Raw genomic sequence first — 144,179 nt, forward strand, 5'->3', positions numbered from 1 at the left:
CAAAATTAACCAACATTTGGAGGATTGTGACTGATAGCATTAATGTAAAAAAATAAAAAATAAAAAAGAATTATACTTAGTAATTCCTCCTCATAGCTAAACTAATGTAAGAAAAAGTTACTCTGCACTTTTTGCTATGAAGTATCTGGTTTTTAAAAGCTGATGGTGAAGAGGTTTAGCTTTTGGCCTAACAGCAGGAGACACATGATGTCATCTTTTATATATTTGTTTATATTCCATTCATCTTTTATACAGTCCCGATCTAAAGTTTAAGAACACTTGAAAAATGACCAAAAAAATCCTAATTTGCATGGTTGGATCTTAACAAGGTTCCAAGTAGAGCTTCAACATGCAACAAGAAGAAATAGGAGTGAGAGAACATTTTTATAAGCATGCAACGCTTAAACTGAAACAGGCTGGTTTACTACTGATTAACAGTTTAAGACCACAACTGTAAAAAAAAAAAAAACCTGTAACCTTGTTAAGCTCAGACCATGCAAAATATGATATTTTGCCGTTTTTTAAGTGTTCATTGGATCAGGATTGTATATAGTCTGTGGTTTAGATAAAGACCAGTGGAGGTACCATTTAGTTAGACTTTACTTAATTCAAACTTGCAGCAATACAACAAATGGAGGCCACAGAGCAGAGTATACACGGGGATATTAGTGTCCTCTAACAACTTAACTAGTGAGGGTTTCTAATAATAAAACATCATTAACTTTTGTTAATGTTCCTTCCTGTAATAAAGTTTTTTCTTAATTTTGATGCTTTCAAACCTGTATTTTGAGTGTGTGTGTGTGTGTGTTGTTGTTGTTTTTTTAAACATATTGCCCTATATAATAGGAAGCAAAGGTTAGAGAGACCTTTTTATCCTGGAACATTAACGAGCCATTAGTGCATCCATTTGTGGCTTGATTGGCCTCATTAGGAACTAGTTCCCTGCCCTAACAATGTCAGAGTGTTGGTCTTTTCATTGACCCTGGCTTCACTATTATAGAATTCTTGGTCTACTTCTAACAACATTCCTGCTCATACGCATGACTTCAAGTTGTCTTTCAACTTCTGCTATCTGATTAAAGACACACAAGAGTGATCATTCAAATAAACACTTGCAATTAACTTTTGTGACATTTGGTTTCTGTGTTTAGTGGATGCGCCTGCTACTACGTGTGTGTTTGTGTGTGCTAAATGAACCCTCTGGGTGTACTTTGGCGTAACTCCATTACTTGTCCATTTCCACTGCATGGCTAGCCTGAGCATTTTACTCACAGCATAATACACTAATTACTGCTGTAAACACACACAAAGACAAACACTCATAACCATTTCCCGTGCTAATTTTACTGAGCCACAGCCCTCCCGCCTCGCTCCTTGTGCTCTCTGTCTTATTTCATTCAAGTGATCGCTCTTGTCCTGACTGTGTAAGAAGACATAATTTGTTTGTTCCCTTGATGACAAAAGGATAACCAGATCTGACCAGGCTCAAATAGGAATTGGTGAAAGAGGAGGTGGAGGGAGAGGAAAATTTCATCTTCATCACTGAATAGATGTGATTACATCTCTGGGTAGAGCAAAGGGACGAAGGAGGGGAGAAGGTACGAGGTGACAGTAGGTGAAATAAGAGGAGGAAAGATAATGACAAGCAGCAAAACTGAAGTAGAACTGAGCAGATGAGGTCTCTCACCTCTTTTTGTTCCTCATTTGGGCCACAGCTTTGATTACTGGAGACAAAATGAGCAGTGGTGTGCTTTTTTCTTAACACTGTTTAAGCAGTTTGATGGGGAACATTAGACATCAATGGTTCACTAGAGCTCAATGGATAGAGAATGATTAAATTTGCACTGTTGTGAGTTACTTACAAAGCTGAGCTTCAATGGATTACAAGACGATTAAACTGTAATATCCACTCAGGAAATTATAATATTTCCAAGGAAACAGTGTCAAAAAATTTGTTTTCAGTTACATAAATCTGTCTTGGTCATGTTATAACCTACTATGCTATTTTCATATGACTTGTGCAAAAAAGAAACATGCTTTATTATTTTGGTCAAGTGAACAAGGCAATAAAATCTTTTTTCAATTCTTATATGCATACCTAATGGAATTTGCACTCTGTGAAAACTACAGAGAGAAATGTTTTAATTTCAAGTTTGACGACATGACAACGGAATTGTGTCATGACCATTATGCTTAAATCCAGACACAAAGATATCATCAGCTCCTTCTTTTTGTCCGGTAGTATCTCCAGCTTCCAGCAGCGGCAATGGCTCAAATTAATATGGGTCAGGACCACCATGGGTGACAAAACAAAATATTTAGTGCCTTGGTTTTTGGCCTTGAACTGGTTTTGAGTTTATTTACATTCTTTCTGGACTCCAACTCTCAAAACAGCTTGAAGTAAGACTTGTTAAATATTTTACGAAGCCTTTATTTCAACCTTGATTACAATACTTGAAAATGTTCTAGAATATAACTGATTTTAATTTAAGCTATGAAAAAATAGCATACTTAGATTATATGAAAATTGCACTTAATTACAGCTCGGGTCACTTCATATAATTTTGGACAGTAATTCCTAATTACCAGAGTGATTTTTGAGCTTTGTGAACAATGCTATAACACGGTTTCAAAGGAAACAGAACTACAGTCTGATTAGAAGTGCACTTAATCACAGTGGTGGGACTGCATGTTAAGGAGCAACAGAATGGTTTTATCTGATTTTGTAAATTAAGACAGACTTTGCCTTTAAGTGTAAACGTTGCTAAGTGTTGCATCTTAAAATTTGTGAAAACTGCATAATGTTATGTATTTCTGCTTGCCCAATGTAAATAAGTAATTGCTGTAGTAATAGGCTTATGGACTAGCATCATGTTTAGGGGTATCTCTAGCTTTCTGCTTTCTGTCCACATGGAGTATTTTTAGTGTTTCGGTAATTGAAAACTTAGCTTTTGAAAAACTTAATTTTCTGCATTTAAATGTGAGCAAGTACCATAATAATTTTGTCTTGCTACATTAAAGGTGCGTGCCTTTTGTCTCCTTTTGTGACATCAGACTGTGAGTCACAATATTATTTGTCAGCATCCGATCGGTGATCATTTCTAAACTGTTAGAGTTATATTGCAACAGGTTTCTCTGGCATGCATTTTTTGTTGTTGTTGTTGTTGTTTTTTTTTTGTTTTTTTTTCTTTTGTGGAGAAGAAACTGTTCTAATCACTGAGTAACTGTGCTGCCAGTTTGTTATGGTTTGGTGTGATTAAGAAAAAACAAATCCAATAAAACAAGCAATGGTGAAATTGTCTAAAGATCTGGACAGTGTATAAATGAAAAAAGCAGAAGGCTAAGATAAGACAAATCAAGAATGGATAAGAGGAGAAAAGTATGAAACAGATGTTGAAAAGTTAGTGATAGCAGGACTTGATTAAATTACATGGAATTAATATGGAATCTTCCAAGGTAGTGGCACATATTCATTCCTTGATTCAGTGACACACAGGTTTCTCAAAGTGATCCCAAAAAAACAACAAGGGCACCTAATCTAACTCCAACCTCAGAACGAGCCTCAGAAAGTAATATCAATGTTAAGCTTGGTTAAAGGCCATTGATGAATAGGACTGAGAGTCCTATTCATCCTATTTAGTCCAAAGCCCTCCTTTCTGAAGCATTTCTCCAAAAAAAAGTTGAGTTATGTAAACATTTCTACCACTGTGAGGGCCTCAGTTTTGTCCATTTCTTTCAGCATAATTCTTTCTTTTCTCCCCATCTTTCCCCTCAGCAAAACAAACATACCTGCTCACACACATTGCAAAGGTAGCTGACTCTCATGGTGAGACAACAAATTGAAAAGGTAATGAAATTCGGCCATCTTTATTCACCTTATATTGACTGACCTGTGTGTGGAAATGAAGGACTATCATGCTACAGAGAAGGTCAAACATGAAAGAGAATAAGGCATGCTCGTCTCCACCTGTAGCTCTGCAAGTGCATCATACATATTCAAAAGAACAACATGGATCACAGCATGACTCACACACACTGCTGATACTGTAAACTATGTTAATTTGTGTGTGTGTGTGTGTGTGTGTGTGTGTGTGTGTGTGTGTGTGTGTGTGTGTGTGTGTGTGTGTGTGTGTGTGTGTGTGTGTGTGTGTACTGGCTTTATAGCTCAGTTATAGACATATCAAAGATTTCACCACTGAACAAATGGACTCTGTTTTTAAAAAGTTCTGCTGGTTGTTTGAAGTCTCAGTGCATAAGCATAAGAGACAAATTGTTCAGAAAGAATTGGCTGAAATTCCTTCTTAACAAAATGGGATGGGAGTAATAGAAGAGTCACACAGTGCCTATTGTAGCCCCATAGTTCTTGTCATGAAGAAAGATGGGTCTATATGGTTCTGTGTTGACTACCACAAGGTGAATGAGGTGTCACAGTTTGACGAATACCCAATGCCCCCAGCTCAACAAGCTCCTTGACTGGTTAGGCACTGCTTGGGTTTTTACAACACTGCATGACAGCCTACTTAGATGATGTCATCATCCACAGTGACACCTGGGTGGAGCATATGCAGCGGGTGGCCATGGTCCTGAAGTCCCCAAGGCAGGTGGGGTTCACAGCCAACCCGAAGAAGTGTGCAGCTGGATGGCACAGAATCTCGGGTACCACTTGGGAGGAAGGCAGGTGCGCCAACAGATGAATAAGACATCAGCAATCGCATCCTACCTGCCTCCAAAGACCAAAAAAAGTGAGGCAGTTCTTGGGGTTGGCTGGTTACAACCACCGGTTCATGCCCGACTTGACCAGCCCCTTGACTGATCTCACCCGAAAGGGTGTCCCATATCTGGTCCAGTGGACAAAGCAGTGCCAGGCAGCGCTCGTGCAGGTGAAGAGGGCTCGCTGTGGGAAATCCCAACTTCACTTTCCTAACTTTTTCCTCCCTTTTGTTCTGCAGACTGACACCTCGAATAGAGGGCTGGCGGCTGTTTTATCCCAGCAAGTAAGGGGGTCGACCACCCAGTCATTTATATCAGCAAGAAACTGTCAGATCCAGAGGCTAGGTACAGTATGGTGGAATAGGAGTGCCTGGCCATCTGGTGGGTGGTCAACTGTCTTTGTTATTATTAACCCCTGAGCTGCCCTTTCACCATCTGTACAGATCATGCCCCCGCTGCAGTGACTCCATCACATGACGGATGACACCATCACCGGATGGTATCTGGCTATCCAACATTTTAATTTTAAGGTGGTCAATAGGCAGGGGTCAGCTGACCTCCATCATCTGATCATGTTTCCCCATGTCGAGAATATATCCATAGTGGAATTATGTTTTGATGCTAGGGCTGTCAAAGTTAACATGATAATAATGCATTAACATTGCTTTGTGTTTTTATTTCTTTAATTATTTAGCCAGTCAAGATTCAAAGGGGCTAGGAAAAGAATGCATGAGTGGATGATAGGCAATCTTGATTATAAGGTGCTGTTAAATCAGAATGCAATAACTACAATGTTAAATCAGTTTATAAAAGTGCTCTCTGTTTCTCTCTCTCTCTAAACCAGTCCTTTTATAAAATCTCAATACTAGCCATGTTAATACACTCTAGTACTTGTAGCATTAACACAATTAGCAATCAGAGATGGGCAGTAACGTGTTAAAAGTAATGTGTTACTTTTTTCAAGTAATGAATAAAGTAAGGGATTACTATTGTAAAACAAGTTATTAGATTACTGTTACTTTCCCGTAAGCACGCTGCATTACTAAACCGTGATTTTGTTTGTGAAAGTGTCTCATGACAATGGTCCGTGGTAGCAACAGATGTGTGTAGATCAACAATGGATAATATGGAGTGCGGGAGAGAGTACGACTGTGCAGTATTTAAAGCCTAGAAGTACTGACATTACTTTGAGTTTGAGTCTGTAAAAAGTGACAAAAACATTAGCGTCGGCTGTACACTCTGCATGGGAAGAAAACTTCTTTCTACAGCGAAAAATTAAACTTCTAATCTGAGCAAGCAGATTAGAAGTTTAATACCATGGGAATGTGAAATTCACAGAGAAAGCCCCGGATCCCCCCACTGACACGACCGCTGCGGGACCGGGCAAACCTCCAACGGGCCTCACTCCTGCTAAACAGGTGAAAATAGACTTAAGGGCAACAGTACCGCTCAATCTTTGATTTTACTTATTTTTTGCTGTCTTTTACTTGCACTAATTTGAAAGAGTGAGTGTAAAGACAAAAAAAATATTTTATTTTATATGCTGGAATATGCAGAAAATAGGTTTAAATGTTAAAAAAATTTCTTCCAGTCAAAGACTGTTGCATATAATTTCATTTTTGCTTGATCCAATGTCCATAAAGTTAAAAGATTAAAACTAATAAAACAAGTTTTAAAAATAGACTTTTTCATTTGATTCAATTTTATATGATGGATTATGCAGAAAAAATAGAACTGGGCTAAAAGTCTATTGTTTTATTACACACTCAGGTTGTGTATCATGTTTTTAAAAAGTAACTAAGCAATAAAGTAATTACTTTTGAAAATAAGTAATCACTAAAGTAACTGGATTACTTTCTTGGAGAAGTAATCGGTAATTAATAACTAATTATTATTTTCAAGTAACTTGATCAATACTGTTAGCAGTACTTGTTTTTTGTTTTTTGTTTTGTTTTGTTTTTTTTTTCTTCCCTCTGTCCCGTTTGGTTCTTTTGCCATCAGAATTATTGTCTAAAGGCGAAGAAAGATGCCCAACGGATTTACTTTACCAAATGGACCATCCCAGCCTTGCCGTAATGGTCCATTTGATTCACCTTTTATTGTTTATTTTATTTTCACTTGCTGAATACGGGACAGACTTGACTGGTGGAAAGAAAGGGGAGAAAGAAAGAGGGAAAGAAAAAAAACTGAGAAGAGGGACGGGGAAAAAGGGCAAAAAACAAAAACCAACAGAATAAGCAGACAAAAAATACATATATCGATCACCTGGATCACCTGTTGAGAAAGAAAAAAGAAAGAAAGCAGTACTTGTGCTACACTGTTAGCACAGTTTGTAGCAATTCTGCCTTGTGTCATAAATGTTGAGATTTAAATTCAGGTCCTGATGATGCAATCTTTTGTCTTGGATAAATAAACTTAAACTGTCTTCTAAAAAACAACATTCCTTTACTCAAAGCAAACCTTTACTCAAAGTAGCTTTGTACCTCTCATTTGAAACATTTTAGAAGCAAATTTACTATGAAATGGTGTATAATAGATAGGATTTGACATCCTATTGTTGGGGTTGTTTTATGAATGAATTATCATAGTTACTTGCAGCAGTTAAAGATATTAACTGAAATTAATTTAAATAATAAAGGTGCACAGTTGTACTTCAATGCAAAAATAAAAATAAAAGCAGTTTTTTGTTAAAAGATTATTACTGGTGTTTTTTACTAAACTAAAAAAACTAAAAAAACTGCCATAATATTGTTACTCAAACATCCCCTTGTCAAATTTGTCGCTGCATGGCCCTGCAGTCTATTGTGACAAGAATTACATAGATGTACTCCCTGAAGCTTAGGCAAAGTCAGTTCTGCACAGTTCTTGGGAGAAGACACTTTAAAAGGGACACTCAGTTCAAATATTTCAACCAAGTAAGCATGAAGAAAACTTCATTTCACATTGCATCACTGTCTCAGCGAATCAGTTACAGTGCAAGTGGAATCAGAATAATTTATTAATCCCTAAAGAAATTATATTGTTACAGTTGCTCCAAGACAATCTGGAGGTTAAGTGAATGACGTATGAACCCTACTTACGGGTCCAAACTACGCTGCATTCCTTAAGACTGATGTCTTTTAAACGTGTTTTAATGCTATGTATCTTGTTCTATATAATCTGAACAAGCCCCTAAAAATAGTTAGTCATCACTGAAGGCCTCTGGGTTTTTTTCATATCATTGTTCATCTGAAGCACGTTTTAAAACTCAGTGTTTAAAACCTCACGATGTAACTATAGCCCATCGGCTCAAGGTTTACCAGACACCAAATATTTCGACGCCAGTGAGAATGGTATGTCATCTTTTGATGGAAACTAGCAAGCTTACTCCCTGCTAACTTCTAACTCTGTTAAACTTCATAAATCATGTTTTTCATTGATGCCTGGATCTTAAACTTCTGAGAGAAGAGGCGGATAAGAACAGTAACAGACCTAACTAAATTAAATAATACCATATACTTGAAAGCTACAAAATAGAAGAAATAGCTCTACTAGATTAAATTTATATGATTGGTATTCTACTCTAAACTGCATTAGATGGTGGAGTTTTAAAGAGAGAGGGCCACAGACAGGATTTCTTGTGTTGTTCAGTGTTGCATTTGGGTAATCTCAGCCTCTCTGACTGAGCTACACATCATGGAGCAGGCAGGAGGTATTGTCAAGCATTGTCCTTGTCTTGGCCAACATTCACCTCTCACCAACTTAATAGAAAAGCTCAGTTGTTCGTGATAATTTTGTGACCCCATTATCATATGTAGCTGAGTCCATCGACTTCAGGTGGCATGACGATGTGGGAATTGTAGCTCTAAGACAGAGGCCTCCTCCAGATAATCCCAGCGTACCAAACCTATAAAGAATCCTGCCCTGCCCCTTGATTCAACTCACCACCAGTTGGTGACCGGCTGAGCTCACATCTTAAACCGAATGTACATGAGATGCAGCCGCAAATCTCATCAATTACAAAATCCACCTAGGGTATCTTGGTGTGCTTTCCAGTTATGAACACACATCATGGTCTAACATTGCAGCTGGCACTGTAGTCCAATTCGGTCTTTAAGTGATGACTTCCTCCAGGTCCAAACTACACTGTGTTTATTAACCCTGTTGTGTTTTTAACATGTTTTAATGCTTTGTATCTTGTTCTATTTAATCTGAACAAGCCCCTAAAAAAGGCAGAGATCACTGTCGGCCTCTCTTGGTTTTTATTACTCATATTCATTTTAAAGTTCAGATTTTAAAACCTTATGATGTAACTACAGCACTATACATTTCAATTTTTTCAGAAATCCCTCAGTCAGAACATGGTATATTATCTTTGGGTGGAAACTAGCAAGCTACCTCCCTGCTAACTTCTAACTCTGTTAAATTTCATAAATTCTGTTTTCATGGATGGCTGGATGTTAAAGTTAACTGTTACACCTGGTAGAGCAGAGACACTGATCATTTTATTAGAGATGAAAGAATTTAGTTTGTAACTCTCAGTGATGCCGCAGTTTTCATTTGACTATGGGACCTTAAGTGGAGTTTGGACCCCGAAACAGCTAATAACGTCAGCTTTAAGACCGGATGAGAGACAACCAGTGGTGTTTTGATCAGGCCAGTTGTGTTTAGATCAGGCAAATCAATCCTCTCAATCATGCCTATCCCAGTCTTACCCATTCTGTTTCAAAATGTGCCAAAATAGCTCAGTTGGGAGAGTGTTAGACTGAAGATCTGAAGGACCCTAGTTCAAGCCTGGGTTTCGGCAAAGCCATTTTGATCACCGTCTTGGTAGGTTTGTTGGTAGGACTTCATAATACAGCCTACAACAAAGTGGATCATTCCCATCAAATCAAAAACTAAACACAGACGGTGCAGCTTAGCAAAGTCCAGCAAGTGAAGTTGGACTTTGTAGAAGGCACTCATCCAGATGCTCCTGGTGAACACTCACTAAATGATTGACCTGCCTACCTCTTGGTAGGGTTGGTCATCAAACTATGTAATACAACCTAGGGCTAAGTGCATGTCTCCCCGTAGAATTAAATAGTTGCGTTGGCTCTTGTCTGATATCACAATTTAATAAAATCTAACTGCAAATCCTTGCCAGAACATTTCCACCTGGGGTGTCTTGGTGCAGTTTCCAATTATAACGCACATCTTGGTCAAACATGGCGGTTGGCACTGTAGTCCACTGAGAGAAAGCCAGTTGTGTTTAGATCAGGCAAATCAATCCTCCCAGTCACGCACATCCCTGTCTTACCCTCATTGCCCTGGTGAGCATCTCCCCACAGGACATTTGTCTTTCCTGTTTCCTTTTTTTATTTTGAGTTTTATTTTATTTTACACTTTTATGGAATAGCAAAGGGACTTGAACCAAATGGGAAGTCCATTCAATACATTTCAAGACAGCAAGTGTCAAGAGTCTACCTTGTTGCATCTCAATAACAACATTATTAAAAGCTTCAAAGACACTGACTTGCTAATCACAAGAAATCGACATGTTAGAAGTATGCCTTAACTTCATCTTATTTCAGATGGGACAAAAATTAAGAGAGCAGAGTTCATCACATGGCTGTGTTCACTGTAAAATCCAAAGCTTAAAAGTATGAGTGGGTCAGCTGTAGTGCAGTTTGGCAAGTGGTAGACATGACTGGTTATTAAAATGCAATTTTTGAGTACTTTCTAAAGCAAAATGTGCCAAAATAGCTCAGTTGGGAGTGCGTTAGACTGAACATCTAAAGGACTGTAGTTCGAGCCTGGGTTTCGGCAAAGTCATTTTGATCACCATCTAGGACTTGGTAGGTTTGTTGGTAGGACTTCATAAAACAGCCTACAACTAAGTGGGTCATTCACATCGAATCAAAAACTAAACACAGACGGTGCAGCTTAGCAAAGTCCATCAAGTGCAGGTAGCATTTGTAGAAGGCCACCCTGCAGAAGACTCACTATATGATTGACCTACCTCTTGGTAGGGTTGGTAATCCAACTTCATAATACAGCCTAGGGGGGCATGTCTCCCCCTAGAATTAAATAGTTGCATTGGCTTTTGTCTGACATAATGATTTAATAATATCTAACTGCAAATCCTCGCTAGTACATACAGTAAAATAACAGGGTAAAAGTTCACATTTTTACAGAACAGAAAAAATATATATTTAAATGTGTGGACCAGATGACAAAAGTGTGACTTTTGGAGCCTGGGTAGCTCAGATGGAAGAGCATCAGACTCTTTTGTCAATCACAAGACAACTCGTGTTCCAACAGTGTTCAGTTCCTTACTAATTTTGTTTTTTACCAAAGCAACATGTGCCAATTGCAGTGTTGTACACAGAGCTATTTCAACTTTACTCTGACCTTTACTATGGTCTTAAACAGAATCATAGCCTGCATTCCCTTTCCTCCCTACACCTATAAACAAGTTCCTACTATTGACCCCAGAATGTGGCAATCTATGCTTTATGAATGCTTTTTTTTATTTTTCCATTTTCCTTTCCTCACCTCCGAGTGTAAGTCCAAGTAGGAGTCTGCATCCTTCTCTATGTTCTAATTTAATAAAGCCACCATTCAGTTTATTATCTGAGATGTTAAATCCTATATTTTGCCCTATTTTACTGTTTAAACCTTTTGGAGTTAGTATGGGCCTACTCTGCAAGGTTGTGTATTGTTACAGGCCCTTCTCCATTTGCTGCCTTCACTCCTGATGCAGACAGTGGGGACTGTTTTATGGGTTTTCCTGCTTGTCTTCAAATCGTGACTTCACAGTGCGTTCAGATTTGTCAAAATAGCAACTGACCTATGCGTTCAGTACAGGGAATACCCCCCATTCTTTTGGGTTGCTCACCTAAGGGACAATGTGGATAATCCATGTACTGAGGCTTCTGATGTGTCTAGGGAAGAGCTACTCGGATGTGTTACGAGAGTCTGCAGCTCAATGCCAGGGTAAGCAGGAACACACCTAAACCCTAGTTCAAGTTTGGGTTATTTGTCACGGACCCTGCTCTGGAGGACTCGGGGGTCCGTGAGCAGGATGGATTTATTATTATTATTATTATTATTGTTATTATTATTATTATTGGTATTGTTGTTGTTATTTGGGGATGTGTGTTTTTCTGCACTATGCTGTGTTGTTCGGTGTTCCACTCATTATTTGTAGAGGCAGGGTGTGGGTGTATACATATGTGGCTGGAGGATGGAGAACAGCCACATGCAGGCCTGATGGGTGTGGCCCTGCAGGCGGACTGGCCACACCTGAAGTTCCTGCCACACACCTGTTGGTGATCAGGGCTCGTCGGGGGAGCTACTTAGGAGAGTGTTGGAGCTCCCACCGGCGTGGGATCATTGCGTTGTCATCCCAAGAGGAAAAGTGGACCGGAAAGGCAGCACGCACGGGGTGTGCGGAAACACGACAGCGGGGAGCACGAGCACAGACGTCGGAGGGGAGCACACACACGGGAGTCAAGGGAGCGATGGGGAGTTATTGTGTTTACAGCCTTCACTGTAAATAAAGTGCACTGTTTGCATCGCAGAACCATGCGCTTTGGGTCCTCATTCCAACACTCCCCACGGAATGCCCTGGCATTCCGTGACAGAATGATCCCACCAACCACCATGGACCCAGCAAACTCAGGAGTTGCCACGGAGGAGAAATCGCCCTCGCAGCTATGGGATTACTGCCAGAGCGTAATCCAGGCTGTAGACCCACACAAGAGACATATACAGGTAGTGTTCTTTGACAATTATCTCTCATCCACTACCTTTACCTTGAACTTTTTGGACATTAACACACTTAAGCCATTGGTCACTAGTTTAAGGGAGAGCTCTTGTTTTGAATTATTCGGCTTGGGTGGCCCGAGCGAGGAAGGTTCGGCTGCTCTCCTAGAGGCGCTAGCCGCTTGGTTTTTCACGCATCGGCGGAGGGCTTTCCCGTCGATGCTTGCGGCACAATTGTTTGATCCTCCATTACAGAAGGGAGGTCGCACTCGCCATCATCACCCCATTACACCTCAACCCACTCCTGCGGTTTCAGCCCGGTCAGCTGGCGACGGACCGACAGCACTCATTACCGCAGTGAGTAAACCAGACTCATTTGTTTCAATTAATCTTGTCATTGAAAATCGAAACACAGATGAACAACAGAGGAGGGTTTCCATGCTCCCGGCTCCGCCTTCACGGAGGAGAAGGCGTCCTCGCAAGCAGCGTTCAGCCACATCTACACTCACTCCGGTGCTGGTTGAAGACTCAGGACCAGCGGCTCTGGACGCCACAGTGAGTAAAATGGACTCTGCCGGTGTTGTAAGTTCCCTCCCCGTGAACATGGAAATAGAGACTATAGCCGCTACGGTGATTAACAATAGAGAAACTGTTCGCTTTACCTCCAAAAACTCAGAAAATGTTCTCTCTGAGACTGTGAGCCTGGAGCTAGGGAGCTCGGAGCATGCAGACCCAGATGACTTTCTGGCCCTGTCTGGCCACATGGAGACGGAGGTTCTTTCCAGGGCTCCCCCAGAGGCCGAACTGGAGGCCTCAGTTGCCTCTGGACCCCTGGAATTCGTTGAGCCAGCTGCAACATTTTCTTCCTCACCATCCTTCATGATAGCTGCATTACCCTCAAATCAGCCTGCTGCCCAGCTTGTAGGTCAGCTATCATCTGCTTCGCCGTCCACATCCACTCCACTGCCATCATCTCCACTGCCCGCTGCTGTATCACCATCGTCACCGTCTGTAGCTGCACCGCTGCCGGAGCAGCTCGGCGAGCCCGAGCTGGAGCCAGCGCCGCTGCCGGAGCAGCTCGGCGAGCCCGAGCTGGAGCCAGCGCCGCTGCCGGAGCAGCTCGGCGAGCCCGAGCTGGAGCTCAGCGAGCGGGAGGAGCCCGCGTCGCCAGCGCCGCTGCCGGAGCAGCTCAGCGAGCCCGAGCTGGAGCCAGCGCCGCTGCCGGAGCAGCTCAGCGAGCCCGAGCTGGAGCTCAGCGAGCGGGAGAAGCCCGCGTCGTCAGCCGTGGAGCTCAGCGAGCCTGAGGAGCCAGCGCCGCCAGCCGAGGAGCTCGGCGAGCGGGAGGAGCCGGAGCTCGGCGAGCGAGAGAGGCCAGCGCCGCTAGCCGAGGAGCTCGGCGAGCGGGAGGAGCCGGAGCTCGGCGAGCGAGAGAGGCCAGCGCCGCTAGCCGAGGAGCTCGGCGAGCGGGAGGAGCCGGAGCTCGGCGAGCGAGAGAGGCCAGCGCCGCTAGCCGAGGAGCTCGGCGAGCGGGAGGAGCCGGAGCTCGGCGAGCGAGAGAGGCCAGCGCCGCTAGCCGAGGAGCTCGGCGAGCGGGAGGAGCCGGAGCTCGGCGAGCGGGAGAGGCCTGCGACGCCTGATGAGGAGCTCGGCGAGCCCGTACCACGGCCGGAGGAGCCGCTCAGAAAGGAGCAGCTCAGCGAGGAACAGCTCGGCGAGCGGAAGGAGCCCGCACCGCCTGATGAGGAACTCGGCGAGCACGAGGAGCGCCCATCATCGAGAGAGGAGCTCGGCGGGCCGGAGGAGCACGCACCGCCATCAGAGGTCGGCGTGACGGAGGGACCCGCTCAGCCAGAGCCGGAGGTCAGCGTGTCGGAGGGACCTGATCTGCCTAAGCAAGGGGTCAGGGTGCAGGAGGCATCTCCACGTTCAGCGCGCCCTCCACGTTCAGCGCGCCCTCCACGTTCAGCGCGCCCTCCGCGTTCAGCGTGCCCTCCGCGTTCAGCGCGCCCTCCACGTTCAGCGCGCCCTCCACGTTCAGCGCGCCCTCCACGTTCAGCGCGCCCTCCGCGCCCTCCACGTTCAGCGCGCCCTCCACGTTCAGCGCGCCCTCCACGCCGTCCACGTTCAGCGCGCCCTCCACGCCGTCCACGTTCAGCGCGCCCTCCACGCTGTCCACGTTGGGCACGTCGGGGATCTTGGGCCTTTCGACTCTGCCGCCCGCCGGAGCTGCAACGCCGCCACCACCGGGTCCGTGGCCGTCCACCGGAGCTGCAGCGCCGCCACCACTGGACGCTTGGCAGGCCACCAGAGATGCAGCACCGCCACCACTGGATCAGTGGCAGGCCCCCAGAACTGTTTCGTCACTGCTACTGGACCCATGGCCGTCCGCCAGAGATCCAGCGTTTCCACCAATGGACTAGAGATAGGCCTCCTGAACTGTTTTCGGCCTCTGCCTACCCATAGCAGGTCTCTCCTGCTTTGCTGTCCACCGGGTCGGCCGCCAGAACTGTGTTTACTGCCATTAGGGCGGGGGGTTGAACTAATGAACTGAGTTTTTTCGTTTTTTGTTGGGTAGTGGTGTGATCGGAGGGGTTTTGGGGCCCTCCGTCCTGGACCCCCGCCGCCCGCCCTGGGTTGGTTTTTCTGTTTTTTGCTTTTTTGTTTTAGGGTCGTCGGGAGCCGACCCTTAGAGGGGGGGTACAGTCACGGACCCTGCTCTGGAGGACTCGGGGGTCCGTGAGCAGGATGGATTTATTATTATTATTATTATTATTATTATTATTATTATTGGTATTGTTGTTGTTATTTGGGGATGTGTGTTTTTCTGCACTATGCTGTGTTGTTCGGTGTTCCACTCATTATTTGTAGAGGCAGGGTGTGGGTGTATACATATGTGGCTGGAGGATGGAGAACAGCCACATGCAGGCCTGATGGGTGTGGCCCTGCAGGCGGACTGGCCACACCTGAAGTTCCTGCCACACACCTGTTGGTGATCAGGGCTCGTCGGGGGAGCTACTTAGGAGAGTGTTGGAGCTCCCACCGGCGTGGGATCATTGCGTTGTCATCCCAAGAGGAAAAGTGGACCGGAAAGGCAGCACGCACGGGGTGTGCGGAAACACGACAGCGGGGAGCACGAGCACAGACGTCGGAGGGGAGCACACACACGGGAGTCAAGGGAGCGATGGGGAGTTATTGTGTTTACAGCCTTCACTGTAAATAAAGTGCACTGTTTGCATCGCAGAACCATGCGCTTTGGGTCCTCATTCCAACACTCCCCACGGAATGCCAGGGCATTCCGTGACATTATTTGCCAACAGCTCATACTGATCAGATTTATTTTTGGTTTTGACTAAATCAACATGAACCAAATTCAGTCGGATAGTGACATTATTACATGAGGCCACTATCTACTTATTTACTAAACTTGGCGGCTTTGAATCCTTATTGCATGGCCTAAATTCCCAAAATAAAAATAACTAATACTTGCTAGTTGTTTTGATAAACTTAAATATCTATTAACTTCTTTTTACTCAGAGATTACTTGTGCTTTCACCTTGAGATTGAAGGTCTGTCAGAAGGCAGGGCCACAATATTGCAATATCAAAGTGGATGGGTTCCAAGTCAATGCGTGAATCACCAGCTCAAGATGGAAACAGCCATTTACCAACTGCCAACCTCTGTATATTTTATTTTATTGTTTATTCTATTTAATTTTTAATATTAATAAATATATATATATATATATATATATATATATATATATATATATATATATATATATATACACACACACACACACGTAGATATACATATTTACACATTCACACATTCAGTAATGCCCATATACTCTTATATTGTACATATATTTATTCATATAATTCTCAGATTTACCCATTCTTATACATTGCTTGTGAAGCTCGCACACAAGAATTTCACTCGCATGTACTGTACCAGTGTACCTACACATGTGATGTGACAATAAAAGTGATTTGATTTGATTTGAAGTACTAAGCCAAGAAATTCTTTGTGAAATGGAAAAGTAAATGCCACTTTATGTAATGCGTTTGTTCATACATACACATACTAATTGACCTAAAAAGATGTAACTCTTAGACCCCCTTGAATTCATAAAAATTCGACCAGCTGCCACGAAAGAGAGTTGAAAGAGACTTTCAGGTCTCTTTTCATTTTTTCCAAACAAACGGACTATTCATTTGCCCCAAACAATGACAAATTGATACCAAATACACCCAAGTGAGAGCTGGTAAATAAGGTCAACTCAGTCACATACAATGAGATACTAGTGTGGGAAAAGAACAAAGGACGAAAGTGAAAACAGTAACCCTAAAAGTAAGCAAGTAAACTGGAAGAAGAGCAGCCATGAAGAAAACAGAAAGAAGATGACACACACACACACAAAAAAAACCCCAAAACAATTATGACATTTTTACTGGCATCTGTCCAATATTTCCAGATTTATAATTTTTGCCCCCTTTTTTTCTAACTGTGAGTTCACAAGGTATTGTTTTTCTCCCTTGAATGTCTATTTAAATCAAACATTAAAAACATGAAATTTTCTGCAACAATATCTCAGAAGGTCAAGCTTTGGAAAAACACTGTTTGTTCATAGTCTATGATTGAAAAGTACCCAGTGAAATGCAAACTGGCTAATAGCTGCTTAGAAAATAGAGCTGTGCCATGAAGAAGTGCCATGTTAAGCCTCACTTTATTATTGCATGACATGTGCAGACCTTAAGGATTGTTATCATCAAAACAGCAGATATTGAGCATTTACTGAACAATCCTAATATCATCCTACTAAAAGTGGACAACACGCGTTCAGTATGTAAGATATCTCAAATGCACTGAGACTGCTGTATCAATGTGAGAGTTTTAGCTATTTAAAATCTTAAAATGTGAGGATGCACTTTCTGCACATTTGCATGCAAACATGATTCGCAGGAAAAGCCAGCGGCCTGTTTGGCCTCCGAAAACCTTAACTAGTAATTGAATCTGGGTGTCAGCATGACCAAATCCTACTTGACACCCCCCCTTCCTCCTCTCCTCCCGTCATCTCTCTCCCTCTCCGATCCATCTGATGACTCTGGCAATCTGCGTGTCATGTACAATTAAGTGGATCTGGAGATGTAGAGAGGGAGATGAAATTTAAAGTGCTGGAGAAATTAGAAGTGATGAAGTACGGTGGTGTGTGCCGATGGGATCCCCAGTGGTTAGAGCTCTGACACACTGTAGAGGTGACAGGTTTCCTCTGATCAGGGCTGCACACGTGGCAGAGCAGGGTTTTAGACTAAAGCAAACACACAGGCATCTAAAAAGGTCATAGTAATAATAATAATAATAAGTGTATAATAAAAAAATGTATACATACTCATAACATTTGCATTTCCAGTGTTTATAAAAGTGGCTCATTGGGTTACATGTTTTTCTGTGGGTTGCTACTCATTGTGTATACAGTAATATTTCATTCGCAGCACATTTCTGTATCTCACTGATGGTTGCTTTTGGCTTTTTTGGCATCATTTACATTTTTTTTCATGCCAAAATTCAAAAAATGTGTTCATATTTGTGAAAATGTTTTAAACATTTGTTTTCAAGATGCAGTGCATGTACAGGCCATCATTTTCTCGCTGCCTGTTTCCTAATGTGATAATAATAATTTAAAGGAGACGAATTATGGAGTAGAGTCTAAAACACAACATATGCTATCCATTCAGGCAGCTGAAAAACATTCCCAAACATAGTTAGTTGTCAGTTTTTCTTTTAATGAGCAAAATTTCTGACTTGCTAGTCTATATTTTCTTCTTTCATTAAATCATGTGTATGGAGAATGAAAGTAAGCAGTGATAGATTCAAGTGATAGATACTTTATTAATTATAAAGAGAATTTAGGAATTCAGTAGCTTGTCAAACACAGTGTATCAAACAGGAGATAAACAGCAAATAGACTGGCTCTTATATAGTGCTTTTCTGCTCTATTTGAGCACTCGGAGCACTTATACAAAATGCCTCAATCACCTATTCACACAAGCACTTTCTAAGCCCAAGTGCTCTGTATCTAACATTCACACTCTGATGAATGCATCAAAGTTGAGGTTCACATTTGTCTTGCACAAATATGTTGGCTGGCACGCAGATTGGAGCAGCCAGGAAGGAAACCACAAACCTTCTGATTAGCAGATGACCTGCTCAACCTCTTGACCTACAGCCACCCCAAAAATCGTCCTGATGTCTGATTCAAGCCAGCGTTCTTCTAACTGGGTCTTTCTCATGAACAGGTTTGTACAGCTGGGTGGAGCGTCTGTGCTTAAGGCTAGAGGAGTGTGCTTGAGATAACCATATTAGGAATATCCTCTCTTACCAACAGTCAGAAACTGTCTGAGCTTTTGGCTCTCAGGGATTATTTGTACATGGGATGATTTCATTGTAAAACTAATAGTATATTTACGACAAAAAGAAAGGGAAACAAAATCTAATCAAACTGCTTTTCAACTGTAAATTGTAAGAGCATACGCCTTTGTATTTTTGATTCATGTTGGATTATATCAGTTTTTTTGATTCATACTGATTGGTATTTGTTTCGATCTACTTACAAATTGCATTTTTCTTAAGACTAATTACTTGCCATTAATGGTGCAACCAATAAACAAGCACGTCAGAAAACTAAGTTACGATCTTTTTTTCTCTGCACACACACAGACTCAATCCTCTCAGAGCCCACGTCTTTCCCTCAGTGATAAATGTCAGCCTCCCTCCTCCTGAACAGATATCGATGGTTATTTGGGCTTATTTCTCCAATCTGTTGTTCACCTCAGAATGGAGATGGAATCCATTTCTGCCTGGTTGGCAGCGAGGGTGACTGTAGGACAAAGTAATTTGGCTGGCTGGCACCCTCTAGAATCTCTCTGTCTGAGCTGCCGAGCTATCTCAGGCCCTATTTCCAAAGTTTACCTCACACAAACAAGCGCTCACAAAAACCCCTCAGATCTCTTCTCAAAGACGCATAAACTGGTCTAAGGCTGAAGGAAACAAAGTGCAGACATTTGGAGAAGTAGTTAAGTTTGATCTGGCTTTTGCAAACAATCTGAGCAGGTATAACAAAACAAAAAGGACATATAATACAAACATTTTACTATTTATCTGCCATTTCAATTTAAAAGTATATATCGAACCCTAAACATTTCATTCCTTCAATAAAGCATGTGAGGTTTCTTTTTTTGCAGGACAAAGAAGAACTCTATAATCAGTTGCTTGTTGGGGGCTGTAGTGTCCAAAAGGGAACCCAGCTGCAGTAACAGAGTGGACCCAGTGGGTCTAGAAATAAAAATATGTGTCATTCCAAAAACTGCAAAAAACCCCCAAACAAACAAAAAAACCAAACATTTCAAGCCATGTCCAAAACCAAGCACCGACCTCTCTTCAAGTACCACACAGGCATGTTGGAGTCAGGGTGAAAAAGAGTTTCAAGTTTAAGTTGAAGTGAATTAATTTATTTTACATGAAATATTTATGGACCCCCAGCCTTCAGATTTTTACAAAGAAAAGAGAGGGATTTTCCAAAGAACGGAAATCCAATTTGTCACAGAATGCTGGGTCACACAGTGATGACACACTATGTATATTGGTACTCTAGCAGTTACAAATATCCCATAAATTTGTCCATACAGTTTAGCAAAAGCTACATAGACTCGCTAAAGAAATGGTTTAGGTAAAAGGCAAAGAAGTTACTTAAATTAAGCCTGGCCAACAAGGCCGTACCAAAAATGACATATCAATAAAACATAGATAATCACAGTAACGATTTGCATTGTAAACATGTTAAATTAATGTTGGAAGGCTGCTATTTGGCAGTGGAGAGACAAAAGTGTATTTGGATAAAAGGTGGAGTGTGTTCCTCAGATACCACACGCAAGATTTTTGGAATAAAACCTTAAAGGCATCAAGCACCATTGTTATTGTTCGGGTGTTTCATTTGTAAAGGCAAAAAAAGCAGATTTCATGAGTCAAGGTCTAACAGTCCAACTCCAGCTCCCTAACTAGCAAGGCACTTTTTGATCTGGAAAAATAAAAAACTAAAATAGAATGATTATTGTAAGAAAACAGGGAAGGAAGCTCTAGGAGAGGGGAAATTTAAAACTAGCTGAGCCTGCTGCGAGCGATTTAGCTCATTAATGTAACACTGGTGAAAAGTGAGAACAATTGTGCCATTTGACTGTGGTTTTGATTGACTGGCTCTACTTTTTCAACATTCACCTCCTGCTTTTCCCCTGAAAACATTATTTTGGTAAATCCAATCATCATCTGATTGTACTCATCTTATATTGAGATGAGGTCCATAAATGGAATATGATGGTGCCTTCAGGGGCTTGATTGGAATACTAGAATGGTTACTGGAGTGCACATATAAAATAAAGAAATGGTAAATATGTAGACAGTCAAGTTGAAACTGAAGACTTTGTTCTGCATCAGTGTAAAATGTGCAAGGGAGTGCAGACAGTCTCTGTGAGTGACGAGGTGTTTTGTTGAACTACTGTTGGGTGGACAGGTCAGACAAAGGCAGCTCCAAGGTCCACACACCTTCAGTGAATTCACGAAAACTCTGCGTGTGAAGCACACTTCATCGAGTGTGCCGTTTCAAAGGTCGGTGGTGATGACTGGTGTTACGCCGTGGATGAGCAGCGTAGGGCCAAGGTCCTGAGTCAGCAGCTCCAGCTGGCGCAGGTAAGCAGTATAGCGGCGGGTGTCAGCTGGGGGGCGTGGCAAGTACAAGAAACGCACAGCGGGTTGGGGCCGGGCCTGATCCAGGATCAGCTTGTTGACAGCTGAAAGGTAGTCATCTGACACACGTGTGGCGTTGCTTGGGAAGCTGTTGACGTAATCTTCTTCGTTCTCCTCATCCTCCTCCTCCTCAGGTTGCAGCTTCTTCTCTTCCGTAGTAGCATCCAGCTGTTTCTTCCCCCAGTTGCCTTGACGCTGCCAGTGTAGTGCCACCTGCTGATCCCAAGGCACGGGGTGGATCTGAGCCTTAATTCTCAACTCCTTAAGCAGCTGGCTGAGCTTCTCCTCCGGGCCCCTCACACTTCGGCCCTCCTCAACACACAGGAAGAGACGCAGTGTAGCTTTGCGCCAGTCCCGCACCATGTTAAGGATACATGCCAGCTGCAGCAGGAATAGAGAGCAGGTATCCACATAGCTACAGCTGTCTGGGCGTAGGAGGTTGACTGGCCAGACATCCACATACACAGCTCTCTTCCCGGGAGCGCAGGATGGAGGTGAGAGAACCTGGGCTCTGTCAAAGTTGTTGAAGTATCGAGCTAGTACCACGTTCTTGAGCATCTTCATGGCATCAGCAATGATAGCTACATACTCCTGGGGCCCTAGAACCTTTCCGTCTCCAAATTCACCATAGTCCAGTCTGTTACTAGAGCCCCGCAGGGATACAAAGTGGAAGAGAGGAGGTTGCTCAGGCTCCTGAGAAGGACCTGAGGGATCCGTGGACTGAGTGCTCGACATTGACGGGTCAATCAGTTTGTCTTTTGGAAGACAGTCATCATAGAAACCCAGGACAAGGGTGTTAGGACGCATCCCACCTGGGAAGAGGAAAGGCACAAATTATTTCTTTTATCACCATCATTCATTTCCTATAATGTTGAGAGTGGAAGACTTAGAGTGATTCACAATATGTCCGTTACACGGCCTGGACTGAAAGTGAGCAAAAGAGCAACCGATAGCCAAAGAAAATTTTTAAAAGACCTTATGAAAGCCTGGAGAACTATTACTTAAGACAACTTGAACAAAATAACAAGAAAATCTGGCTCCTTGGAAGCAAAATATATAGAACTAGTGAGTAACTCAAGACTTTTGCGCAGTACTGTATGTTTTGTGGCTCTGTAAAGACCTTTTTGATCAAATGTGACTCTTTTGATATGCTGCCAGTCCTTGCCCTATGGGGCAGGATTAGGGTTACAGTGCATTTCAGGCATGTTAAATAAACACATTTACATAGAAACTAGAAGAAGTTAAAATCAAGTGCATTTTGGGCACATAGATAAAAAGTGCAAATAGCAGTTTGGATATCGCAGCTCAATAACCGACACAGCATATCATCTTAGAGTGTTAACGTGTCTGCTTCTGGATGTTTGGGCAGTTTAGTTCAATACTTGAAACTTTGAGTAAACATAGTAACCAAACCACTGGTTGAAGAGCAGGTACTATTTTTTGACAGTCTAAATAATAATATAATATAATATAATGTAAATGTAAAAACATTCATTAGGCATTGGCTTTAATCAAAATGTAAGTACGTGGAAGGAACAAAAATCATATTAGTATATTGATACTTGCCTTTGAATTTAATAACAAATAAGGACAATGTGCGGCGTTATTAATAGTGGTACTGACCAAGTCCTGAAATGAAGAGGAGATGTTGGACACCATGACGTACAGAATCAGCTAAGGTCAGGTTGACAAAGGCTTTGATATTTAGATGGTCCACCAGGGACAACCAGGACTCATATTGGGCCTGCAGAGGGTCAGACGGCAACGTGTCTGGAAAAAAAAACATAAAACAAAGTTGAATTGCACTAGAAATACATCTGACAGTTGAACAGAAGTGTGCTAAGATTCAGAGAATGAGAAGGAAATGGACCCAGAAGCAGGAAAGCTAAAAAGTAAAAGGAGAGAGTGGAGAAGTGAGTTGACAGAGCTGGAATTAGAGGCAGAGCATGAGTGAGATGCAAGAGAGCATGCTGAGATATGGAGGAGAGGGAAGAAACAGAAAGATGCAAGCGCAAATGACAGTGTAGACAGAATTGGATAAAGAATGAAAGATACAGGGAAGCACAAACAGGTGAGCAGGTGATCAGTCATCCCAAAAAAAAAGCATCAGCATGTATGTAGAGGGCCATCCAGAGGCCACGTCTACAGGCTTCCTGTGGTTGTTTGAACTGTGCTAGAAGCTGCCATGTATTCCATTCAGCTTTAAGGCAAACAGCTGCTGCACAATTGTAAGTATAAATGGGTAGACTCAAAATAGATTAGCGGGGCAATGTGCAAATCCTCAACAACAAACTCCACTTCAGTGTAATTATGTGAATGAATAGCTCGATCATATTTCTCAAGACCAAGTGGCTCGTCAAGTGAGAGAAGGGCCCTTCAGCGGCTAATGAACATATCATTTTTTTCCACTGTGAAACACAAAGGATTTGGACTGGGAGCACTCCATTCATGGCCAGTCCCGGTCTGCCATCATCTCCCCCACCCCTTTACACCCCACGGAAGACAAAGAAAAAGACAATCAATGACCTTGCCCCTTGAAAATCTGCAAGTGTGTAGAAAGGAGGTGCCTCCAGAGCTTTGTGCGTGCGATTACTTCCCTCGAAATGAAACCGCAGCAGATGAGGCGATGTCAAAGAGAAAGGGTTAGCATTCTGAAGAGGTCCATTAAACAATGAACTGCTCAGTCTGGAACTTTGGAGTGCATTGCCAACATAGAGGCGCATTTCTCACTCATATACTATATATACACTCATAAATATTTGGCCATTTTAAACTGAACCAAAATGAAAGGACTTTAGTGATAGTGGTATATTTTATATATTTTATAGCAATACAGTTGAAGTTCTCAGGGAAAGAAGATTTTTTGTTGCCTCTGCTGCTTTTAAATATCATAATCATGTTAAAATCATCCAAAAACAATATCTTCTCAGCATCCCATATTTATTTTGCTCATAATTAACAGTCTCTCTCTCACACTGAGTGGGTGTACATGAGAAATGGTGCAGAAGTAAGCCTCCGAATCCTCCTAATGCAAAAGTCACTGGAGAAGAAGCTGATTAAATAAATGAAAAAGTTTCTCGAGATTTAAATCGAACTTTGGTGTTCTTACTGAGGTCTCCGAGCTGGACATGTCCCAGCACGTACAGGCCGCTCTTCTTGATGTCGTTGATGAAGGTGATGAGGCCCACGCTACTGCGAGGGTTGGAAACCATGAGCAGGATCTGAGGTCTCCAGAACTTGACGTGGTCCTTCCTCACGTCCAGCATTAGCAAATACTTACGCACCTAAAGGTTGAAGAGAGACATGTAAGCAGAGCTGTTGGCCTGCTACCATAAACTCCTACTTCACTAAACCTGCATTCCATACAAGCCTCTAGTTTGACTTTCACTAAATCTGAGTTGTGTCTGCAGCTGTCTCATGCTCAAATCCACTTCAGTCCCACCAAAATAAATATCCAGATGTGACTGAAATTGCAATGACCTAAATTTTAGTTTTTTCACTTAATGTTAATTTCCATAATATTTGATATTGTGCAGGGGAAAAAAACAACACTTCAAGCTGTAATTGGCAATATATGTGTTTTGCTCACTTTTCTGTGTCTGTTTTTTTGGCAGGAAGGAAAATTGACTTTTATTGGTCCTGAGATTTAGCATGAGGTACATTAAGGAAGGTTTCAGAAACTATGAATTTCATTCCTCTACCATCTGTACAGGCTTGCAATAGAGTCATCTTTAGAAAGATTTTTTAGCAACTTCCTCAATGACAGAAGCCGGCTTTCTTCTAAAGCTTGTACCAGCGACCAGTGATGAAGTTCCCACAGGACCAGGGATCCCAGTTCAACTAAAGCCTGATCCACACATGTCCCTGTACCAGACACCGCCATGGTTTTGTTGCCATGGATGAGAGGTAGATAAAGTATTTATAGTGTATAGAATAAAGTACTCTATAAATGTATGGTTGAAGTGGTCTGTAAAACTAGAAAAAGGCTATATAACCACTAGTCCAGGTCCATCCATTGAATAGTCAGACATATGTTAAGATGTTTATATGCGTGTATAGATGTGTGTCATTCAGACTGTTACTGTGAAAAATGTGCCCATGTGCTGCTGCTTATGAATGTACACTTAAATGCCAGAGTGTATTAGAATTATATATATTATATATATTATTATATTTTACAATGCAAGCAATCATGCAGCCATCGTCAGGATTCACGTTGATAAAATTGGCTCATGGTACCATTAAGGAAATGCAGCTGAGTAGAACCAGGACTAAACAGCAATGACTAACGCTGACTACATACTGATCATTAACTCTGATGACATGTTAAAGCTGCATCCTACGCAGCCCAATATATCTCTATGATAGAAAATCGTAATGGACAATTCCATGCTTTTCTTCAGACTTTTTGGACTTTTGAGTGTTAAAACCAAGGAGCAATTTCAGGGCTGAAAAGGAAAATGTGACAAGACTGCTGTTCCTCTACTGACCACTTGGGGCTGGCTGAAAAAGCAAAGAAATTCCAGTCACTGCCCAACTTCACAGCATTAAACAGAAATGATTACACTCTGATTAAAAAAAAAAAGAATGGAAGAAATACTTGGGTCTGTACAGATATCATCACCTTCAAAAAGTATAAGGTGGGTGAATTTTCTTTCTATGTATTTGGACACCAACAAAGCCTGAAGGAAGGACTGGTGTGCTCTAATTATCTGACAAATATTATGGATTGGTGTGCGGTACAACAAATGAAAAATGTTTGTTCTTCAGTTCTGGTGAGTGAAGTTATAGTATTTTATTATCTGTTACTTAACACTAACTAGCACATACACATCTATGTATGTTGAACTTGTCAAGGTTATGGATGCACCTAATAAACCAATCTTGCCAACATTAGTGGATAACTTAAAACTAGGGATGTATGCGACCAGTTGACAACGCTGTTGTCACTAGTCAGTACCAGACGTATTGGCATTTAATCTGATTGCTATCATTTTAATTGATGCTGAATTACTTTAAATTGTTGTGTTCTAAATGTTATGCAGCGATGTGCATAACATTTAGATGGAGCATCACTAAGAAATGAGGTTGCAGGAAAATGAGCGATTTCCAAAGGGTGGAGGGGCTCTCGAAAGAGGAATTCAATAATTCGAGAGAAGTTCAGAGCAGAGCCGCTGCTCCTCCACATTGAAAGGAGACAGCTGAGGCATAAGGTTAAGATGTTTTAGCCAGGGTTGGCCTACTGGGAGGAGGCCAGGGGCTAGCCGAGGACAAGCTGGAGAGATTACATCTATTCTTACATCTGGTCTGGGAATGCCTCGATGTTCTTCCAGATAAGCTGGAGGAGGGGACTGACAAGAGTGAGGTCTCAGCTTCTCTGCTTAGGCTGCTGCCCCCGTTACCCAACTCCAGATGGGTGAAGAAAACAGGTGGATGATTTATCATTTTGTTGTTTTAGATAGTAGTTGTCATTAACCTTTGAACAGCGTTCATAATGCACCACACTTTTCAGCCGCAGTTTATTAGTTTTTCGGATATTTTTAAAATACATGAACTTTTTTTATAGCAAAGAAATCGATTTAGGAACCTGGCGCATCAACTAATTCATTTCAAAACCATACACAGAACATACATTACACCCTATAAGAGATTCCAGATGAAATTACAGGATACATATCACTGTCACATATGCAATGATTCGTCACCAGGCACGTTCTTACACATGTTATGGGACTGTACAGTTATATCAAATTTTTGGGTCTTTGTGAACTCTGTGTTATCTGAGGTGCTGGAAGTTTTTATATCCCCAATCCTGGTCTTTGTCTCCTCAATGATACCTCTGAAATCTCCTTAAAACAAATACAATGCAAAATATTGTTCGCCAGATTCACATCCGCAAAGAAGAAAATTACAAAGCAATGGTTCAGTCCTGACATTTGTATGGAATCATTCTGGATACGATGTCTTATCCGTATCATTAATCTTGACCATACCACAGCAAAATTAAATAAAGCTCGACCCACAACTGTCGAAGCTTGGAAAATCTTCTCATCCAAAGTTATCTCCTGGAAGTGGCAATAACTGGTTGTAACTGTGTGTTTTTGTGTTTTTTCTTTCCTGTCCCCATGCCTTGTGACCAATGTTTGCTTGGTCACAAGCAAACAACAGGGTTGTACACCCCCAACCCTGTTGTAAATCAATAAAATGTTGATCACAAAAAAAAGAAAGAAATCAATTTAATATCATATTTCACAAAGAGACTGTTTGTCTGTTTGACATACGACGTGCAATGTTGATAATGTGCGATGCGAGGTGCCGCTCAGTTAAGCAGTATGATTCATTACCGAAGAATGTGATTAATGGCTTCAAATGCCTTTGTTTAGATTGATTTTGACATTTTCCATTAATCGATTCTCAAATGCAGCTTGATATCTGAGTGTTATTTAGTTTTAGAGTAGTCGGTTAGTCAAATTTTTTTTCCCCGTTTAGTCAACTGCCAGGAACATCTCTATTTAGCACACCACCCTCTGGTCCAAATATTCTGGCTCCAAAAAACGGACATGGCAACAGCGACTGTTGCTATTGTAGAAGTTTCAAAATGCCAGGTACATAATCAATCGATGGTATAACAGTAGCTTTTATTTGCAGTCTATGGTTAAAATGGGTGTTCCTGGTATAAAAGGAAAGTTGGGGAGAAAAAAAATAGTTTAAAAAGCTTTAAATACATTCAGACACTTGCAGGGTGACTATAAAACAGACAAACGGAAAACTTCACTTGAGAATATCCAAAAATAGTTAAAATGGCTTCCACTTAAAAGTACTTTCAGGGTGTGCTTCATTTTATGGACTATAATCACTGTTGTGCTGCAGCTCCACTGGGGTTTAGCCTGAAAAGGCCTCGAAAAAGCCTCTGACAATAACGACTGTCTTAACAATCCAAGTTCAGCTCAGGCTGCTGAGTTTATGTTTGTGTGTACATGACTATCAATCAAAACTTGAGGATGCAACCAGCATTATTATATCATGATTGTCACACTTGTTTTCGTTTTTTTGCTGTAAAACACACACACACAAAAAACATGGTCCTAGAGGCAGCGTCCAACTGCCTCCACTCATCTAATCATCTGTCTTCCTTTATCTCTCCATTTTCCCATCTTCTCATCCATCAGACTATCATGATTTCACTGTCGCTTCGGTCTCATCCATCACTTAGTTTCTCAATCACTCAACCCCACTCCCTGCTTACATTCCTGCCTCCCTCTTTCTCTTCCCATGATACCATCAGGCTTTGGTGCCTCAGTTTGTCTTTTTCTCCTCTCACTTTCTTTCCTAAACTCTGTTGTCAGCTGCTTGTTATCTCCAATTGAGATTTTTTTGTTGCTGTTGCTGTCGTTGTAGAATGCTGTGTTTTGTTTTTGTTGCTTTGCTTCAATGTCACCCAGCTGGCAGACCGCCACACTGGTTACTACTCGAGGGTGCAGGAGCATTGGACAAGTGTATGCATGAGCTCAGTAAATGTGCATGTATGGTCCCCTCTGCTGGGCCCATCAGTATAATCATTTGCGCTCTTTGCCTGGGGAGGTTTGAAAGCTCGGAGGGCCAAGCTGAGGCTCATTTGTGAAATGAGTATTCAAAGGGTTTATGACTTACAATTTAGATATTTGGAAATAAGTGCGGATGCACTGATATATGTGCCTTGTTGTTTGCCAGCAGCCTATTGGCATTAAAGATGACATTCGCCGTGGCAATGTTTATCTAGAGTGTCAAATCAATTTTGCGCTGGATAAATGTTCAAACATATTGTGATTTAACAGTTCACTTAATTTTATAATGACATAACAAAACAACAACAACAAAAACACTGGCATTCAAACTGACTGTCAGCCAAGCTGTTTTTAAAAATATGAATTACAGCCAAAGACTGTAAACAAAAAGTGGATGTAGTTGCCAGATCTGAAAAATGATGCAATATCAGTCGCTAATGGCCAACCCCGATGTGGGATTTGAACATGTCTAAGATTTCTAGTAGCTTCACCTGTGGGATGAAAATCCTTTGTCACCTCGTTTGAGTTATTGTGTTCAGAGTTTTAGAAAATTTGACCTCTAACTTTAACCTTGAAGCTGAAGTCACTGAGATTAATGTACCTATGGTACTAATTTGAAAATTGTACATCACCTGGTTCTCAAATTATCACACTGATGAACTCTGGTGTCAACGCCAACAGCCCGCCCATCAGCCTTTTACAGCTGAGGGGTAAAAAGCTATGGCAGCTATTACATGGATTAAAAACTATAACAAAGGCCTTTACATAATTATTATAATAATAACTACACATAGATTGAGTGTTTAATAATGGAATAGAGATTCATAGATTGACTGATGATATGTTAAAATACATTTGACATATTATTCAACTACTGACAAAGCAGTAATACGACTGACCAGCTAAGTGCAGGTTTAAATAAACCAGTCTTCAGCCCTCATCCGCACCTATCACCACCATTCTGGTAAACAGAGCTACCAAGGGTGGCCAATTGAATTACTTGAGAGTAGCTGCTGCCTCAGTGTTGTGTCTTGTGTAAGAGAAACTGCAGAAGTGGGAGGAGAAGATACTAGAAGAAAATGGGAAAAGGGGGTGGTGAGGATTTGGAGGAAAAGTGCAATAAGTTAAGTGGTTGTAATCATGTTCTGCCTCCTGACAAGCGAGTGGCAAACCCAGACACCCTCTCTGCAGCCTTGGCAATGACTCCCCCACTCGGCTGTGGGCCGTCCTGGCAACGGTGGGCTGTCTCCTTGAGAGCAACAGGCTGGCCCGCTAGAGGACATGAAGAGCTGGATGATGTAAAGCTCTGTTTGTGTGTATCAGTGTCATAAATGTAAAGAGCTTTGCAGGGGAATAGATGTAGATGTGTGTGTGTGTGTCTGCTAAGCCTGATATAAAGGTGACAGATAGCTGCTGTAGGGATGACAAGGCGGCATGTGTGAGAAAAGAGAGAGGGGAAAATGTGTGTGTTTGTCTGCTAAATGCAAAACCATTGGCTGAGGAGAGGCAGCGGAGAACTGTCTGTGTTTGTATTCGTTTGTGTGTCTCTATAAACCTGATAGAACGATTGCTTGGCAGAGGTACGGGCTCTTGTAAAGCTGAGGGGATGAGATTTTAGTTGCTATAGTAATGACAAGGCAATACTGAGTGTGTGTTTGTGTGTGTGTGTGTGTCAGACCTGGTGGAAAATGAGAGCCTGGCTGATGTAGCCCCAGCTGGAGGTGGGACTGAGGTAGTGAATCAGCAGAAGCAGCAGGAGCATGAACGCGATGCTGGCCGAGGCGTAGATGGCGTTGATGAGGAACATCATGATGGCGCAACCGATGATGCCCAATATGCATGTGTGCCAGGTGAAATAACGAAAGGTGGGCCTGGGGAGAAAACAAGGGTGGTGAAGAGAGCACCACATTAGAATAGTAGCCACCCCCCCACCAGCCCTCCAGAAAAACAGACTGCAAACCTCTGAAGTCATTCAATTTGTACATCAGGAAGTTTTAAATCTACTGGAGGGATATTTGTGCTTTTTTTTTTTTTTTTTTTAATTGTTTTCTAACTTAATACTCATTACTATTTTCTTACTAACTAAATGGTTTTGACTCTTTTAATATTTTAAAGATGAGATATTGCTTTGCTTTCACATCAAGCCTTGAGAAACGAGAAAAAAAAAACCCTGCAGGAAACAAACGCAGTTTAACTCTCTGCTCTATGCTTATTTCTTTTTACTTGTTTCCCAAGTTCATTCAAAAGGAGACCAAGTGTGCTTGGTCTGCACTGAATGCGTTCACATAATCTAAACTAAGTTCAGATGGTACTATAGGGTATAAGGTTTTTCTGAAATTACCAACCAAACAAATAAGTAGACACTTGTAAACCAACTATAGTAAACTGTTTCAGAGTATTTAAAGTTTAGTTGCATTGAAATAAAGGGGGGTGAGCTCTACAAAGTTCTGGCTGTGTAAGGGGTACAGATTTAAACTGCCAATCTCCCTTTCACAATAACTTCTATCAATAGCAGCATAGCTTTGCTTTGGCTTTTTAAAAATGCAAATACGCTTCTACTGCAGAGCCCAGTGAAATTTGATGTATGAAAAAACAGACATTGCGAAGGCCTACTTTACACTTTAAAATTGACATTTTATAAACAAGGGCAACACAAACAGACCGTCTGACATGTCTGTAAAATTCTGAATCCCACGTAATAAAGAGCATGTTCCATTTGTGCGTCCCTGTTTGATTGGACTCCTTCAGAGGATACAGTCAGACAAACCTTTTGTTAGTGACCAGCTTCCGTCTCACACCTCTGAAGAAAGATTTCCCAAAATGTCAGAATGTTCTTTAGAATGAGAAAGATTTAACAAACCACCAAGGAGTTTAGTGAAACAGCAGCTGAAATGGAATGAAGATTCTCCTAACATGGCTGTACATGTACTTGGGCTGAGAAAGCTAACTAAGGGAAGGCCCTACTGAATGAGTAATGTCTGACAAGAGCAAAGAATTACATTCTCAGCCAGAATAGTACTGCTCCCATTCTCCTGTCAATTTTAGAGTTTGCAACTGCTGATTATTTAATCAGATACTAGCTATGCTTTTAATACTTTAAAGGATGTCTAATCAGCCAATCACATGACAGCCAATGAATGCATTTAGACATGTTCACATGATGAAGACAAGCTGCTGAAGTTCAAACCGAGCATTAGAATGGGGAAGAAAGGTGATTTGAGTCAGTATTTCAGAAACTGCTGATCTACTGGGGCTTTTCCACATAGCCATGCATAGATTTTTACAGAAAATGGTCTGAAAAAGAGGAACTATCCAGTGAGCAGCAGTTGTCTGGGTGAAAATGTGTTGATACAAGAGGTCAGAGAAGAATGGTCAGACTGCTTCAAGCTGATAGGAAGGCAAAAGTAACTCAAATAACCACTCGTTACAACCAAGACATGCAGAAGAGCATCTCTGAATGCACAACATGTCAAACCTTGAGGCAGATGGGCTACAGCAGCAGAAGACCACGCCAGCTGTCACTCCTGTCAGCTAAGAACAGGAAACTGAGGCTATAATTCACACAGACTCATCAAAAAGTAGAGAACAATTATTTATTTATTCATTATTGTTATATATATATATATATATATATATATATATATATATATATATATATATATATATATATATATATATATATATATATATATATATATATATATATATATATAAATATATATTTATTTATTATTTTTTTCTAATTTTTTTTTACCTCCTCAGTTATTTTACTTTTTATTTATTTATTTTTTTTGTCTCCATGCTTACAAGTCCACATATGCTAACTGTAGTAATTGTTTACAGTTGAATCTGTATAAGCATGTTGTGTTCAGTTGTAAAAGCAAAAATAAAATATTTAAAAAAAAAGAAAGAAAAAAAGTAGAGAACAGAACATTAGAAAAGTAATTTGTCATAAACAACAATAAAGCGTGGATCCATCCTTCACTGTGTCAATGGTTCAGGCTGGTGGGATATTTTCATGGGACACTTTGGGCTCCTTAGTATGAACTGAGCATCATTTAAATGTCACAGCCTACCTGAATGTTGTTGCTGACCATCTCCATCTCTTTATGACCACAGTGTACCATCTTTTGATGGCTGCTTCCAGCAGAATATCACATTTTATCATAAAGCTCAAATCATCTCAAACTTGAAAATAAGATCACTGTATTCAAATACCCTCCACAGTCACCAGATGTCAATCCACCGGAGCACTTTTGGGATGTGGTGGACATCTGCCTGATCCAATCATACCAAAATGATCCAAAATCTCTCAGGAGTGTGTCCAGTACCTTCTTGAATCTGTGCCATGATAAATTATGGGAGTTCTGAAAGCAAAAGGGGTTCAAACCTGCTACTGGCAAGGTGTAATGAAGAGTGTATATGCTGTGAAGTAAAATCTCAGGCCTCAGACTGCTTGATAATTGTTGTGATCTTCTGCTTTGCCTACTGTATAGTTGTGCTAATTACCATGGATTCTTTAAGTATATATCATATCAAAAAAGATAAAAACTGGGAGAGAGCCATCTGGAAAATGAACACATTTTTACCACCACTAAGGGAATCTTTTATATAGCTGCTACGGCCATAAAAGAATTTCATTTGTCTGAGTTTCACTGGAGAATTTCAGTGACACGTGAATTCCCACTTGCTGAGACTTTTGTATTTTCACAGACATGAAATACATGAATGCTTACCAGTTGTTTGGAAAACATTAACATTTAAAGTATGAATTTTATAGAAATCAACTACACAAAATTTACAGGGAATAAATTGTGCTCCTTAGGGTTTATCACCAAGGTCTTTTTGCAACTATCTTAGCTTTTGACATCATAACATTTTAATTTCTGCCTCTCATTACCTCGGTTCTGTGTTCCTACCTGATGCTCCAACAGCTTGAGATGCAAATTTCTAACTTGGGGGCAATATACTATTATCTGTCCTTGATTATACTACCTTAATTAAGTCAGGTTAAATTACTTGGCTAAGTAAACCTCATAATGAAAAAATTTCAATCAATATCTATATTTTAGAAATTATGCCAACTTATTATCTGCCATAATTTTGCTAAAGTATTTTTTAAGGGTTATTTTTTTTTACCCAAAAGTGATGTCTCACTCTCACTGTTAGACAAACCATAATTAAACATCAGAGTCATTCCCTAATGTGTGACTTCACAGCAGCATTAAAACTAATGTGGCGTTAATGCTGTGACAAGATCAATTAAAACAAACAGCACACATAGATAATAGGCTGCTGCTGCTTACTGCTTTAGACCTTTCAGTGTTTGTGTGAATGGGCATAAATTCTTATATGAATGCATGAATGCATAAGGACACATTAGCTGGCTTCCGTCCACAAATACTTGCATGAATTTTTGTGCTAGTTTTAAGTGGAAATGAGTTGGAGGGTCATGGAGTTGGGAACTGCACAGAGGATGGAAATGCTCATATTTTTGGAGGAGCATGTAACTGACCTCGATTTCCCTGCAATAACTGAAGCTGTGCGGATAAACAGCCATTAAAATAGTCCCAGCTGTAATTACACAAAGCAGCTCAAATGACCGGCGGGCTTCCTTCCTGGATTCACTTACAGATTTAGACTCTTTGTAAGAGGCAGAAGCAACAACTACTGAACACAACGATGCAGCGAAGTGCTAAAGTACGGAGAGAAGGGCAGGGGGGTGAGCCCACCAGAAAGCTAAATTAAAAGAGAAGAGAAACACAGAGATCAACTGAAAGAAGCAGCCATGAGGTAGTCATTAGTCTTTCTGTTGGTCAAGCTGTTAAAGGCAAAGGAGCAAAGGGAAATGTGTGCAAGTCTAAGATTAGAAACCTGAAAGTGAAAACTTTCAAAGCCAAAAATTGCTAAGGCAAAATTTTTCTTAGTACTGGCTCAATAATGACAGTTTTTAACTGTGTAACTGAGTCAGTAGATCCAGCCTATTTGCCAGAAATACTCGTAACTAGAACACTAGTAACATAAGCCCAACTTATGAGCGGGATTTACAACAGCCGATAAATGAAAATTTAAAAAGCAGAAGTAGAACAGATGGAAGAAACATCCTTCAGTGTTGTTCACCAGAAAGAACTTTGCAACTTCTCCATTGGAAACACTCCAAACAGCTGATCCAGGGGTAGAGGGTAAGCGAGTAAATAAATAACTTGACATAACTAATTTTAGGGAAAGATGTTTATGGTTTTTGTCATGAGGTGCACATCAGGTTGGTGAGAACAGAAATAATGAAACGCTCAGCGTCACACCAGCTGAGTTGCTTAACAAGTTTACTTTTGGCTCCTTAAAATTCAAATTGCTGAACCATTTTTGCAAGAAGTTACAAAAACATACTGTAGGAGCCTAGATGCAGTTTGTGGAGTTTATATGATTAACATAATTTGGGTTAATGATTAAAACTATAAAGTTATAGCTTAGAATAGAATAGAATAATCCTTTAATTGTCCCACAAGGGGAAATTTGGTATAAAAAAAAGAAAAAAGGACTCTGTGTTGATACTGCCAGCTCGGAGCGGCGCCGGAAGAATCTTGGACTTGCTTTGTGTTGTATTATATTGGCAGTAATACTTACAGATTAACATATCAGGAATAATGGAATAAGTTTGTAGTTTGATTTCGTGTGCTTAAAATGTATACTTTTATTTTGATAGTCTGGCAGAGACAGGAAGTTAGGTGAGTTCAGAGTGGAGCCACACAGTTTTTTGACCTCTAAATCTCTGCATCCATTTTAACTGAACTTTGTAAGCCTTTGATAATTCCGGATTCAGTTACTGTGTAGCTGTTTTCGACATTTTTGGATAAGAAAAAAAGGGACTAAGTGGAGAGTCGAGCTAAGGCCTCATTCACTGGAAAGCTACACATACTATTCTCAGAAGCATTTAAAAGAGCAATGAAATAACATGGGGAACTGAAACTCACACCGAATTTGATGGATGGCTGGTTAGCAACTGTTTAAGTTACAAAAACGCTGGTTTTTATTAGAGTTTAATGACTAACACTTTAGGGAAAGTTAAGTCTCCATTTTGAAGATGAAACAGTAAAACACTTGAACTTGGTGGAGGACGATATCTTCTTGATATTTCAGCTCTCTCCTAGTTTTTTCCCAGTGTTGTACCACACAGGCCTTCTGTCTTCAAACTTTGCTTTTATTTCCTCTTGACCTGATCACTTCAGCATCAGCGTTGCCCACAATTGTCTCATCTAATCCTTCTCTCCATCTCATCGAAGAGTTGGTGTAATTACGATAAAAGCTTGCCCACCCGGTCTGCCTCCCCCCTTTACCATCAGCGTCGACGGTCCCCTCATACAGTCACCTCGCACGCTCCCCTTTCTCCCCGCCTCACTTGTTCTCAAGCAACTGATGTCACTTAGCTGACACAGCAAAATGCCGCCAATCAAATCCCCAGAGACATTAAGAGATGCAGAATGATGAAGACAGATAGAGAGAGAGAGAGAGAGAGGGGGCCAGGCTTTAGCCAAAAGACACGTCATAATTGAGGAGAAGTGGGGACAGAAATGTTATCCTTCCTCACATACACTCCCAAGGGGAGGCGAGAAGAAGATGCCAGATTCTTTAAGTAAGAGGTCAGTGAGTTTGAGACGTTACGTCATGCAGCACCCCAACACTGGCACAACACCAGTGGGGACTGGACTGACCTTAAGAAACCTTAGATCATTTGATATTGGATCAGCCTGGTAAATTACATCCGCTTCCTCTTAGTGCTTGATATATGAGATACCTGAGCAAAGGTTCAACCAGAAGTCAGAATATTATCTGAAAACTCTTCATGCAATTTAACAAGAGAATCATGGCAGGATAAGTTTTTTGCATCATTATTTTTCTTAAAATCTCATTTTCTTTGAAGGGAATATAGTATGTCCTGTCCTACTAAGGTTTTTCTCTTCTGCTGTTGAATACCTTCATTAGAAAACACACCGTTTTATCTTTTGTCTCTACATGTTCATGATTAGTAAGTCTGAAGTCCTATAACAAAATATTCCCAATCAATTGCAGCTTGTCATCTTTCATAACCTAATATCACTAGCAAAGGGGAGCCAATGACAATCTCCTGCAAACACTGGACAACACTGGTGTACAAATCTATGATTCAGCTATATTTCATAGCAGAATTTGTTTGTACTCTACAAACACATCTAGAACTTCAGATCATGTGTGTGAACAAGCTCTTCTGGTTTTCCTGTCAAATTAAACAATAATAGCATAAGCAGAAAAAATTTAGACCATAACCTTTTATTTTAAACATATTCCAAAATACTTTATCTTATCATAAAAATAACTTCTGTCATTGCTGAATACTATCGGCTAATTTACTTGGAAGTATCTCACAGTCTCTATAAACATACAGTTCCAATCGATTATATTACCTCAGTTCTTCTATTAACTGCTTTTAGAAATATAAGCAGCAACTGTAAAAACGTTAAAAAAAAGAGTAAAGAACCAGACAAACATTATAAATCAGCTCTGCTGCTCTTCCTAACACGCCACACAATTAGCAGTAACAGCTATATTACTTAGTGCAATGTGAAGTCCAAATGATCGTTTATGTATAAAACTGTTAAATGTAGGGATGGGTACCGGTGTCCGGTGCCATGATGGCACCGGTTCTGACATAAACGGTAGTAACCAGACCGAAAAGCAGCGCACATTTCGGTGCTTTATTTCGGTGCTTTTTTTCCTGAGCCAATTCTAGCCAATCATTTTACGTTTCCGAGGATAGTAGGCGGGCCCAGGTACGTACGTTCTTTTAGAGCAGAGCTACAGATTAAAAATGCCCAAGGCGAAGCGGTCAAAAGTCTGGCTGTACTTCGCAGCAAAAGATGCAAACTCAGCAGCCTGCAACAAGTGCTTTAAGGTGATACTGTGATACTGTCAAAGGAGGTAACACCTCAAATCCGATGAAACACCTGGCGACGCATAGCGGGTTTTTTTTTTTTAAGCCGAGAAATGCGCCGTGTTTGATAGCTTGCTGCGAGACCTCACACCGAGCACATCTACTGCGGGTGTGGTGCCTGTTATCGGACCCGGAGTTAGCACCATCCCCCAAAAACTCGAAGAGTAGAGTCCTGGCCCCTAGCCCTGCCAGTGTAGCAGAAATGATGACGGATGATGATGGCAGCAGCAGCTGTTCTTCTCTGGGTGAGTAGCTTAATGTTGTTCGTGTGTAATTTACGTTGAGTACGCTAACCACGTTATTACATTAATGCATGTAAGGTGAACTAGCAAACACCGTCGTAGTTACATGCGGCTGTCTTCTTGTTTGATGGCAGATACTCCCTTCACCCTGGCCAAAAAGGCTAAAATGACCAAAGAAAAACTGGTTAAGTTAAACATGAGAGGTTTTTGGACAAAGTTTGTGTTTTTTCCATTGTTTAAGCACTGCTTCCATCCAAGAGTAATACCATATATGCCCTATAGCTGAAGAAAAGGCTTACATTGTTATGTTTTTACAAAAAAAACAGCTGAACATGAGAGGTTTTAGGACAAAGTTTGTGTTCTCCATTCTTTAAGCACCGGTTTGAGCACCGTTTAAGCACCGGCGCCGTTTCAAAAGTACCGGTTTGGCACCGGTATCGGATAAAACCTAAACGATACCCATCCCTAGTTAAATGAACTTTATACAAAAAGGTCATCCAATACAAGCCCTAGGTGTTGCATTTAAAAAAAAAAAAAACAACAACCAAGGAATACAGTTGTTCTTCAGAACCAGAAAGGGTGGTCTGTAAATCCTATAGATCTTCTTACTGCCTGCACATTAGGGTCTATGGAATCTTTCAAGAATAGTGAGGTCACCTTTCAGAGAACTGATCGGTCAGTAGGTGGTAGGCTTGGTATGTTGATCTCTTAATCCATACATAACCTGCTCCAGAACACAAGTTACCACTGCGATGCACCTCAATACGATGAAAAACAAGGATTAAAGCTGAAGTCACCTCAACAAGCTCTGAATCCCCCCTCATATTACAGGCCTCTGCCTTTCTGTAAGAAATCCTACACTCTGACATATGTCACAGCAAATCACTATCAGTTTCTGTCCCTGTTGTCCATACTCAGTTCTGAATCAGCAAGTCTTTTGGGTCAGGTTGATATTATGTAGTTTGAATTTGAGTACAGGAAGAGCAGATATCCTACTGTACAGTTTGGTTCCACAGGTTGAAAAGGCCGCCGAGAGAAACTAGTGATGTTGGGCTACAGAAACAGAATTGACTTGACTTCACAAATTACGATACAAAGTGACGGTGTTCATGTATGAACAAACATCAGTTTAAAAAACATCTGTAAACTGAGTATCGACTATGCTGAATCAGTATCATCACTAACTGAAAGGAAGCATTCAGCAGAGGAGCTCCCCTTAATGTTGTCTGAAAGCAACTTGATGAGCTTAACTGTGATCACTTTTGAATGAATTTACATAAATTAAATAAACAACATGGAAGCTGAAATGTGTAACATAAGATCATTTTCTCTCCAGCTAATTCTGACACAAGCTATCCAAGTCATGCGGGAGTCCTGCATGTTTCTGCAATTAGAGAGCAATAGTTATTTGTAAAACAGGAGAGAGCCTTCAAATCATAATGCAATAATGCTTTTGTAAATAGGTAACTGCTATGCTGATGGATTTCTAGTGCTTGGCTAGACCTGGTTTTGTACTGAAATGAGCATAATGGCCTGAACCAACAACAGGCGGAGGCACCACTTACTATTCCACTGAAGGGGTTTAGAGTCAGAGCCAGAGTGTCACGGCATTATGAAGTGTGATGTGTTCACTTACTGATACTGAAGTGCATTTGAATGGTGATGGGATTCTTTAGCTTTGATAAAAACTGAATGAACTCCACAGTCGCTGAATATGAATGGCAATTTGCAAAAGGTTATCCACTGTACATTACAGCAACAGCCTTTTATCGAAAATTGGAGCACTTGATAAAACTATACTAACTCAAGATGAAACGGATCAAACATCAAAGCGTATACCTCAATATATCGTTCGCTGAAGTCTCCCTCGGACAGGATTTTATTTTCAGAGGTGGTGGGGTGTTTCCCTATTACCTGCTTTTGTCTGCAATTTCAATGTCTGAGATTTTACACCCTCTCCACCCAAGGAATAATTACAGGCCGGGTTTCACACAGATTTTCACCAAACACCCAGGTCCTCTTGCATTTAAAATCCAGCTCGGAAATCCACTTTGCATTTTAAAAATATGATTATACAGCTGCTTACTGATACTGAGTTTCATCAGCCTAGGATAGTATGGGAGCCAAAGTTAAATAAAACCAAGTGACACTAGCAAGACGGTAACATGACTCACAAACCAGCAAATAAACTTTCCACATAATGTTTGCCGGCAATTGCAAAGTCTTTTAGATATACCTTTCTGATTTACTTTGTCATGGTTTGTGTTTTTTTCCCAGCTGTTTCACCAAGGTTTATGACCAAACATACATTTTTGAATATTTCCTATTGTAGAAACAATTTTTTCTATTAATAAAAAACATGTACTGGGAATTGTGTGTACCATTCGGCCCATATACAGTACAAAACATGGATGTAGCCATTCTGTTACCCACTAGCTTTGGACTCACATTTTGAAGCTTGACCATTAGTGTTTCAGCTGCTGCCATATTGTTGTTTTGAAGCTTGAAGGTACCTTGCACCTTGAAAAGGTGGATGGCTAAGTTAACAGTTAATGCAAGCAAGCTTGAATGGCAAGCTGCATCCATAAACTGCATGTGTGCAAAAGCATAGACAAAGGTTATAAAACATTTTTAAAGATACCTCACTATCCACAGTAGCAAAAACTATTTTTTGTACCAAGCTGTAAAGATGGAGGTCGGTCGGAATCAACCTCCTTTTGAACGCAGCCTCAAGCAAAACCTAGAGGAACTACAGTGGTTGTTACTTCCATGCTAACTTCATCTATCTGCTCTGGAGGTTTCCGATTGATTCCCCCGTACATTGGCTCCTCCCCGTGTCTTTTCATATGCCATATCGGAGGAGGAGGAGGAGGAAGAAGAAGAGGAAGAAGAGGAAGAAGAGGAAGAAGAAGAAGAAGAAGAATCCTTTATTGTCATTGTTTAAACAATTATTTCCACTGGGAGTGTGATAAATGTAACACTGTGCTATGTTCAGGGAAAGAGCTCTTCTTGTGATATATATGGCTATGAAAGTTGATTCAGAGAGGATACTTGAAATTGAGAGTAAAAAACAGCAAATAGTGTTTTTAGGTCTCCAAAAGTTGATTCTGTTCATCTGGACGTAGCGTTTTGTGGGAGAAACATTTCGTCACTCATCCGAGTGACAGAATCAACTTTTGGAGATTTACTTACCTGGATGATTGAGCATGCATCAAGAAGTGTTTTTATGCTTAGTGATTCTGTCCCCTGTTACACCTCTGTGGACCCAGATGAGACTGAGAATACAATAAAGTTTAAAATATGCCACCAACTCTGAAATATACAAATCAAAGGCATTACATGGGCACTTGCTCTTAAAGTCTGCAATATTTGTTAATTCATTATTGACTTATTAACAATATTAACTCGAGGTTTCTCCTCAATTCCCCTCTATATTAAATCCTGCCTGTATCATTTCATATGCCATAGAGTTAAATGTTGATTATTTCAAGACACTATTCAACAATTTTATAGCTGAGCAGGGGGTGGCTGTAGATCAAGAGGTAGAGCAGGTCATCAGCTAACTGGTAGGTTGGTGGTTAATATCCTTCGGCAAGATACTAACCCCCACTTGCTCTCCGATGCACCCATCAGACTATGAATGTTTATGAGTGTACTGACAAGTACAGGGGCGTGTTGTACAAAGCACTTTGAGTACTCCAGGAGAGTAGAAAAGCGTTATATAAGAATCAGTCCATTTACCATTTACTTTTCATGCCTCCTTTAAAACTGACAGTGTTCCTTTTCTGTAACACCTGAAATGCAGTTTAGCAACAAATGGTTGCCATAGAATTTAAGGGCAAACAGTAGAAGGTTAGTACAGGTCAGCATTCAGCACACCGTTTCCACCTTTCGATTCACCTAAGAAGCAAACTGACTGTTCTTCATCTCATACACATGCGCACCTTCATACACCCAGTAACCTTCTGCACAATGCTCAGTCTTTTGCACATTTCTATTGCACTGTTGTGTCTGCACTGTCTTTGTTTTGGTTTTTTTTGCAATTTTTGCACATTGCACTTTATGTAGTCCTGTGCTGATTGTCTGTTATATGTCATATGTAGCACCATGGTCTTGTAGGAACATTGTGTCATTTCACTGTGTACTCTACCACTACACATGTTGAAATGACAATAAAGCCACTTGACTTGACTTAAAACTAAAGAAAATGTATCTGTTCATGTGCTCCCATCTAGCTCCCAGTTGTTTTACACAGCAACAGCTCAACTAAATTGAAAACAGACTAAAATTTGGCAGATATCTTGTAATTTGCTGAAGGCTGACAGCACCCACCCTGTCTATTTCTAACAGTGACACCTGCAGCATGCAGGGGTTAGCCTGTTTACTTTAATGTATTAATTTTAAAGTGTAACTTACACACTTTTTTCTGATACAGATTTCTAACATAAAACATATAGATCTACTTCAAATTATGCTTTATTCTCGTACAATAAACTGAATTTTGTGAGGCAACTTTATATTGGACCATCACCAAGTCAGATCCCTCCATTAACAGATAATGACTCTCTAACAACCTATTTTCTCTCATTCATCCAGACCTTCCATCTGGATTTTTACACTACCCCAATCTCATTTAATAACACAGGCTGACTCATATTTGGACAAAGGACTGACCCAGCTTTTGTTTTTGGAGCTGATGGCTGCTCAATTTACACGTTATTACAAAGACGATAAAAGAGAACACAGTTGTAATTTGGGCATCACATGGCAACAAGCTGGTAAAAGTTAGTTTTTGTCTAAATGAAGGTCACTGCATCTGTGAGTTCTATGCCTTCCATAAACACCCTTTGGCATCGATGCAGAGCACACAGTCGAGTCCTGATTCTTGGCCAGTGACCCTACCATACAGTGTGCGTGTGTGTGTATGTGTGTTTTACATGCACATGTGTTCATGCGTGTTTAAGCCACTAGTTCAAGTGGCTGGTGCCTGTGCAGCATCAGCAGCAGGACCACTCCACGCAGCTGGGGCCATTGCTAATAAAGCCGCGGCCAACACAAGCCTCTTCCCACAAAAACGCATAAATAAAGATAAAGCTTCAAACACACACCAATAAAGGGGAATGCAAGCAAGCGCACACATGCACTCACACATCAGTGATCAGAAAAAACAAAAAAACAAAACAGAAAGCGTGACGGGGATGTCAGACAAACACCCAGGCTCTAAAATTGCATACCTTAACTCTCTCTGTGCAGACACATGCACGCGCGCACGCATATAGACACACACACACACAGACGCACTTAACAAGCAGGCATCTTTTCCGCTACATCATAATTGCAGCCCCCTTCCCTCCCCTACGCAACAGCAAATTTAAGGGAAAGGGAAATATTTCTGCTAAATTAGTTATGCTAATTACAGAGTAGTTCTCAGGGGGAGAGACGGCGCTAAATGGCTTTTAATTCTTTTCGCCTGGAAAGAGATGTGGGAGAGAGCCAGACAGAGAGCACAGAGAGAGAGAGCACAGAGAAAGACAAAAAAAATTGAACGAATAAACACATAAACAACTGGCGTTCAAATTTGCCCAGTGACACAGCAACAGTGAACTAACAGAATTAACAGCGGGGGGGGCACACATCATCTTATCAGCTCCGGAGGCCTTGGTCCCCTCGGCCAACAGAGAGGGGATAGTGGGAAAAGTTTTGAGGCTAACTTTGTGTCCTGTAGCCTTTGCCAGCGGTCACATAGTGATAACAAGGCATGAGCAGATAGCACACAGCACTCTACATGGAGGGCACCAGAGGAAACACTTGGTACTGAGTGTGGCACACTCAAAGCTATTTATTCTCTCACACTCACTTTTGAGCAACCCGTTGTTCACTAAAGTATACAGTGTGTACTGGTGTCCACAGTGCACTCCTGTGGCAGTTAGCCATTGCTAATTTGAAAGAATACAGATGAAGGAATCGCAGCTTTGAAACATTTCCGCCAAATTACAAAGTGAAAACTTTCCCCCATAGAAGACATTCTTTTGAGTGAATTTCCAAAGCTCCATTTTAACAGAGTTTCACTGACCTCTAAGTATCCTACAGAATATAAACCTCAAATGGCCTCAGATCATGCTACATTTCTGACAGTCTGTCATGTTTATGCACCGACTCACACTCTTAGATCCTCCAATGCTGAACTGTTGGTCATGCAGCAGTTTCCAGAGATAAAAAGAGGAAGTAGCTTTTTTTTATCTTTCTGGAATATAACCAAACTTAAAATATTAGGGAAGCAAAGTCGAATGATACTTACAAGAAGCTATTAAAGGTGCATTTTTAACTGATGTTCTTACTAAGTCGTGATAACCAACTCTAACTGCAGTGGTGCTTTTCATGGTACCACAGCGGAGGTGTGCTAAGAGGAGAAGCTTCAGCTAGCTTCAGTGAGCAGACAGCTACAGAGCAGATGCACAGTTTCTTCATCAGTATCAGATCAGCCTTCTGTTATTTCTCTGCATTTTTCTGCTTCATGTCTCTGTTTCTCAGGGTCTCTGTTTATGTACATTTTATATAAAATCTTTGTTTGGATTTCTTGCCTTTTTTCATGTTAATATGTTTTTATATCCGTGAAGCTTTCTAAAACCTTTCTGTGCCATACTGACTTCATTTGACTCAGCAGGTAATATTCAGAAATGGGGATTTCAGACTGAGATTTTTGAAAACAGCTGAGTTAATCTGCTAAATGGGAAACTGTCAAGTATGAACACACTTGGATGGAGGTCAAACACGTTACTAAAGACACTTGCTATCTGTCTATATTTCTGCTGCTTCTTTGTAGTTATCTGAGACCTACAGAAAAATCATCAACATGCTGGCAAATAAAATTTTCTCTCACAGACACAGTCTTTTAATTCTGCACTTTAAGGGCCTGGACAGCAGTCTATTCAAAGCAGTTATGAACACATTCGTAGGTATTTTATAGATATGGACTTATTCTGTTGTGATTGCAGTAAATACACATTGTATGCACGCAAGAAAAAGCTGGAAAAAAACATGCCACATGCCTCTAAACAATATTACCAGAGGGATTCCTCACATATCAGTTTTTCATATTAGTATTTGGCAACTCAGTTTAGTAAAATTTTATTTCTATTTTTTTTAATCAGTTTATTTGTGAAAAATCCCCATGCAATTATTTTGTTAACTAGCCAGCTTCTAGCTAGCTTATACCCCTGATAAAGTCTGTGGCAATCCTTACAGCTCAGCTGTCTCCCTAGAGGATGTTGTACTGTAGTCGGACACACTCAAACACAAACATCATGGACAACAGCTGGCGATGATTGTATCTCTGCTGCTTTAGAGATGCAAGATTTAATGCAAGCTGCAGGGTCGAGCGAACAAGAGCTTCAGTAAGTGAAAGCCCGCTTCATTTGTTGCTACACCATGTGAACCAATACTGCAAAACAGAACAACAATTAGCATAGCTACTGTTATTGCAATGCAGTACAATGGAGTTGGGAGTTCATCCACAGGACAGACAGACTCACTGAAGGGGCACCTAATGATATTTCTCTGTTATTTTCCTAGGCGTCGCTTCATCTTCGACCTTCACCGTGTCCCGATCAATAGTTCTATTGCGAATAAATGGTTCCATTCAATATCGAAAATAGAAGCAGCTGTTGTTGAAGAACATCATCTTACAAGTGCTCTCCTTCTGTGTGAATGTCCTTAAGTGACGAATTCAATGCCTAAACTGCTCTCCAGGAGTATAATTGTGGTGCTCAGCTCCAATATGCAGCCATCAGTTTAATCCACTCATATTGTGCACCTAAATGTTCAGATAACAGCTGAATAAATCCCACTGCGCCCAGATCCAATATTACAAGAATTACTTATCAACCTCTTTGTTTTTCCTCACATACAGTATGTTTGACGTTTGCTGCTGTATCCCGATTTCGGCTTCACTTGACTGATGTGTCCTTGATGTGGGCAGAAGTGTTCTAACATGTCTTCTGCCTCATTTCCAACTATCACTGCGGAGGAATATATAACAGCAAATGCAGCGCTGGAGGCAATCTGTCACAACAATAAAGCGATGTGTGGTTTTTAAACAGTTCCTTTTCCCCCATAACAAATAAAAACAGTGGCAGTTAACACGTTGGAAATGTATTTCACAGCCAGCGGAGAAAGTATGAATCTTTAAAAAAACAAAAAAAAAAAAAAAACAATAATACAGGTTATTGGATTTTCCAAGAGATTTTTTGTGTGACACCATCAACACCTCACAAAGAAAATATGAAATGAGTCATAAAAAGTTGCAGATCGAATCAAATGCCTGGCTGTGCCATGATGTCATCGAGACAGGGATGTGCATGCGCGCGCGCACACACGCACACACACACACACAGAGTTGTGCTACTGTTATGTGAGAATGGTTTCCAGGAGCTTTTATAAATCAGAATCACTGCAAGCATCCTAGGAATACAAACACAGCAAACACACACTCTCTCTCTCACACACACAAACACACACACACCACAAACATTGTAAATTTAAATCTCTAAGCATCTCCACACGCTGTAGATTGAGCATCCAGTTCAGGCTGTGCCTCCACAAAAACAAACAGTTTTATTGTCAGTCCCTGTCCAATATGGGGCTATAAGCAGTGGCCAGTTTTATGTCTTTTAATTAGTACACCGTCGCTATAGCAGCATCCAGCTGGCAAACAACCACCTCCAAATACACATATACATAAACAATAGCAGAGGGAAAAAAATACAATGGGGAGCGCAGTGTGCTCAGTGAGTCAGGAAAACGTGATGGAGAACATGTGCAAGAAAAAAAAAAGCCATAAGCCTTTATTATGGCACAGAATCTCTGTCTACATGTGTGTGTAAATTACCAGACGTGTGTGTACCTGAAATTAGGTGCCGAGGCCCATTCTAGGGCAAGGCAAGCCAAGTCCACAGCAGCGTACACCAGCAGGAAGAAAATGGTCACAATGCTGGCGATGGTGTTGAGCTTCCCTGAAAACAGGACCAGCTAGAATGACCGAAACAAAGAAGCAGGGAAAAAAGGGGGGAAGGCAAACAGAGAAGAGAAGAGATTAGCATTTAGAGCAATACTACATTCTGCAGTCAGAACAGTGCATTTTAATTCTTTTTTTATGACTTTTTTTTTCCAGCGCCTAACAACTTTTCACTTCCAAAAATCTAAAATATGAAGTTAAAGCCATGTCAGCTGCTCTGATACATCTGAGCTTTGCTTGCCTCTTAGCTGGATATTTTCCAAAAATATAAAATAACCAAAAATAAATATATAAAATAATACCAGCAATCAGAGAAACAAGATCTAAGAATTGTTGGAGCTAAAACGTCTCAGAGGCTTTAAAGTGAGGTCTTAACAAGGGCAGAGGTTCCATACATTTTCAAGTCAAGGATCCCTAGGTAATTGAGTTTTGGTCCCAAGAAACCCTTTTGCTGTGAGATATGATTATCTGGCTCCACTGTGGCAAAGAGGTGACATAAAGGATAGATTAGACTAGCATCTAGGGAGCAAGACACCGTTAAACTCAACTGTTCTACATTTTTCTGGGGATCTTGGAAGGACCACAGGTGGTCATCTGGCTCCACTTTGGGAGCCACTTACTGAGGCTAATGTTGAGTTTTAATTAAGATGGTATCAAGCCTGCTGTTCACACAGGCAGCTATGTTAGCTATGGCAGCTACGTGACAATACAGCCACATCCGCTTGCACTTTATATTCTCAGCGGCCGATTCAGGGGGAGAGCCGTACATCTAATAATAATGACAGCACATAGATGTATGAGACTCACCCTTTCTTACAGAGGTGCACTAGTTGACTTCTAATGGAGCAGGGAAATGATGACCTCATTATAAGCCCTGCTCCCTGCCATGTTCCCTGATATCAGAATGTGTGAACAAGGCTCTATGCAATTCACTGCGAGTAATGTTGGGACGGGGAAGTCACGACTAAAGACAGTAAAAGCTTCGACTGTTTCACCTGACAACAGTTTACTTAGCATAATAAATTACAATGACATAGCTTAATGTTTGGACTTAGTGTCACTTGATAATGTGGACTAGAAATGGTCATTTTGGATACTGGAGTATTAGACTGTTGCTGCATATGCATCTTCTTTTAAATATATATTTCTCCCTCATTTTACCAGTAGCTTGTAATCAACCTAGAATTAACACACTACTATTAAGCTGTGAAAGAAAAAACATTATTTTTTGAATGACTGTCACAGGTCATCTCTGTGTTAGATGTGATGATGTAGAATATCCCGGACAACTTATGAACGCTCATTTAGCCATTTGTTAGCCATTGTATTCCCTAAAACACAAAAGCCAAAAATGGGGTATTTACATATTTATTAAATGGTGGAAAATAAAATGTGAAAATGCCTAAAGCAGTCATAATTTCAGGCATCTAACCAAAAATTAATTTAAAAAGAAAAATTTACATTTAGACCAGAAATGCAAAAGGCTAAGTTATATGCACAAATCTACAGCACAATTTTAATTTTATACCAAATTATGTTGTTCTTGACTTTGGGCCAGGAGCTGCTAAGAGTAAATGTTAAAATGTGTCAATTATAAGACTAATACTCACTTTACTTGCTTGTCTCAAACTACAAGTTGCAGAATGTGCCACTAAATGCTGATAGCAAAGTTTAAGATCAGAAATTCAAATCATTATTAAATTATAAGTAGCTAAAAGCTTCACAGACAACTGTGCTAAACTGAAAACTCAATTCTGAGGGTTTCCTGCTCTTTCGGTAAATGCTTCAAACTTTTTATTCACTTCAATTCAGTTTTAGTTATAAGGAGAAAATTTAAAACAGCTACCTTACAGCAGTATATATTGCAAGCTAAGCACTCTACAGTATTAGAAAGAAGACCCCAAAATGAAGTGATCTCCTTTTAGCAGCACTTGGCAAGAGTGGGAAAGAAAAACACCCTTTTAATAGGAAGAAACCTTTAGCAGAACCAGGGTCAGGGAGGGGCAGCCATCTGCAACGGCCAACTGGGGCAGTGAAACATCCAGCAACAGGAGTGTGGGGGGGGGGGGCAGCAAACAATCTGAGCCTTTAGTAGCAAAGCTACGGGATGGTTCAGGTTCTGGCTCCCATTCTACTTTGAGAGACTTCTTAAGATGGAAACTACTTGTCCATTTCTTTATTTTATTATTTGCAACAACATGTAAGACATCAAAACTATAAAATAACACTGAATGTGTGACATTTATTTAATTTATTCTATGTTGCACTTTATGGTTGTAAATATCAACTGTATCCACATCCAAGAGAATATTACAAGCAGCTATCTCAGATATATTTGACATGAAACTACACTTTAAAAATAAACACACATGATCACCCCCCCCCCCCCCCCCCACCCCACCCCCCTCAGCTCAACTATCATTCATTTGAACGAAACTCTAATGTCACAGTAATACATGTGTGCTACTTTCACAACACATTATCACCATCACACAAACCATAGCTTAGCTGTTCATTCAGTGTGTAAATTACACTCATTTGCAACAATCTCTGTTGAATTGTGGTGCGAACGCGACTAAATTGTCAGAAATGGATATCTTCCCCACCGCTACCTTCCGTTCCTCAAGCACCTCACCTTCACTTTGGTGGAGGAACAGCACAAGTAAATCTTTCAGGTAAAGACCGTCATTAGCTCTTCTGTGCCGAATGAAACATTACCTGCAGTTGTTTCATCATCATGGAGTGAGCTTTTTATATGTGTTTGTGAGCTGCAGGGGCTGATTGCACAGACCAAGGAGGTAACTGCTGTACTGTACAAACACAGAACACTGCCTCTATCTCTCCTTTTATTGTGTGTTTTATGATTTGCTACTGAGAAACTTCGCCAGAGTTGGGGAACATATTCATGAGCTCAAGGATATATTATTGGTATGTGTGGAGGGGAGATAGCAGCCACCATAAGGCAGATGTACACTGAGGAAGAGAGAGGGGTAGAAAATGTAACGGTGGGGAGTTGAAATTAATGATGTCACATTATTGACAGGCGGGGAGAACAGGTCACCAGATGCACCGAGGGAGCAGTGAGGCTGGAGAAGTGGGGGAAGACAAAGAAGAGAGAGGAAGACAAGTGAAAAAGAGAAAGTGTGTGAGGGAGCACTGCTGACCTCTGACAGTCAAAGTCAGTGGGTGTCTCTTCAGTGCACCCGTGGGAGCTGGCTCTACCAGAGCATTAATTAGCCATTAACTCAGACACAGGCCTGCAAGTACAACCGCTCTGACAGCACACCAACTGAGTGTGAATGAGTTGCGTTTGTGTGTGCATACACACACCACCTCTCCCGCTATTATGCGCTGATTTAAAAGACTGTTTTTACTGGAGAGCAGTGTGCATTAATTGCCACACAGGTCCTTGCAGTGTAAGGGCTCACACACACGTTTTTATTAAATAAAAAGAATAAAAGCTGAGTAATGCTTTTTACTGCAGAACTGTGCTTTTTCAGAAATGGCTAAGCATTACAGGTAACAATCATACAGCACATTCTAAAGTGTGTATTTGAGTTCAGATGCAGAAAACTGGGTCCATCAGTTCCCATATGGAAAAAAAATAGTAAAAACTTATATGATTTACTCATAAAAGTGGCCACTTTCATGAGTAAATCATATAAGGCTTACATGATTTACTCATGAAAGTGGCCACTTTCTCATTACTTTCATATATAGTTTTAGTAAGTATCCAAAACATACAAGTTTCATTATATAATTTTTCAAGGGATCTTATATCTGTTTTCACTCTTGTATGCTTTTCATACAAGTTTCACACAAGACAGATATATATAAATCTTAAAAGTTTGTATCTTTTTCCATATGGGTTAGGACAGAGACAATTCGGTACAACACCACAGTGAATTTGAACTAAAACAATCAAGAAGTAAAGACTTTCACCTTTATTCAAGAGGGTTATAAAAGAACTTGACTATGAAGACATGTACAATTTAGTATATTAGTATTTATAAAACGTAAAATGATCCTATCACGTTAACACTCAAATACAGACTAGAATGTCAAATGATTGGACCGGTGCTGGTCCCAAACTCTGGAGTTTCCTTGTGTGTAAGGTAACCAGGGAGCAAAGTATAACTGACATCAGTCAAACTGTACATCAAAAATAAAGACATCACAGAGGCAAGGAGGTGAGCGTCTGTGCTGCAACTGCTCCTCTACACCAACAAAGAGGAAAGATGTTTGTTGTACAGAGCTCTGCTTTCTCCCATCGGCTGTTAAAGACTCAAACAACTGTTTTATGATAACACAGATTCCATCAGCAGTCATTTCAGATTAAATTTGCATCTACGTCCATAACATAGCCCCCCTCAACTCTTATATCCAACTCAAGATTTACGATTACCGTCTGGAGAACACCTGGTGGCTATCGACAGGTCTGTATCCGTCTGAATTGTTCCAGTGAGCTGACTGAAGTGACCTGTTGTCAAGTTTCTCTACCATCAGGGTTGTGACTGGCAAATTGGTTTGCTGTCAGAGACAGCAACTGCCACAGTGGTTGGTTTGCTGCCTATGAGTCATCAAAAATGTTCACATCTGTCACGTTTATTAACAAGATTTTAGATTCCATTGAGATTATTTGAAACCAAACGCCTGGCCTGTTGGACCGTTTTTCAATTTCAACACAAGCCTAAAACTGTGGTCAAACATTAACAAACATCACCGGCAGTGTAAAAATGACCAGTCAAGGATCAACAGTGATAAAAGCTGGATCTGAATCCAACAACAACAATTTAAGTTGTCCCAACAACACATCAGTGCCCGATTAGTGCTGGACAGTAGAATCAAAACTATGGATCAGCTTGGGCGTACTGTTATAGCCAGAGCGTTCAACACAACCACGTTGGTTGACATATGACAAATGCTGGTTGAAGAGTGGGACGCCATCACACAGCAGTGTGTGACAAAGTTGATGACCACCATAAGGAGGAAGTGCCAGGGTGTTGCGGCTTTGTCTGGTTCATCTTGTTTTGTTTTTGCCAAGTTTATTGACGTCCTTTGGAAGTGACATACGTACTTCATACCATTTATTTTTCTTGGGTTACAGCCTATATTTTCAGATCACCATCCAACCCTATGCTCTTCAATCTTCTCTTCAACCATTTATACTTTTCTCTCCCTGCATTCCCCGACCATTTCTCCTTTACTTAGAAGTCCAATAAAAATCAAAGCAAGGCCCCTGCCTCCCTCTTCCCTCCTCCTTCCTTTTCAATCCCGCGGCACATGAGAGTTTAAGGCAAGATTACAATCAGACTTTTGTCATCAGTGAATCATTCAAATGGTGGAGGAAGAGGTAGGGAGAAAGAGGACAGGAGTCAATGATTTCTGATGATGGCAGCAGCGGCGACGCAGCTAACGATTTCCATCTAATTGCTCCTCCTCCGCTCCTGGAGAGTGCCGGAGATGAAGAGAAGGGGACGAGAGGGGGACAGCGAGTGAGAAAAAGAGAGGGCGCAAATAATGACAAGCCATTCAGCCTTTAACACTCACCTCTGATAATGATGGTTTAGTCAGGCCTATTTGCTTCTAAGATCCTCCGCCTGCTCTTCATCTCTATCCCCACCCTCCTCTCCTCTGCCAATATTTTCTCCTGGTCTAAATTGGCTTCTTTCCTCCACTTAGGTGACACAATAGAAGAGAAAAACACTATGTGCTGTCTATTGGTCAGAGTGGGAAAAAAGTGCCAGTTTGTTCCATTCAGCTGCTCTGATATTGTTCAGTCTTGTTCGGTTTGCGCTGCCTCTACACTTTAATCACCTACACATCAGGTTGTTGCTAGTAATGAACCCAGATGGGAAGTGAATCAATTAGATGATAAGTTACTCTTGTTTACTTATAATTTTGCTTGTCAAAAATGCTTCTGAATGTTTTCCACCTCCCTATTTTTATTCTTGGACAGTTCTAAATAGTTTGTGTATTTTATACTGTGAAGCTGAAGGCTTAAAGGAATTGAATGGATTAAGTTGTATAAAGTTAATTCCACTTAAAGGTTTTGAATTCATTTGACAGCCTTTTACACCTGATTATCTTGATTAACTTGAACTAAACATCTGCTTATTAACAAAGCCCTAAAAAGCACACTTCCACGTAGTGCTGGGCGATATGGAAAAAATATTTATCACGATATGAATTATTTTATATCACAATAACGATATATATCACGATATACCACCTGACCTGTGGTCATCTAGAAAGTACGCAGACTGTAAACAGCGAGTGCCAAGGGTGCAGTCTTTGTTTTGAGTTACCGTAAAGTATGTCGCAAATCCGGGTGCACGTACAGCAGCACCAGCTCGCAAACCACGAGATGGAGTTTCTTTGCGAAAAATATCATTTTTTTTATACTTTATTTTTTCTTGCATAAAGTTAAGAGCATGTATAGTGAGAAGAAAACACTAATATATTTGCCACAGGCTATTTAACCCTTTAAGACCTACCATAGAACCAAGTCCGCCAGAGCTTATCTTTACATTTTACATGCTGTAGTGCCATTTGTGGGAGCATTTCAAGTTTCCATATATCAATACAACTGTTATAGCCCAAATTTTAATAATATGTATGCATTAAGTCCATACTACATAAATTGCAAAAACTTGTAGCGCAATAAACTACAAAAAAATTACAAAATATATTTACATATATTTCTTGTTAAAAAAAATTAAGAGGCGTATCCCTCAAAACTGTAAATACAAAAGTTTCCAACCACGAGAAATTTATTTTGAGTGTCTTCATAGTTTTATTTTCGAGATACACTGATTTTTTATATACTACAGGAAAAATGAAAATAAATATTATAATGCATCAAAATAAACTATTTCCAACAGTGTAATTTGAGTTCCAAGCATCCCAGAAAAGATACAGGAAAGCATAAAGTAAAACATGACTTTTAAAAACACCAACATAGGCTTATAAGGTCCTTTCGCGAAAATGACGTCACTTCCGGTTTCGGGCAGGTAATGGCGGACATGCGATAGTTCGCGCTGACGTATATGCCAACGTAGGAAGTGTTATGAACGTCTGCAAAGCGTGTTTCTGGAATATTATCTTTTTGTTGCTGCAAGTGCTTCTTATGCAAAGTTATATGTGGAAGGAAACCGTGACCTAGGACAAGCTAATGGCATAAGATGTAAGTACAACTCCTCCGGTTTTACATGCAAAAAAAAAAATATTGCACTACCTTACGTGGTTCCAGTTCTACAGGGATTTAAAAATAGTTAGGTAAAACGGAGTGTCCCTGCTCCGACCGGTTGTAAAGGGTTAATTATATATTTTATGTAATAATTTATAAAATTTGGGTTAGTACGATATAAACGATAGAAGACAAATGGCACGATAGACACTTTTCTATCGTCCACACGATATATATCGTCATATCGCCCAGCACTACTTCCACGGCATGTGTGTTTGACATCATGATATTGTGGTGTGTGCGGTGGGAATTAACAGCAAAGACTCAATGTGAGCCCCATCAGGCTGAAGAAAGGTTCATCCATGCAGTCATAGATTGGTCCAAGTGTGAAGAAAGGCAAAATGTAACAGCAGCCACCACCTGCCACCTGTTTGTCAGCTGCACTTTGAGCTTCGTATTGTAGTCTCCCGAGTAACCGTGTCTGAAATAGCTTTTATGTTTTAGCATAAATAAATAAGTATGCATGTTACAACATACTAATGTGGTTGTGTTTTATTTACAACTGCGACACTATAAGTGAAGTAGTTGGGTTGAAGACTAACACCATGCTAATGATAGTAGAAAGGAATTTGGCCATTTGGGAGAAGCTCAGAGTGTAGATGTTATCCTCCGCACTGAAAGGAGGGGGTTCGAGTGGTTCAGGCATTTGACTAGGTTGCCTCCTTTGTCCTTCCTATGCAAGGTGTTTCAGGCATGTCCAACTGGGAGGAGGCCCAGGGGCAGACCCAAGACCCACTGGAGGGACTACATCTTTTTCGCTAGCCCCCTCAGAAGAGCTGAGGGAGGAAAGCTCTCTGCCTCTCTGCTTAAACTTGTGCTCCTGCAACCTGGATCCAGAACAGTGGCAAAAAAATGAGTGAACAGAGGGATGGATGTTCTTCCTAGATTGGAGAAATGAAGTGAGAAGTCTGAAGCCTGACCTTTTGGCTCACAGGGATTACATTTACATCCACTGGCCTCTCGATTTGAAACTTTGGCAGCCACCATTGTAACAAAATATATATGACAGAAAAATAAAGAAACACATAATGGGTCCACTTTAATCTAAAGGGACATAAATGCCTGCAGCAGTTATGAATAACATTATAAACTGTCAGATATCTGACAGATACTGCCTCTGTGGTAGCAGTCTGTAACCATGTTACAAAAGTGAGATGCATTTCATCTTGATCCATTTTCCTCCCAGCTGCTATCCTCTGCAAATCCCACAGTCTGTCTGTCTGTCTGTCTGTCTCTCTATTTATTTATATCTCTTTGTCTATCAAAATTTTTAAAGTGTTATTAATAAAAGACAGGGAAGGAAAGGAAATTTAAGCATCCTCACCTACCAGTCAACACAGTAGAACTACTTAAAGTAAGTAAGTTGTACTTTTCTGGAAAATTCACTGAACGCTATTAAACCAAAGAGACTTTAGTGATGCAGAAGCACGCCTTTGGAACGCATTAGTCGACAGAATAACTGACTTCAGGTGCCATTTGTTTAATGCAAATGCACAAATTTAAGCAGCACTATGACAGGTATGCGTGGATGCAGATTGAGCAGTGATAGAAAACAAAGACATCAAACTGCTCAGGCTGAACTGGTGAATGAATAAGTTTAGTTTGAAGGGAGAGAGGACTTTCTGATCTTCTTGCCTGAGGAAAGTTTCTTTGAAAAACACTGAACAATCCAAACAACAGGAATTCCCGATGATTTTGTCCCCCTACCTTGCCAACCTTGCATTAATTATACAGAAATAATATTGGCTTGTTTGAAGGTTCTCTACCTTCCTTATGTACTGAGAATTATATCTCCCGTAGAAGAATGTTACTGATTTCAGTGAAATATTGAAAGCCAAGTCTAAGGCTAGTGTTGTCTTGTTTGGACGTTTGATCACTGAAGCTCTTATTTTTGACACAGCATTTCTTTGCTTTTAATTTTGCCATTCAAAACATGTTTCCTCATTTGGTTTTGTACAAAACATGAAGCTGACGGGACAAACTCTAACATTAGACTCTTTTCTCCTCAGGCCACACACTGATTACAAAACATTTACTTACAGTTATTTAGCAGTACTGCTTGACGTGATATAAAGGTGCACTTATCTGCTGATACTGATTTGCTTATCACTACTAACCTGCACTAGGAACCAGGAGATCAGCACTGAGACCCAGGGGTTGCCACTGTGAGATGTCTTCTTAGCCAGCCACAGCGCCTTACCTGCAGACGTGAGAAAAAAACAAAAACAATAAAGACAGTGACCTTTTGAATCTTAGTATTAAAATATTTAGCAGCAGCATCACCGTAACAACAGTCTTCCATGCTCACATCAGTAAAGCATGTGTCAACAGAACAGCTTAATCAGTGAAAGATTGTAACGAATGGCCTTTCTCGGTTTTAATAGACAGTGTTATCTATTAAATGTGCTCGTAGAAGCAGAAAAGGGGACACAGCTTGACACAGTGTCGATATCTGGGGAAGTTAAATAGCAAGTGCAGAGCACTGGGGTGTACTAAGAATCACGATTATTGGGTTAGCAAGCTATGTTGAGCTTAAAGTTTTCAGTGTCACAAAAATTGATCGTTTTTTTTTTTTTTTTTAAACTGGCTAACTCACCATGGTAACTAATGCCTATGAACATATAACCTGCTCAGAGTTTTATTTATATTAAGTTTCAGTTCAAAATCAGCAGGAGGCTTCATGTTTTCACTGATTCTCTGCAGTATAGATTCTCTGCTAAGGAAATACAGTGTATATGTGCAGTTTGTTGAGTTACACCTTACTAACACCACCAAATGAAGCCCAACACCGTCAATGGAAATGATGCAGAAAATGTATAAATGTTTTACATACATTCACACACCAGGAAGACCTGTTCAATGAGTCGAATAATGAATTTTATTTTGATGTGCTGACAAACTAAAGCAATTTCCACACCTTTGGTAGACTATGAAAGTAACATTTGATGTTTAAATATATCCAGTTTATAGTTTCAGTTGTGTCACTAATGTGCAGCTTCTAATGAGCAAACTCATCATTTTTAATCTGTGTTTTGATTATTCAGAACTACTGCAGTAAAAATAACAAAAGCTTAAAAAACACTGTTTTTCTGCTTCACCATTTTATCATTGTCATCATCTCTGACTGGCGTAGGCAGAACTGACAGGGATTATTTGTGTGGAAGAGTCACATGGTGCACAAAAAGACTCTTTTCATGTGAGGAAGAAATAGAAAGCTTGGATAGCAGAAAAAGCTGATAACTAACGTTGTGATATCCATTATCCCTCACTGGGCTTTCAGGTTTTGTCACAGCAGCTGATCCAAAGAAAGCCTGGCTGTATTGAACTTCCTTCGCTGTATACGCCACAGGTGTCAGTCATTGTGGCTGTTGCAGGCCTTTGGTCTAATGCTTAGTTTATGTGTGCCATTTTTCGACCTCATGAATGTGAGTGACGTGAAAAGCTAAGTCATAACTGCTGGTGTGCACCACGCTTTAGTGTCGTTTTGTATGGTTGTGTACCTCTTGCTTTTCGTAACCTGGGGTGTGTAGAGCAGCCATTAGTACATTGAAATGGAGGTGCGGCTGTCGCAGTCTGCATGTGCAACAGTCGAGGCAATGACCATAAACAAGATTTTGCTGGTATGTATTACTGAAAGTACATCCAAGTCCCTTTGACGATCTAATTTGTCACTCTTTAAATTCTGAACATTACACTCAAGTAGGGAGATATTAACACATTATGAGATTTAAAAAACAAACCCCTCCTGGAAGCGACTGCCAATCCCGCTCCGACTCGCTAGGTTCTGTTACTGCTTTCTTTCCATTTTTTATATTATTTCCAAGAGCAACAGATATAAATAATAACCGATGATGGTAAAGTGCACAGAACAGATCTGATTTTCACTGGGGATGGTATTTTCTACCGTTACTGACATTTGCACAAAATTTATGTAATTAACTAAATGTCTGCTTTGAAAAGGGAGAGCGAGAGAGAGGGAAAGCGAGTGGGCAGGCGACAGCGAGGGAGACAAACTAAGCCGACGCGTCACTCTATTTAATACCTTACAGGCCTGTATGGTCTATTGAAAGACATTTACATACATTTACATACGTCTCATAGCTTGCACGACATTTCATCGTGTGGCGATGATGGTATTTGCTTTGAACCCTGTGGTGGCTGAGCACAACAGAGGTAAGACTGGTGAAAGACTATGGAGACGATAACGAGACTCACACGGTGGAGAGACAGGAGGTGCAGGGACGAGGCGGGCGGTCGAGGGGGATCTGAGTTTAAGAGTAAATTTCACAGCTGGTAAAGGACTGGAATTAAATCAGCGCGACTTTAAAGTCAAATCAATGCGGCAGAGCAGGGAGATGGAAAGGATGAAGAGAGGCAGGGCAGAGGTGAAGGAGTTAGACATTAGCAAGTTAGAGAGGAGAAAGAAATGGAAGAGGTGTGGGACAGAGGGAGGAAAAACAAAGAACTTCTTTTGAGTGTGATTGTGTGTGTGTGTGTGTGTGTGTGTGTGTGTGTGTGTGTGTGTGTGTGTGTGTGTGTGTGTGTGTGTGTGTGTGTGTGTGTGTTGGGAAAAATTGACGCATCCATCACTTAGTTTGCATAGGACAGTGGCAAGGTTAAGCAGTGAGCAGCATGCATGAGTGACAACAACCAGAACAACACACACGTGGTGATCCTACTGTCCCTTTTACACACACACACACAAGAACATTACACATTTATGGTTCCACAGTCACTGACTCTTAATTAAAGAGATTAATCTAACTTAAGTTAACCCTTTGGCTGTCAGTGAGTGAACAGACTCGTACCAGAGTCGTCTGCCTCTGCTCCGTCAGATCACTTCATCGAGGAACTCTGACTAATACGGCCATTTATCTCCCCTGACACACACACACACGCACAGAAGTGCGGCTATACACACAGACAGAAACGGGCCAAATCCATTTGCAACAGACTTAACAAAAAAAGGAGAGGACGGGATAAGGAAGTTGCTCAGAGTCATTAATAACGACAAAGCAGCAGGCAGCGTCGACTCACACAGAGAAGTGATTGAAATCACACAAACGCTGCACTCGCTTGATATGGGAATGGCTTTGACTCAGAGGGTTTGTGTTCAGTTTTTTTTTTTTTTTTTTAAGAAAAGAAATAAGCACCACTGATCCCTGAAATACACCACCCGCCTACACATGGACCTACACACATGACAAAAAGTTTCTGCTGGATATTAGGACTGCTTTTTGGATTTCCTGTCATGGTGAAGGTACAAACAAAGTGTTTTTCTTTTAATCTGTGTAAAATTTAAATAAGAAACAGGAAGTAGTAATTTGAAAATCTCAAAAACACATTTTATTCACAATAAAACACACAAGTATATCAAATGTTTACGCTGAGTCTTTTTACTATTTCATGTTGCTCATTTTGAAACTTTCTGGCAGCGAGAAAAAAAAACATTGGGACAGCTCCATGTTTACACTGTGTAGCATCCCATCTGCTTTAAACAACAGCCTGTGAACATCTGGATTGGGAAGAGGAGTGTTGTCCCATTCTGATCTGATAGAGGGTTCTAGCTGCCTGGGTCATATTTTCTTTGTTTCTGTGTTTTCTTTTCTGTTTCGCTGGTGAAAGGTCTGGACTGCAGGCAGGCGGCTGCACTGTTCTACTACAAAGCCATGCTGTTGTAAAAGATGCACTATGTGGTTTAACTTGGTCTTGCTAAAACATGCAAGGCCTTCACTGTTCGAAGGGAGTATAAGTTGCTCTGAAACCTGTGTATACCTCTAAGTATTGATGGAGCCTTTCCAGATATGCAAGCTGCCAATTCCACAGGCACTGATACATCTCCATACCATCAGAGATGCAGGTTTTACTGATAATAAACCAGCTTGTCCCGTTCCTTTTTAGTTCGGATGATGAAGAATCCAAGTTTCTTAGAGAGAATTTAAAATTCTGCTTCATCTGACCACAGAACAGTTTTCCGCAGTTAATTTTAAATGAACTTTGGCTCAGAGAAGATAGCAGTGTTTCTGCATCATGTTGAAATATGACTACTTTGTATCAAAGAGCAGCAGTCCCCAACCCCCGGGTCACGGACCGGTATCGGTCCGTGAGTCATTTGATACCACAAGAGTTGAGGCTCGGGTGTGAAATTTATGGTTTTCAGGATTTTTATCAGTTTTTAGAGTTATTTTTTTAAATCGTTTTTATCGTTAACTCGGTTTCCCTGGGTCTTTTCCCGTGTGTTATGAATAAATCTTATTTCTTTGGTACCGGTACTGGTTTTATTTTGTTGTATTTATCCGCGACACCGGTCCGTGAAAATATTGTCGGACATAAACCGGTCCATGGCGCAAAAAAGGTTGGGGACCTCTGTCAAAGAGCTTCAACCGGCATTTGTGGATGGCATGGTGAACTATGATCCCAGAAAATGGGTTCATTCACTGATTTCCATGACACAATCATGACAGTTTTTAATGCTGAGCTGCCTGAAGGCCTGAAGATCACAGCCTTATTTTCAGCCTTATCCCTTGCACACAGAGATTTCTTCAGATACCTGAATCTTTTGATGATACAACAAACTGTAGATGATCACATACTTTAAGTCTTTACAATTCTGTTACACACTCTTTTTTTAAATGTGAAAATGTAAACACAGCTATGTGTTGGGTCTGCACTTCCACAGGCCTCGCTGGTTTAGAAACTTATTCCCGTTAATGACAAGCAACGAAACAGGGATAGCTCAGTAGGTAGAGTGGTTGCCCCATGATCGGAAGGTTGTGGGTTCGACTCCACTGAAGCTACCCTGAAGTACCCCTGAGCAAGGTACCGTCCCTACACACTGCTCCCCGGGCGCTGCATTGGTGGCTGCCCACTGCTTCACTGGGTGAATGGGTTAAATGCAGAGGAGTAATTTCCCTACGGGGACTAACACATACACATTATTATTACAAGACGAACAGCTTTTACTTGCTAGCAAGGGAGACTGGTCGGAACCAGGCTCTTGAGGCTGAACGCTCCTCACCTGTCTCCTAGCCAGCATCAAATAAAAAGCCTTCCTTGCCGCCTTTTATTGAAAACAGTTACAGTACACACAAGCACCTCCCATTGTAAACCCCCCTATGGTTACAAAAGATAAGGTACTATGTGTGTATGTGTGTGCGAGCATCTGTATGTTTGTGTATGTGTGTGTGTATGCATGTGAGTGTTTGTGTTTGCGGGTGCATTTGTGTGACCTCCTGCTCACCAAAAGGGTCATAAAAGCAGGAAGCTTACTAACCAAGAAAACAGAACCTTCAGATAGGATGTCCCTATAATAAAACACTACAGCCTCCCCCACCAACAAACTGGTTGGAGAGGTGGTCAGAGACAAAGGAATGTCTTTGATCATGCTGCTTGAACTAAGACTTACAAATTTAAGTAACACAATGACAACATTTAACAATTTGACTCCAATACTATGTAATCTATAGTCAGCACTGCTCTGTAACAGATCACTTGCTCCCACTGTTCACTCTCTGGAGGTGTACATGAGAACAAAGTAACAATTTTGTTTCTAACATTCTCTCCCATTGATCTCTGTACATATAACTGAAATCCCAGCAAATCTATTATATTTAACTATGTGTGTGATGTCTTTGTCAGATGATGGTGCAGATATAAAAATCAGACACAAGCCTGGCGATTACAGAGTGCACTTTTTGTTTTTTCAAATTTTGCATAGAAACTGTCACAGCTTGTGTGACTGAGATCAGAGCTTCAGTTTACCTCACTGTTGCAAACTTAGTTCAACATTTAGTTACTTTTCTTATTTCTTTAGCAACTTTTTCCTCAAATAACAACCTAGCAGAAAAGACTGACAGACGTTGTGTTGCTTCTAACTTTGAGTCACTACCACACAGCCATCATGTTTAACAAAGGTGTATAATTTTGTCAGATGACAGTGAGGTAAAGTATTTGCTGTAGGTTACAATCAGCTCAAAAAATTAGAGTGACCACAGCTCTACAATAACTTAGAAACACTACCAAAGACTTTTTCTTATACTTTCAAGGCAGTAAGCAGTTCTAACATTGTAATTCTTGGGTCTGATTTGTCTTGAGCCTAATGTGAACGTGTTAACAATATTCCACGGGCATCTACCAGATGAGCCTCATGTAGAGGACCACACTGACACCCCCCTGCTGTGGGAATAAATTTAATGCTTTCAGGAATACCCAGAGGCGTTCCCAGGCCAGCCAAGAGATACAATCTCTCCAGCGTGTCCTGGGTCTGCCCTGGTGCCTCCTTCCGCTGGGACATGCCTGGAACACCGGAGGTGAGGAGGCATCTCACATAGCACTGCCTCCTCACCTAGGAGGCATCCTTGTCAGATGCCCAAACCACCTCAACTGGCTCCTTTCGATGTGGAGGAGCAGCGGCTCTACTCTGAGCCTCTCCCGGATTGCTGAACTTCTCACCCCATCTCTAAGGGAGAGGCCAGCCACCCTTCGGAGGAAGCTCATTTCTGCCACTTGTATCCGCGATCTTGTTCTTTCGGTCACTACCCACAGCTCGTGACCATAGGTGAGGGCAGGGACGTAGATTGACCGGTAAATTGACAGCTTCACTTCTACACTCAGCTCTCTCTTCACCACAACAGACCAGTACAGCATCCGCATCGCTGCAGCCACAGCACCAATCAGTCTGTCGATCTCCCGCTCCCTTCTCCCGTCACTCATGAACAAGAACCCGAGATACTTAAACTCCTCTACTTGGGGCAGGTGAATGTGAACGTGTTAAGAATATTCCACAGGCATCTACCAGATGAGCCTCATGTAGAGGACCACACTGACACCCCCCCTTGCTGTAGGAGTAAATTTAATGTTATTAGGAATACATATTAGGGGGAAATATGAGTAAACTCATTTAAATTGGAAAAAAAAATATATCAAGAAGGAATAAAAAAAAAAACAGTCTCCTGAACCTTATGTTCTAACATGTACTACAGTGCTGCCAAAAGTATTTGTCCCCTTCCTGATTTTCTGGCAGAGAGCAGAACTCACAGTTTCATAAGTAAGGTCCTAAAGCACCAAAACAGTCCAAGACCATCACACTACCAACTAACATGTGTGAGTGCTAGTGTGATGTTCTTTCTATGAAATGCTGTGTTAGTTTTATGTCAGATGTAACAGGACTCAAACCTTCCAAATAGTTCCATGTCATCATAGCACTGAGGATCAACAAGATGTTTTTGCCTAATATGAGACGAGCCCTTGTGTTCATTTTTGGTACTCGCTGGAGTACCTATCCTTAGAAATGGCTTTGTAACCCTTTCGAGAATGATCGATGACTGTGTTTCTCAGCTGTTTCGTTAGATCATGTCATGATGTGTTTGCTTTTTGAGCTCTTTTATTCAAATTCATTTTGTCACATAGGTTTTATTTAAATGATTTTCTGGCAGTAATCAGGCATGAGTGTGGTTAGTGAAACAACTCTGCTTTCAAAACACTGTGGTTAATCACACTTCATTCATGACTGATGATTGTTTTTTTCTTCAAAGGGACAATTGGGTTTCTATAGTTTTTTTCCACTTAATACATGAAATCATCATTAAAAACTACATTTTTTAATTTACTCAAGTTATCTAATATGACTTTTTTTGATGATCTGAAACGGGTGGCAAATATGCAAAAAAAAAAAGAAATCAGGATATATAAAATACTTTATATATTTTTAACAAATACTATGAAAATAACAGATTATATAAGGCTTTAAAAATACTCCAGCTAAAAGGGTAATTATGGCTCTAGTTATTAAAGCTGATGATATTGATGATTATTTCACCTGCATCAACTATAATCCATCTTATCGCCTTGCTGCTATTATTATAAGCAATATAAATTTTACAGTCAGGATTAAATGATATCATTTTAAGATTTTTAAAGAGTGTTTATCTCTCTGCAGCTGTAGGTATACAGTTGATTGTCTGGCAGCCACATTGAAACAGACACCAATGTTTTCTCTGTTGTCAGTGGCATTTTCATATAACAAATCACATCTGTGTTCCTGGCATATTTTAAACACTGAAATGTCAGTAACGCGATTTAAAAAAAAATCGAACAATGGTTTCAGTCGAAATTTTGCGTCCCTTGGAAAAAAAACAAAAAAACAAAAAACATAGAGCCACCTACCAAACAGGTCATCCTTTGCCATGGCATAGAGGACGCGTGAGGCCCCGATGAGGTTGCTCATGGCAGCAGACAGCGTGGAGGAATAAACTCCGATGAGGACGAAGGGGTGCCAAACATTGATGTCTCTCAGGAAACTGTAATCCCTCTGAAGGAGAAGGCTGCAACGGTTTGGAGAATAAAATTGACAGATAGGAGGAACCAGAGTGAATATTAAACTATATAGGACAAGTACTTTAATAAAGCACTGGAATTTTAGGGAGAGGTTTATGGCACTGAACACTGTTGATAAGTTGATAACTTGAGGATTTCTTGAACATTTTCAAGCACAGTTTTTGGGAAAAAAAAAAGATTGTGCTCAGTTTTGACTCCTTTCTTAGTGCTTTCTATGTTTTAGAGTTGCTGATTAATTAGAATGATTTTCCCCTCCCATTTAACAAACTAGGAAAGAAGTCGACAGGAACATCATGGAATTTCAAAACCGTTGTCAGAAATTTTCCCAACTTTTCAGATTAACAGAATATATCTTAGTACAACTTGGTCCTAGGAAAACTGTGTGTGTGAAATATCCACTTGCTGTTGCTTTTCTGTAGTTGTGAACTCTTTAATGAACAAGTTCCAGACAGCTTTTGGTACATCTCTGACACTACATAAATATACCACAGCTGCATAATTATGCATCAGATACTCCTCATTATGTTTGTCGCCTAAACAAATGACAGAACATCTGCACCACAATAAAGTCTGACAACACAACAGAGCTGCTATTTTTGGATAAATACACTTGGTAATTGACACGTCTCTGCAAAACACTGAAATGAAAGACATTATAACATTTGTAGGCACAACTTCATTTAGAACACACTTCAGTTGAACTATAGGTCCTATAAAGGTTAACTAAAAGGGTTAAAAGGAAATACCAAAGGTTAGGAAGCAGTACACATCAGACAAACAATTCAACACACCAACCAGTAAAATGCCTCCCTCTGGTGGTGAAAGCTTTTGTGGAATTCTACAAAGAGTAATTACAAAATGTAGCTTTAAATACTTGTCCCATTGTTTTTATAGCTCAATTGCAAATATTTGAAAAAAAAAACCTAGCTGCCTCACTAAACAGCTGTGACAAAATTAGAATTTTTATATCAGAATTGAAACTTTAACATAACCTTAACACCTTTAAAACGATTTTTGTCAGTTACAAGTTCTGAAATAGTAACACAAATGTCAGCAAAATCCTAACACAATTCCATCTTGGTATACGATGATAACCAAGTAACAGAACCCACCCCAACAGAGATTATTAGCCAGTTTTATCTGTTTGCTAATTTATGTGTTATGGTATTTATAATGGGCAATCAGGCGAACTGACCCGTGGTCATTTTTTTTCATGTTTTCTGATATTCATCGATGCTGAAGAAAAATCCAAGTATGAATCAGAACTTTACTTCAAAAATCAAGGTGTAAATCAACTCACAATTTTGGAGAACTGTTACAGCCCTGATGTTAATCATACAGGGCCAGATATTGCTCTCCAATTCACTATTTATCTCAAATGATTTTGATGCCCTGTAACAGACCTGCACTGACTTTTGGTGTGAAGACAAAATGGTAACCTGCTACAACCTAGTACGAAAAAAGAATGATCTTCCATCAACCCAGAGACTTTCATTTTAATCGTATTCTGTTTATATCAGGAGCTCTAAATCAAGTAATTCAAAGGGTTATTTATCATTTCAAACTTGTTTGTGCAAAATGCGCTGATGTCCAATGAAAAAGAAAAAGATTGAAGAGGAGGTGATGATTACAATGCCAGGGTGCCTAATGATGAGATCCTGAAATAGTGGGCCCACTACACCGTGTGTTTGTGTGTGCGTACAAGATTGTGCTCTAGACATGGAGAAAGAGAGATCAGAGAGTACAAAAAAAAATCAGCAGGGAGCGCATGATTACGGCCAGCCCCCCACCTCTTTTCAATACAACACAGCTAGAGAGATGAGAATTAGAGTGCAAAGTATTTCTCTCTTTTTCCTGATCCATCTCAGTCTCTCTTTGTAACTTAATACACACACACACACACACACACACACACACACACAGTCCATCTATTCCCCTCTATCTCTTTCATCATGGTGTTTTTAAACCCATTCAAGAGGTTTTTCTTGCTTCTCTTGCTCAGTCATCTTCATTTTATATCTACATGTACCACTGTCCGCTATCTGTTTTTCTCCATCTTTCTCTCCTAATTAAGTGTCCCATCACGTTTTCTTTCAGGTCCGCTGATTTTAATACTTATTATCATGGCCCTATTAAGTATTGTTCACTCCATCCACAGACCTGAGAACACTATTATTTCACATGGAGCCTGAGACGTAGTCAGTGCACGCACACGCGCAGGTTTTTTTGCATTACCACAAATCAACTAAACAAAAGGTTCTGCAGTGAAGTTAACATCACCCTCGAAATTAGGAAATGCCAACTACTTTGTTGATTTGGCGCGCACGCGTGTGTGTGTGTTTGTGTGTGGTTGTGTTTGTATGTGGTGTGGGGTGAACACAGCAGTGAAAAGTTGATGAACCATTGCTTTAATCAGACTCCATGACATTTTCATAACACAGGAAAAACGGGAAAAAAGTTCATTGGGCTGATACACAAATGTGCACGTGTACTTTTCACAGAAAAAGATGCATGCATGATGAGGAAATAATGTGTGGGCACGTGTGTGTGTGTGTTTGTGTGTGTATGCATGTTCATGTGTAACACAGGTGACTGATGATTTGGGTCAGAACTTATAGACTGATTATTAATTTCTCTGACATGTGGCAGCAACAAAATAAATCTCAAAAAAGGTTGACATTTCCAAACTGACTCCTAAAAACAAAGCCACAGTGAAATGACAGTGATGACAAATGGGGTGTTTGTGTGTGTGTGTGTGTGTGTGTGTGCGCGCACACGTGCGTGTGTGTGGGAGGGTGAGTTGGTTCATAATAGAACGGCAGCAAATGCATTTTGCATTCATACTTTTATGCATGGGGAAGACAGCAATTTGGTGTAGTTGTTAAGCACTACGACCTTGGCAGCAGGATAGTCCTGGGACAGAATGTTTCAGCAGGACAGAAGTGGAAAACTAGACACCAGCTACGTTTTGAAGGGTGGAGCTGGGCTTGTTAACATATTCTACCTTTTGACTACCTACATCACTATCATTAACAGATGACTGGACAGGAAAGATGGAGTATGATAACTTGTTCTTAATAAAGTTCATGCTTAGGGTCCCTGACCAACCACCCCAGTGCAAGTTACAGGGTAAACGAACAGAGCCACATCACCTGCCAAAACTAGAGATGAGATCCAGGGACCACAAAACCTGACGCCCTACATCCGTTTGCTGCATCTAGAACTGCTTAAATAGAATTTATGGTTGATCACTAGTGTTTGCACACAAAGTTCTCTAGCTGCTGAGAAAAACTGACTGGGAGAATTCATCTAGCATGCATGCAGTCCCCCAAAAAGATGCCATGATGCAAAAGAGACACAAAGATAGCATCTAATTAGGAAAAAGCAGCCATGAGAAGCACAGACAGTGGGTACACACTGGATAGTTTTCCATTGTGTTTGACAGTTTACTACAAATATGTTTGTTTTATATTATTTAGTTTTATTTATATAGCATCAAATCACAACAACAGTTACCTCAAGGCACTTTATGATGTAAGATAAAGACGTTACAATAACACAGAAAAAAAAGCAACCATCAGCTGACCCTCTATGAGCAAGCGTGTTGGCGACAGTAAGAGGAAATAATGGGAAGAAACCTCCGGCAATCAATTCTGACTTCTTACTTCCACACCTCAACGGTTAATTAAGGACCAGTAGCACAACACTGCTGTGTGAATCACAGCAGAATCAAATTTATAAGAAGTTTGCCACCTGAAAAGCTGAATCATTACATCATCAGCCAGCCTGACTCTACCTGTGATGGTGGATTTATTTTCAAGTGCAATCAAGCACAGCAGGAGTAAAGAAAAAAAAGAGTAGTATAAAGTCACTATGAACATAACTATAAGTTACGGAAGGAGAAAAGTAGTGAAGAATTTGGTTCAAATTGGACAAAAAAAATCCCATCAATGTGAAAACAATGAAAGAAATAGCTATAGTCAAGGATCACCATAGACAAGTATAAAAATCATATTTAATTTAATGCAGTTAAAATTTAGTTTTAATAAACTGCCTACATATGATCAGTGGGGGCCTAGAATGGGTGGGGGTGCTGGTTAGCATAGACAATGGATGGATAAATAAGTCTGTACTACTTTTGAGGCTGTGTATTCGCTACCTATGGAGTACTATATATGTATATCTTTGTGTGACTGTTGTGTGTGTAGCCTGTATAGTAATTATTGATCAGATCACCCTGCTGAAATGAGCTCTGCCACTGAAATAAAGAGGAGAACAAAAGCACAAGGGAGCGAGTGACAGATTAAAGGAACTCATTTAGAAAAGAGGAGGAAACAAAGCTCGATGACTAAAAGGAGCCCACAGAGATTGCTGGTCGATTGTTCTCGCTCCTCCCAGTCCGCTCCATCCTTCAGCTTATTTGTTTACCATTTTTTATTCATGCCCTCATTTGTGTATTCATGCACATTCATCTTTTAATCCATCATTTCACGTGTTGTGCTCCTGATAATTCACCAGCGCTTTAGTCTAACATTATGGATTAATTATCTGAGATTTTTCAAATGGGATGATAAATTATGAGTTGACATGAGGAGCGGGTACATGTGTGTGTGTTACGGTGCATTATGACATGAGTGCGGCATCGCTATCACAAATGCTGTGTATGCTGCTGTCAGAGGCCGAGGTCACCGCTCATCAGGAGTAATGTAACCACTGAGGATCATCTAGTTTAATGATCCCTGAGAATGTTCAATACATACTCAGATGAAATCAGAGTTGGTTACTGAGATGGCTTTAGCTTATGGCTAACATCACTTTTATGCTCATTGCACCATTATGTGGCCATTTGCTTTTCTAAAATATAGCTATGACGGTCCTGTAAGTCAATCATTCCACTCACTATAAGATTCAAAGATGGTGCATTAGAAAAAATATACACAGTACTGTGAAAAAAAATCTTGATTCACCACTAACTTATTTAAGTTCTGCTAGGGAAATGGGAAGTAGGTATAGTTGGCACAGTACAGTGGTGTAAAAAAGTGGTGGCCCCCTTCCTGATTTCCTCTTTTTTTGTGTTTGTCACACTTAAATGTTTCACATCATCAAACACATTTAAATATTAGACAAAGATAACACTAAACCTATATGGCCCAGTGTAAAAAAGTGATTCAAGAATGCTCTTTGTGGACTAGCTCAGTGTCCAGACTTCCTCACCACCAAACTGAAACACCTTCAGGTCCCCTCTGACACCTGCTCCTGGATCAAAAACATAGCCAACCAGCCTCAATCACTCCAACTCAGCCCCCACCTCTCCCCACCACTGTCACTCAGCACCGGATCCACAAAGTGGCTGCGTTCAAGTATGCCAATGACACCACCATGGTTGAGCTCGTCTCTGATGGAACTGAGACAGGTAGAGAACTTGTCCCGCTGGTGCTCAGAAAATAACCTGAATGTGCTTATAACAAATGAACTCATAATGGACTTCAGCAAGCACACAGAGGTCCACTCTTCTCTCACTAGAAATGGAGAATGAGTGAAATCTGTCCCCACATCTCTGCTGACCTCACCTGGAACCACAACACAAATGCCCTGGGAAAAAGGCCCAAAAAGCAGCTGCACTTACTCCGTGTCCAGAGCAAGAATAACCTGGACCTGGTGCTAACTGGTGTCAACACGTCTGTTCGGTGATGGCTTATTAAGACTACCATATCTTAACAGACATGGAAGCCTACCATGACCTGAATGACTAAAACCAACACAGTCATATTTTCTGTAAACAAGATCTCACACTGCTTCAATGATGTTGAGGTCTCGGCTCTGGGGAGGCCAGTCCATGGCTGATAGTGTTCAATTGTGTGTTTTTCTATCCAGGTGTGCTTTTATTGTATTGGAACTGTGTTTGTGATCATTGTCAAGTGGAAAAAATGAAGCCGTTGACAATCAGATGTTTTCTGGATCGCATTGCAGGGTGCATTAAAGTCTGAGGGTACTCTTTTTTTTCCACATTCACAGTTGCATCAATTTTGGCTGAAAATGCAGGATTCAAAATATGGCAGAGCCTCCACCATGTTTTTAAGATGGCTGTAGAAACTAACTATTATGTGCAGCAAAAGTTTCAAATTTGGATTCATCAGTGATGGAGTCCCGTTCTTGTATAACTTGGCATACATCAACCTGTTCTTGTTTCTCTTCCGCAAGAATGACTTCTTTACTGCAGCTCTTCCACTGAGACCATTTCTGATCAGCCTTAAGTGTCCTCCACCTGTTCAGTTTCCCCAAATGTTTCAAGGACACACTGCACACTGTGCTGAGATATGACAAATTTTGGGCTAATAGCACTTCAGGATACCCTTTAAAATTCTTATCTTTGGCAGTTTTCACAGATTCAAGTAAAGAAACGGGAGGAAATTACATGGGTGTGTTCTTTCCAAAAAAGGGGCTAGTAACAACATGCCTAACACGCCTATTTTAAATGGGTTCTTTGCCAAGTTGTGTTTTATGTGTAGCTGCAACACTGGTGCAGTTTACTCCTTTCCTTTGGATCTCTGGAAGCAAAATATAAAGAAACAAGGAGCGGTTCAAGACTTTTGCACATCACTGTAGAATCTCACTGTAACATTGATGGAGAGAGATTCACTTCTCTTAGTTTGCAACAGAGACGGTGGTATGTAGTGCTAAGACTTTTAATTAAAGACAATAGGTGATGATTATTTATTCCTTTAGATTTCAGAAAGACATTTAATTTAATTTGTTTTCAGGCAAAAACAAATTCCAAGACCTGCACTGTCAAAAACACCTTTAAAGTGGATATGAAACTCTTCAAGTACAACGGCTATGTCTAACCTTATTCCCCAGACAATCATTTCACTTTTGTACTGTTTTTAACATCTTAGCTACTTATTTTTGTTTTCCAACCTTCAAATTCTGCCCACATGACACTGCCATGTCTTCATACACTCCTGCCATTTCAGGAATTTGGGACCCAATGACTTGCTTTCATTTCTGATGGTAATGTCCCCAGAAGTGAACAATTTGGAGTGTTTCACTCAGCTAAGACACTTCAGCAGAAGCGACTTGTAAGTACAGAAGTACAGAAAAAGAGCAGATTGTGAGTCAGCGGCTCATTCCTTCTTCATCCTCAAAGCAGTTAACCTAGGGGACCCGACTGCTCTGGGTCAGCAGCCACCCTGGCTTGGTTCTGTCAGATGAGCATTCTGTTAAAAGAAGTTTTTCCCTCTCCAGTCTTGCCAAATGTTGCCCAAGGAGAAAATTGTTAGGTTTCTCCACATGACCTAGTAAGGTGTCAGACTTTTATGTTACTTGGACTTGTGCAGCTTGAGCTCATTACTGATGATCCACCTTTTTCCATGAACTTCAAGTCGCTATTTCAGTGGACCTTTAAGCACATGTGTTGCACAACATCTTTCACTTCAGTCAGGAACAAAATTAAGTTAATTGTTGCATTCAACAAAGCAAAACCTACATGAGAGACTGATTAGCAGGAGCAATGGAGAAATCCTGATTTTTAATTTCTAGCATCCTTCATTCAACAGCAGTAACATCTAAATAATTACTTCTTTCAAACTCCACATGTACTGCCATTTTTAACCCTGACTTTCTATTAAAATATTACCGTTTACAGATGGGATTTACTGTTGGTCTTCAACCTCCCTTCATCTTGACCTTAAATGTACTTTTACAGCACAGCCAAGAGACACGAGGAGTGAGAAAGAGATGCACAGAGACAAAGCAACAGCCGAGGAGAAGGAGAGGAACACAAAGTATAAAGGGAGGAAGAGAGGGGCCGTAAGAGTCAGCAAGAGATGGGGAGGATGGTTAAGTGCCCGCAGGGGAGTAGACTGTGGTTAAGGATTATTAAATGGGATCAATATCTAACAAGGCCTCTGCGTGCACAAACACACACACACACACAACCTCCATCGCTTTTTTCCTTATCAATTCCTCAGTCGCCTGCCTTCCCTTTCTTCCCAACCCTTCACACGTTCTCGGCACATCTTAGCCTTTTCAGGAACCGTCATCTTCTTTTATAAAATGTTTATCAAATCCTTTCCCCTCCAACATTGTCATCTTGTTTTTGCAGCAGCTCTTCATTTTCCATTTCCAATTTTCAGGTTTTTTTTCATTCAGTCATTCTTTGCACCAACTTCCAATTTCCAGCGTCTTGTTTTTATTACTCGATCATTTGCAACTGATGCTTTTAACAAAGCATGACTGATGTGGGGTTCATGGTGAGGGGAAAGCCTTTTTCTTAGGATTGCAAAAGACTCCAGTGAATAATTAACATTTTGAAGTGATGTGCATTAAATAAACTCACTGAACAGTTTGTGATGTGGTTACACCACAGCAAAACTTTGCTGTTCCCCACCAATGAAGGCAAATTAGTGGCCTTGAATTTAAAATTTTGGGCATTGCCATCTACATCTTTTTGGGGGGCCAGAAGTAACCATTTATGGACAAGAGGACTGAGCGATCAGCTTGGTAGCTTCTAATCATGCCAGTAAGCTTGAGTAAAGGGTGCATCCAGTGACTATATGAGTGAAATGCCTAGACACAGAGAGCTGACAGTGTTACTATTTTAGGAATACATCAAAATAACAGAAGCAAACAACTTTTTGCATGGTTATATATACATTTAGTACAATTAATCACACAAACAGCCAATTCATTCATCAGACATTTGCATTAAAACGCCACACACCACAAACATGGTATTGAGGTCCAGTTTTTTCAAATTAACTAAGGTGACACCTAACAGACAGCCATTTCATTTAGCTACCTATGTTGGCAGCAACTTTTCACTCAAGGTTAACCTTGTTAACCTTATGACTTCTAGGGAACCCTAGCTGGCCTACCCTGGCCCTAACCAAAACTGGAATTCATACCAGACTTGTTTCTACTATAAAGTTGTGCAGTTCAAATGGGAATCTATGTTAATGAGACTCACTTTGGGAGCTAACCTCAAGGGGCCACTTGAGGAACTGCAGCTTTTGCTGTTTACATGTTGGTAACAATTTTTAAGCCGGGCTGCTTGTAATAGCTTCAAAAAGTCAATACAATGGCCTATAGAAATTTAGTTAAAAATAAAGAAATCAGTTCTTTTTCTTTTCATTATGAAATCTAATATGAGCAGAAATTTACAGATACAATTTCAAACAAACCCTGGAAGCTCCAGAACAGCTCTATTGTTTTTATTATCACAAATGAGCTTAAACAGTTTATCGGAGTGAAAATGTTCTTTTACTTGCAGCAAGGTACAAGTTACAGAGGTGAAATATGGACTTTGAGTAGATGAGATAAAATCCTATATTAGCATAAAAGTCCATATTTCACCTCTGTACTTGTACCATGGTGTAAGTAAAAGAAAACTATTATTATTATTATTATTTATAATTCAAGTTTAGTGCATCCCACAGACGACAGGTGAGGTATCCATCAATTATAATGAGCTTCCTCATATCCATCACGGACAACACATATGCCTGCCAAACCATTTTAAATGAAAAGCCCAGTGTCCACACCTCTCTGTGACCCAAATCCTCCCTTTCTCTCTACTGTCTAAAGCCCTTTACTCCTGTGTCTCTCCTTCCCATTGCTGTAGCTTTTTATCCCGAGAGGACATGTTGTCGAAAACTTGGCCTGTGCCGCCGCCATTGTTACCCCGAGCTCCCACCTCCTCAAAAACTGGGACGGCAGCGAGAAAAAGAAGAGAGAGTGGGCGAAAGTGACTGGAATCTCTGCGGCAGAGAGATAGGAGGTGACTAACAAAAGGAGGGAGTGCAGCTGTGTGGACGGATGAATGAATGATAGACAGGGAGGAGAGAGAAACTGGAAATGGAAGCCAAGAATGCTGCTGTGGGGTGATAGCACCAGGAGAAAGGGATGGGGAGAAGGAGGTGAGTGAGGATAAGAGCAAAAGGAAGTGACTACACACTGGACAAAGAGGAAGAGAAGGCCAGAGAGCAAAGGGAACAAGCACAAGAATCATCACACAAGAAGTTAATAGACTACAGAAATAAGCATATGTAAGCTCATGTATACTTTAGCTTTGCAACGCCGCCACAAAGAGGGGGCCTAGGAAGTATAAGTGTAGTTTTTGTGGTCTTTAATGGTTTTATATTCCAGTTTCTAGTCTTTTTACTTTTGCATCAACAGAATGAGATACAAGACAGCTCAGATATTTTGGCAAACATTAAAAAACAAAACAAAAAAAACCTTACCATTAGCTAAATGACTGATATTTACTACAGAGACTTTGTATCTTTTTTTAAATATTAAAAAGTGACTGTTTTGCCCAAAGCTGGAAAAAAGAAACCGCAATCAAGAGTCAGATCAGATGAAATTCTTCTGTAGCTTTCCATTTTGGACTTTCAGTGTGCCATAAATGCATATGCCAACATCATACTGTCTTTACAGTTCTATAAATGTACCTCTCTTTTTTTGGTTTTTAGGTGTTTTGAAGTTCAAAGGCATGATTTTCTCTATGTACCATAACATGCATCATGTCCTATTTGGTAAGACTAGACCTCTATGTTCCCCACTTTCTCATTTGATTAGGTTAGTTTGAGCTCCCTCAGTTCTGTTTCCATCTCTATATGTGTGATCTTGGACTCTAAATGAGCATGCTTGAATAATTTAGAGTTACTTTGTTAATCCTACAGTAATACTGTGTGCAGCCCCTCAGTTCATCCACTTAAATAAATCCCCTCCCTTTAAGCCAACTTCTTCTGATTGGATAGGCCTCATGCACCTGCCTGAAATGCCATTTCATGATATCCCCTCCCCATGTCATGACACAATCCAAAAGCGACTATTTAGACAACTTACAATGCGCCTTATGTAAAACAGAAATTCTGCTTGACCACTCTGAGTACCTTGGCTAAATCGTGTCTGTCTTCTTGATACTTCCACTGTGGGACACCTAAGCCGAAACTCTGAAATCCTACACGTGCTGGCTTTAAGCACGAATTTGAAATTGCATGTGTAGCATGCTGGTTTGCTTGGGTGCCAATATTCAAATAGAGAGCTGTGTAATTCTCTGATCAGTCACACTTGCTTTTGCAAACTCTATCTTAATAGCTTGTGGCCCACCCTTAGGCCACAGTCATTTAGTGGGAGACAGTAAAAAACCCTCAATTCTTAAAAAACAAAAAAGTTGAGTTGTGGGAGTTGATCTACACAGAAGGTGCAGAAGCAACAGAGGAGATGACATTGAATAATTAAAAAAGTAAACAAAAGCATGAAAGGTAATCCGAGCTAGGGGAGGGATGGTTAAAATATAGGATAGGAAGGCAGTAGAATGGAAATTGGCAGTGCGTGGGAGAAGACAAGAGACCGCAGACATACAGTGAAGTGTTTGGAAGAATAGCCAATGGAAAAAAGTGTTAAGCTCTGTGAAGAAAGATGTGTTTTCTAGAAAAGTGGGGGGAATTAGACACTGTGTGTGTGAGCGTGTGTGTGAGCGAGAGAGTAGAGGGGACAACAGAGGAGCTAGATGAGAGGGAGAGGCACTTCAGGGGGTGTACGGATTGCGCATGCATTTACAAAGCTGCATGTCAGAGATAGCACCACAAAAGGAGGCCCAGCAGATTCAAATTAATATAATTATCAAGTCGGTTATTAATACAAAAGCTTCTATAGCATAGGGCGGATTAGCTCACAGGTCACTGATGCACTGTGCTGAGGGAAACACGTGTGTGCGCTCACACAAACACAAAGACGTCAATCAAGCAAAGACAGAAACCCCGACTAGATCACTTTAACCTGTTAAGACTCAGACCAATAATAATAATAATAATAATAACAATAATAATAATAACCATCATCATCAGCTTGGAAAAGCACATTGAGTTGTCATGCATTTCATTATCCACACACACATTACCAAAAGAGCTTGATAAAGTAGCGACAGGGCAATCTGTCATGGCTGGCTGGCTGGTCACATGAGGTTAATAGATTCCCCTTTATCTCCTATCCCCTCAGACTACATCGCCATCATCTGCAGCCCCTCTTACCATAGTGGCATGTCATCAGCGATAATCTCAAAACAGACAAAATAAAATGCAGCCGCTCGATTAATGGTGACCTGGAAACCAGTTGGACAGTTTTTCCATCCAAATAGGCTTCATTTTCTTTGCAGTGCTAATAGCTGCAAAGGACAAAATGTGCTCTTAAAAAAGTACATATGCAAAGTCAATCTTTCAGTGAAGGCCTTCGCACTTTTTTATATTTTGAAATATTTTATAATGATGTGGCATTGCTAAACTATAATAACTGAATCCATCAAACTTCAAAAGTCCATTCTGATTTATACTTAAAATAAAAATCCAACTCAGTTACTTTCTCTGCATGGAAGTGACTGATCACACTGCTAGGAAATTACAGGAAGGAAAAAAAGAAAAAAAAATCTGTGAGCCCTCCACCTACAGCTCATAACAGAAAAGTTCAGCTAGCTGAAGCACATCATACATTAGTTCATGTTAAAACCGAGCCTGAACCATCTGAAGCTGTCAGCGCCACGGTGAATGATCTTATCCCTCGTTATAATGAGCACACGCTGACGATCGCTCACACCTAAGACAAGAGAGATGCTGCAAGAGCGGCACACACACAGACTCAGGTAGGCAGCTATCAAGAAGCATTTTCAACAGCCCTTCTCTCACCTCCCTAACATTTACTTTTAAATACTCACAATCTTAACTGCTTTGCTTTTAAAAGCTATGATGGAGAGCTACAATTTGCAGAGGGTAGCAATTTAGAAGAAGAGCTTTGTGTAAAGGCTGGTCTGTCAGTCGAAATCTTTCAAAGAAGAGCTGCAGTTTGTAGAGAGAGCGTCACTGCCACACTTTGGACAACTCGTGGAACAGCAGGCAGAGGGTGCTCTGTTTTTGCTTTTATGGACAGACATTGGAGAACTTCAAAGAAAAGTAACCTGGCCATATTAGTGCCAATTTCATCTGCTGCCAAACATCATCCTTCATCTCCCTGGTAGCATAGAGTAATCAGTTTCAGCCCACCTTTATTGTAGCTATTACCCATAAACAATGAGTGATCTAAATAACTTCTAAACAGAGCTACAATTAATTCTTGGAAATATTTATGAGTTTTCCTTAAATTGACATTTTTCAATTTTAATTACTGCATCTCAACCTGAAAAAGTTCTTATTAAAAATTTTGAATTATTATTTATTTTATTGCATATTTGGTTTCATGTTAACATTATAAAAAGGGTTGACTTTATTTAAACAGTCAATTTTCCCCACACAATTCATGAGTGTAATCATGTATCATTACACAGACAGCTGCTGCTTGCTGTGTTGTTGATTCTTGATGTGAAATTGTTGTATGATATACAAGTTTTAAATATTTATCTCACTTTTTTAAAAGTAATACGTGGAAGTTATTTAATTTGTAGTTTTTAAACTCATAAACTTCATGCATACAAACCATCTGCCAATGTGACCTCCAGCAATAATCAGGTACACCTGTTCAACTGCTTGATAAGGCAGATATTTAATCAGCTTGCAGTCAATCATTGCAGCCTATTTAGCCATGTGGACATGGCCAAGATGACCTACTGATGTTTCTTTAGAATAGAGAAGAACGGTGATTTAAGAGACTAAACATGGCATAGCTGTTGGTGGCAGACAGTGAGCAGCACTTCTCTGAGTGAAAAGACTTTGTTGATGCTAGAGATCAAAGGAGAATGGCCAGAATACTTTCAACTGACTGGGGGTCAACAGTAGCTCAAATAACCACTTGTTACAACCAAGGTATACAAAAGAGCATCTCTGAATGCTCAGCATGTTGAACCTTGAAGCAGATCATCTACAGCAGCAGACAACCACACTAGGTGCCACTCCAGTTGCTAAGAACAAGAAAAAGAGAATACAATTTGCACAGATTCACTAAAATGGGGCAATAGTCTTGATCTCTGAGTCTGATGAGTCTCAATTTCTGTTACAACAGTCAAAATGCTGTTTCAGAATTTAGCATAAACCACACAAAGCATGAATCCATCCTGCATTGCATCAATAATTGAGATTCAACAGGTTCTACAGCTGCATTGTGGAGAGCACACTGACCAGCTGCATCACTGCATGGTACGCAAACGCCTACAGAGAATGATAACAACTGCGGAGAAGATCATCAGGACTCCACTGCCCTCTCTGCAGAGCATCTACCATCACAGAGTCCAAAGGAGAGCTGCCTCCATCCTCAAAGACTCCACAGCCCCCAATATAGACTGTTCAGTCTTTTGCCCTCGGGACGAAGGCTCAGAAGTGTGAAATCTAGAACATCTCAACTCAACAACTCCTTCTTCCCCACTGCTATCAGACTCTTGAACAGCTGACCTATTTTTAACAATAATAATAATTTTTGCACATTAGGTCATCTTGCATATTAAGCCAGTATATTAAGCTAATAGCTCTTTTGCACACACATCCACTTCAAACTTAAATTTTTGTCTTCATTTATCTCTTCTATTTGTATATATTAACCGGCATCTGTGTGTGGACAGCAAAAAAAGAATTTCATTGCACAGAGAAATGCTTTCTTTGTACATATGACAATAAACACTTTGAATCCTTGAATTGGTAGTGATAGTCTAATTATGTGGGGCATACTTTCTTTGCACTTTTTGCGCCCTTCAGTGCCCAGTGAGAATTATTTAAACACCATAAGCAAACCAAGTATTGTTTTTGATCATGTCCATCACTTTATGACCACAGTACACTGATTTTCTAAGACTGTTCTCAAACAGGTTTCTCGGACATGACAATGAGTTCACTGTACTCAGATTGCCTCCATAGTCACCAGATCTCAATCCAGTAGAACACCTTTGGAATCTGGTACAATGGGAGACTGGCATCATAGATGAAGAGCCGACAAATTTGCAGTAACTGTGAGATGCTATTATGTCAATATAAACCAAAATCTTCCCCCACCTTGTTTAGTTTATGCGAAGAAGAATTAAGACAGTTCTCAGGGCAAAAGTGGGTTCAACTTGGTACTAGCAAGTTGTACCTAATAAAATGTTAGCTGAGAGCATTTGTCAGTGCTTATGGTGCTTTTGGCAGTGGTATCGCTGTTTTGGAATAAATGTTACATCATCAGTTAGTGAGCGTGTTCTAGATCTTAAGGTGACAAATACTATTTAGTCAAAGCCACAGGCGTCTCAGAGATATACAGAAGGTCTCCTTTAGCATCATGTGACATTTATGTCATCATGTTTTAACCAAAGCCACAATGTTTTAATAAATTTAAATATGCAGTTTTGTAGTATAAGTCAAGCTGGACAGCTAGTAAGAGTAAAAGAAAAATTCAAATTCTACTCTGACATCCCTGAGATCCAGCATTACATTATCCATCCAAATGAGGTCTATATATGCACTAAGCTAAACTACCTATTGACAATCTACAAAGTTTAATAAATACCTGCACCATCATAATAACCATCCAGATAATGTTCATAGATTAAAAAACAATTTTTAACCAATTAGTAGACTTTATTTAATTTTTCTGCAACAATTAACTCAAATTTAATCAACTAAAAAGTCATAATTTATTAACAAAGTGTTATCAAGTGTTTGATAATTGAAGCAAATATATTTCAGATCAGGACAATTTGGCTAGCCAGACAAAAAACAAGTGTAATTGACTTTGACTTGACATGAATAATTACTCGTGAGGATTTTTGGTATCTTGATAATAATCAGCCTGTTTTGTTTTTGTTTTGTTTTTAAACCATAAAATGAAGACATAGTTATTGTAGTTACATCACAACATCTGGGGGTAGTTTTCACCAAGTATACACTCTGAATAGGTGTATGAGACCTGCATTCATAATGGATGGCAGTTTTTTTTCCTCATTTCTGGAACCATTTGCACTTGAAAAATAGATGTTACTTGAATTCTCGCAGTGTGATAAATATGGGTCTTCCAGCAATTTCCTTGCAGAAATTCAATAAAGTTTTATGATGCACTTCAGGTATTGTTGGTAATATTTTTCAAGGAGTGAGCCAGCTTAATGTAGCAGAAATAGCAGTGAAGGTTTAAAATAAATGGGGGTTTTTTCTGCAAGCGGGAGATGATGTACAAGGCAGCTCACTACTTACAAGCAGGTAATGCCTATAAGCTCCTGTTTGCACCATGAGAAAATGAAAGCTGAATCTTAAAATGGACTGTTCAGTGTCCCCTGCCACCACAAGCACACTAATTAGCTGATGGTAGCAACTAGTGAGCAAATTAATACAGTCTTAAGAGTTTGCACAAAACATTGGTCTGGTGACTCACTCCCCCACCCCACGCCACAGATTGCACAGACTATTGCATAAATTGTGGAAAGTACAAACAGTGAATTCCAGCTATCTTCTTACAGGCAAAAGACTACAACGTGAAAAAAACCTGCTTCTTTCAATAGGATGAGAAAAGCCAACATGCCAAAGTATGCAACTGGTTTAAAGTTAAAATTAGCAACCATCCTTTTCCATGTTTTCCACAATTAAACACATTTAAAGTCAAAAATCTCAAAGTCAGATACCTGAACTACACAAGGAGGAACAGAAATACCAGCGGTTCTAGGAAATGACTTCATATTAACCTCAATAAACCAAATGATCCTAAGCAAACTAACGAAAATAAAAGAAATGATTTACCAGGCATGAAACCTGCTGTACGCAACCTTACACCACGTGTGCCGATGTCTCCTTCCTTGTTGGACAGATTGCACGGTTCTGCAAATAAGTTGATGATTCACTTTCTGTCTCACTCATCTGTTCCTTTTACTGTCCTTTAATAGGAATCATTTGAACTTCCTCTGTACAGTGAAAAAATAAGTCGTATGACCAGGTTTCTAAGAACAAGTGCAAACAAGTGCAAACAAGTGCAAACAAGTGCAAACAAGTGCATCACTGACTGATAACCATCGTTCATTGTACAAGGCTAGGTTAGGAGTAACCAACATTTTGGTTTGAACACACCTGACAGCCCTGTGTGACCAACTCATACAAACCTAATTGTTTTAATTGATATTTATTCATTTTATAACATCATGGAGGTTTTTTTGTACATCAGTTATTTTGTATTGAATAACTGATTTTCTTTTGGCTAATGGTTTGAAAAGTTTTCGATGACCCTTTTTAAACGTTTTACCTTTAATCAGAGTTATAGCTTGCTCTACCTGTTTGTCAATTAAGCAAACAACTTTTAACAATTTACTTACATTTAATTATTTTGAGGATTTAGTCTTCACTTTTAGTTTTGGTAATTAACATCGCCACTTACACAGGTTACGTCACACGTTCTAAGATTTACCACAGTAGTCTAAAAACTTTACATTGTAATGAAGTGGCGGGAATGAGAATTGGCAACTCTGAGAGTACTCGGGTACAAGTTAGTCAGTGTAAAATCACCACTCTTCCACATCAAAAGGAGTCAGTTCGGATAGCTCAGGCATTGGACCAGAACACCTCCTGGGTTCCTCTTGAGGGAAGTGTTTAAGGCATTTCCAACTGGGTTCCCCTAGGTGGGTCCTCCCAGTTGGACATGCCCGAAGAAACCCCGGGACATGTTTAAGAGTTTCAGTTTCAGTGTAACTCTATGAGCTCCAGGTGTAGGCTGGGGAGAGGGAGGTCTGGGCTCTCTCCTTATACTGTTGCCCCCACAGCCCAGAAACAGATAAGCAGTAAGAAAAAAAACAAAAAAAGGATGTACACTAATGGATTAGCAGTTTTCTTACTTCCCTATTAAATATTAGCCACTTACAAAAACTCAGTGAGCTATCCGTTTCATTTCTTTATTACTTTCAGCTAGTATTCAGTGTTCATTCAGTATACAATCAATGTGTATTCCTACTGTGTACACATACACATTTAGATCATAGAATACGTCACCACCCACATACACGTTTTCATCCCCGATACGAGTCATGTGAGAATGGCCTTCGCTAGTGATAAACACAAGGTTACCTTTGTTATAATTTGGTATAATACAACACACAATATGTGTGCATTTAAATAGCTACATCATGAAAAGGATATATGAACATTTGTGATTCTAGAAAAACACATTCAACAGCGCAGATGTAGAGAAAGTGTGTTAAGAAACTTCTTATCACCAAGTATATGTGTATGGTAGGCAGATACAGAGAGGGCGCTGCAGCAGGGTAAATGATGGCGGTATTGATCTCCGATGCTCTTTTATAGCCCTGTCATGTCAGTTTAGCACCTTGGCAACATTTGCTTTAAAGCTGCATCAATTCTGAACTCTGACTTTCAGCAAAAGGCAGATAGAACGACACATTTAGAGTGAGGAAGATGAAGGACAGATAACCAGAGAAAAGCAAGTGGCAATTGCTACATCAAGAACTTAATGTATCTAAGCTTAAGTATGAAATGAAAACATTTCACACTTAACAACATACCTGGATTTAATGATGCTTTTACTTTTATAAAAAAAATTGTGCTTGAGCCATCATATAGTAACATCAGTCACTAGAGCAAACATACTGAACAACATATAAAAGATATGAGAATCCCAAATGTGTTTCCATTACAATGGTTGGCTTGATTAACTGACACCTGGTATTGATAACATCTCGCTGGAATGAATGGTTTTGAAATCAGCCTCCTCTGATGCTCCAATTCTGCGTGGTGAAGCAGAAAATGAACCCTGTCTGCATTATCTGACACCTTATGAGTATTGGATTTCATCGCTGAAGGGAAAATGTGCTGTGTCCACTACTACAGCACTGCATTTGAACTCAAAGATTTCAGCAATATGAACGGCTCTGTGAACACTGGGCTGTTACACTTAGGGATGAGCATTGAGGCACTGTGTGAAACTGGTAAAAAACACCATGCTGGTTAGTACCATAGTATTGCTGCTGTTGGTATTCATGCAACCTTAATTCATTCTTATACAAAGCCACCAGTGTCGAGAAAAATGTAAAGTTGCTGTGTGTTTACAGCTCTCTGATAATTGCTGATCCAATATTTTAAGACAACAGAGCTACATGAATGAGAGGTTCCTTTACCAGAGCCTTGATGGGATTTACTAAACTAAAAATGCAATGCCTCTGGTTGCAAAAAGCGACGACGCTTCACAAACAATTTCCTAACGTCACCAACATTCTTTATACTGTTTGTGGTTACTACTCAGGACAGAGTTGACTTTGATTTAAAACACGTCTTTAAATGTTCCTAACTGATCACAAGTACCTGCCACAGATTCTTAGTCATTACATGCAGGGAACAAGAAAAAACACTGTCACATGTTTACTGGTAAAGCATTTTAATGGTAGATAGAGTGGTTGTTGTATAGTGTTTTTCTACTCTACTTGACAACTCAAAGCACTATATACTAAAAACCTCAGTCTCCCATTCACACAGGCTTTTTTCCTATGCCGGAGCTTTCTATCCAACATTCACACTTCGATGAATGTATCAGAGAGCAAATCAGTGAACAGTACATGGTATCAGGGATGCTTTGACATGCAGACTGGAGCAGCAAGGGATCAAACCACAAACCTTCCAATTAGTAGCTCCTCCTGAGCTACAGCCAGCCCAAGTTCAATCAAAACCTTCATGGATAAAAGCCAACTAGACTCTTTGAGCACTCGACCTAAACAAGCTTAAACATGTAGAACTATCTTTTCACCTGCTTCCATCCAACACAGTCCAAGTGGATATGAATTGTGTGTCTCATGAAGGCTGCTATAGCCTGATCTGCAACTTGGAACTGTAAACGTCTGCGAGCACTTTTCTCTAATAGTAACACTGTGATGCAGAGGGCGTGTTTAAAGGGCTGGTAGAGGTGACTGTGGCCTCACGGGGTCCATAGCAAGCTAGAAAGATTTGAGTTTGCCTGTTTCAGTGTGAGCTGCCATGACAATTCCAGAAAATTCATTTTGTGGTAATAAACTACATGTTCACTGGCACTACAGGAACATTACCAAACGACCTCATATCTCGTTAGAATCAGGTTGAGATTCCATTCAAAAGTAATAATTTCAGACCAACTTTTTTTACTGACCGATCGCAGGTGCAGGCGACCAGCACGCTGAGCATGATGTAGACGATGAAGGTGAAGATTACGGCTGTGATGGTGCCCCGGGGAATGGAGTAGCTGGGATTCTTCAGGTCACCTGATGGGTAATGCAGGTTTTATGGTGTATGTTCTGACACAGATAACCAGGCGGCACATACACAACATCTGTTCACTTACCTGACATGTTGGAGCCGGCCATGATCCCCGTGCAGCCGTTGAACATGACGGCGAACACGGTGGCGAAGGTCATCGTGGTTTGCGTTGTGTAATCTACAGTGTAATCAGCTGCAGGAAGACATATGAACAGATACAGCCCTGGAGTCAATGCTTTTATCAACACCACCACTCTTCAAAGAAAACTTCAATCTGCTGCACCTGCCTGCTCATCCAGCTTCATCATGTTTTGGAGCATTAGAGAAAGCAATCCTTTGTAACGCTTCTCTGCTGTTTACAGAGCGCCATCAAATCTATCACATGATTTATTTGGGAAAATTCAATTTTGCAGCTCCAATCTGTGAGACATCATTCTCTGTCTTCTCTATTTGTATCAGACAAAACAATTGGGAGTGCACATCCTATCTAAGAACAAGACAGACTTGTGATCACCATTCAGTGATATAAAAGCTCAGTGCCAATGGTTTCCTGGCCTTTGCTCTGGATAATCTCAGTGAGAGCGGATAGCACTTATTTGGTCTGCGCTCAATGTGAGCTCGCATCTGCTGCTTAAAACTTCTGTCTGCAAGGGGCAGCCAATTAGTTAGAAATGCAACAGACATTGCACAGCAAGCAGGTGTGAAAAATAACACAAAATTCCAAATGTTTTGGATGCAAACTTGTCATGTAACGGATATACACACCGAAAGCATTCATTCTAAAAAAAATGAACCGTGAAAAAAAATGAAGTTCACATCAAGCAATGATGTCAAGCTTGGTTCGAAAAAATAAACGCTGCAAATTCATCCAGCGACATCATGCAGTCGGTGTGAATGGCTGCATTAATAGGCAAGTCCAAAAAATATTTCTAATGCACAAATTATTTGCACAGATTTAACATGTTTGGTGTGTAAAGGTCTTAAGCAGAAAGGAGGCAATCAACTGAGCTGCTGAACCAAGGCCCAGGATAAGAAAGTGATGCACTATTTTGAACTGTGAGGCATGCAAAGCCACTATAGTAGGCTCCATAAATAAAACCTTGCCGCTTGGAAATGAGCATGACGGGGTCCCTTTTCAGGGAGATACACAACAAATAAAAGCTCAGTACTGATGTTGTCACTGATGGAATAAAAAGTCAAACGTTTTGCTGCAGAACACCAGGATTTATACAAAATCTCCTTCTCTCTGGATGGTTGTCAGTATTCACAATTTTCAGTTAAATCCTAGCACAACCTTTTATTTTACAAGCATTTGTGCGTGTGTGTGTGTGTGTGTGTGTGTGTGTGCGTGCGTGCGTGCATGTGCGTCCTCATACTGAAAACAGGGATTATCCAAAGATGTGTGTTTAATAGCTGCCACGTGTGCATGCCTGAGTTAGAGCAATTAGCTCACAAATCATGTGCTTTACAGTAAGGCAGTGCAAACACAGAGGAGCGCTTGGTTTGGCTTCTGTGAATATTAAGATCCTGCACACATGTATAACCTCTAATTACGAAGCTTTCCTTTTCAGTCAGCAGTGAAATGAAAAAAAAAAAAAGATTAATGTGCTTTTAGGAAAGCAGCCACTGTCAGAAGAATGACACCATTTTCTCCACAACAGCGACTTCCGCTGGTTGGTGTTTACACCTTCACATGTTTGGCTGAGATTGCAGGGAATAGAGTCAAATCAGTCCAAAGGTAACAAAACCTGCCGACCAGCATGTCTGAAGCTCACTTATTAACGTGCTGCATTTCATTTTCTGAGATTTTGGAATGAAGAAAAAAGAAGAAGAAAAAAAATCACTTAAGCCGAATACACAGTGGAAGCAATTTGCTGATTATGCATCACTTTGAAGCTGCCAGTAGGTCTCTTGCGGACATGCAAGGCTTCAGCTGCCTAGGTTACCCCCTAATGTATTTACTAACAAGTAATACGTCAACTGTATTCTTCACTCTGATTGGTAGTCTCTTCACTTGCCCATTGGACCTGCGCACATCGCGTCACCAGCAGTTATTTTGCCCATAGTCGCTTGAGGTCACCTAATAGACTTCACTTTCTATGGTCTCTGATCACTGTGAATCATTCCCAGTGTTTTCCAGATCAAACAAAAATACTTATTTTTGTTCTTCCCAAATCAGATCAGTATGGATAAATATTATTACAAAGGTAAAACTGAAAGAGTATCTCTGTATGGGGATTTTTTTATTATTCTTTCATATAATAACATGAAGACATGACCAAGTGGAATGATTGACCCACGATTCTCATGAATGATTAAAATGATCATTCAAATTTTCTAACTTATTTATAAGGGAACAATTATCTGCATTTGCATTCTTTTACTCTTTTGCAGTTGCTTTTGTTGCTTTGGAATATTCACATTTGCAATAACTGTAACCCCCAGCCCGACAGGACACTGGTAACCGGGTGCATGTCAACAGTTAATATGTTATTAACTTAGCTGATATTGTTCTGTGGGAAAGAAGTTGGTATATTTTTAAGTGCTTGATGTGTGATGTTATAATCCTGTAAATAATGGGCCATGAAATTAATTTGCTTAATCATTACATAAGACCAACAGAAGCTTTTTATAACGAGTGATATATGCAGGACAACATCTTCCTGAAAAATTATTCCATGAAACTGCCAGTTAACAAGTTAAGACTACAGGAAGAGACAGTAAAATTAAATATAGCAATGAGAAGGGTGGCTGTTCCTGATGAAAGGGCTCAGGTAGTAAGAAATGAGTCATCAAGGTAACATTGCGCTAACACAAGTCTGTTACCATTTGAATACTTCTAATATCTGCAGAAAATAATATTTGCACTAGCGCTAACTAGTTATTTGCTCCAATTGGCTGGTTATTACAAACAAATGATCTGCAGAGCAGGTTCCTGAGCGTCCGTGCTCACAGCCACCTCTGTATATCTAAAATATAACCCTATTAGGCATGCACTGTCTCTGACATGATGCACATCCAAGTGTAGAAAGAACAGTCTGAAACTGAGCATTTAGACCATTCTGAAGTCTTTTGGGTCCGACCTTGATATTTGAAATTTGGCAATCAACAATGGCAATACTGGAAAGAAAACCACTGTTATAATAGTAAATCTATGAAAAAAATAAAGAAAAACTTGTTAGAGCTCTCCAAGGTAAATTGCTAAAATGCTTTGTGGGCTAAATCAGACAAACCCTTTGATTCTTTAATGCTAATCAGTTCTGTCCACACCTCCTGCTATTCACCTTTGTCCCTTGCACAGTTCAAAGACCACTTTACGTCATCCAGAGCTGAGCTGGTTATTATTAAATCTTAACTAAATTATAGCACTCTGGCTTGTTTGAGCTTTCTTTCATAGACTGTAAAAGATGTATGTAGATATCTTCAGGATATCAAAGTGAGGCCAAGTCATAGTTCCATAGTGACATAGGATCAAGTCAATAAAGCCCGAGTTCTTCCACACACAGAGTCCAATAGAGTGGTCTGCGACCAGCTGACAACCACTGATTGTGATTCCAGTGAGCTAAACCGGCGCCGAAGGTGAACATTTTACTGAAATTTTACTTTTGGCTAGCAGCTAGTGAATTTTTCTATTCATGGAAAACATCTCCCTAGCAACTGGAGCTAGGGAAACGTTCACTATGGCAGACAACTCTTGAGCAATGTGCACATGACGTTATGACTAAAAACTGAAAGATATCTACTGGAAGCAGTGTTCTGATGAATTGATGGCTTCAGTCCGTAGTTTCAAGTTTTACTAAATAGGACATTGTGGTGTTTTTGTGGTAAAAAGGATAATAATCGCTGGGTGGGCTTACCCAGTGACTGACGAGTAGCTAAATTTACCAAAAAGTTTAAGGCTTCACAATGGGCCAACCAATATTTGACATCATGGTGGCTAATTCTTTTATAGGGAGTGTATGGGTATTATGCACAATGTACACAAGAAGTAAACATACAGAAGAGCATAAAAGACACTTATTGCTCATACCAACATGGTGGTATAATTTTTTTTATAATTTTTGACCCAGCAGTCCTCTAACTCACCCCATACGTTCCCAAGCAGTGTCTCCAACTTGAAGCCTGTAAAATTGGCTGTGGTGGGGCCCGTCGCATTGGGCTTCAGGTCAGGAAGCGTGATAGATTGAGGGTGCACGGCGAAGAAGCTGATGAAGACAGTGATCAGGACAACAATAACAATCACAAAGATGAGGAAGGTGGTTTTGGCATAAATGTGGGCTCCCACCAGGCACACCAGCAGGCACAGTAGGGCAATCCCAGTGCCATAAAGCAGAGACCACCAGTAGCCAGATGGAAGAACCTGGTAGTGAGAAGTGGCTACATTCCCAGCTAGAAGGATGAAATGAGAGACCCATTTTAATAATGTTAAGAAAGCTTAAATACACAATTCCCAATCTTAATGTGAGTTTTTCAAACAAAAGTACACAATTATGCTAATGAGACAAGCTATGAAAGTGAAAGTTACCTTCAGGGACTCCAAATGTGGACAAGATGGCTTCAACCAGACCGAGCACCATCAGAGCACTGCCGCACACATTAGCCAGGAAGAACATGATGCCGATGCTGCCACCAAATTCTGGTCCCAGTGCTCGGCTGATCATGTCTGAGTGCCGTTAAGGCAAAGCACACTTGTTTCATTCATTCACATGTATGTGCATTTCTCTACGGATAGTAGTCTAATAGTTTCAGGGAATATCATTACCTCCCTTGTAGTTTTTTTGGTTTATATTAGCTTAGCTTAGCATAAAGACTTCAAGCTGGGAAAAATAGGTAGCAAGCTGTCCAAAGACCAGTTAGTGAGTTTTGGGAGTGCTGGTAAGTGGACTGTGTTACTTTTAAACCAAGGCATACTGGCTGTTAACACCCACTTCTAACAACATTTAAACAAACAGCCGTAAAAACAAATTAGACAGGAATACTGGGAGGCTAGATATACAGCAAAGGCAAGAAGTGGCAAAGACAAAGGAAAAGGCTTACGGTGAATTTATAGTGACACCAAGATAAGATCAAAAGACTTGCATCGATTGGCTAGACAGACAGAGACTAATCTGAAAAGGACATGCGTTAGAGTGATTAAGGACAGAGGGCATTTCAACAAGTGAAAAGTGTGCATTGAAAAGATGGAAGGAGTACTCTGAGGAGCTGATGAACAAAGAAATAGAGAGAGAGAAGAGGATGGATGGAAAAAAGATGAATTAGGAAGTGCGGAGGATTAGTTAGGAGGTAGTAAGGGCTGCTATGAAGAGGATGAAAAGTGGAAAGGCAGGTGGTTCAGATAACATAGCTGTGCAGGTATGGAGATGTTTAGGAGAGAGGGCAGTGGACTTTTTACCAGGTTGTTTCACACAATCGAGGAAAGTGAGAGAATGCCTGAGAAATGGAGATATACAGATATGTAGGGTGAACAGGTGAAGGGCAGAGCTGTAGCAGCTGCAGGATAAAGTTGATAAGCCATGCTATGAAGATGTAGGAAAGAGTTGTTGAAGCTAGGCTAAGAGGAATTTTGAATAATCTTGGAAATGCACCATTTAGAACAGTGGACATGATCATGGTTGGAAGGCTGGATCCTCCCAAGTTTCATCCTGCCAAGTCAGTGCCTCATCTAGGGTCATGGCACAAATAAAATGAGAGAAAATCCGAATTGGAATTGGAAAAGCAAAATTGCTAGAAGGCTTTATTAAGTTGCCCAGATACTACAAATGAACCAAAATGTATAGTGTTATTCTTTCACAGTTACCTTCAAGCAAAAATACTTAAAATGTAAACCTGGCTTATTTGCACATTTTAGTATAAATGTGGCTATAATGGTTCTATTGGTCAGGACCCAAAATAAACATGATACTTTAAAGGTGTCTTTAGTACAGATAATCGCCAACCCTAAGTCCATTCAATGTCACTGACAAGTCTTGAACTGCACCAACATACAGATTATATTTGTTTAACTAGTGTTTGTTCTTTCAGTGCCTGCACCACTGGCACTGTTACAGTCGTATGCAGATAGCGTTTCTGTGTGTGTGTTTTAAGAGGATACAATAAGCTCCCCCGGCATCAAGGGCTCCATTGGTGGAGATGGCGCAGACAGACAGCACGGTCATACAGATGATGATGTAGGCCACAACATACATGGCAATAGCCTGGTAGAGCCCAGCCTGTCCCACTGCAAGTCCTAGTCAGAAAGCACAAACATGGTGAGATGAAGCACTAGAAACATTAGAGACCTAGAAAAATCTAGGATGTCTTTCTCAGACATGGTTTAATTTACCCTGCATCACCTGAATCAGAAAACCCATAAATTACGAGCATGCAAGGAAAAAACAGATAAAAGCCAGTGAAAGTAAGTACCCTTTCAGCTGTGTGCAGCTATACGCAGGCAACACAGTGAGTTTAAATACTCAATGTGGGAAGAAATGAGGGCGTAGATACGTACTTAAGTAACTGTCGAGAATTGTTCAGATGTTGGTAACATCTGTAATCTGTACATAGAAAGTCTGACCTAAACTCTTGACTTGCTGGTTGAAATCGAGGTGTGGCTCATATTCCTAATGTGTTGCTTTGGGTCAGTTATCAGTCATCCAAGGTAGGGAGTGATACTGAGAAATATTACCCAGACTATAAAAAACAAAGACTTCAGTTTTATATTTTTTTTTTGTCTTTTTTATGCCCATCACAGACATGTAAAGCCAGTAGACAAAATTCTCTTTGCTTGGAGATGAACCCCAGTAAGAAGTGAACCATCTTTGAAAAATACTTTTAAACCTGAACTTCCCTCACTGAGCCACTAATCGTGTGCTCAACTGTCTGAAAGCAGAAGTTACCAATGTGGTGTTGCACTGGTGACACCACAAATGTGGTATCGAAAATGTGAGCATTTAGAGTAACATGATAATTCCCCCAAACAAGCAGCGGAACCATCATGAAAATGGCCTTTTGTACTGCAGAAACAAATTCATGCTTGCTTCAACTGTATGATGAACACATCTGCAAAACTCCGTCAGGAAATGAAAAATGAAAGCAGCTTTGTCTTCGGCTTAAAAAATGACTCATCAAAACATTCCAACCTCAGCGAAAGTGAAACTGGAATCACATGTTGGAAGAAAATTCCCACTTCTCACAATAGCATCTGTGGTTGGAATGGTTCCTGACAGAAAGAAATTCCGAGGAAAACTAGGGTTTTTACACAACAATAAGTATAACTAAAATTTCTGATATTCAAAAGCGAAGGAATGTGCATCTAAATACATTTGGAACAAGATATTAAGCTCACTTTACACCATGCTAGACACACATTTACCACATTATCACTAGTTTCTGCTGCTGTAACCTTTGAGAGGCATTAAAAGCACCATGGTTTCATACAATGTGACCAGTACTGCTGTGGATCTCACATGATCTCCAAGGACCAGACCTACAATCTCTTTAAGAATGCAGCAGGCACGGTTAATGAATGCAGCTTTACTTTCTTGTCACTATTATCTTGTCAGTAGGGCATATTTTAGTCAAAGTCTTCATCCTTATCTGCGCCAGTTGTCAAGACTGATAAAATAGTAGTTTCACATCCACAATGAAACCCCTAACAGTTCCTGTGCAAGGAGTCTGAAAACAGACACAACACTGTGTTTTCCCTGTGTGTGTGTGTGTGTGTGTGTGTGTGTGTGTGTGTGTGTGTGTGTGTGTGTGTGTGTGTGTGTGTGTGTGTTTTAGGAATCCTCACTGCACAGCAGCTGACGTCTCACGAGACTGAGGGAGGGGGACAGTGGTGGTGGTGGGGTGGGGAAAACAACTAACACAAGCAGTAATGCCCAGATATGAGGGGTTGTGATGAGAGAAAAGAGAAGGTGAAGTTAGATGTGACCTCTTTTAATGCTAAAACACAGAAATAGGGGAAAGTGCATTAAATTATAAATATCTGCTTATTTTCATAGCAAGGTAAACAGTGGATGACCTCAGAGTGCTGCTAACTTAATATAGTATAGTCTATTTTTTATATTTGTCAAATATGTTGTTTTAGCATTATTGAGTATGGTAGGAGGTGTTAGCATACCTCCGATGAGATTGACCGCAGATGTTATCTGTCGTTTAATATTTGGAGACCATTTCTCCTTCTTTTGTATCCTTCTGTCATTTTTCTCTCTGCTTAAAAGGGGGGGGGGGGGTAAAAGTCCTTCTCCCTAGTACCAATAGTTTTTCCTCTCGTGACTAAGGGCTAAATAGATTTGTGGCCCACTGTGATCTTCACTAGAATCTAGTCTTAAATGTAAGGGCAAAATTCTTTGGTAGTTTCATGGATATATAGAGAGAAATCCATCGTCTCAACTGGTCCACAAACAAGTACAACCTGTAGGATTTTAATCGGAGCAGAACACTCAGTTACACCTTCCCTCATTTAACAACACTGAGGGAAATTTTTACATCTACTCACTTTTGTATAACATTAAATTCCTGGCTATCTAAAGCTCCTTTTAGCAAATAAGCAAAGACTGTACATCAGTGAGGTGGGAAAATCTCTCTTACTTCATTCACCACAGAGGCAGGTTATATGAAAAACTATGTGAGACAGTTTAGGGTTTGAATATAAAAAAAAGCTATAGATGTGCCTCCTCGTGATATCAATGAATGAATGCCGTGCATACAGGTAATGGACATATGCTGTCACACCTGTACTGCAAAGCCGGAATGTCACGGAAGTGACATGTGACAGTGACAAGTAACGGAACATAACGGGATTTAACGTGAAAGTTAAAAAAAAATGGGGGGGTCACAGTCGAGACATACACCCTCAACTTTGCTGAAAAGTGCACAATCTCTAAAGAGTTTGGCATCGCTCTTACCAAACAGGTGATTAGCGCACGTCCGTCTAAATGAGCACTCACCTATTCTGAGAAAGACTACCACGCTGAACATCGATAGCAAGGTAGGGATGACTACACCGAAGAAGGTGGAGAGTTTCTTCTGTTGCTTCTGCTGGGCAGCCCTCCGCCCTTGGCTGCCCGGGTTATGAACCGGGGCCTGCCTGCCCGCCTGCGACCGCAGCTCGGATTCATTGACGCTGGTAGAGAGGCGGTAGTGGAGGAGAGGAGTCCGCTCTGTCATGGTGAAACCTGCTCCCGGACTTTCAAAACTTCATTAAAAAAAAGTGTCCCGGATAAATTTGAGCGATCAGACACCAGAGTTTAACTCTTGAAGTCTGCCCGGTTCGTCGAATATCTTCGAGCGTACCAATGAGCGTATTCCAACCGTTTCAAAAACCGAAGCAAGTGTATCAGTGGCGAGTCCTCATCAAAAAGAATCAACTTTACCTACATAGCAAAGCAGTGGTTATGTTAATAATTTAAAAAAACTTAAAATACAAATGCGTGTTAAACCTACATTTTAAAACGAGTAGGCCTTTCCTATAGCGTTATAGTTCTGTTAAATGCCACATCAAGCGACTGTTGTATCGTAACATCTCATACAACTATAGAGAAGAATATCATGTGACACGGGAACGTCAGTTTGTCTTAATAGCGGTGATTTCCGGTTAAAACTGCCACAGTAGAACACATCGGAAAGGCACCGTAATGTAATTATGCCTAACTACCCCAGATGCAAACGTCAGGCAGGTGTATGAAGAGCTACCGTGTGGTTTTCATATGTGTGCGTGTCATATGAAGACCAACATGATTTTTTTTTTAATGCCAGCACAGACGACTATACAAATGTTTTGTTTTGTAGGCAATGTGCACAGCTTCCGGTTTTGTCCTATGTTTTTTCTGATGGCTTGACAAGACGCTGCACTGATTTTCTGATTTTCCAGCGCCCCTTGGTTCCTGCCTGTTGCCTTTGGTCATATGACCAGGTTGGCTGGGCCAATCACAGCAGTCCATTCTTCCGGCCACCTGCTGCATCAGGTTAGCCAGTTATTACGCTTGTGAACCTGGATACCTTCAAGGTCTTACACTGTTACAATGCAAAGTTACCATTCTAAACTTGAAATTATGACAGAAAACATACTAAATGCAGGCTTATTGTTATTATTATATACTTTATTATTTTGTGAAATTGCTGAAGGCACACTGAACATTGATGAACACAGATCAATCATGCTCCTTCAAAATTTTCACACTGTAATTTTAAAATGTAATTTTTTTAAAAGCTATTACATTTTATAGCTTTTTTATGTTTTAAAAGTTCATTTAATATCAATAATTAAAGTGATCCACATAATACAGAGTGGTCCAACTGCTGCCACAGACAGTCCAAAGTCCTCCACAATAAATAAATAACAAAAAACAGAGTGTCTCTAGCAAAGTCTTTGATGGGCACTGCAGTCATTCAGCAATAATTGGCTAGCGTATACATATATATATAAACTGAGCAGCACTTTTACATGTTTTAAATAAGCAAACACATACATACATTTTGTGCAGAATATATAGAAATAAGGCAGAATAGCACATACTCTCTGCATCCATACATATCCATCTGTTATTTATTAACATGAGACATGAGTGCAGTCATTATGATCACTTTTGTTGTAGAATACAAAATTCTCATAAACTTAATCGATTTCTTGCACTCCAGGCCAAGTACACAGAGTTGGGAGCCATCAACAGGTGGTGACGGTGATGATCAATGTCTGATGCATATTGGCACACAATACGATTAATGCAACCTCATACCTACAGAGGGTGCTACAGTCACAGTTTCTGTTGCACTTTGCCATAACAAGTATGAGCACACAGACAGACTGTTCATTTTTAGCACTAGTGTAGGTAGCTAGTCATTACACAGATTCCTTTGCATGGTTCATCTGTGGGCTGTCTGATGTAAAGCCAGGAGAGTAAATAGCACTTTAGTCAGATTTCCTCATATTAAAAGCCAATTTGAATTTTCCTGGCACAGTTGGTTGCGCAATATATCTTTGTAAATACAAACAGTGGGCTTTTAGATCTAAAGCACACTGCCACCACCACTACCAACTCTACTATCAGTCACTGTTGGCTCCTTCACTTAAATCCAAGTGATTCAAGGTGAATGGAATGTCTTAATATTAGTCATGCATGGCAATGGTAATCCGTTGATGTGTCAGTTGCTTGGCTCCAAACTCGAGTATACTCTCACATTTCCCAACTTAGTTGGATGAGCTGAGCATATTGACACTCGGTGATCCCTTAACTTTTTCTCATGCCAGCATGAGGTCCAAACTTCAATGTATCCACTATTTTGATTTAGGATTAAATATCTGCAGAACTAAAGGCAGCCTTAGTAAGCTGTGTGTTCTTCTTCAAATGCAAAGCAGTGTGTAAAAAATTATACCTGGTCAGTTCCAGCTTGTTATCACCATGATTTTGAGCATGTTATTAGGCTTTATGCTAGCACTTGTCTCCATGCACCGATGTAGGCTTCTCTTTCACTTGTACAATTAGACTCTTTAAAAACTGCTCTTTTTGCCTTTTGGAAACTTTTCTGCAGAAGCATTTCCTCCATGTGAGGTTTACATCTTCCATTTGCACTGAGAGCACTCTCAGATTGTTACCTTTAAACATCCTTCCATTCAATGCAAATGTCACAATGTTCCAACTCCCAGTCTTTTCTTCCTGGGTCCTCTCAGCGTACTTCATTCATATCTTCAATCAGGATCAGATTCCTTCCTTTTACTAAGTGAACCTTGTGGACACTCCTTAGCAAAGAGCTCAAGTTTGCCTTTGAGTAGCTGTTTGGAGCCATTCAGCACTTTATTCAGTGTGGTTTCATTTGAGCAGTGCTGCACTACCGAAGGAGACGCTGTCACCAGACCACTCTGTAAGTAAGAAGAACTCAGTTAAGCATTCACTGGCTTTTTTTTTTTTCAGAAAAACTACAAACATTTCTATATAAAGGCTGCTGATAGCATGCTTGTGTCCAAATCTATATGTAAAATTTGTGTCATCTATATTAGACGCAGTATGTTAAAAAAATTAAAGATGGTTTCATTGGGTCTCATTAATCATAAAAGCAACACCAAGGGCACCTCAGGTGTTACATGAAACAAGTGCGTTTCTTGTAACACACTTGTTTCAAGATGCTTCACTGGACTTGCTCAGCATCAACACTCAGGTAGGCTGTGGCATTTAAACAGCAGTCAGTTTGTACCAAGCAGTCCAAACGTTGCCAAGAATATATATCCTCCACACCATTAGACCACCATCAGCAACCTGAACTGTTGATACAAAGCGGGATGGAGCCATGCTTTTATTTTGTGTACTCCAAATTTTGACCGTACTATCTAAAAGATGCAGGGAATTCAAGACTCATCAAATCATGAAATATTTTTTCTAATCTTCTAATGTCCAATTTTCGTGAGTCTGTGTGAATCACAGCCTCAGTCTCCTGTTCTTAACTGACAGGAGTGGCACCCAGTATGGTCTTCTGTTGCTGTAGCCCATCTGCTTCAAGATTTCACATGCATATGCAAGTGTATGCAAACGTGCATACCTTGGTTGTAACGAGGGATTATTTGAGTTATGGTTCCCTTCTTATTAGTTTGAAGCAGTCTGACAATTCTCCTCTGGCATCTACAAGGCATTTTCACCCTGAGAACTGGAGAACTGCTGCTCACTGGATATGTTCCTTTTTTTGCCACTGTTTAAAAACCCTGGAGCTGGCTGTGATGGACAATCTCAGTATATCATCAGTTTCTGAAATACTCAGACCATCCTGCCTGGGACCAGCAACCATGTTATGCCTATGTTCAAAGTCACTTAAGTCACTTTTTGTCATTCTCAGTTCGAACATCAGCAGGTCATGTTGCCATGTGACTGGCTGATAAAACAGCTGTAAAAATAGCCGGTTGAACAAGTGTACCTAATGAAGTGGCCAATGAATGAATATGCGTAAGTGAATGTATCTATAGCCGTTTCTGGTTTTTTGTCTTTAAGCCTCCTTATTTGACTTTTATCGCCTTAAACATTTGCACAACATTTAGGAAAAGTAGTGTTATGATGCATTACCTGAACGTTATTTTTGACAAGTATCAGATAATTGTGGACAATAACACGCAGGTCAACCAAGCAGCTCTGTGTTGTCTGATTTGTTTTAGCCTGCTCTAAACCGTCGTGTAACATTTGGAGGGATGCCAGTACGTCAGCATGCTTCTCCTGGAGCTTGAAAAAAAAAAAAAACACAAACACAAAAACGATTACTTCAGAATAATATCCAGACTAAAAACTTAAAACTTCCATCTATAACAGGTTTATCAAGCCTTCCTGCATCTAAACTGGAAATACCATCGTATTGATATATTCAACAGGTTATTTTCTCAAAGAAAAACATCAAAAGGACTTAATTTCATATGCACCTTTTAAGCAATTCTACAGCATGCGATTCTAAGAGATAACCCACCCATGGCAGACAACCAAAAAATTTTTTTTCGTTTTTAACTTAAAAAGTTTCAATATGCTATGTAACAATTAAATAACAACAAAATAACCCATTGCTATCGGTTACAATCCCAACATACGTGATGGTATCGTGATACTAGAATCAGCAAACTGAAAGATCGTGTGAAGCCTGAGTCGTAATGTTGCAGCCTCAGTTTTACAAATCAAAATATTAAACAGAAAAAATCATTAAAACAATCATTTCAATAATGCTGGAAAAATATCATGCCTTATAAATTTGCAGTGCCACCTTCTTTCAGGTTTATCTGTCCACTTAATGGGTGTTATTACTTCCTATCATTCCCACAGTTAAGTTCAGATTGGGCAATATGTGTTTACTAAAGGCCTACAGTTGTCTGCAGCATCATGCACGCCAGCATCTTAATGTTGGCAATGTGAACTTTGGATTGTGTCCATTTCTGATGAATTTCATTCAGGACTTGAAAAGGATTAAGTTCAGTAGAATTTCACTCATTATTCATAAGCACTCATCATGTCCCCATGTACGATATGAATGAATGAACATGAATGATGCAAAGTTTATTTTTGGATGCTTCTTCCATGCCATACCTCTCGCTCATAGGCGAACAGCAGCAGGCAGTCTAAACGGGGTCATGCTAAATTCCTTCCTTCGAAAGTCTTTATCAGATTTATCTTAGCTGTTATGGCCTTTGTTTCTCTTTCTAGAGTTTTGAACTGCACATTTTAGTCAATCTTACAGCTGATGTGAAGTTATCGCAGTTCAGTGAATCTCATTTGATAAGAAATGATTAAAATGTTTGTTGTTGGTTTTTTCAATGATTTTTTATTAAAGCATTTTACTTTTAATCACTTTTGATATTTAGCAATATATCTGCAGACCTAATATTAATTCCAACAATCAGGTGTGTTTTGTGTTTAGAACAAATTGTCAGCATGTCCGCATTCTTATTGTTAGCAGTGTTTGCAGGGGCTTATGCAAGGAGACATGACTGGGCCTCCCAGGTGCCTACCTATTGATGCAGTTGGGCTACAGTACTGCTAGTCTTACAATGCACAGTGCCATCGCTGATAGCACAGATAGGACCAGTGATAGACTATAACTTAAGTTACACACTTCACAGAATTGCTGCTTGATGTCCTTAAACATGTCACTTCGTTGCTCGTTGTTTTACAGATTTTCAAATATATAATCTATAAATCTATGGGCAGAGTCAGGGCAGAGTGTATATACAGTAAAAATCTATTATAGTTACCAGTAACAACACTGACAATGCTGTCAGACCGGAAGAGCAGCAGATTTTGGCAAGTGCAACGTAGTGGGATTATATAACTTCCATGGAAGTCTGTGGAGTATGTGCCAGAACTTTTTCTGTCTAGTTTTGTGCATGTGACACAACTGACTGTGGTCCACTATTTACATTATACCTCTTTTAAACCTTATCTAAGCCCTTGAGACAGCCTTTAAAAACACAAGCTGTTACTGAACTTTTTAACAAAGTAGAAATTGCTGTTTGAAGCTCGGCATTGCATTAGCACAACATAAACAGAAGACAAGAATGCTGCTTTTTACGGAAGTAACTCTGTTTAATTGTCTTCTGTAGTCTTGATGAAGCTTATTGCAGTTAACTAACTGAAAAAAAGGTTTAAAAGTAAGAAATAACTGAAGTTATATTGTACACTTGCAGACAAAATAAAATGAGACTTTGTCAAGGGCCACTGACGCATACATTTAATGAGACTAGGATGTCTGGTAGCCTACTCTTATATTTGTTGACAAACTGTTTTTGCTAAACATACTTCGGTTGTACTTACAGTTTTATTATTCCATTCTGCGGGTCGTATTGCGGTACATAGCCGTACTGAAGAGGGCAGCTTGTCTGAGCCGCTGCACTTGAGTACCTGAGTACATCAACAACAGCACATTATCCATGCATTCATGAAAATGACTCACTTTGTTAAACAAAAAGAGTCAAGCTCTTTCAATACAAATTCAAAATAAATATAAATAAATGTTATAATTGTGCCTCCTAAAATGTGTACGTTTAAAAACTGCTTATCAGCATCCCCACATTTACATTGTTTTAATGTTACTTTGGTAGATTGATAGAATGCAGAAATTATTTCCTCACCTGCTTTTTAAATCTATTCATCAGTTCATCCCTAACACATTTTCTGCAAAACTGCAAAGACAGTGATCTTGCATGGACTTCAGGTCGGTGGGTAAAAATCAGTCCTGTCAGCAGCAGCAGCAGCAGCGGAAGTCCTGGAGGAGCACACAACGGAGATGACTGACGAGATGCCATCTACCTCATTCATGCAACAGCAGACACAATTTAACCTATCTGTGTTTGTTTCATGATATCTCCTCCCCTCTTTTATCCACATTGATGCAGAAAGTTCAGTGAAGTAAGCAGCATGCAGCATAGCCCGCCCGTTTATGCGTCGCTGTCTGATTCTGCCAAATACCGCCCATAGGTTTCGTCTTTACAAGCTTTACACCCATTTCCATTCATGTGTTCTACTCGCATATGTTTATGTTAGGTGTGAAAGTTAGGATGGGGTGAGTAAAAGTGTGAAAGCATTAAGTATCTTCATTTAGCTTTCTTTTTTTCTTGCTGATTATATAAGTCACAATGATGTCATGAATCACTGTTCCGAAGAAAGAGCATGAAACTTCTCAGGTTCTGGAGAAATACATCAGAGCAGGAGTCCTAAAAAAAAAATCAGGACCGAGACTCTACCACACCATGTTTGACATAAAACACATTTATACACCACTCTAAGTAACTATGAGTCACACTGTCGCTTTATCTCTTCCTCTTCTCTGCGAATACAAGCAGCATACTTACTGCTATGCGCCATAACCCGCTCCTGGACGCATGGTTTCCTTAACTATGGTTCCTCAACCTCCATTCTTCGTCTTTTTGTTGCCATAAAAATTGGGGCAGATGTTCAGAAATCATTTCGTATTAATCATATAGTCTCTTTTCAGTCTACAAAGCTCAAGCAGAGTCCCAGAAAAACTGGCATCAAGATTCCTTTCAGCTATTTTCTCTTTCACTTGTTCACCACAATAAAGCGTGTATTGAGAGGGGCTTGTGGCTTTGCTGTGAGCTTTTAGAAAAGGAAGTCTGTGTATTTGACTTAGCCCTAAGTTAATATTTGACTCTGGTTCCTCAGTGCAAATAAGACCAGAGAGGCACCACATAGACCCAGACTATAGTAACCAGTTATGACACCATGATGCAGACATATGGAACTCATAATGAAATACTGTAGTTAATTTCGCTCTTACAGTTCTCTGTTTTGGGTCATAAGGCACTAGGCTAGAGAAGGCTTGTGTGACAACAACATTGTTTCAACTGCTGCTATTGGCACATCCAGTAATGGACAAGCCATGTTCATTGCTCACAGAGGAATCCAGTTTGTTTTGGATCACCATCATAGAAAGAAACGATACCAAAATAAAAGTGATGAAACCATTGGAGGAGACCTTCTCCAGAACAGACATGCATGCTATATGGGTAAAGCAAGCAAGCTGAGGTTTCCCCATGAATGCACTTTACATTCAAGTGGCATTCTTTGAATGTTTCCTGCAAGGGCGTGGCACAGGAGACAGAAAATACAGCAAGCTACTTTCAGCAGCTCCCATATTCACATGAGGTCACCACAACAAGAAACTCCACTCCCCATCTTTGATTTGTCTTTTTACAACATATGCCTTTCCTTACACAACCCCAAAGGGATTTGTGTCTCCTGCTGTGAATCTTTTGTTTATTAAATGATTGTGTAAACCATTACACTGGAAACACAGACAAGAAAATTCAGCAGTGGAAGCTACTCACTACTCGCCTCTCCCAAGTGATCTCTAAATGGTGAGCTCATTAGCAAAATGCAAAAATATTTTTTGCACACTACTCAGGTCATTTAATTGTCACTGCAGTCACACATGTAGAGTGTAATAGACAGCAACAGATATTTTCATCATAAATGTATTTTCTCAAATAAACTAAATAAATGTAGTTAAATATTTTGTCGATGTTTTTGTATGGATGTGCCCTATTTTCATGAGGCATTGTTAGACAGTTCTTTTAAAGGGAATATCTGGTTTGAACCTTCAGGTCCTCAGGTGCGCTACCTGTACTTTGGGAGCATTCTTTTCAGGTACTCCAGGCTCACTGTTTCACATAGCAGTTGAGAAAGTGAGTCATTAAGAAAGAAGGTGGAGTTTGTTGAAAGAAATATCAACAGTTGAGCTATATATCAAGGACAAGTACAATAGCTGAAAGTCTCACGGGATAACAACAACACTACAGGTGAACTTGGGTACTATTTCGCAATATATTAGTATCAGCAGGTCCTGAGTTGGATTCCACCACCTGGCTGAGGCCTTTCTGTGTGGAGTTGGCGTGTACTCCCCAGGTTTCTGTGGGTTCTCTCTTGATACTCTGGCTTCCTCACACAGTCCAAAGACATGCACTTAGTTGGGTAAGGTTAACTGGTAATTCTAAACTGCCCATAGGCGTGAATGTGAGTGTGAATGGTTGTCTGTTGTCTGTTGTCTGTCTTTACCCTGCCTCTCACCCCATGGTAGCTGGGATACCATGGACAGATGGTGTAGTATTTTCAAAATGTATGAATTTGGCTCACTGGAGCAATCAAATAACTCCTCTTGAGTGCCAATTACCTCAGTGGGTGAGTGAGGGAACATGTGCCACTTGCCTGATGCGTAACAGCCTGGGATCGGGTCCGACCTACGGCCCTTTGCTGCGTGTCTTTCCCTTCTCTCTGTCCCCACTTTCCTGTATATCTTGACTGCACCGCAAAGGCAAAAAATACCCATATGTTACTAGCCCCCCGAACCCTTCTCTGAATATGAAAAAAAATGTGCTTAGTCCAACCCACTTCTGAATCCTAACTCTCCCATGCTACATTCACAAATTCATACATTTGTGTGAGCCCTTTGAGATTACAGGCTTTGACAAACTTCTCTGGTATTATGTTAAGCAATACTGCGACTATGTGATCGTGCTTCACAGGAATTCCCAGGAGGAATACTGGGGACCTTGCCAAAACAGATAATCACACTGATCACAGAAGTCTGTTCATGCTTGTCTAAGGTGTTTTTATCACACACATTGTCATCATTAATTATTGTTATAACATACAGAGCCAAAACGCTGATCTTTGTGCCAAATAATATCCCATGATACTTGTTTATGTATGTGTGTGCACGTGTGTGTGTGTGTGTGTGTGTGTGTGTGTGTGTGTGTGTGTGTGTGTGTGTGTGTGTGTGTGTGTGTGTGTGTGTGTGTGTGTGTGTTTGTATGCCTGCATGCACAAGTGTTTTTGTTTTTTTTTGGTGCATTATCTTGCAGCTGTGAGTCTCTGCAGGAAGAGCCATAACCATGGCAACGCCAGGCAATAAGTACCTTTCAAAAGGCTGGCCTCCTCTCTCCTGCTCCCCACTAATCATATTCTCCTACTCCCTCTCTCTCTCTTTGTCTGTCTCTCTGTCTTTCTATATTTTATCTGCTTGGTCATTCCACCTGTTTCACCCCTTCATAGCCAGCTGGGAGGCATACTGGACACCACAACAAGAATACATCTATTCAGCTGGGCTCCTCCTATTCTGCAGTTTCACTTTGTGAAAGGCCACAGGAGGATACCACTTCCCATTCGAACATCTCTGTGGTTTGCTAAAAGGACATCTTTATAAACAGACGTTGCACGCGTGGTCTCTTTTTTTTTTGGAAGAATGGATTTCGAATGCTGCTTCTACTGACTGATGCCTTGTGAAGACGATGGCTGTGTACATACAGTCAGACAGTTGTGGATTTCAAACAAAAATTTGATGTAGTGTATCTACAATGACGTTGCATTTAGACAAAACACCTAAATAGCAATGAAGCACTGTTCTTCTGAAATAACGAGCAAGGAGTTGACTGTGGGAAGATGCAGAAGGGGAGAGGATGAGGACAAAGACACAGATTGTTTGCAGCAGTTCCCCCACTGTCCAGCTTGTAAACAAGATTATGACATCACTCTGATCCTGCCATGCTCTCACACCATGTGTGGTCAGTGTGTAGCAGCTGGAGAGGGAGCGAGGCTACGCCGTCAACCCATGTGCTCTGTGCGGTGCCCCTGTTGTCGGCATCCTGTGGAGCTGCCGTGCTTGACCTGGTCATCTGCCATATCTTGGCTCCCAGAACATCCCAGCATGAGATCTAATCATGTCAACAGAGAGGTCTTACCTGAGGATCACCCGCCACATGTGCAGGTTGGATGTCCTTTAGGGAAATTCTGGCATTTCCACTTAAACACAATGTGGTCTAGCTAGGCTAGGTAGGTACCCTGCCTTTTGGGGTCTGGGATAGTAACCATAAACCTGATAGCACATTTAAAAAAAATAGATTGTCTAACCCACTTCTGAATGCTAACTCTCCAATGCTACATTCACAAGAGGGATTTATTACTGTTGGTAAGATAATAGTGCACTGACAATAACCATTTATAACCCAGATCATGACTTGATTATATCACTGTTGTTTTTGTAAGCTTTTGTGCAGTTATACTTACAGACCATACCTAATATCTTTAAAACTTATTAGCTATTATACCTTTCCACATTTTACACATGTATTACAATAATATTGTTGGGATTTTGTTGACCGCCGTTATTATGAATTGTAATGTGACAGCACTAATAAAAACCAAACAGATAAAGCCAGAAGAGTCTGTCAGTTGGTGCTGAGACTCCCTTAACCCCCAAAACACACAATGACCAGTCTCACAGCATCACTGCTTTTGAAACACCAGTCAAGCAAAACAAATTATCCAATTCAAATCTATCCAGCTGTATTGATAGCAATGCTGAATTGGTATAAGATTCATACTAGAGGGATAGGATAAATACTTTGTTTTGATCAAAGTTCTTTATTTATTTTTTTATGAAAAAATACACCTCAAACATGCCCTATCAAAAATGTCTGATCTTTTTTTGTGTTGCCTGTCACGGCTATTTTATTTATACCACATAGAGCATTTAAACAGCAAGCTGACCCAAAGTGCTTTAGAGACAGACATATTTACATTTCAGGTCTCTAGAAAACCCAGTTTCAAAATACATGAAAAGCTGCAAGGTGTCATTATTGTGGAAAGTAAAACTCATAATTTTGCAGTGTTAAATAAAATCTGTTCAGAATTTGCAAATTGACTAAGAGTTATCTCATGAATTATGACATGCTGCCTTTATAGGTTAAATGTATCAGTATCTGTATGTACCTGAATTTACTTGGTATCAGATCAGTACCAAAATCTGCAGTATCACACAGCACTAGATGTCTGTGCAATCACCAGTTCTCTGCATGAGAGGACCGATGCTTGCACATTTTGTTTTGTCACCCTCTTTCCTGTTCTGGTGTGTTTAGTTGTCCTGCGGTCATGTGACTTAGCGGCTCTGAGCAGCAACATGTAGGCTGCAGTAAGAAAGCGCAGCAGATGGAAGGAAATTTTCTGCTGGTCCCTCAACTATTATTAACTTATATAAAGATATGAAGGAGCACACAAAAAAGCTTTTTCCTGGAAGGAAAAGCAAAAGAAATGAAGAGGAGGAAAGATATCCCTCAGGCAGCTCTAGAACCCCAGCACAGAGACTGACTCATGACTGAGTCAGTCTCTGTGCTCACGTATTATTGGTCATCATAGTTGTTATTTTAACAGACTGATTACCTTTATATTGTATCATTTGTAGATTAAATTCATAAATAAATATAATAATGAATTAATTATTGTATTAGAACAGAAACATATTCTGTCTTATTTATTTATTTATTTCTATTTTATCATTATGTATTTGAAGTGTTTCAAAGACAGACAAATTTACATTTCAGGTCTTCAAAAAACTGATAAAAAGCTGAAAAGTGGAATTTGTTGCATTAACAAAGTATGGTACAAAGTACATTCACAGGTATTTAATGGTCCTTAGAATGTGTTTATAATTGGCAAACTAATGATGATTCATCAGTCATTCATAAATCTTGACACACTACTCTTCCTTACATAAGTTAAAATTATCAGTATCACCAATACTGAACTTGTATTTACTTGGCACTGGATCGATACCAAAACCTGCACAAGTAAGTTTTAACAGACTGATTACCTTTATATTGTATCATTTGTAGATTAAATTCATAAATAAATATAATAATGAATTAATTATTGTATTAGAACAGAAACATATTCTGTCTTATTTATTTATTTATTTCTATTTTATCATTATGTATTTGAAGTGTTTCAAAGACAGACAAATTTACATTTCAGGTCTTCAAAAAACTGATAAAAAGCTGAAAAGTGGAATTTGTTGCATTAACAAAGTATGGTACAAAGTACATTCACAGGTATTTAATGGTCCTTAGAATGTGTTTATAATTGGCAAACTAATGATGATTCATCAGTCATTCATAAATCTTGACACACTACTCTTCCTTACATAAGTTAAAATTATCAGTATCACCAATACTGAACTTGTATTTACTTGGCACTGGATCGATACCAAAACCTGCACAACACTAGTAACCAAAAACTCGTAATCGAACAAGTGTCTCTTGATAGATAGATTTTGATGAATTAAATTAAAAGATTATTAATACTTCCAAGGTACACTAAAAGCCAAAACAGCATTGCTTGGCTTAGCACAGAAACACTTGAAACCTAAGGAAACAAGTCTGAGTGTTTCAAGAGAAAACAAAATACACTTGCCAGCATGCCTAGAATTCAGGTTACCGCTTATTTAATGTGTACCTAAAGTTAACATCTATACTGTTGGCCTTCTTATGGCACGTCAAAGCCAGCAAGTAAGTAATGAATATCAATAAACATCTACAGGAATAAAGTTAACTGTATGATGAGTTTTGAGTGAGGTACTTTACTATTGTATGTACTTTTTTTGTTAACTAAGCTAGCTTAGTCTGGCTACTCCACATATCACTGCTTTAGTTTTCAAAATCAAAGGATACCTTGTAGCTTTTTTTCCTGTTGCGGTAATTACCCATTCAGGGATGGGCTTGATGTGAAAACTGTGAGCCTAGCCAGGCTCCCATAAGCACAACAGCAAGTGCATGTGTTAGCATGCAGTGCTGAGTGTCACACTGGCACTACTGTCAAAACATATTCTGTTTAAAGTATTCAAGCTAATGTTACTCAGGCTCTAGTTATAAAAAAAATATCTGTTGACATAAATTAACAAATACAAACGGCAAAAGCTTTTCTGGACCTAAGATTTGGTAACTTTGCTCACGTCACTGTTATTAGTTGTCGCTGTATTTGTGACATATTGCAAGCTTTACATAGCTATGACAAGATCAGACGCCAGTTGTGTAGATCAGATTCGGCCTACTAAAATTACAGTTGTTTTTTTTTAAAGAAATGTTTTTACAGTAGAATTTATGTATTTATTTATTATTTAGTTAGTGCCTTTAACAGAGCTATAGCCTATTACTTGATAAAGCTGTTCCATGTTCTCTCTTCATCCACACTTCTTCAAATCTATTATTTCACTAGCTGGGCCCATGTCCTCATTTTAAGTTTGACAGTGTTTTAGTAAGTAAAAGTGAATGCTTTGACATGAATTGAGCTGCGGTTTGGGGAAGGCCTTGAAGGGGACTGGCAATGGCTCCCGGGCCTGGCAGATCCCCATGTACTAAATAGAATTGAAGAAGTTGAAGAATGGAGAAGAAGGAGGGAGGGAGGGTGGGGCACGTAAACGAGAATGATCAGCTTGCAGAACTAGGGGAACCTATATAGATGACAGCCGGAAGGAGCGTGTTTGGAGGCATGGTCCTGTTCCTGAAATTACGATACATAATCTCCAATTCTAAGTGCTGCCTGCTGTTTCAACCCTTTTTGTGAATCATATTTGTGGGAAGTGATAAGCACATTTTTTAATCTTTTTTTGTATTTTGTTGTTTTGTTTATTGCTTTGTTACATTACACTGGACCTTTTATGGGGCATTGGATATTTTGTGTTTCATAGACAATATACACTACCCCAAATAAAATACTCAATGTCCCATAAAAGGTCCAGTGTAAGGAAAACTACGAGCAAGTCAACGTTGAAAATTTAACAGGAACTTTCCTCAATGTGTAAAGGTGTCACCGTGGGTTCTTATGGGTTAATTTTGTATGTATTATGTTACAGTCAAATAAATCCCCTTTGGTAACCTTTTTGAAATGTAATCAAACTATTACTAGTGCCACTAATGAAGGCAAATATAAAAACAGCAAGACTGATTTTATGAAACCCCTTTCAATCCCCTTATCCATTCATTCAACAAGATTGACACTAGTTAGACTAAAGTGTTTGACTGATGCAGAGTAAATTAAAACATATTTCATGATATTTACTTAAAAACAAACAGGTACAACCAAAAAGATGAATCAGATGGAGCAACAGACTGGGAACTAGAACTACTACAGTCATGTGAAAAAGCTTTAATAGCAATGGCTTGAAGTCAAGAGTCAGGAGAAGCGACCTGTCATCTGTCACCTAAGATGCACAGATTGGGTGAGGTTGGAGAAGGAGGGAGAACACCTTTGAAAAAAGGTGGGGTCATCATGACTTTATATATATGTACTAGCAATAAACAGATCTATATTTTGAATACAGACCAGTCAGGTTTTAACTGGTGAGGTTTAATGGTTTAATGCCACAATTACTAACTTAATTGTGATTTAGGAGAATTTTATACCCCTACAGTGTTTGAGTCATTCCTGGACAAGAGTAAACATAAAATGCAGTTTATAAATGATGATTTTGTATTTACTTATCAGTGGAAAATGCTTATATATTATATATTATATTATATATTTACTCAGGTTACCTTTGTCTAATATTTTTTGATGATCTGAGACATTCAAGTGTGACATATATGCAAAAAAAAGCCCAAATCAATAAGGGGGCAGATAGGTTTTTTTTAAGGCACTATGATTAAAAAGGCAATGAAAATGGACAAATGTTCAGACAAGGGGAAGTTTCAGCAATAATATGTTGCTGTTCAGTTTGAATTTCTTCAATTCAATTCAATTCAATTCAATTCAGTTTTATTTATATAGCACCAAATCACAACAACAGTCGCCTCAAGGCACTTTATATTGTAAGATAGACCCTACAATAATACATACAGAGAAAAACCCAACAATCAAATGACCCCCTATGAGCAAGCACTTTGGTGACAGTGGGAAGGAAAACTCCCTTATAACAGGAAGAAACCTCCGGCAGAACCAGGTTCAGGGAGAGGCGGCCATCTGCTGCGACCGGTTGGGGTGAGAGAAGGGAAACAGGATAAAGACATGCTGTGGAAGAGAGACAGAGATTAATAACAAGTGCAAAAATTCTTGTAATGAAAAGGTTTTAATTCTAAGGCCAGTGTCCATATTGAAATTTTATCCAAGATGTCCTTTTCATTAATAAAACATTGTGAGTTTTTTTAAAAACTTGGGTCATTATGGTCATTATTAATAGGATCATTATGTTATTACTTAACAATCCAATCCAACAACCTCTGCTGCAAATAAAATGTGTTTGGTTTTTCTGGCATATTTATTTGATAAATAATACATGCTTCATCCTGAATCTCAGATGGGTACTGTGATTAAATAAGAGAGATGTCAGATAGTCTTGGAAAGTTTGATTGTGCAAATAAATAAATGAATTATTATGCTGTGTGACTAATGTCTCTGGTATTTTTCTTCTGTATTTCATTGTTTCTCACCACACATTGGCACATTTAGGAGGACAGCAGTAAAGTAACAGGTCAGACCAGTTTATACGGTAAGTATAGCAAACTCACTTTCAAGCAACAACCCAAAAGATTCTCATAAGGTAACCTACACATTTCCCTCTTTTGACCCAGATTCCAGTGTTGCCAGTTCCACGATAACACCAGTGGATGGTGCTGTAGATCTACGGGAGGAGGAAATGGAGGCTTCTGTCTTTGGTAGGTAATCATGTATATATATAGAGAGAGAGAGAGAGAGAGAGAGAGAAAGCGAGAGAGAGAGAGAGGGGTGCGTGTGTGTGTGTTTACATGCTGTACTTGCTCTGCTCTGTCCTATTTTTACTCTGGCCTAATTTAGGACTGCATTTTGCTCTGGATCATCTTGATGCTTCAACTGCCCCACCATCTCTCCATCTTTCCGACTCCTCTTTAACTGTCACCTACCACGAAGAGAATCCCCCTCTACCAGCTCCAGAAGGCAAAATCAGAAGACCTGTGATGACCTCTGACCCAGGGGTTCTCCATCATATTCGTGCTGATGTAGTAATTGCACGGGGGCAGTACTACTGGGAGGTGGAAGTGTGTAATAGCTCCATCTACAAGATCGGTAAAAAGTCTTTTGAGTTTGTTTTGCTTGGTTTAATGCCAGCATGCTTAATGCTTCCAGAAATCCTCACTATTAGTCAGCAAGACAGGGTTTGTTCAGGTCTCTGCTCACATGAACCTGCATACACTCAAACACACCTGCAAACACAAACACATGGAGATGTAATCAACTCACTTCATACCTCAGAATGCCAGCATTTTCTCAGTTCATTGACAGACAATTGGCAATTGGTTATGCAACACTGTGTACAAATGTCTTTGGCACTAAAATTGTAGTGTAAAATAATGTTTAACAGAAGAAAAAAAACCCTTACATGCCAGAAAGGCCTCATTTGCAATCTACATTTGCACACAATTTGTAAGCAGATTTATTCCAAGCATCTTGGAAAACCATCTCACCATCTTCTGCCTGAATGTCAGACTGGCACTATGATAACAGAAATAGGAGTAGATGTCAGGTGGTCTTTCTTTCCTTCAATAGGTCTTTGGTCCTCTAAAATATGACAACAACTTAATTACCCATGGCACACATAGGAAGACACACACAGTGTCTCAATCAGTAGCATTACAGCTTCCCTCCTCTTTTCTTCTGTGCTGTACAAGCAGGTTGATAACAATGGAGAACTGAGAAGACAGCCAAACGTTAAATCTGCATTCTTTTAAATGGCCAACAGAGGACAAGTCTTCCATTTAGAACAAGAAGTGTCTTTAGACACAAGTTTATATTAAAACAGCCCTTATTGTCTTTTCGCTTTGACCTCAGTAAACTCTAGCGTAATGAGTTTATTTGTCAGTCACTAAATTCAAATCTTATGGAATACAACATGAAGCTTATTTTGTCAATAATGGTCTCCCCAGTTAAAAAAGGGCAAGAAAACAGGATATGTTTTACTGTGTGACTGGCAAGAATGTATGGTGTCCATCATTCTTCGGTCAGATCCACCCCTTGCTCAACACATCTGCTTTCCAAACATCAAGATGGCCAAGGCAAACAATACTCAGCTTGAGGTTTCACAACATGGCCATGATGTTTAGATTAGGGGTTAGTGTGGGCTTTACTCCATCCATCCATTCTTTTTCTTCCACTTACCTTTAGCCCAGTCATGGGTGAAGCAGAGAAGCTCAGACCTCCATCTCCCCAGCCACCTCCTCCAGTTAATTCAGGGGAACACCATGGCATTCCCAGTCCAGCTGAGAGATATAATCTCTCCAGTGGGTCTACCTCGAGGCCTCCTCCCAATAGGACATGCCCAAAATACCTCACCTCAGAGGCATCCTGGAAGTCTCCTAAGGACTATACTATCTGTTACCATTAAATCCTTCCATCCATTCATCTTATTCCGCTTATCCAGGGCCAGGATTCAGAAATGGTCATTCCCTTTTCACGTCAATGGCCTCCTTGACTCCCCGCTCAAACCAGGGTTCCTAACTGTCCAGGTTGTCTGTGGGGATCACAGACACAGCAGCCAGGGAAGCCGAAGAACATCACATGAAGAAGGCCCTGAGGTTATCCCAGCTGGACAAGATGGGAAGGCACCTGAAGAAAGCTCCAGCCGATCCAGGAGAGAAGGACAACTGCTGCCTAAGCAAAAACCTGTAGTGATCCCATATGTGTCAGGAGTATCGGAACAGTTGAGACCCATTTTTTTCTAAACACCAAGTCTCTGTGGCTTTTAAACCCTAAGACACAGAGTGATATAGTGTACACAGCTAAGTGCCAGGAGGATTGCCAGGATTTATACATCGGGGAAACTAAACAACCATTGCCAAAGTGGATGGCACAACACAGAAGAACTAACTCATCAGGCCATGACTCTGCAGTCTATTTACACTTACAGGCCAGGAGAAACTCTTTCAATGATGAGGATGTACACATCCTGGACAGGGAGGAACGCTGGTTTGAGCGCAAAGTCAAGGAGGCCGTTTACGTGAAAAGGGAAAGACCATGTCTAAATTGAGGAGGGGACCTAAGGGTACATCTTTTGCCATCTTAAAATGCTGTGATTGCAGCCATCAGTGGTCTTTGATCAATGATCAATGGTCTTTGATCAGTAGTTGTTAATAAATGGTCATGAGAATGTACATATTAATGATCAAGGAACTGACTTCACAGCCTATTGTTCATTCAGTGGTGCTAGTTCAGTCATTGTGCAATGTACTTTTATAAGGTTGGGGAAACCTGCAGTCAGCTGAGGCAGAAGAAGTCACTTGAATGAGTGACGAAACATTTCTCTCACTGAAAACGCTACGTCCAGATGAACAGAATCAACCTTTTGGGACTTACTTACCTGGATGATTGAGCATGCATCAAGACATTTGGATTTGTGTTTGTGCATATATGTGTGTGCGACAGATCAGGTGCTTTCTAGTGGTTAAAATCAAATTCAACGGCACTGATGTGAGTAACTGAGGTTTCCTTGTTTGTGTTTTTCTAAACAAACATCATTGGATCTTTTTCAACCGATCCAAGATTATGGCAGGGCTGGAGCTTATCCCTGCTATTATAGGGTAAGAGGCAGGGTACACACTGGACATGCTCCCAATCTGTCACAGGGCTAACACAGAGAGACAGACAACCATTCACACCTCCAGCTCATTTAGAATCACCAGTTAGTCTAACATGCACATCTTTGGACTGTTGGAGGAAGCTCGAGTATCCAGAAATAACCTATCCAGGCACAGTGAGGACATAGAAGTTCCACACTGGGAGGTCCCAGGGGCCAGCGGATTTCAACCAGGACCTTCTTGCTGTGACACAATGGTGGTAACCACCACACCACCATGTTGCCCAACAAAAAAAACACACACAAAAAAACTAAAGTTTTCCACTTAAGATATAAAATCGTAGAGGACATGCATGTAACAAAGTTAAAATGTTGTTTTTCATAGTCGCCCAACTGTACACTTCACAGTATCAGAACAGTACCCAGCTGTAGATGACACTCAGTAAAGACATTTATTCACTCTAATGTTTGCCAATACAACACAAAAATGAAATCAAATCAAATCAGTCAAATTAAAACAAAGGTTTAACATAAAAAGAAACTTGGTTTCTTACTTATTTTATTCCAAACACCATTGCAGACCACAACATTAAACAAAAACTCAACACTTCTTTTGGATTTAAATATTCTTTTTAGTTATTCCCACTCTTTTGAGCAATATCGCTGAGAGTGTTGTAACTCATAACTATGAATCACAGCATTTCTTGTTCCTGTCCAGGCTGCAGTGGTGGTCCCAGAGGGCATCGTTTATGCAGGAGGGGTATATTTGTGGTGTTTCAAGGAAAGATGTCTTTTGTCTTCTCCTTGTTTATCCGTGATACCACTCAGTTGGTGGCTCACCTCCTCAGCATCCAGACTACATCACAGACAAATAAGAGCAACAATTTCCACTAAGCAAAAATAACAAACACACAATGAAATGCCTACAGTTTACAGTAGCATTTGATTTATTCCTTAAGCTATTTACTTCAACCCTAAATTATTGTACAGTTGTTAGCTTATTTTAGTTACATTATATTAACTTAGCCACACAGATGGGAATAACATTAATTAAGCTGACTCGTTATAAAAGTATTGAGCAATGTGAACTAATGATCTGATAGTGTCTATAAACACTACAAATGTCAACCTCATGGTGGTGCAAGAGGAAAAGTAAGAAAGCCACCAAAGTCAAACAGATGCATCGTCTTAGGAGAATAAATAAGTAAAATATTGTAAAAATCAATTGAATGGCTATTGGGATATTTGAGCGTTGGCCAAAGTGTTATCCCCAGAGCCAGGAATTGTTAAAGACTATTTTAATGCATAACCAAATCCATAAAAGTGCAGAGAAAACTGAAACTTTTCTGTCTCCCTCAGGTGTGATCTCAGTGGATGGTTCTAATGGCTGGTGGCTTGAGAGGCACAGCTTGACTTTTTGGGCAGTGTATGATGGGAACTGTGAGCTACTTTGTACCATCCCACCTCAGATCAAAACCATTGGGATCTTCCTAAACATTGGAGGAGGGACCCTAAGCTTCCACAACCCTCTAACCCAGGAGCATCTCACCACACTGCCAACACGTTTCAGCACTGCTGGAGTGGTCCCAGCAATGGGACTGGGCCAGGGCAGACTGAGACTGCGCTGTGGCCTACCCCCGCCTGTTTACGTATTTCTTAGTAAGAGCTCAACCTACAGGGAGCCTCATGGAAACAGCAGAAGTGAGTGGCACCAAGAGGTTCCCTTTCAGTCGGTTAGGAAAGTGATCCAGAAGTTTGAGAAGCTGGCACTTTCTGACTCAGACTCAGGTCTGGTGTCCAGTTTTGGATCATCATGCTCCACCTTGGCTTCCTTTCCAGATGTGGGGGTTCCTGGGACCTTGCAGTCAGGGAAAGCAGGACAGGAAACTGAGCCCTAATAAGAATAGCTTGTGAAACCTTCTCTTCAGTGGAAGGATAAAAAAACCTCCCACAGACTACCTGTGTAGTTTTAACTTTAGCTGTCATTTGAAAGGCTAATTTTTAATCTTCACAGACTTTTAGAAGTGTCTCTCCACTCCCTGCGTGACCCCCGGACCTACAATTGACTTTCTCACCAGGAGACAACCTTTTTCTCAGCTAAACAACCCCCACAGATTTGGCTTGGCCCAGAAAGAGTCCTCTGTGATGTGAAGTGTGAGGAAAGGGTGGGTTTTTAGCAGCAGGACTCCTTGATGTGTCTCTGTGTGATGGTTGTCAGACAGTAGGGGTCCTGTGCTCATAGTGCGCACATTTGTTTGTGTGTGTGTGAGAGCAGAAGCACTAACTCTGAGCATTTGCTCAGTTAGTCTTGGATTTCAAGGTGTGTGTGTGTGTGTGTGTGTGTGTGTGTGTGTGTGTGTGTGTGTGTGTGTGTGTGTGTGTGTGTGTGTGTGTGTGTGTGTGTGTGTGTTTGCACGCATAGGAAGAAACACTGTACAAGTAGCGGGGGGTTGAGATGATGATGCATGAGTACAGCGACACCGGCAGTGTTGACACAGAGCACCAAGGACAGGTGGTATACTACGCTTATCCTGCAGCCTGTCTTTGATAGGACAGTAAGCCTGCCCCTTTCTGACCCTTTGAAACCCATAGGGCCTCTAAAGACTTTAAAAGAGCAGAGAGGGAGAAAGACAAAACAGCATGCATGAATTAAAGACAGCAGGTGATGGACTGGACAAAAAGGAATGAGCTCAGAGAGTGATTCCCATCTGCTTTCACTTCCAAGAAATGCTAATGGATGAAATGGCTCAGACCATATTTTTAAGGCAGCAAAGTGTGTAAACAGTGAAACCACAGTATATTAATAGAATGGCACACTTTTTTACATTGCCAATTTGCTCATTGAACTTTAAGAAGAATCAAACAGGGAAATCAATTAAATTAAAACAATCTTTATTCAACACTATGTAATTACAGTGTCAAATCTTCATTAAAACTTGACAAGACTTTAAGACAAATGCATAAAGTCTTCTCACACAGAGCCCACACTGAGGAATGTTTACTGCATTTTTTTAAATGAAAACCAAACTTTACTGGAATGTCTTTTGAACTAAAAGACTGGCTATAAAATACTTTATATTAATTACACAATTACTGCATTCACAGGTCTAATGACTACTTTATGTGCTGTGCCGGCTCAGTGTTCACAATAAAGTGGTTTCTATTTGTGTTGTGCACTCGCTGAAATCAAAGTTATTTTGTTTGCAAATATCTGGATGTGCATATTAAGCTGTCTGAGATATTATAAGACAGATGTGGCACAAAAATTTGGAAGAAAAATCTATTGAAGAAATGGCACAGATGGCATCTGTCTCGCCTCTCCGCTGATACATGTGCACAGTAAAGATTCAATTCAGTTTAGTTTGATTTATATAGCGCCAAATCACAACAGCTGTCACCTCAAGGCGCTTCATACTGTAAGGTAAAGATCCCACAATAATACAGAGAAAACATCAGCAATCAAGGATTTTTAGTACATCCTGGGGATAATGAATTACAAGAATACAGCTTAGAAGCAATAAATGCATGGGCTAGTTTTTTTGGCATCACTCTGAGACAGGATATGTTTAATTTTAGAGATATTGCGCAAATGGAAGAAAACAGTCCTACAGATTTGTTTAATATGAGCATTGAAGTACGTATGCTGGTCAAACACGACTCCAAGATTCCTCATAGCGTGATTGGATCCCAAGGTAATGCCATCAAGATTCACAATTGTTTTACTGTAAGGCATGGGACAAACACTTTTTAAACCTTATTTTGAGGAAACTGCACACTTTTCCAAAAGTTGATTCTGTTCATCTGGAACAGAATCAACTTTTGGAGATTTACTTACCTGGATGATTGAGCATGCATCAAGACGTTTGCACACTTTTGAAGCATTTTTTATTTTATTTCTTTCTTGATTTTACCCATGCAGTTTTTATCTCCTACTCGTCCTAGCTTCTTTCAGTGACCACTTGTATTACTGCAACAACAGCAAAAACAAATAAAGAAACCAGCGTTTGACCTCATACACCATAATTTTCAGATATGTCTGAAAACTGTTGACAGGGGACTGAAATTGAACACATAATCTGGTTATTAAAATTTCACTGAGGTTTCATATCTCTAGCAAATCCCTAAAGAAGTGTGTTGTCTTGATAGGAGCATATTTGGACACTTGATCAGCATTTCTAGACATCTGGTTGGACAAAGGCTTCTTACTGGATATATGACCAACTTGGTGGCTCATTTTATTTTTTCCTCCCTATTTGCAGACAAAGCCTTCTCCAGAATGGAAAAATATATTCAAAAATAAAAATCATTCATTTGAATCTGTCCTTAGTATCTTTAGTTGGTTTAGAAGTTATCTGGGAGACCTCAATACATGTTGGACAATCCTGATTTGTGCCCAGTGACCTAGACCCAGTTTCGTTGCTGAGTGCTTTAGGTTTTCTCCTGAAATCTTCACATATCCTTTTATGTATTCATGATTCATCCACCTTAGTGTGATTCCCACTTCTGGACATACTGCAGCATACTCCCACCACCGTGCTTCACTGTGGGGCACACTGTTCTTTGGGTTGTATGTCTCTCATCTTTTTAAGCAGTGTTTCTGTGGCCAAAGATCTCTAGTTTCATTTAATCTTTTCTGTAGAAGTCGATTTTTTTTTTTTTTTGGTCTTAATCCTCACGATCCATTCCTTTGCAGGGTTCCAGTAATTGTTTTCTTTAAATCTACAATTCTTGACTTGGCCAAGTCATTGTGTCCTGACAATTGTTCTGGGTCTTTAGACAAATCTCACACTTTTTTTTCATACTCTTTGAAATCTTTCACTTCCTACCTCTGCCAGGCCTGTATCCTGCTAAAAAGTATACTAACAGAAAGTATCTGGCTTGACACAAGAATAAAGCAAAAATATTAGTAACAATCTGTGAATCTGCATCCAACAAGACCCAAGCCTGTGCTGCAGAAAAGTATCATAAGAACAGTTTAAAAACAGTTTAAAATACTTAAGAAAGAGGGCAGGCAGAAGAAGACACCAAACGATGATACTAGCTGGCCATGTTACACACGTCAGTGTGAAACCATTCTGAGCCATAAATGTGTTCGTTCTTTGAACAGAAACAGCTATTTGCTCATTTCTTTGTTATTGGTGTTTAAATTCATTTTAATCTGCAGATTAAAAAAACAACAAAAAACTTTAAAGTTGTGTTTTTTGGACATTTCATGCCTTGTTAGGTCTCTGGCTCCACTTGGTTTCACTAATGGCCTCACCACACTAATAACATACTATATTTTGTATAGTATACAATGAAGGTGGTACTGTTTTTGCCATTTTATTTGTCAAATCTGTAATATTTTGGGGTTTTTTTTATGTTTTTATTCCTTTCTTTGCACCTCCCTTTTTTCATTTTTTCTTTTTTGTTTCTTTTTTTTTGTTCCAAACACTTCTGGACTTGTAAGTTTGGGAAAGATTCATTTTGTGATTCTCTGGCAAAGAAAATAATGAAAGCATAAACTTTCCTTCATTTTCTCCTCAATCTTCAGGGCTCCAAGCCCCGCTGGAAGAACCACTGGTGCCGAGGACTATTTATTCTTGGCTCGGCTGATATTCACATTCATTCTTGACCACTTGACTTGTGATTAAGCAATAAAGCCTTTTGAGCAACTCCCTCCTGTACCATCCTCTCCTCCCTGCCTGTCTTCAGCGATTGTTTGCCTTTTCTTTCCTATTCCATTGTCTTCCAATGTTCAGTCAGACCACCCAAACAGTAAATCTCATTGAAAAAGAAAAATCCTTGCAATTAAAACAAGCATCAACCAGCAGAAGTTCTTCAGGGGCACTTTTGAAGAGGAGGAGGAGTAGCAATGGAACTCGGGCCAACTTTCCATTGAGCATCATTCATTTCATGCAAGCACGAAATCAGTTAAGCAGCGGGTCAGACTCGGTAATAACTGATGAGTCAGGAGAAGCTTGTTAGACTGTCGCCTCTCAGACCACTCATCAGGATGACTGCGTGTTGATGTTTAACGGTGGAGGTATTTACCGCGCGAGTAAAAAATGCATGTGCCGTGACCGCTTTTGGCACAGCTCGCTCTCTCCTTCTCTCTCCCCTCTGCACATCTATCGACTTTTACAAATAAAGTGTGTGGAAGCAATTTGAGTCTTGTAAACAGAAATGAGACCGGAGTGATGCAGATTTCAAAGGGCCGACAGGAGAGAGCGGGGAGGGCGGGAAGGGAGTCTGCCAGGAAGGATGGATAACGTGTTGTGCCATGTGTGCACATTTGGCAACGTCTGTCACATTCTGGCTCTCTGAACATGAACTGCACAGCAAGATGCTGGACTTTCTTTTCCCCCCTTTTGCTCAAGTACTGCAAGTGCTTGCAAGTGCTTGAGATAATTATAATTGAGCATTTCAGTTGCATGCTTTCAGTTGATTTTTTTATTCACCTATTAAATCAAACACGTCTTCTCTATTCTATGATCTCATTATGTTTTATACTTCTTTATATTTTCTTTTGGTTCTTTGTGTTTGTTCACTTTTTGTCTTTTGCATCCTGTGAAGTAGCTACTTTGAATGGTCTTCTTGTTCAAAGAGGCCCCCCAAAAGTGCACCTAGCTGCCATTATCTTTATTCTTGACCTGATCTTTCAGAGTCTGTGGATCTATCTATACACCTTTACTCTGCAGAGTGATATCTTGAAAAACATGACAGACTAATGCATATAACACAGGAAAAGAACCTAAGAAGAAACATACTAACTATTGAAATAGCCAGACTTTAAAGTACCGCACTACATATAATTATTAAATCTTTCTTTAACAATACTATGCCATCTACCCCCAACCAGCAGATGGACTCCACTCCCTCAGCCTGATTCTGTTGGTGTTTTCTTCCCGTTTTTCCTTTCCACTTTTGTCAAGTGCTTGCTCATGGGTGGGTCATCTGATTGTTGGGGTTTTCTCTTTATCATTTTAGGGTTTTGCCTTACAGAATAAAGGACCCTGAGGTGACAGCTGTTGTGATTTGGCGCTCTGGAAATAAAATTGAATTGAATTGAATTCTGCTGAGTTTAGCTTGCCAGCTTTGTCAGGTCTCTACAATACTGGGTTGAAATAGTAGCAGATTTTAAGCAAATTAAGTCTCTTGAATAGTCACACAATCTGAGATTTTGTGCTGACTAACAAACACAACCATGTCATGTCTTGAATACCCGAGTAATTAAATTCAGACCTATACTTCTAATTGAGTCTTTGCAGGTCATGTTTAAGTTACTTCTATGTATGTATAAAGCTCAGTGCTATTGCAGACAGACAACCTAAACGCTAACCTAAACACTGTGTAAATTTGCTTATTGCATAAATACTTAGAGTATAATTTGTTTTCCATATCTTCTAAAATAATTCTCATTGATTTCACTCTGGAACTAACAAAGCATTATTATTCTTATTAGCCCCGAGTAACCACTGCTTATAAAAACATGCTTACAATAAAAAGAAATCGTTCTATTGTACCTACATTTTAGTACAATTACTCACTGATAAGTATTTTGATCACTGAAAATCACATCCTAATCACCTCCGTGCACAGGTCAGTGTCGGTAAGTTTGCTAGCTTGAAATAGGAAGAACCTTTTATAATTTCAGCATAACTTTGTAGACTCTCCACTAGTAATCATCTGTTACTCCACACACGCACAAACTACATTGTCCTGGTGATAAACTAAACGCTGGGAACGTCCCCCTGTAACTACACAGGTCTTCTCCCGGAGGTGTCAAAACAAACCGAGCAGCCTCCCCACACACACACTCACCTCCACTGCATTTGGACATAGCCTATGCTCGCTAATTGCCTGCAGTAATTATGGTCACGCCTCCTCCCCGATCCACAATAGGAGACGGTGAGAAGATAGGAGCAGCGCTCCTTTCTCCTCAGTTTCGACTGTGTCTGCAAATTGATTCCGTTTGTATGAATAAACACCAACTCTGCAAGACGTCTTCTTCCATTTGCACATTCACATACTGACTGAGCAAAGGCCCATTTGACTCCCCACTCGCCCGCCCCCTCTCTCCCCTTTTCCGCTACCGGCATCAGTACACAATTAGCTTTACAGCCTCTTATTATTATCAGCATCAGCATAACAGTGGCAGGGGAGAAAGCATGGTGTGTGTCTTAATTTACCATATTCAGAGCACATTTTTAAAAACGCGATAGATAGATAGATTTTTAAAAACAAACAAACAAAAAAAACCTTTTCTTTTTATTGATGACGGTTTCCAGCATCTCGAAGTAAGCTACCTCTTTTTCAGATGTCTGCCCTTGATAGAAACCTAAAACGACGCTGGATTCCAAAAGGGAAACGCGCAATTACAACCGGGGCCGTGTATCTAAACATGAGTCAGAAATAATTGGGGTCTTGAGATGCATGGCGGCAAAAAAGGGAAGGTCACGCAGAGTGTACGACTCTAAACAGAATAATTCTGAAACCGACTCTTCTCAATGTGAGCGCGTGGAGGCACATGGAGTCTGGGAACAGGTGGTGACTGAAAGGGAGGTGCATGAGCGGGACATCCAGGGCTGACTGATCTTCACACCTTCCGTCACTCCGAGCAGCAAACAGGATGACCCCCCCCCCCCCCTTGAGTGAGCGCTCTGAGTCTGGATGTGGAGGTGGGGGTAGAATGAAGCTGTGGTCGTCTGGCGTGAAAAAAAGAGCAAATACACAGCGATTTGCTCTCCGTTAGAGAGGAAAGTATCCATGAGTGTATTCAAGGGTAAACCTTTATTATGCGTGATTGACAACCGATACCCACCCTTGACCACCCCTCCCCCTCCCTCGCAAACCCAGGCGCGCGCCGCAGGCTCGCTGAGAACTTTTAATAATGTCCTTGTAATGGTGTCACGTAAAAAACATCCACGGCCGTTCCGTGCCAGCAGTGTTTCATATCAGGTTATTGCGCACTCTTCTGAGAAAGCTCCCCGGACAGCGGAGCGGGAATCTTAATAAAAGAGAGAGAGAGCACCGTGTCTGCTTTTAATTATATCCTGATCAGAACCGCACAGAGCTGCCAGCATCCATATCCACGGTTAATCGATTTTTACTGGGCTGTAATCTTTCATGGCAAATTAGAGATGACTTAAGACTTTTGAGCCTCTCCTTTCCAGTCCGCTCATCTCCTGCCTTAAAGATTAATGAGGGACAGTGATCAATCCAAGACCATTGTTTTTATCCAGGAAACAATCTGTAATCAATACCGAATAATGACCATTATACGACCCTATAAATCCTGCGGTGGAGGGGAATCCAAGGATCTGAGGCCAAGATACACTCGTTAAAAAAAGATTTACAATGCGATCGAATCTTTGCGAGTTATCAGCAACAGGTCATAAATACGTCATTATAAACATGCTCAGGTTTATTTTTTCTAAATGTGTCTCTTGATAAAACATACACGAATTATGACTTTATTTTAATCATTTGCTTTTATTTCTGAACCTAAAAGTCAGATTTTAGTTAGGAAATATGACGATTTTCCCCTGATAAAAATAAAATAAAATACTGCAGGTGAGGACTGATTTAACTCACCGAAGGATTAAACTATTCGATCAGCGTTCCCCCTGCCAGCCTTACAAACCATCAAAATAAAAGTTCAGCTCAGAGCAGAGCGGACACCTTGAAACTTAAATGTGTATTTGTGATCTTTTGGTTGATGGTCGAAAAGAATGACGGTGAGACCCCAGAGAAATGTCGTGTTATATTTTTAAGTACTATGAAACAGAGGTGCCAGACTGATTTTTAAGCGCAGGACACCTCCAATACACAAAAACCCGCTGTCAGTATGCTATGGGGGGCTGTATACTGCGGGGTTTTTTTATATAGACGATTTGCCATCCCGTCTGCTTAATTAATCACTTTGCAGCGCAGAAGAAAAGAGTCGCTTATCACCCTATCATGAAGAGCAAATAGCCCATCATTGAGTCCCATTGCTGAGGTGAAAGAGGGTTGGGCAGTTGCGATGGGGGGGGGGGGGGGGCCGCGTAAATCCTCACACTCGGGTGGAAGTGGCTCCTAAAGGCCATGTAATGTGACACATGTATAAAAAAAATAACACCTTGCCTGCGCCTTTGGCACGGAACGAATGAAACTGGCGCTTTTTTAATGTAACGGTTTAATAGAGATATCAATATTAATGCATTTTCTAGCCTATGTGTGGACAAAGTAATCCACGGAGGAGTTTGAAATGGTGCGTAGAGGCGAAAACACATCTACCAGCGAAGCCATACAGATTTAGCACATTTTGCGCAACGATTTAATATGGAGGTAGTAATATTAATGGCCCTTGCAGTCGATTTGTGGTATAGGAGGAGGTACATAATATACAGCGGAGTGTACAATGCTGCTGTGCATCAGTGGGGTGTGTGGATTTGATAGGAAAGAAGAGCAAAATGAGACACAAACTACCAGGTGAACTGTAAATACAGAAAGCTTGGTAACATTCTGACAAGGCCTGACCTTTCCTGAACCCTGTGGTATAAATCAACCATGAGCAGCACTATTGTAATGCAGACCTGACCAGTTTGTTCTGGGCTCCCCTCTGTAGGCACCACAGTGAGGAACCAGACTGTTAACCGCTACTTGTGTTTGATGGGGATATTTCCCAGGGCTAAATAGTCCCTAATAAATTTCACTTGTTGTTGATGTGGTGAATTTTTTTTAAAAAAGGCTTTATGTTAAATAGCCCCTAACACATCCACAAATGAATTAATTTAATTTTAAAATACATGTGATTTTAAGTGGAATCGTTCAAGCAGGTATGGCTTCGAGACAAGCCAAAGGGAAACTGCGCGGGAGGGGGGCACAGAGGTCTGCAGAAGGGCCAGGAGAAATTTGCCATGAGGTATTCCAACTATTTTCATTTGTTTCTGTTAAGTCACTTAGGTCTCAGCGCCAAACGCGCTTGAAAAAATAAGGGAACAGAAAGCAGCGGACACTTGCACATTCCTTACTGTACATGAGCTGGAGATTCCCACTTTCTCCCCAGAGCTTGAGGCTCATGTCCGTGGGCGTCAGATGGCTGAAAGCGTGGCGCTCATCGCGGTGAGCAGATTAGACTTTATCTTACGGCACAGCGCTTTAATCTGCACAAAGGCCAAATGATTAAAGTTGGGGAAACAGACAGATAAAGGGGTAGTCACCGCTAAATAACACCAATACTGATTCAATTACACAAGAACTAAATCAAGAGAGCAGCATGCCACTATCGAAACTGCGCAAACTCCCACGGGATTGGCACACAAAAAACAATTATACCTGGCACCTTTAATATCGAAGCAGCAGCGTATTAAACTTTATTAAAAGCACCCACGGTCCTTTATAACCTCAACATCAAACAAGCAACATGAAAAAAATAGGAGGGGGGTGTTGCAGAGAAGCTATTTTATTTTAACAACAACCAGAAAAAAAAAATTTACCAAGCTAGTGCAATGACAGGAAAGATATTTATGTCACCTCGTCTCAGATATGTGTGTTGAAACACACTGCTGTAACTGCCCAGTCGTTTCGACAGCGTATTGAGTTGATAGGGGTGTCGATTGCCCTGTCCATCATCCACCCCCTCACCCATCACCCGGCCCACCCTTCATCTTCCCCCTTCCTCCTCCTCCCGGCTGTTTGGAGCTGTCAGGGAAGCAGCCTATAAAATCAAACGAGACAAGGCTGCGAGGAGACCGCTGGTACCGAGGAAAGACGGCGCAAGTACTGCCCTGCTCACGGAAAACTTTTTGTCTGGCTGAAACTCGGATGATCCTCAACTGCGGACGTTCACAGCTAACGACAAAGGACGTTTTGTTATAAGGAGGAAACTTTTTATTCCCTCTCATTACTGTAATTCCCGGTTTAAAGAAGCTGGTTTCTCGGGAGTTTTTGAAGGGAGTCCTTTGCGGAGGTTTGGGATGCTGCTTCCCTGCGCACTCCACTCCTTGCTTTGCGCGCTGAGCTGCGCGTGGTGGCTGCACGGAGGAGCGGCCTCGCGACTCAAGTCTCCCTCTCTGCCCATCCAGCCCGAGAGAGAACCGCTGCCCTTCAAAGGAACATCAGGTATGTTGTTTTTGGAAACGTAAGACAATTTTGGAAACGTAAGAAAAGCCACGTAAGAAAAGCGGTGTTGCAGCCTTGAGCTGGCAGCAGGAGTATACTGGTTTGTTTTTTTTATACCAGCAATAGCTATAAAAATGGCCGCACGCTTTGAAAGGCTCTGAAGAAGTTGGCTACCTAAGCTGCATTTGTTAGCATCAGTTTCAGGCTTCCAAATCAGATAACCCCTGCTGTGTAAACAGTTTGTGACCCAGGGGGCAGCACTGAGCAGCAGCTAATTAACAATTTAAAAGTTTTGTTTGTTTTAAAACTTTTGTTATTAATTATTTCTTTTTTATATGAAGGCTGTATTTTTTTTAAAAAGTGTGCATAATTTGGTATAAAAGTACTTACTGTTAAAATGTCTCTTTTTTCGTGAGTTGTTTCATGGGTATGGGGTTATGACCCCAGTTCACCCCTCTAGCTGTGCACGCGACAGCAGCGCCGATAGTGGAGCTAGCTAACATTTAAAGACCGTTAAATCTCGACATTTAAAAGTTAGCTTTTTTTCGCTGCAGTAGTACACAGTCGTTTTTTTCTAGTTTCCTCTCCCGGTTCCAGGTTGCTTCATGTGTAAACCAGCGGCAAACATGTGAGTCATAACCGCAGTCGATGCCTTTTGATTCATGTGTGAAAGCCCCTTCGTACAAAAACTCGCCGCGGTTTTTATAAGGTAACTACTCTGGAGCCCAGAGCAGCGGGAACTCCACGTTAACCACCCCGTTATAACGTGTAATTTCATGTTGGAAACTCTAATCAATCGACTTTCCATTACAAGCGCTGGCTCCTCAGAGCCTCCTCCTCCTCCTCTGCTTGAGCGCAGCGCGGAGTGGCGAGGCTCTCCGTTTGGCTCTCCCTTTAACTCGACTGGACTGTTTAAAGTGTGCAGTCACTTTAATGAAAGAATAATGCGAACCAGCTTGGTAGCCGTGAGCGGGGGAGAGCCATCAGCTCGAGTGAAGCTGGCCAGGGTAACATCAAGTTTGTGTGTGCACACACCACATACAGTCACCCTAACCAAAAATAATTATAATACTCCTGTGGTAACTCGGCGTGACAAACACTTAATTATGAGTGCAGCCTAGTAATAACAACACTGAAAGCTATTTTTATCCCCTGTAACATCAATATACAGCCCCGTCCCTACATATTAGGACATGGATGTGTATTTTATAGCCGTGGCTCTGCTCCAGCACACTGGGTTTAAAGTGAAAGGCTCACATGTTCTGCAAGAGTGTTGGAGTTCCTTCACATCCACTTTGGGCAAAATATGGGAAGAGTTGCAGCCCATTGTTCACTTTCATTTCAAACTAGACTGAAACATAGCTGACCCATCATGTACTGTAAAAATCCCTTTCACTAGAAGTTCAGTATACTGTATAATCTTTATAATATGCCCACTGAATTAATTAAGACGTGGCCTGTGATCTGTGTGTGTGTTTCTGGGAATCTCTGATAAAAGTTTGAGTGGAACTTCTCTGGATCATTTAGGTCAGACAGGATGCAAAGCTCGAGTTCCAAAATTTGAGGCATCCAGGGAGTTTTGGTAGCTTCCAGCAAGTCTGGGCAGTGAGCTCATGTGTGGGATTTATTTGTTTTTAAGTATGCAAATGGCAATCACGGTCTGGTATCTGTGGTTTGTCATAAAAATGAGTTAGACTTTTTCTTGCTATTAAAGTGGAGTATTATCCTTATTTTTTAAGTTGTGTGTTTTTTTTATTTTAAAATGTTTTAATTTTTTATTATTAGAACTTACTAGAATAGCTTTGCATAATATTCCGTTCAAAATAATCCTTATTTGCCTTATACTCGGCCTTGAGCTTTTGTTCCCAGGGGTTTCTTGTATATATCCTCTGATCTTTAAAACTTTGGCCATGTTTAATATGAGGTTCCACCACTTATGACAGAACATAGTAGGAAAACTCTAAATATCAGAAAGTCCAGTTTGTCTTTTAAAATGTTTTTTAAAAGTTTTTGTTGTTGTTGTTGTTGTTGTTGTGTTCCCTAATTAATTTTGGCATATCTAAAAAAGAAAAACATTTTTTAAGCATATCATTTTGCTTTTCTAATCAAGTTGTTCTTTATTTTGGAAAGAGCCAAAGAAATGAGGTTGTAATCGCCTAATGTTTGCTGTGTGTAATCAACAATGTTTGTGTTGCAGGATGCTCATTTGGAGGTCGCTTTTATTCCCTGGAGGACAAGTGGCACCCAGACCTGGGGGAGCCCTTTGGCATCATGCACTGTGTCCAGTGCCACTGTGAACCTGTAAGTTTTGGCTTAGTGTGATCTCACTCCGCATGTTGTGTTTGACTTTTTTTCCCTGCAGTAAGCTGTAACTCCAGGTGAGCTGACTAATGTGTGTGTGTTTGTTTTTATTTTTCTCTGGCAGCAAAAAAGTCGCCGTGGTAAGGTGTCGGGAAAGGTAAACTGCAAAAACATAAAACAGGACTGTCCGGCCCTGGACTGCGACAATCCCGTCCAGCTGGCGGGGCACTGCTGCAAAACCTGTCTTCAAGGTAATCATCCTCTCAGCTCAAATGCTGCTCTCAGCTTTTGTAGATTTCAAGCCATTCTAGTAGTCCTAAACACACGAAAAACAGGCAGCTGAATAAACAAGCATGAACATTCTTAATTCAGTAAAGAAACTGTATGTGGAAATTTTTTCAAATTTCTCTTTGTTTATTATGTTCAACTTCTATTTCTTTCTTTTTCTTCTTCCTCTCTATAACTTTTCCTTGGTTGTTGTTTTTTTTTCTTCCCTCCTTGGATAAGCTTGTTCGCTGTCAGAACAGCTGCTGAATACAATGAGCGAGTCAATTGATTTTCCATTCAGCCGCATCAAATGGACATTTTCTCTAACCAGTCTCAGCTGAAAGCACCACCCACCTATTTAGCCTCATTCTCACATAGTCACTTACCTTGTCTGCACACTGCTGCGCACACAGTCTCACCCTATTAAGGAGTCAGAGCTGCTTTACACATGGTCACACACGCACGCACACACACACACACACACACACAGGGTGGGCCTTCATGCTGCAGTGTTATTCTCCATGGGTGTTTTTCTCCATGGCATGTGTGGTAATGGAATGGAAAGTAAAGGTAAAATACTGTGGAGACACTGTGTGTTTATATATGTGTGTGCGTGTCTGTTGTGGTCAAGCTTTAAGGAAAAGGTTGAGTGTGTTTGTCTTAGCTTTGGCACCCTTGCACCTGGTATATTTGTGTAAGTGTTGGAAAATGGTGGGTGTATAAGTGTGTGTGTGAGCACCTGAGGATGTAGTATTACCAACTGGGGAGAAGTGAGAGTGACGCTGCCCAGAAGGGCTTCAGCGTGCCCAGTAGAGCAGTGGAATTATGAGATTGGAGATGAGTTTTTTAGGTGGTGTGTGTGTGTGTGTGTGTGTGTGTGTGTGTGTATGTGTGTACGGGTTCGTACTATCCTGGTGGGGACCAAAATCTGACTTTTACTATCCTGGTGGGGACTTTCTGCACCGTGGGGACCAAAATCCAGGTCCCCTCGGGGTTTAAAGCAATTTTCACACTCAAAATGCGGTTTTACTGTCAGGGTTACAATTAGGTTATGGTTAGGTTTAGGGTAAGGGTCAGGGTTAGGCATTCATTTTTAATGGTTAGGGTTAGGGTAAGGGGCTAGGGAAAGCATTATGTCAATGGGATGTCCCCACGAGGATAGCAAACCAGACATGTGTGTGTGTGTGTGTGTGAATCACACAGCAGACAGTCCAGTTGAGTTCCTCAGGGAAAAAAAGCCTTGGTGAAATAGCGTTTGAGTGAGTAAGAGGCAGTGTGTGGTTTGCTTTCTCAAGAACATGTCAGAGAGGCTGTATTTGGCTGAATGTGCAGGGCTTCATGTGTCACTTTTTGTCTGTGTGTGTGTGTGTGTGTGTGTGTGTGTGTGTGTGTGTGTGCAAAGCAGCTAAGCCACACATAGCATCAGGAGAGTTTGTGTGAAACAGCAGGTCATTGTTAGGATCGCATGCCAGTGTTGCTCCCAATTCTCCCTAAACTCCTCTGCTGCAAGAGACAAGCTCGTGCTGAGAGACAAGAAATAAGTGGCGTCTGACGTCTTCTGCCTCATTTGTTTCCTCCCGTCTCTGCTCATTCTTCTGGAATTTCTACCTGCCGTGATCAGCCTAGATTTGTCACTGTCCGATCCCTTTTATCCACATGCTTTGCACTTCATCCATTCTTAAAACACAGCAGCCAGTGTTTTATTGTCATGTGTGAACCATACTTTGGCACAATGTGTTTTCAAATGTTTGTCTTTATGCTGTTTATCTTGCCAGGTACTGACACTGTTTCAAAGGCAGATGCTGAAGGAAATCTCAGTACCATAAAAGTAGTTAATAGCAGTTGGTTTTTTTTCCAGAGAGTTTGATGACTTGGCTTCACTTATGCAAGAACTTGTGGCTCAAATAAGAGCTCTTTTACTCTGGTGTGCTGTGTGCAGTTCATATGACTTATCATCCTGAAGTATTTCACAAGTCAAAATAAACACCTTAAGTTAATGTTTCTTATTCGTATTTAGTCAAGTTACACCACATGTTTATTTACATGATTTTCTTACTTTTGTATTTACTGAAGTGGGATAAGTCACACACTGTCTGATTTTGACACGTTGACTTTACTTAAAAAATATGCAGACTCATTGCCTCCAAAAGAATATACCAATTATAGTATATCAAATTTAAAAAAACTTCATTTAACTTTTTTTAAAACTTTTGCACGCTTATTATACACAGGATTTATATTATGTGTTAAGAGACAAACATCTTATTTTTCTTCCCATGCATGTGTCCTATTCATGTGTTATTGGCTAACCCTTTAGAGTGTTCTTAGCCACACAAACAGTGGAAACCACATTACACATCCACAAGAAGACTAAACACAACCTAACTGAACTTATTCCCGTGAGAAAAAGTACAAATGAAATAAATGCAGGCAAAGAGTACAGATAACTTCATTCTACCTTCATTCTTCATTTAAACTTTTTTCAAATTTACATGTTTATATTATCATTGAAATTACACAAGGTCATTGCTTACATTTACAGTCTATAGCCAGTGTACATTTCAATTCAGTAGTTTGGGAAACTCTCTATTTGCTTATACACTATTTGATAGTAATTTACAGATTTTTTTAGTGACTTTCAGTGTTTTTTTTCTTTTATAGGTGGTAAAAAACAGATTGACTCTGTGCTGAACACCTTTGAATATTTCCGCCGAAAGAGCAAAGAGCGAGAGGAAGAACTCCACAAGTCATACAATGATAGATCCTACCTGAGCTCTGAGGACGTGGGGCCTGGGGAGAGCCGCACAGGTACATGTGGAGCACCTGCTTACAAATAGACAGAATTGTCCTGAACACACATGACACAGAGCCTGAATAAAACACTACAGCTCATGAAACATTCTGTTGTGGTGCAGACTTTGTAGCAGTGCTGACAGGACTGAAGGACTCGTGGCTGCCCAGCTCCAGTGGAGTTGCCAGAGTTCGCTTTACTCTGACCAGAAGCAGCCTGACCTTTTCCATCACGTACCAGAGGTGAGACTCTTTGCTTCTCTTCAGATGTCGTTCTGTTCTTTTTTTTAAAGATCAGGTACGCTAATATCAGTGCCTGTTGCTAACTATTCCAGCTCCTTTCCAGCTTATTCCAAACAAACCTCCTGTGTTAATATATTTTTATTTTTTGGAAAAACAAACTTTGTTTTTTGAGTAGCAGTCAGTATAATAGAATATAAAACTGGAATTGGAGAAAAAAATGATATTTATTTTCAATAAATTAAAAGTTTGTCAACTTTTCTGCCTGCATTTCGCTTACATTTCCCTCTGGCTTTCCAGAATGGGCCATCCCACTAAGATTGTCTTTCTGGACTCAGATGGGACCCCTGCTTTCGAGTACAGAGTCCCCAAGGGAGACTCCGACATGGTAAGAATAGAAAATCATCTCCTCACATCCTGTTACATCCTGTTGCGTGAGTGCTCCTGGACAGAAAGGGAAACTAAGCACCAGTGTAATGAACACTCACCCTGCCACTTCTTCACTCATAACTCACTCTGCAATAATAAACAATAAACACACTCGCTGACAACCAAATACACATGCGGTGACACTTCTTCTCTGTTCCATTGCCCATTTTTAAACATGACAGAGTCGGCCTGATTGCGGTTAGCATCAACACGTGGCCCTTCAGGTTTTTAAGGTTAATAGCAGGCTAGCATTATTCAGATAAATCAGTAAACTGATATGTTGACGTAACAGTAGTAACTGTGCATGCATGTCCACATGCTCCTCGAGGTCTGACTCTTGTCACTAAGCATCATTTCCTGTCAAAACACACACATCTCCACATTACATTTCAGACCTGAACTGCCTGCTCAGTGAGGCAGGAGCCCCCTAAATGCAGGTCCCAGAAATTGGGCCTGTTATTATTTTTAGATAAATGGCAGCGTCAAGCGCCAGAGGACCTTAGAGAAAACACTCTGGCATGAGAAAAGGAAGGGGGTTTTGCTTAAGCAAAACTTTTGGGAAAGAGAGGATTTTTCACATGTTACATCACTGCTTAGCAGGGGGACAGAGAACATCGCTAATTAAAATGGAGATTACCCCTGAACTCTTGAGTTATGAGGCACAGGCACAACGCCACATTTCTTCCCTCTGCTCTCAGGGAGAGGTTTTATGTTGAAGCCCAGGATTGAGAGTACAATGGTTGGATGTATTCAACAGATGTGCCTGTGGTGTCTGATATGTGTTTTTGCCACATGCATGCTATCCTGAAGAAGTATAAAATGATTTCCATCTTTTAAGCACCTACCTGCTTCTGTGTGTGTAGATCTGTGGAGTATGGAAGAACGTGGCTGAGCCTCTACTGCGACAGCTGCAGTCTGAGCAGATGCACATCAGTATGTCCACGTCCACAGGCCAACGAGACGAAGTGGAGGGAAGGATCATCAAACACAGAGCACTGTTTGCTGGTGTGTATCCATGTGGGATGCTGTAGCTCTCCAATGGCTCATTTTTTTTGAGACATGTGTACGCCTTTGTCTTTGTGTCACAGTACACAAGAAGCTCAATATTTACAAAGCAGCAGAGCCGTGTATATTTTCATGTAATCTTAAAAGGCTTCGCGTGGATTAATGTAGCTAAAATGTGCCGGCTTTGTTTACAAGTCCTGTAAGAGAATGCAGATCTAATGTGCACATGTGTTACATACAGAGACATTCAGTTCAATACTGACGTCAGAGGAAGAGAATTCAGCCATGGGAGGCATTGCTATGTTGACACTGAGTGACACTGAGAACAACCTCCATTTCATCCTCATCCTGCAGGGCCTCATCCAACACAGAGATAGAGGTGAGAGGGAGGAGGAAGTTCACTAGAAATCTTTTTATAAATGTAGATGCATTAATATGAAAGTCAAGGAATGTAAAAGAGTGACACTGAGACAACTCTGTCTCTTCTCAGACCCCATTTTGGTGCCCATCCGAGTCCAGCTGTTGTACCGGCAGCACATCCTGAGAGAGATCCGAGCCAACATCACGTCTCATGTGAGTACCCAGGGGCAATAAGCTTGATGTAGCCACCATTTCACACCTTGCAACACTCCTTTTTAAGACTCACTTCTTCTTCATGTTTCTTCTGGGAAATTATTTAAAAATGTTATTTTTAAATAATGCATCCATCCGTAAGTGACAGGTAGTTACTGTGCATATTGAGGGGAAATTTTTAGTTTAATGTCACAGTTTCACAAAATATTTGGGTATTATGCTGAAAATTAAATGAAAAAGAACTGAAAAAAAGGCCGGATTTTGAAAAATGTTGACAGGTATGATATTTTGTACCCAAAAAGAGCCATAGATGTTGTTCAATCCATCACCAAGTAAAATAAGTGGGCACTTTGGGTAAAGTAAAATAGATGTATTTATATCTGAGACAGACTAAAAGTTAAAAGGTGACTGGGGGAGGAGCAGTGTTGTTTTCACTAAAAAACTTAGGACACAGAACATCCCACGCCTCCTTCTCTCAGAGATGGATGTGGTTTTGTCACCACATCCTAGTTATGTTGCCACTGCCGCTGCTCTGATCACAGAAAAGACAAGACTAAAAAAAAAAACTGGATGGAGAGGAAACTAGAGGGGAGAAAGTTAGCAAGTAGTTTTGCATGAGACAGATGTGAGCTTTGGATGAGACGTCTGGGATACGAAAAGAGGGGAGGGTAGGAGGGAGGTAAAGAGGATGCACTGCGTACACACTCCTCACACATGTCAGTGGTTAGTGGTCTGCGGGACTGAGATGGATGGAGGGAGGAGGAGGAGTGATGAAAGGCGGGCCTGTTTTTAATTCTGCTAGGAATTGCGTGAAGGGCCGATGCGCCTCTCTTTCTCTGAGAGACTGTTCATGAAAAATACACGCAAAACACACACTTTAACTATGAATTACATATCATATACTATTTCTAGCTGGTACCTTCTGATGAAGGTAATTGGCTTTATTTGTACAACACATTTCCTCCTCTCTCATAATTGTGTCCATTCACCCCCCCCCCTTGCCATTCCCAATCTGTTTTAGCCCCTCGCTGTGCGGATTTATGGTACATGTGTATTTATATTGAACTGCGGCCCCACAGGTCATAAAAGTAACATTTCTCCAACACACTCGTGTGCATCTGTCCTATTAATCCAACATTTTTCAACGTCTTCTTGGAGACCGGTCAGCCTGCATTAAATTGAATTTCTCTCAGTATGAAACTTTTTAAGGCAATTCAAGCCATATTTTTTGCCCCAAGTTTTAAGTGTGCATGTATGAGTGGGGGCAATTTTAAAGCTGTGTTCTTTCTGTAAGAAAGCCATTTGTGCCCTTAATGCGTTCTGACTTTGTGTGTCTATTTATTTTATCTCAAGCCAATTTCACTGTCTTTTGGCTTTTGTTTTTGCTCTCTGTGCTGCAGATCACATTTTGATTGTCCCAAAATGAAGAAACTTTTTTTTATTTTAGTCGGAAACTGGTTTAAATAAGTTGAGGTTTCGTTACTCTGGTAACATGCCAGTGTTGTACCAACATCCTGTCAACAACATCCAAAATGGCATAATGTGACATTTTTATTGCTAGCATTTGAAAGGGCATTTGTTTTAAGAGGAAAATGGTTTTATATTTATCCACATTTAACTTTTCGTACTTTTCAATGTGTGCAGGATCCGGACTTTGCAGAGGTGCTGACAGACCTGAACAGTCGTGAGCTGTTCTGGTTATCTCGCGGTCAGCTAGAGATCGCTGTGGCCGCCGAGGGTCAGGATCCCAGGCAAATCTCAGGTTTCATCACAGGCAGAAAATCTTGTGACAGTAAGTATTTACTGCAATCCGCCCATCCTCTCCGACATGTCACCAGCAGTGTTAAGGCACCAGACAATGAGGCTGCTGAGAACATGTTTGTTGGTTTGCTGCTCGTCCATCTGTGGACTGTTTTTGTCATTCACCTCTATAAATACTTTCTTTCTGTCTGGGTTCTTTCAAGTCTTATCGCTGGGGGAAAACCATGTTTACAGACCTTCTGTTTGACTTGGTGGCCCACCAAGACTGTTTGTGTGTGTGTGTGTGTGTGTGTGTGTGTGTGTGTGTGTGTGTGTGTGTGTGTGTGTGTGTGTGTGTGTGTGTGCGCACGTGCGCAGGGATACGTGTGTGGCTGGAGGAATGTTGTGGACAGCTTAATCGTCTGAAACAGTTAAAGCATGCACACAGTCTTTCAGTGCAGTGCATATTTGGACATTTCACATTAGCGTGAAACATTTATTGTAATACACAGACAAATATGTATGAAGATGCTGGTTTGTAACATATTTACACACACATAGTCACTCACACAGTTGCACTGCCAAGGTCACAGTCTGCAGGACGTGGGTTTCCCTGCCAGTGTTCCAGTCCTGTGATTAACAGCTTGATATTATGTCTGAAGAATTCAAACCCAATCCCCCCCTCCTTCCCACTTTTTCCCACTCTCATTCCCACTCTCTCTCCCTTCATTTCTCTATCCCATCATCTGCTGTCCTCTTTGGCATCTTTCCTTCTCTCTGGCTTCTTTCTGTTTTTGTCATTTTCAGACATTTTTCTCAGCACTTTCCTCTCTTACTCATTCCCTTCTGTCCTCTCAGCCCACTCTTTTAAGCCTTCTGCATTCAGCTAAGGTTACCTCATTTTGAAGCTTAAATCTTGGGTGGGTTATTGTATGCATGTGTGTGTGTGCACGTGTGCTAACATATATGTATTTGGCCTGAGTGCCACACAAGCAGACACGCCTCCTGACTAGTTGTCCAATTTAATCTGCCCTCTCAGTGACTCTTTTTCAGTAAATGGATAAAATCATGGGCATGTGGCTGTAATATTTTTTATTCTCAGAAAACTTGAATGTGACAGAAATCATTGCATCATCTCGCATGGCGTCAGGCTGTACATTAAAGAGAGGGGCGTCAACGTGGCTGATTTTAGATAAGTAGTGTGAGCAGGAATGTGCTCTGAAGTGGATTTTTGATATGAATCTGTCTTTCTCTGGCTCAGCTATTCAGAGTGTGATGTCCAGCAGTGATGCATTGATCCCGGGGAAGACGGGAGGTGTGGGATCTGCTATCTTCAACCTCCATGATAATGGAACGCTGCAGTACCAGGTATGAGTCTGCTCACTTTTGCAGGGTTGTTGTTGTTCACAAATGTGTCTTGCAATACATATTTTGACTGGATTTGACTCAAATTTTATTTGAGTGTTGTAAGAGGTCCAGCTGCATTTCTGTCAAGGTACTTTAGTCAAAATAGGATTATTATTTCCATGTGGTTTAGTGTGACTCTGTTCTGGGGCCTCCCCACCCTGTATGTTTCCATGTATACATGGAAAGCATAAACACAGAGAGATCAGCAGTAACCCTCACCCTTAGAATAAAACAGGCAACACTGACAGTGATTAGACTTCAACCTTTCTCTCTCCTCCTCTTCTTCAGGTTCAGGTCGCAGGGCTCACCAGCGATGTCGTCAGCCTCACCATCGAGTTGAAGCCACGTAGGAGAAACAAGCGCTCCATCCTGTGCGATTTAACGCCAGAGTTCAGCAAGGCCACGGGGCAGGCGATAGGCAGCTGGAGCCGCCTGGAGGCCCGACACATCCACATGCTGCTGCAGAATGAGCTCTTCATCAATGTCGCAACAGCACACAGCCAGGAGGGGGAGCTGCGGGGGCAGATCAAGGCCCTCCCTTATAGTGGCCTAGAGGCACCTAGACATGGTATACATTGATTAAGGTTGTGAAATTAATGTAAAAAACCATGCCAATATGCATGCAAATATTCTGAACTGCTTCCTTCTTCTTCCTCCAGAGTTGCCCACCCCTCTAGCTGGCCACTTTGTGTCCCCACCAGTAAGAACAGGTGCTTCTGGCCACGCCTGGGTGTCAGTGGACAAATACTGCCACCTGCATTATGAGATACTTGTTGCAGGCCTCAGCCAAACTGACGACCTGACGGTGAACGCCCGCCTCCACGGACTGGCTGAGATCGGAGAGCTAGATGATAGCACCCACATGAGGCTGCTCACTGGCTTCTATGGCTCAAAGGTACATCAGTGTACACAATAAATGTGTCCTTACGCACATCAGTGTATTTGGAGTAAAGAAGGCCACTCAATGTTTTTGTCTTTTGGTCTCCTCAAGGCTCAGGGAGTGTTAAAGGACATCAGTGTTGAATTACTGAAACATCTGGACCAGGGAACAGCCTTCATCCAGGTCAGCACCAAGCTCAACCCGAGAGGAGAAATACGAGGACGGGTATGTACAACTTTGGTGTGCTCAATTTGTGCTTTTTTTTTTTTTAAAAAAACAGGCACTTCAATCTCGGGTCATATATAAAAGATGAACCACTATGATTTTCACATTTAGAAGTGTAATTTTGGATGTGTGCAAACGGGAGCTTCTTTTAGCAATCTAAAGAAGCCTTGTGTTTGCAAGGTTGCGTGATTGCCCACTTAGTGCCTACTAGCCCACACAAAACAACACACTTTCACAGCCATAGCCCACAGCTGCTTGCAAAGCTAGCTGCAGCATTGCAGGTGTAGTTGTTGAACAATATGTTGTTTAACAGTTGAATTAAGAAGAGTGATCTCTCTCACACACTGGGAACAGAAGTATCCAGCTGTTTTAATAGGAAACAGGTCCAACACATAAACAGCCATCTGCTCAGGAGCACAAAAATGCTCCATTTAAGAACAATTAACTAGATGACTTGACACCGGTTTTGAGTCAGCTGTGTCCAACAGATCACTCTTGCCCTAACCTTGCTTTCTCCTGTTTTCTTTTTTTTCATCTTTCTTGTTATTTCTCCCACCCCTTCTTCTTTTTCTTTCATGCCCTCCATGTCCATCTGTCGCTTCCTTTCTTTTCCTCACACATTCCCTCTAACCAGGTCCACGTGCCAAACAACTGCGAGTTTGGGACCAGGAGCGAGGCAGAGGAGGAGGAGGAGGAGTTGGAAGACTTTCTGTCAAAGGACCCCGAGGAGCTAAAAAAAGACCCCCATACCTGCTTCTTTGAGAACCAGCACTACCCCCATGGTTCCAGCTGGACGCCCAACTATGACAAGTGTTTCTCCTGCATCTGCCAGGTTAGCACCAGAAACACAAAAAGTTTTTTTGATGTTTAAATGAATCATTTTAATAGAATGTTAAAACATTTAAAAAGCAGGTCATGTAAAATTCACGTCCGTGTCAAATCTTTGTGGGCTTTTTTCTGTAGAAGCGAACAGTGATCTGTGATCCAGTCATCTGCCCGGCGTTGACCTGCTCCAGAACCATTAAACCGGAGGGCAAATGCTGCCCCATCTGTGATGGTGAGTTAGCCCGTTTTTAGTTCAGCATCAGGTTTCATACTGCTTTTTCTGGGTCTATTTTATTCCCACAGCAATCATAAAGCTTCAAACTAATTCCTCCATTTCCTTTTTCCTGTACAGAGAGGAAGGAGCTCAAGGACGTGAAAGCTCCAGAGAGGGTTGATGAACATCCTGAAGGTAGAGACCACTTCTCCTCTCTATAACTCAGCTCTTCTTTCTTTCTCGTTCTTTAAAAGGGACCTTTTTTTGCTCGTTTCCATCTCCTATAATTTTTTCCTTAATCTTTACTTCAGTACTTCTGCGTGAGTTGAAAGAATACTGGGCCTTGACGAAGCTCCTCAGATTATTTGCTGAGTGAAAGTCATTTTAGCTCTGTTCCTCCTCTTTTTTTCAGTCAGCTTTTTTTCTGATTGGCTGCCCCTCATAAAACAGATTAGAGCAACAGGTGGGTGGGGATTCTGCAGTTTTCGCCAGAGCTATGTGCCAGAGATGATCACATTAAGATCATATTGAGGATATCTGCTCTTACTAAACCAAAAGTCAGACCAAAAAGATCATTTAAAGGCTCTGGGTTGTACATACATGAGTGTATAAGATAAACTACCATAACAGCATATGTAAAAAATAAAACGTGTAACAGGTCTTCTTTCATTTTTATTTTGCCTTTATTTCTGCATGTCTCGGTGCTGCATTTTTTTCCTTCAGGGATTTTCTTACCACTGTTCTCAGTAACCCTTTCTCTCTGTCAGGTTGTTACTTCGAAGGAGACCAGAAGATGCATGCCCCTGGGACCACATGGCACCCCTTTGTTCCTCCTTTTGGCTACATTAAATGTGCCGTGTGCAGTTGCAAGGTAAATACATATCAATAAATCCCCTCACATCTGGCTGGCTTTACTTTCTGGCTCTTAATGGGTCATTTGTTTTGTATTAGAGTCCAAAGAAAGTGAAGCCTTAATACATTTCTCATCAGTTCTTTCTTGGGATATGTCCAAACTATTTATGTGGAAAAAGCAATAAGTCAGCTGCTGAAGTTAAAAATTGCTGCTGACCTCCTGCTGTTGCTGTGTTTTATCCATAGGGATCTACAGGAGAGGTTCACTGTGAGAAGGTGACATGTCCAATGCTGACCTGCAGTCACCCAGTGAGACGTCACCCCACCGACTGCTGCAAGGTGTGTCCCCAGGAGGAGAGGACCACTGCAGCCCTGGAGCACAGTGACATGATGCAAGCAGACAGCCCCAGATACTGCAAATTTGGCAAGAACTATTACCACAACAGCGACAGCTGGCATCCCTGGGTGCCACTCTTCGGGGAGATGAAGTGCATCAACTGCTGGTGTGATGTAAGTAAATATGACACAAGAGGAAATTCTCTTATTTTACCAAAATGTTACTTTTATATTATTAAAGTTTTTTCTGATACTTAATGGATGATAGATGATATTTTCATTATATGACTAAGGAAATGAATCATAGTTCCCAGAGAGTTCAGACTAAATGTATTCAAGATAACTGAATACAAGATCTGATAAGGAACTGAAGCCAGCTTATAAAAATAAAACTGTGTGTGTGTGTGTGTGTGTGTGTGTGTGTGTGTGTGCGCGTGTGTGTGTGTGTTGAGTCATCCCCCAGTTTTGCTGTTCAGTATTTAAAGTGCCTCTCAGCTTGCTGTATTGGTTAATCTGTTTGGTCAACTCTCACTATTTTCAACATCCTCATTTCCAGCTCCAGTAGGCAACAGCTGGTTTCGGTTAAGATCTCTAATAAAAACTTTGTATCCTACGTACTCATTCTAGCTTATGGAGTTGCTAACACTGTTAGCTAAAGTGGGTAGTGAAAATAGTGCTTAGTAGCTGAAAAGCCAGATAATCTGAAAAAATGATCAAAAAGGAGACCCAATTAATGCATTTATTCAGTGTTGAGTTTACAGCTAGAAAATACAGCAGGTATATCTAATATTATCAGAGGAAACAAACAACCTTTACCGCCACATGTTGCTTATTTTCATGAATCCTTTCTTTTTCTCCACAGCACGGTGTGACCAAGTGTCAGAGGAAACAATGTCCACTACTGACTTGCTCCAACATCACCCGCACAGAGGGCTCCTGCTGTCCCGAATGTCTCGGTAAGCACACTCTCTTGACCTTTTGAGAGGTCGCTTTATATGTAATAAAAAATCTGTAATGAGTGTAAATAGCTATCAATTACATGTAAATATCTGCACTGAAAGAATTTGCTTCTCGCCGGGTTAAAAACGTACTTGGAAGCTGTTTCTGCACAGTGTTAGTGTAAAAGCACAACATCCTGTTTCGTGGGTGCTCAGCACATTTTGCTTTTATCTATAGATGACAAAGAAGAAGATGACATGGTGATGAAGGCTCCAGACAAAAGACAAACCTGGAGACACCACTGATCCCTGAGCCTCCCTTATTCGTCCAAGACGGACAAAAAGCCAGAGCTGCTCTCTGAGGTCTTCCTTCCTCCCTCCCTCCCCTCCCCTGACACCCACCCTGTATCAGCTTCAGGATTGTAACGAGGCAAAGTGGACACAGCGGGCCTGTAAAATGGAAATAAAAGACTCAATAAGTGAAGGAATGTAAACTGTGGAGAAGACCCACCAGCATTTACTTATATGCTGCCTTCATTTTTTTCGTGCCTTGATCATGTGTTGGATTTTTAATTGTAATTTTTTTTTGGAAGCAGCTCAACAAAAAATGGACAAATGGTGTAAACAGATAACGCTGTTCAGTGTTCAGAAATCCAGCTGGACTTTTAAATTTTGGTAAGATTGAGAGAGCTAGTTGTATTTGACTGACAGAGCTTCTTTGTGAAGCACAGCTTAAATCAGTGTGAATGTGTGCGCGTGCAAGTGTTTCCTTTTTTTACCTGTAAAGAATATAAATAATAAGCAATACAAGATGTACAAGACAGTGAAGTTGGCAGGGTTTGAAAATTGTCTGCCACAGTCTGCTGCTTTCATTGTTGTGTTCCCACCCGGTGTCGCTCACGTATGGATCAGTGCTGCTCGACAGCAAGAGGTCTGAAACACCTCCAGTCGATCTCAGCGCTTCTCTGCTCTGCTCTGGTCTGGTTATTCTTCTTCCTGTTTTGAATTTCAGTCAGATCTCATGATGCCCGTTGTCTTTGTTGTTTATGAATATGAAGCTTGTTTACATTTTGTATTTATTGAACAGTGTGAAAAAAAATAAAAAAAGATGTTTGTTGGTAGAAGCTGGCTGATAATCCCTCTGTCGTTGGTTTTTCATCATTTATACATCGTCACTTGTCATTTAAGGTTGGCAGGATTTTTATGCTGCTTTCCTCTCTGAGTTTCCCGGCATGTTCCTCTCCCACAGTGTTGGAGCTGTGGAGTGGGAGTGACAGACACGAGTGATTTGACTTCATCCTTAGATTTTGCTTTCTCTTTCTCCTCTGACCTCCCATTTCTGTCATTTAATTTCCTGTTTCTCATATTTCCTTTTATATTTTTCCTTTTGCTCCATCGGTTCTTTCTTTTTTCCTTCCCCTGCTTGTTTTCCACATCACTCACCACATGTGCTGTGTAATGTTTTGTCCCATACGTACCTCACAATGAAAAGACACACAGGCAGAGCGCAGACAGACCGGAACATAAATATATTTTCACAGATGTACACATGTACAAAACTCCTGAATCAGGAGCGCGCACACTGCCAAAGGGCATACAGAATTCTTTCCAATATACACACACACAAACACACGCTCACATAGAAATCTGCTGCTGCACTCTGCTGGACAAAGCACATTAATACACCAGAGGTGCTGGTTGACCACACACCTGTCCACCTCCACTATGTTTGCCAGTCTGTGTTTGTCAGAGAGTAGGGATAGTGGAAGTCAAAGGTTAAGTATCCTGTGGTAGCCTGTGATCACACGTATGAGAGGTGTGTGATTCCTGCACCTGCACGCATAGTAAGGCCATGTGTGAATATGATTTTCTAACAGAAATGACAAACATCCATTTTTCTAGATCATTTTTTAAGCCTTGCTGTGCTATAGCTGTTTCGTCTGTCGCAGATGGGAAACATCTGACTATTTCTGGGATGAGTTATCATCCTTTTGATTACTCATAAACCCATAAATTCCAAATAACCTGGACTCTGGTCCCTTTTTTCTCCTCTGTGCTTAAATAGAACATAGATGACCTGCTGCTTTGAATTTCTGTCATTCATTCAAAACCAGATCTGATTTTACTGTTCCCTTACAGATTTTGAGTCCCAAATAGACAAAGATGCATCATAAAAAAAAGCATATTAACCATTCTCTCATATTACAGATGAGTGATACTTTGATGGTCTCAGGTCAGAAACTAACAGTGGAAACCACTCAACGTGGATGTTTAAATTAGCCTCAGCTGGGATGTTCATTTCAAGAGAAATTCCAGTTCATCTTACACTTGTTTCCCATTTATAACATCTTGACCCAGGCAAACACAAAAGAAGAGAGAAGAGCAAACCTTCCTTGTATGTGTGCTGACTCAGCACGGGCACGAAGGAAAAAGGAAAGCAGAATGTCTCACTGTGTTATATTCCAGTATAACAATTTAATTATTGATCCCATATTGGACAAATTATTTTGTTACAGTTGTTGAATTAATCATAATAATAATAACAGTAATGGAAGCAGTAATATTAGTAAGAACTGTATTGTATATATATACACTCAGTAACTTTATTAGGTACACCTTGTTGATACTGGGTTGGACATCTGCTTCTTCAGAGCTGCTGTAATTCTTATGGCACAAATTCAATAAGGTGCTGGAAACATTCCTCGGAGATTTTGGTCCATATTTACATGACAGCATCACACAGTTGCTGGAGGAATTGTTAGCTGACATCCATAATATGAATCTCCTGTTCTACTACATCCTAAAGGTGCTCTATTTGGTGACTGTGAAGGCCATCTGAGTACAGAGTATCCTTTATGATGTTCAAGAAATCAATGTGAGATGCTTTGAGCTTTGTGGCATGGGGGGTTATCCTACTAAAAGCAGCCATAAGAAGATGATACACTGTAGTCATAAAGCGATGGACATGCTCGGTAACAACACTCAGGTAGGCTGTGGTGTTTTAACTTGCTCAGTTGGTACTAAGGGGCCCAAAGTATGCCAAGAAAATATCCCTCACACCAGCACACCACCAGCAGTCTGAACCTGATTCAAGGCAGGAGGGCTCCATGCTTTTGTGTTGTTATGCCTCACTGTAACAATTCACTTTAGTTTCCTGTTCCTAGCTGACAGAGGGAATCCAGAGTATGCTTGAAAGTTTGATGTTCTTTGAGATCAGAGATGCCCTTTTGCATACTTTGGGTGTAACAAGTGTTTATTTGTAGTATAATCATTATGTACAGCTACTTTTAATACCCCATGTATAATATTCTAGATTCGCTGCTGCTTTGAGGTGATTTCCTGTAAATCTGAAGCAGTGTGTGTCCAAAGGTTGATTCTGTTCATCTGGACGTAGTGTTTTCAGTGGGAGAAATGTTTCGTCACTCATCCAAGTGACTTCTTCAGTCTCAGCTGACCGCAGGTTTCCCCAATGTTATAAACAATACATTTGCATAATGACTGAAACCAGCCCACTGAAGGTTTCAGTCATTATGCAAATGTATTGTTTATAAGACCTGATGATTGAGAATGCATCAAGACCTGAAGCAGTGTGGCCATTCTCCTCTGACTTCTGGCATCTACAAAGCATTTTAAATCAGTGCTCACTGGATATTCTCTCTTTTTCAGACTATTCTCTGTAGACCCTAGCATGGAAAAATCACCGTAGATCCATAGTTTTTTGTAATACTCAAACCAGATCGTTTGGCACCATCAACCATTTCATGTTCAGATTCATTTAAATTGCATTTCTTCTCCATTCTGCAATCACTTGAATGGATTGATTTGTATACTGGATGGTGTAGGTGTGGAAACATCTGTACTTGGAGCCTAAAACAAGTGAGTATGCTACCTGAAACTTATTTTTAAATAATTTACTGGCTCATATACATCTTATACGTAATCATCATCTCCAAGGCCCATATTAAAAACACTCAGTTGCTATATCAGGAAATCATTACAC

General features: G+C 40.6%; 3 protein-coding genes across 3 annotated transcripts; 2 read left to right on the forward strand and 1 right to left on the reverse strand.

The window, feature by feature from the left end:
- Positions 1-18,359: 18,359 nt before the first annotated feature.
- Positions 18,360-94,112, reverse strand: zgc:153039 (uncharacterized protein LOC767698 homolog). The gene is made up of 13 exons (XM_063493133.1): positions 93,675-94,112; positions 90,836-90,970; positions 89,270-89,407; positions 88,831-89,133; positions 84,830-84,937; positions 84,638-84,749; positions 64,412-64,569; positions 56,365-56,447; positions 46,888-47,012; positions 30,457-30,649; positions 24,344-24,518; positions 22,858-23,004; positions 18,360-22,046 (listed from the first exon to the last, which is right to left on the reverse strand). Exons 1-13 carry the CDS (start codon positions 93,892-93,894, stop codon positions 21,091-21,093), a joined length of 2,853 nt encoding a protein of 950 aa, XP_063349203.1. The 5' UTR covers positions 93,895-94,112; the 3' UTR covers positions 18,360-21,090.
- Positions 94,113-104,400: 10,288 nt separating this feature from the next.
- Positions 104,401-114,968, forward strand: LOC134641577 (uncharacterized). Its single transcript, XM_063494051.1, has 5 exons — positions 104,401-104,463; positions 109,974-110,013; positions 110,096-110,179; positions 110,319-110,567; positions 114,430-114,968. The coding sequence occupies exons 1-5, from the start codon at positions 104,404-104,406 to the stop codon at positions 114,966-114,968; spliced, it is 972 nt and encodes a 323-aa protein (XP_063350121.1). The 5' UTR covers positions 104,401-104,403.
- A 9,812-nt stretch (positions 114,969-124,780) lies between these two features.
- Positions 124,781-141,291, forward strand: chrd (chordin). The gene is made up of 21 exons (XM_063494167.1): positions 124,781-125,157; positions 127,355-127,458; positions 127,583-127,709; positions 130,387-130,533; positions 130,641-130,758; positions 131,056-131,143; positions 132,048-132,189; positions 132,431-132,568; positions 132,680-132,762; positions 134,407-134,554; positions 135,764-135,870; positions 136,198-136,477; positions 136,569-136,804; positions 136,901-137,014; positions 137,649-137,846; positions 137,978-138,071; positions 138,192-138,248; positions 138,821-138,924; positions 139,152-139,415; positions 140,104-140,197; positions 140,418-141,291. The coding sequence occupies exons 1-21, from the start codon at positions 125,013-125,015 to the stop codon at positions 140,483-140,485; spliced, it is 2,856 nt and encodes a 951-aa protein (XP_063350237.1). The 5' UTR covers positions 124,781-125,012; the 3' UTR covers positions 140,486-141,291.
- Positions 141,292-144,179: the final 2,888 nt, after the last annotated feature.

The sequence above is a fragment of the Pelmatolapia mariae genome, linkage group LG14, assembly GCF_036321145.2.
Source record: "Pelmatolapia mariae isolate MD_Pm_ZW linkage group LG14, Pm_UMD_F_2, whole genome shotgun sequence".
NCBI lineage: Eukaryota > Metazoa > Chordata > Actinopteri > Cichliformes > Cichlidae > Pelmatolapia > Pelmatolapia mariae.

Bases quoted from the DNA above. Each gene is read 5' to 3' on its own strand.
- zgc:153039 (XM_063493133.1), bottom strand. From the start codon at position 93,894: ATGACAGAGCGGACTCCTCTCCTCCACTACCGCCTCTCTACCAGCGTC. The intron at 47,013-56,364 runs GTTAGTAGTGAT...CGGTCATTCTAG, and splicing joins TCTCCTGGTTCCTAGTGCAG to CTGGTCCTGTTTTCAGGGAA. The intron at 24,519-30,456 runs GTCTGACACACA...TTCAACCTTTAG, and splicing joins AGGCTCTCATTTTCCACCAG to GTGCGTAAGTATTTGCTAAT.
- LOC134641577 (XM_063494051.1), top strand. From the start codon at position 104,404: ATGAGATCTAATCATGTCAACAGAGAGGTCTTACCTGAGGATCACCCG. The intron at 104,464-109,973 runs GTTGGATGTCCT...TGGCACATTTAG, and splicing joins ATCACCCGCCACATGTGCAG to GAGGACAGCAGTAAAGTAAC. The intron at 110,180-110,318 runs GTAGGTAATCAT...GGCCTAATTTAG, and splicing joins AATGGAGGCTTCTGTCTTTG to GACTGCATTTTGCTCTGGAT.
- chrd (XM_063494167.1), top strand. From the start codon at position 125,013: ATGCTGCTTCCCTGCGCACTCCACTCCTTGCTTTGCGCGCTGAGCTGC. The intron at 125,158-127,354 runs GTATGTTGTTTT...TTTGTGTTGCAG, and splicing joins GCCCTTCAAAGGAACATCAG to GATGCTCATTTGGAGGTCGC. The intron at 138,249-138,820 runs GTAGAGACCACT...TCTCTCTGTCAG, and splicing joins GGTTGATGAACATCCTGAAG to GTTGTTACTTCGAAGGAGAC.